Source organism: Choloepus didactylus, chromosome 21, assembly GCF_015220235.1.
Source record: "Choloepus didactylus isolate mChoDid1 chromosome 21, mChoDid1.pri, whole genome shotgun sequence".
Classification (NCBI taxonomy): Eukaryota; Metazoa; Chordata; class Mammalia; order Pilosa; family Megalonychidae; genus Choloepus; species Choloepus didactylus.
In genome coordinates this window covers 47,531,300-47,670,260 of record NC_051327.1, presented here as the reverse complement: position 1 = coordinate 47,670,260, position 138,961 = coordinate 47,531,300, and the positions used below count along the sequence as shown (strand labels likewise).

The window sequence follows — 138,961 nt, the reverse complement described above, 5'->3', positions numbered from 1 at the left end:
TAATGCTGAGCGAAATAAGCCAGGCACAAAAAGAGAAATATTATATGCTACCACTAATGTGAACTTTGAAAAATGTAAAACAAATGGTTTATAATGTAGAATGTAGGGGAACTAGCAATAGAGAGCAAGTAAGGAAGGGGGAACAATAATCCAAGAAGAACAGATAAGCTATTTAACTTTCTTGGGATGCCCAGGAATGACTATGGTCTGTTAATTTCTGATGGATATAGTAGGAACAAGTTCACAGAAATGTTGCTATATTAGGTAACTTTCTTGGGGTAAAGTAGGAACAGGTTGGAAGTAAAGCAGTTATCTTAGGTTAGTTGTCTTTTTCTTACTCCCTTGTTATGGTCTCTTTGAAATGTTCTTTTATTGTATGTTTTTTTTTTTTTAATTTTTTTTTCATACAGTTGATTTAAAAAAGAAGTAAAAGTTAAAAAAAAAAAAAAAAAAAAACAAGGAAAACAATATGTAGTGCCCCCTTGAGGAGCCTGTGGAGAATGCAGGGGTATTGGCCTACCCCACCTCGATGGTTGCTAACATGACCACAGACATAGGGGACTGGTGGTTTGATGGGTTGAGCCCTCTACCATAGGTTTTACCCTTGGGAAGATGGTTGCTGTAAAGGAGAGGCTAGGCCTCCCTGTAATTGTGCCTAAGAGCCTCCTCCCGAATGCCTCTTTGTTGCTCAGATGTTGCCCTCTCTCTCTAGCTAAGCCAACTTGAAAGGTGAAATCACTGCCCTCCCCCCTACATGGGATCAGACACCCAGGGGAGTGAATCTCCCTGGCAACGTGGAATATGACTCCCGGGGAGGAATGTAGACCCGGCATCGTGGGACGGAGAACATCTTCTTGACCAAAAGGGGGATGTGAAAGGAAATGAAATAAGCTTCAGTGGCAGAGAGATTCCAAAAGGAGCCGAGAGGTCACTCTGGTGGGCACTCTTACACACAATTTATTTTTTTTATTTTTTTTTATCTTCATTTTATTGAGATATATTCACATACCACGCAGTCATACAAAAGAAATCGCACTTTCAATTGTTCACAGTACCATTACATAGTTGTACATTCATCACCTAAATCAATCCCTGACACCTTCATTAGCACACACACAAAAATAACAAGAATAATAATTCGAGTCTTACACACAATTTAGACAACCCTTTTTAGGTTCTAAAGAATTGGGGTAGCTGGTGGTGGATACCTGAAACTATCAAACTACAACCCAGAACCCATGAATCTTGAAGACAATTGTATAAAAATGTAGCTTATGAGGGGTGACAATGGGATTGCGAAAGCCATAAGGACCACACTCCACTTTGTCTAGTTTATGGATGGATGAGTAGAAAAATAGGGGAAGGAAACAAGCAAACAAACAGACAAAGGTACTCGGTGTTCTTTTCTACTTCAATTGCTATTTTTCACTTTAATTATTATTCTTGTTATTTTTGTGTGTGTGCTAGTGAAGATGTCAGGGATTGATTTAGGTGATGAATGTACAACTATGTAATGGTGCTGTGAACAATCAAATGTACGATTTGTTTTGTATGACTGCGTGGTATGTGAATATATCTCAATAAAATGAAGATAAAAAAAAAAAAAAGAATTGGGGTAGCTGGTGGTGGATACCTGAAACTATCAAACTACAACCCAGAACCCATGAATCTCGAAGACAGTTGTATAAAAATGTAGCTTATGAGGGGTGACAATGGGATTGGGAAAGCCATAAGGACCACACTCCACTTTGTCTAGTTTATGGATGGATGAGTAGAAAAATAGGGGAAGGAAACAAACAAACAAACAGACAAAGGTACCCAGTGTTCTTTTTTACTTCAATTGCTCTTTTTCACTTTAATTATTATTATTATTATTTTTGTGTGTGTGCTAATGAAGGTGTCAGGGATTGATTTAGGTGATGAATGTACAACTATGTAATGGTACTGTGAACAATCGAATGTACGATTTGTTTTGTATGACTGCGTGGTATGTGAATATATCTCAATAAAATGAAGATAATAAAAAAAAAAAGAACACATGGTTTTGGCAGGGGAAGCACCCTGGAACATTAATAAAGTCAATAAAATAAAAAAAAATGCAGTCAATATCATCCTTTACCCTTTAGTCTGCTTTGCCTTAGTCCTAATGAGACCAGCTTCATTCATATCTCTAATTGATGTTGGATCTCTTTTTCAGCTTTTTAAACAGTTGTTGTGTGGGGTAATGCTGACTTTCATAGCTGCAGAACTCTAACTCTGAGTCTCAGGTGTCACACAGATACTCAAAGTTCCAGGGAATGGCCAGGTTATACACAAAGAGCTCAACATCTAAGAATTTAGAAATAACCATGACAACTGAGGAACAGATGTGGCTGCTGTAAGAGCTTACAATCTAGGGAACTTAATAAGCCTTCCCCTGACACTATGCTCTTAAATTCAATTCTCAGTGTTTTCACATTGTATTTAGTCCATGTTAGTGAGATAGTATAATATTTGTCTTTTCATTTCTGGCTTATTTCAGTCAACATACTGTCCTCAAGTTTCATTCACCTAGTTGCATACCTCACAAGCAATGACATAGTTATGACAATTATAACATGAACAATGGCAAACCTTTTCTTTATTTTGACATATCCTTGGTGCATGCTTACAATCATAGTGAATGAGACAGCTGCGATGCAGCCAGAAAACAATAGATTTTACTATGACCTGTCTTGCCTTTATGAGGGGACTTCCAAAAACAGTGAACAGCTCTTGGTAAAGATCCAAACAAAACAAAACACAATCCTCTTTTTCAATGTATAGAATACGCAAATTCATGGGAAGTTCAGTGTACATTAAAATCAAGCAAGAAATATTTTGGTTTCAGCAGTAGAACGACATTAGATTCCTAGTGCAGATCATCAGATGTCTGGAGAGACATTGAAATGCCACGCAGGGTAGGACAGTTCCTCTTCATACAGGACAATACAGCACAAGGCAGAATGGCTTGGCCCTCCCCCTCTAAATGCCAGAGGGCATCGCCCATTCACAGTGAGATTAAAAATCTCCACAGACTCCCCAAAGGCCACAGGGGGCTGTACAACCCCATTGAGAACCACTGTTCTAGACCTGCTCTGTCCAATGTGGTAAATACTAGCCACATGTGGCTAATTAAATTTAACTTAAAACTAATAAAATCAAAACTTCAGTTCCTCAGTCATACTAGCTAGATTTCCAGTGCTTACGAAACACATTAAAAAAAAAAAAAAAAAAAACCCACAGGTAGCAAAAACTACCCCACAGAGAAAAGCCCAGACCTGTGTGATCCATATGGTATCTCGTATCAGACTGAGAATTGACCTCACCCTTGCCTGCAGTCCATCCCCTTCAGGCATCCTTCCCAGTAACTCCCTGGAAACATACTGAACTTTGCCTGCTGTAACCTTGAACACCAACCACCTCAAGCACATCTTGTTTTGAGAAAAGAGCACATGCCAAGATCTTTTCCCAAAACATGCAAGCAAGCCCCTGGCACATGGCCATTTTTGTTCCTGGGTCATATATAGTGTGTAGAGCAGTTGCCATAGGTGCAAACATATTCAAGTGAATGTGTTGCCACTCTCACTGTCCATTGCAAGGTAGCTGCAACTGTAGCTCTCTATATGTAAGTTCCCCTAATAAATGCTTCTGGACAGATAACCCTAGAATTTACTCCCTCTTTCTTTGGAATCTCCACCAGCCCTGTTGTAGACAGTTTGGTGCAGTCCCAGCTGGGTCTTCCCTATTTCTTCTTTAGGGGTGAGTCCTGCTACTGGCTCAGTGGACACAAAAAGGCCCAAATGGCTTCACTGGTGAATTCTGTGAACATTCAAAGAAGAATTAGCACCAATTCTTTACAAACTCTATTTAAAAAATAGAAGAGAAGGGAACACTTTCCAACCCATTCTATGAGGCCAGTGTTACACTGATACCAAAACCAGACAATGACAACGCACAAAAAGAAAACTACAGACCAAGATCTCCTATGAATATAGACACAAAAAGCCTTAACAAAACAGGAGAAATCTAATCCACAGAGCACAAACCCATAGGATTTATCAGGAATGCAAAGATGGTTTAACATGAAAATGAGTTAAATACCCCATATAAATAGAATAAAGGACAAAAACCGTATGATGATCTTAATAGGTGTAAATGGAACATTTGATAAAATTCAACAACTCTTCAGGATAATAACATTCAACAACTAGGACTAGAAGGGAACTTCTTCAACCTGATAAAGGGCATCTACAAAAAACCCACAGCTAACATCATACTCAATGGTGAAAAACTGAAAAGTTTTTCCCTGTGATCAGAAAAATACACATTTTGTCCACTCTCACAACTTCTTTTGAAGGTTGAACTAAAGGTTCTATCCAGAGCAACTAAGCAAAAAAATGAAATAAAAGGCATCAATATTGGAAAAGAAGATATAAAACTATCTCTCTTTGCAGATGACATGATCTTGTAAATAGAAAATCCTAAGGAATCCACCAAAAAAACTATTAGAACTAATAAATGAGTTCAGCAGAGTTACAAGATACAAGATCAATATATGCAAAATTAATTGTATTTCCATACCATAGCAATGAACATCTAAAAATGACATTCAGAAAACAATTCATTTTATAATAGCAACAAAAAATTAAATACTTAGGAATAAATTTAACTAAAGAAGTACAAAACTTATACTTGCAAACTACAAATCACTGTTGAAAGAAAAGAAAGATCTAAATAATTAGAAAAACACCCTGATGTTCATAGATCAAAAAATTTAACATTAGAAAGATGGCAAAAGTCCCCAAAGTGAGCAACAGATTCAATGCAACCCCATCAGAATCCCTGCTGACTTCGCAATAGAAACTGACAAGCTGATTCTAAAATTCGTATGGAATTTCAAGGGACCCTGAACAGCCAAAATAATTTGAAAAAGAAAAACAAAGTTGGAAGACTCACTCTTTGAGAATTCAAATTTACTACAATGCTACAATAATCAAGATAGTGTGGTACTGGCATAAGAATAGACTTATAGATCAATGGCATTGAAAATCCAGAAATAAACCCTCACATTTACACAGTCAATTAATTTTTGACAAGAGTGCCAAAACAAATCAATGGGGACAAGTAGTCTTTTCAACAAAATGGTGCTGGGACAACTAGATATCCATGTGTGAAGAATGAAGTTGGACCATTACCTCACACAATATGCAAAAATTAACTCAAAATGGATCAAAGACCTAAATGTAAGAGCTATAACTATACAACTCTTAGAAAAAAACATAAACGGAAATCTTTGTAATCTTGTATTTGGCAAAGGACTCTTTGATATAACACCAAAAGCACAAGCAACCAGAGAAAAAAACAGGATAAAGTGGACTTCATCAAAATAAAAATTTTTGTGTTTCAGAGGATACATCAAGAAAGTGAAATGACAACCCACAGAATAGGAGAAAATATGTACATATCATATATCTAATAATTGACATATATCTGATATATCCAGAATAAATAAAGAACTCTTACAACTCAATAATAAAACAACAAATAATCAATTTAAAACTGGGCAAAAATTCTGAATAGACATTTATCCAAAGAAGATATACAAATGAACAATAAGTACATGAAAAGATGTTCAATATCATTAGTCATCATGAAAATGCAAATCAAAACCACAATGATATACCATTTGGCAACCACTAGGATGGTGAAAATCAAGAAGTCCGAAAATAGCAAGTATTATTGAGGATATGGAGAATTCAGGACCCTCATACACTGGTGGTGGGAATGTTAAATGGTACAGCCACTTTGGAAAACAGTCAGTTCCTCAAAGAATTAAACATACTTACCATATGACCCAGCAATTCCACTCATAGGTATATGCCCAGGAGAAATGAAAACCTATGTCCACACAGAAACTTGCATGTTAGTGTTCGTAGCAGTATTATTCAAATAGCTAAAATATGGAAACAACCTGATTTAGTTTCCTGGCTGCTAAAACAAGTAGCTTACCATGGGTTGCTCAACAACAGGACTTTATTGGTTTATGGTTTCAGAGGCTAGAGAGCTTGCTTCTTCCCAAGGTTGGTACCTTCTGGTTGGGCTGCAATCTTTGGGGTTCCTTGGCTTTTCCATTATATGGAAAGGCACATGATGGCGTTTTTTCCTTCATATACCAGGTTCCATTGACTTCTGACTTCTGACTGCTCCTCATGGTTTTTTTTTGCCATGTCCAATTTCCTTTGATTTTGATGACTTCAGCCATATTGAATTAAGACCCATTGTCTTTCAGTTTGGGCACATCTTAACCAATAACATCTTAAAAGTTCCCATTTACAAATGAGTTCGCACCCACAGGAGCAGGGGCTGGGACCTGAATGTGACTTTTGCTGGGGACATGATTCAGTCCCAACCTAAATATGCATCAGCTGAAGAATGTATAAACCAAATGTGGTCTATCTTTGCCGTAGAATGTTATTTGGCCATAAAAAGGAATGAAATCTTGATATATGCTGCAACACTGGAAACACTGTTACTACTTATTATATGATTCCACTCATATGAAAGTCCAGAACAAGAAAATCTAGAGACAGAAAGTAGATTAGTGGTAGCTTAGGTTTGGGTTCAGAGAGGTGACAGCAAAAGGGCATAGGGTTTCTTTTTTGAGGTGATGAAAATATTCAAAATTGACTGTGGTGATGGTTGCACATATCTTTAAATTTACTGAAAACTTTACTGGATAAACTGTGTGGTAAGGAAATCATACCTCAATAAAGGTGTTTTTTAAAAAAAGTAAGTTGCTGTAATGAGAAGCATGAAGAAGATTATAGCAATTTTATCCACAGGTATGGCAAAACCTAGAGATAATAACAACAAAGTGTGGGAAACACTGCTAAGCTAACTGCAGTTACTTTAAAAATATATAGTGATAGAGAGCAATTAAGGAAGGGGGAACAGTAATCCAAGAAGAACAGATATGCTATTTAACGTTCTGGGGATGCCCAGGAATGACTATGGTCTGTTAATTTCTGATGGATATAGTAGGAGCAAGTTCACAGAAATGTTGCTATATTATGTAACTTTCTTGGGGTAAAGTAGGAACAGGTTGGAAGTAAAGCAGTTATCTTAGGTTAGTTGTCTTTTTCTTACTCCCTTGTTACGGTCTCTTTGAAATGTTCTTTTATTGTATGTTGTTGTTTTTTTTTTTAATTTTTTTTTCCATACAGTTGATTTAAAAAGGAAAAAAAGGTTAAAAAAAAAAAAGGAAAAAACAGGGAAAAAAATATGTAGTGCCCCCTTGAGGAGCCTGTGGAGAATGCAGGGGTATTGGCCTACCCCACCTCGATGGTTGCTAACATGACCACAGACATAGGGAACTGGTGGTTTGATGGGTTGAGCCCTCTACCGTAGGTTTTACCCTTGGGAAGACGGTTGCTGCAAAGGAGAGGCTAGGCCTCCCTATAATTGTGCCGAAGAGCCTCCTCCCGAATGCCTCTTTGTTGCTCAGATGTGGCCCTCTCTCTCTAGCTAAGCCAACTTGAAAGGTGAAATCACTGCCCTCCCCACTACGTGGGATCAGACACCCAGGGGAGTGAATCTCCCTGGCAACGTGGAATATGACTCCCGGGGAGGAATGTATACCTGGCATCGTGGGATGTGAAAGGAAATGAAATAAGTTTCAGTAGCAGAGAGATTCCAAAAGGAGCCGAGAGGTCACTCTGGGGGGCACTCTTACGCACAATTTAGACAACCCTCTTTAGGTTCTAAAGAATTGGGGTAGCTGGTGGATACCTGAAACTATCAAACTACAACCCAGAACCCATGAATCTCGAAGACAATTGTATAAAAATGTAGCTTATGAGGGGTGACAATGGGATTGGGAAAGCCATAAGGACCACACTCCACTTTGTCTAGTTTATGGATGGATGAGTAGAAAAATAGGGGAAGGAAACAAACAAACAGACAAAGGTACCCAGTGTTCTTTTTTACTTCAATTGCTCTTTTTCACTTTAATTATTATTCTTATTATTTTTGTGTGTGTGCTAATGAAGGTGTCAGGGATTGATTTAGGTGATGAATGTACAACTATGTAATGGTACTGTGAACAATCGAATGTACGATTTGTTTTCTATGACTGCGTGGTATGTGAATATATCTCAATAAAATGAAGATAAAAAAAATATATATATAGTGATCAGAAGATGGCAGAGTGGATTAACTGGGAAGATAGTCCTCCACAGCCACACAGCCAGGAGTTCCCAGGAGGCAGTGGACAAGTTTTGACTGCATTTATTCTCCCTCCACTGAAGTCCTGGGAGTGGACAGTCAAGAGGCAGTAATAGGAGAGGGTGCCACACAAAGCACCAGGAGATTCCTCCATACCCCAGAGGCTCTCAGATGCACAGCAGGCAGGTAGTGGGGCACATTTGAGCTGGAGGGTGCCCTTGAGTGGATTCCCTGCCGACCCGCAGCTGGCCCACATCGCACCCTCAGGGCAGGCACTCCCCAGTACACATGGAGAACTGGTGCACTGATTGGATTCCCACCCAGTTTGGATCCCACCAACCACACAGCAGTTGGGGGAAGTCTGGCTTGAAAGTAAGAAGTGGCTCAAGACCACCACCTGCTGGCAGGACAGGGAAAGTGCACTCCAGCAGGCTGTAGCTCTGCCAAATTATATATAAATGATGAAATAATTCTGCATTTCTCAAAATAATCTTACCAAAATAAGCAAATGCCCTGAAGCCAATGGGAAATCATAAAGCACCTGAAGAAACAAGAAGATATGGATAAGCCAAGTAAACAAATAAAAAAGCCAGAAGAGACACAAAATTTGGAGCAATTAACTAAAGACATACACACAAATCTCCAGAACAACATCAACGAGATGGCTAAAGACATAAGGGACATCAAGAAGACTCCAGAACAGCATAAAGAAGAATTTGAAAGAGTAAATTTAAAAATAGCAGATCTCATGGAAATAAAAGACGCTGTGGATCAAATTTACTAGAGACACACAAGAGCAGCTTTGAAGAGGCAGAAGAAAGGATTTGAAAAGTATAGGGCAATTGAATGAAAACACACAAAAGAACAAATGGTGAAAAAATAAAAAAAAACATTGAAATGGATCTCAGGAAAATGATGGACAACACAGAGAACACAAATATAAGAATCATTGGTGTCCCAGAAAGAGAAGAGAAGAGTAAAGGGCTAGGAAGAGTGTTTCAAGACTAGGTGAGGAAAACTTCCAAACCCTTCTAAACAACATAAATATGCAAATCAAAGATGCCCAACAAACTCCAAATAGAATAAATCAAAATAAACCCACTCAAAGATATATACTAATCAGATTGTCAAATGCCAAAGATAAGGAGAAAATTCTGAAAACAGCAAGAGAGAAGCAATTGACCACATACAAGGGAAACAACATAAGACTAAGTACTGACTACTCAACAGGCACCATGGAGGTGAGAAGGCAGTGGTACGACATATTTAAGATTCTGAAAGAGAAAAATTGCCAGCCAGGGATTCTTCATCCAGCAAAGCTCTCCTTCAAAATTGAGGGAGAATATAAAATTTTCACAGACAAACAAATGCTGAGAGAATTTGTTAACAGGAGACCTGCCCTGCAAGAAATAATAGGGGGAGTGCTTCCAGTTGAGAAAGAAAAAAAAGGAGAAAGAGTTCTGGAGAAGGGCATAGAACTGAACAGTATTAGTAAGGATAACTTAAAGAAAAAAAAGAGAGTGGGAAAAAGATAGACCTGACAACTAAAAACCAAAGGATAATATGGCTGGTTCAAGAACTCCCTTCACAGTAATAACTTTGAATGTGAATGGATTAAACTCTCCAATTAAAAGATGCAGACTAGTAGAATGGATTAAAAAGTATGACCCATCCATATGCTGTTTATAAGAGATTCATCTTAGGCCCTGCAACACAAAGAGAAAGAAAGTGAAAGGATAAAAAAAATATTCTATGCAAGCTGCAACCAAAAGAAGGAACAGGTAGCTGTACTAATATCAGATAAAATAGAGTTTAAATGCAAAGATGTCTGTTCCAGTTTGCTAATGCTGCCCATTATGCAAAATACCAGAAATGGATTGGCTTTTATAAAGGGGGTTTATTTGGTTATGAAGTGACAGTCTTAAGGCCATAAAAGCATCCAAGCTATGGCGTCAACAAGTATACCTTCACTGAAGGAAGGTCATTGGCATCCGGAAAACATCTGTTAGCTGGGAAGGCATGTGGCTGGCATCTGCTGATCCCAGGTTGCGTTCCATCTCTTCCCTCAGCTCCTGTGCATTCTTCAAAGTGTTTCTCTTGGCTGTAGCACTGTCTGGGCCTGTGTGGCTCTTTTGAAAGTACTCCAGTGATCCAATAAAGACCCACCCAAAATGGGTGGGGCACTACCTCCATGGAAATAATCCAATGAAAGGTCTTTCCAACAGTTGATTGAGTCACATCTCCATGGAAACATCCAATCAAAAGTTTCCAACCTAATCAACACTAATATGTTTTCTGCCCACACAAGTTTGCATTAAAGAATATGGGGTATTCCAGTGGCCTGAGGAGGCGGTGCATTTAGAGATGCCTTGCAGCGGCCATGCTGGGGTGCCGAAGATGCTCCAGAAAAGCACAGTGGGACCAGCTGGCAGAAATGGCTGCCCGCCTCCTGGTTGTCAGCACTAGTACCGCAGCTCCAGTCCCACACCCAGTGTGAAAATGAGTCAGTCCTGACCACAGACAAGACCTGCACAGCACGTATCATGAAGGCAAGCATGTGGAAAAGGTGGTGGTACCTGCCTTCCAGGATGGCGACTTCTCCTACATCAACAAATTCCTAGAAGCCTACCAAGCTTTTGCCACCACCTAACATGTCCTAGTCCCGAGGTTCCACAGCACAATGATGAATCTGCCACAAACTAGCTGTGTGCTTTGGGAATGTCACTTATCCCTGTTAACTCATTTTGCACCTCTGAAACTTGGGATGGCAAGAGGACCCAAGTCTAAGGTTTTTGTAAGGACTGAGTGGATAATCCATGGAAAGTGCTTCCCCAGAGTCTGGTTCAGTGGGAAGGGGTATTGGAGAGGCAGGAGTACTTCATATGTAGTATTTTTCTCCAACCCATGAAGAACCCTTTAAATCCTCCTCACTGACCCTTTGACCTTGTGGAAGCCTGTTTTGCCATTTGTAAAAAATATTTGCGATTCCAACTGGGAAGTTCCTCTGCTTGCTTTAGCCAGAGCAGGGGACACTAGGGGCTGGAGGAGGAGCCCCATCCCACTCTGATATCTGGAAATGTGCAGCTTAGGGCTCTTTCATTGAAAAATGTAAAAAAAAAAAAAAAAAGTCTACTATATACGAGAACATTTTTAGGCACTTGGCCTAACTCAATGAACAAAGAAAACGAAAGTCCTTGCCCTCCTGGACTCTTCATGTTGGGGAGTCACAAAGTAACACTAGTCATCGTAAGCAGGGTTGTGCCTTGGTTAGCACCTGGGAGCATGAGCTTATCCCCATCCCCATCCCCAGTGCCACAGGATGTCACACAGGGCTCTTGTGGGAACCCAGGGCCCAGGCTTTTTCCTCAAATTCTGTGAAACTTAAGCACGGAACAGCCTGCATTGATGCAGAGCAGTTAATCTAAATATAACTGGCCTCCCTCAGAGGGAGAGAGTGGGCAGATAGTCACTTCTCCCCCTGTATTAACTAAACCTTTCCAAGGTCCTCTGGTTCCTGGAATTGAGATTGCTACTCCCTAGCATGTAGCTAATCTAAATATTACAGACCCCTTTTTCTCACACCCACTGGAATGTCTTTGTTTTGGGCCCCTATTACTGGTCCTGATGACTCCTGCTTAACTGCAGAGTGCTTTCACACTGAGCTCTGAACCGGCCTCCATCAGAGCAGCTTCACTGACTTCTTGCTTCACTCCTGTAAGTTCCTCCAATAAAGTTTATGTCTCTCCTTGAAAAAATAAAAAAAAGAATATGGCTTTTTCTGGGGGACATAATATATACAAACCAGCACAATGTCATAAGAGACAAAAATGGACACTACATGTTAATAAAAGGGACTATTCACCAAGAAGAAATAAATAACAATCATAAATGTATATGCAGCCAATCAAGGAGCTCCAGAATACATGAGACAAACATTGGCTAAACTGAAGTGAGAAATAGACATTTCTACAATAATAGTGGGAGACTTCAATACACCATGCTCTTCTATAGATAGAACAACTAGACAGAGGACTAATAAGGAAATTGAGAATCTAAACAATATGATAAATGAATTAGACTTAACAGACATATATAGATTGTTACATTCCAAAGTACCAGGACACATATTCTTCTCTGGCATACAAAACAAGTCTTAATAAATTTTAAAAGACTCAAATTATTCAAACAACATTCTCTGACCATAATGGAATGCAACTAGAAATCAACAACCACCAAAGAACCAGATCTTTCACAAATATATGGAGATAAAACAACACACTCCTAAACAACCAGTAGGTCAAAGAAGAAATTGCAAGAGAAATAGGTAAATATCTAGAGATGAGTGAAAATGAGAACACAACATATCAAAACCTATAGGATGCAGTGAAGGTAGTGCTGAAAGGGAAAGTCATAGCTCTAAATGCAAACATCCAAAAGCAAGAAAGAACTAAAACCAAAGACCTAACTGAACAATGAAGAGGCTGTAGAGTGATCAGCAAACTAACCCTAAAGCAAGTAGAAGAAAATAAATAACAAAGATTAAAGCTAAAATAAATGAGCTGGAGAACAAAGAAACAATAGAGAGAATAAATGAAACCAAAATTTGGTTCTTTGAGATCAACAAGATTGAAAGACTTTTAGCTTCACTGACAAAGTCAAAAAAAGAGAAGACTCAAATAAACAGAATCAGAAATAAGAGCAGGGAAATTACTATGGATCCCAAAGAAAGAAACAAACAAAAAATCATAAGAGGATACTATGAACGACTGTATGCCAACAAGCTAGACAATTTAGAGGAAATGGACAATTTCTTTGAAACACATGAACAACCTAGACTGGCCCAAAAAGAAATAGAAGGTGACATCAGCAACATGGTGGCATAAACAGCTACTGAAAACTTCTCTCCAGAGATTCAATGAAAAAAAAAAAGGAAAATTGTGAATTGTTTGAAACTCTGGAGGAGGATACAGTCTGGAGAAGGACCCTGCAAATGCTGATTTGAAGAAAGAGAAGAAATATCAGGTAGGAATCTTCTGTTCCAGACCAGCTGGTCCTCTCCCCTCCCCCTCACTCAATCTCACTGTGGGAAAGGCACAGAATCACCAAACAGAACTCTTCCCACCAGGGACAAAGTCTATAAATCTCTCACAGCAGTGAGACATGTCCCCACCATTTGAAGAAAACCAGGGGTGGGGGAGGAGAGTTCAAGGCCCAGATCAGTGAGGGACAAAGAGACTGAGAAAACACACAGAGGCTGTGTTTCCAGCCCTGGGTCTGAATGCCCTTCTCCCACCCTTGAGGGGAGCAGCAGCTGGTGGCCATTCCTTGCCTTGAGGATGGCTGGAGTACTGAGTCATCGAGGGAATAGTTTGCCACAGGTGGAGTTCCACATTGAGCCAGGTTTTGGCTGGCAAAGTGAGGACATAGGAATTCTGTAGTTTCAGCTCACCTGTGTAGATGCAGCCTGTGCTTGGAGGCAAAGCAGCTTCTGAGGGTGATTAAGTTACCAAAAAGTGTCATCTGCTGGACAATCCAGAAAGTGCAAGGAAATTGAAATGCTTTTAAATAGATGCTTCAGACCCTTTCTTAGGAGCACAGGAGTAGGTCTACATGCTCTGTTCAGAAACCTGGCCCTGTTTTAGCTGAGAAATATGGAAGACCCAGCTGTTAAAGCAGGACTCTAAAACAAACCCAGGTCTTGCTGGCCGGTGGAAAACACAGCACCACTGGAAACCAGCATACACAGTGACCCTCTGGGGTGCCCAGTGCATACCTCCCAACCCTGTGGCAGGCTATGTTGGGCACCTGGTTTTGGGGGGAAGACTGGTGGGCAGAGCCAATTTGACAACTGGCCAGCAAGAGAAACAAAGAAAAGATAGACATCAAAGATAACAAACAGGAAAACCCTAAGCAAAGGAGAGAAAACAACCGCCACAGTAAACTAATCAAGAAAATAAGATGCCTACACAGCAAAAATCACAAGCCACATCAGGAAACATGAAGATATGGCCCTATCCAAGAAACAAACTAACACCTTAACCAAGATTCAGGACTTGAAACAATTATAGACATTCAAACAAATCTTCTAAACCAAATCAAGTTGACAAAAAAATATAACAAAAGAGATGAAGGATAGAGAGAAGACACTAGGTGACACTGGGTGAACTTATGGGAATAAAAGATGCAATAGAAGAGATGAGAAACATAGTTGAGATATAGAACAGCAGACTTGGAGAGGCAGAAGAAAGGTTTAGTGAACTAGAAGACAGAACATCTGAAATCCTACACACAAAAGAGTAGTTAGGGAAAAGAATGGAAAAATATGAGCAGGGTCTCAGGGAACTGAATGACAACATGAAGGTGTCCCACAAGAAGTCAAGGGGAAAGGTGCAGAAAGAATAATAGAGGAAACAGTCAATGAAAACTTCCCAACTCTTAGGAAAGGCATAAAATTACATGTCCAAGAAGCACAGCATATCCCAAACAGAATTGATCCAAATAGATCTACTCCAGGACACTTACTAATCAGATTTTCAAATGTCAAAGACAGAGAATTCTGAATGCAGCAAGAGAAAAACCATCCATCACATATAAGGGAAGCTTAGTAAGACTAAATGTAGGTCTCTCAGCAGAAACCATGGAGGCAAGAAGACAGTGGTATGATATATTCAAGATACTGAAAGAGAAAAACTGCCAATCAAGAATTCTATATCCAGCAAAACTGTCTCTCAAAAATGAGTTATAGGAGGTATCTTCTTAGACCTTACACCCAAGTGTAACAAAAAAAAAAAAGCAACAAAAGAAAAAAAAATAGATAAATAGGAACTCCTCAAAATCAAATCTGTGCCTCAAAAAACTTTGCCAGAAAGGTGGAAAGGCAGCCAAGTCAATGGGAGAAATGTTTGGAAACCATATATCTGATAAGAGACTGGTATTCTGCATATATAAAGAAATCATACAACTCAACAACAATAGTACAAAACAGCCCAATTATAAAATGGGCAAAAGGTATGAAGGGCATTTTTCCAAAGAGGAAATACAAATGGCTAAAACACAGGAAAAAATGTTCATCTTCACTAGCTATTAGGGAAATGGAAATCAAAACCACAATGAGATACCATCTCACACCAATAAGAATGGCTGCCATTAAACAAGCAGGAAACAACAAATGCTGGAGAGGATGTGGAGAAATTGGAACTCTTATTCATTGCTGGTGGGAATGTATAATGGTACAGCCGCTGTGGAAGACAGTTTGGAGGTTTCTCAGAAAATAAGATATTGAATTATCCTATGATCCAGGAATTCCACTTCCTGGTATATACCCAGAAGATCTGAAAGCAGTGACACAGACATTTGTACACTGATGTTCATAGAGGCATTGTTCACAAGTGCCAAGAGATGAACAATCCAAGTGTCCTTCAACAGATAATTGGATAAGCAAAATGTGGTATGTGGAGACATGAAAAGTTCCCTGGCTGGATAACTTATACAGGGAGGCCGCTCCCAAGCTGTGGAAGCCTGAAGGCGGGCACCAGGCTGGGAAAAGGCCAAAGCATTGCGTGCCTGAAGGCAGGCAGCAGTTTAGATAAGGGTATAGTCGCCGGGCTCCTTCTGTGCTCCTGTCTCCTGTTCCTGCTGTTTTCCGTCTAGCCCCAAAGAAATTGTCCCTTGAGATTAAAGACATGTAAACACACCTTATGGCATTAGAAAAAATGTACCCTCCTGAAATACCTGAAAACAGTCATGTAGGAAACTACCTTGTATGCTATAAAAACCTGTAGAAATGAGTAGAATAAAACGTTCTTTTGCATGAACACAGAGACAGAGTCGGCTCCCTTCTTTCACAGTGGTACGTACATATCATGGAATACTATGCAGCAGTAAGAAAGAACAAGGTCCTGAAACATACGGCAACATGGATGAACCTTGAAGATATAATGCTGAGTAAAATAAGTCAGACACAAAAGGAGAGACGTTGTATGTTGTCACTACTATAAACTCCCTGGACAATGTAAAATCAACATCTTATAATGTACAATATTGAGGATCTGGTGATAGACAGAAGCTTGTGAAGAGGGAATGATAACCTAATATGTTCAGATATGTTAATGAGGATGAATTCAAAGGTGTGGGAATGGATGGGGTGGTGATTGTTTGTTAATGGGGATTAAGTATCAGAGCTGCATTGAAGGTGAAGAGGACTGAAAAGGGGTTGTTTAAAGGCATGTATCCCACAGATCAGCACTACAAATATAGACAGGTGCTTGCATGATATACTTCTAAGGTAATGCACTGGTACAGAGTTGACAACAGAGTGGTATATGGGAAAAATCTACCTATTGCATACTGGGGGCTATAATTAATAGGAATACCTTACTAGTACCACACAAATGCTAGGGACAAATAAGGGCTGAAAAGAGGTATGGGGTGTTTTGAGTCATAAGAATTGTTCAAAATGGGGAGTGATGAGGATTGTACAACTAAGTGATGATAATGTGAGATATGGATGGATTATCGTGGACAGAACATATGCTATGTGAAATTAGGAACCCCCTTCTTTATAGGTCAAACCCTAGATCTTAAGGCTTGCTCTTGTGCAACTTACGGTTGTAAAGGGGAGGCCAAGCCCACCCATAATTATGCCTAGGAGTCATCTCCAGAGAACCTGTTTTGTTGCTCCGACATGGACTTTCTCTCTTTAAGCCTAACTTTGCAAATAAATTCATCACCCTCCCCCCGATGTGGGACAGGACCTCGTAGGTGAGTGAGTCTCCTTGGCTACTTGTGACATGGATGCTGGAAATGAGCCTGACCCTGGCATCAAGGGGTTGAGGAGAATGCCTTTTTGACCAAAAGGGGGAAAATAAAGGTGACAAAATAAGGTTTCAGTGGTTAAGAGATTTCAAATAGTCAAGAGGCTGTCCTGGAGGTTACTCCCATGCGAGCTTCAGCTAGATATCTCAAATGGCCACAGTAAGATAAGCCCAAGTCAGCAGTAGTCCTAAAAACCCTGAATACGCAGGTCGCTGAGACTCTATAAAAGTTTCACTCAAGTTTGTTCTTCAGAAACTTAAATCCTCCAGAAAGCTCCCATTCCAGCTAAGTCCCAAAACCCAGAAGCAACAGCCTGTTCAAGAACATCAACCAGATGTGTCTCCTTTTCAACATGAACAAGTTAGGGTGGTCACTGCCTAGACATCCCTGAAGATCAGGAAAGTGATTAAAAACTAGAGGAAGGGGTTGCAACAGACAAGATGGAATTTAACAAAGGATTATGAATACTGAATCTCTATGAAATTTTCTTTTTCTTAGTTGCTAGGGTATTAGAATAGCTAGAAGGAAAGAATTGAAATGGTACAACAGTAACTTGTAACATTCTTGGAAATTTGCTATATAACTACTTGTTAAATTGTAATTTAAAATTATCGCCTTTTTGTGTATATTTTGCAATAATGAAATAACTGAAACCATGGTACCATAACCCATAACATTGTTGGAGATTTCCTATATAATTACTTTTTAAATCATACTTTGAAAGTTACCTTTTTGCACATTACATTTGATAATGGGGAAATGACTGCAACTGTTGGAACTGAAACCCATAACATTCTTTGAAATTTCTAACTACTTGTTAAATTGCACTTGGAAAGTTATCACTTCTATGTAAATATATTCCACAATAATATATATATATATATATGATCTGTGCATTTTACTCTCTATAAATTGTACCTTTAAAAAAAGGACTGTAAACAAATACTGAATTCTAGCTAATGATGTGCATGCTGAAGTCTCGAGGGAGAAGTGCACTAAAGTCTGCCTCTTCACAATGCATCAGGAAAAAAAAAAGATGAATGGAGGGTTGGATATGTGATAAAGCAGTTATGGCAAGATGTTAGAGGTTCAACCTGGGTGGTACATATATTGGTATTCACTGAACAATTCTTTCAACTTTTGAAGCGTTTGTGTTGGCAAAAAATGTATCTAGATTGTCCCTTACAATGAATGGATGAATGAATGAATGAATGAATGAAGCGTCAAAGACTGGGCAGAAATCTGAGGAAGTGCTTCTCTCTACTCTTCTACATATACTCCTAAGTGGGCACATATTACTTTATAGTATTTTTTTTTTCCAGAGAGAAAAATGACACAAGATACCAACTTACAAAATAGGCATTTATTCAGAGGGCATAATGCCAAGAAGGAAACTCCCCGAGACCAGCTGGGGGGTGGGAGGAAATCAGGGCTCTCAGACGCGCCCCCCTCAAAGGGGGGCAGGGCCTCAGTCATCCTCTATTCCCAGCACCGCGGGGAAGTCCGGGAGCAGAGCTCATGGATGGGCTCTGGGGTGTCAGCCTGGGTGTCTGACCTGCCTGCCCACCCTCAGATCAGTAGGGCCTGTGTCCCACGGAGCTGGAGTGTCAGGAGAGGTGGCAGAGGAAGTCGTGCAGAGGCAAGGCCAGGACCCCTGACAGGGAGATCCCCAAGGTGTCAGAGATACAGGCGGCCGCCATCGCAAATTCCCGGTGCTTATGGCTGGTCTGGGGAGGGCGGGGTGCAGAGGCAGAGGCTTCAGTTCTGGAGGTCCCTGCCCCTGCCTGACTTCCCCAGGGAGGCCACCCACAAGCCCTCGCCCAGCCAGCGCTGACCTCCAGGGCGATGTTGTGGAAGGTGTTCACGTAGGCTGCACCCCCCAGGAGCCCCTCATACAGAATGATCAGGAAGACGAGGTAGATGCTCGGCAGGAAGCTGTACCACACATCAGCCAGGAGGAAGCCCAGGTTGAGGCACTGTGGGCAGAGACAGAGGGGGCAGGAAGAGAGGCTGGGCATCCCATCCAGTGGCCCCTGGTTCTGAGAGATACTGATGAGGGACAGGGGATGACAGGCTTGGGTAAAATCCCAGCACCCAGCCTGGCCCACCAGTCCCCACACCCGCCCCAAGCAGGCCTTCTCCCTACCCCATCCCCAGCACCCTGCACTAACTTGTGGGTCCCTTCCCCTGCTTGCTTTTGCTCCTATCGCCTACCCCCCGCCTGGAATGCTATCCCTCCGGCCCTCACTTGGGATTTCCCTGTTACCCTTCATGTCCCAACTTAGGGTAGGATCTCTCCCAACTCCTGTCCCATTTCCTCCTCCCAAGGGCTGCTTGAATGGCGTTTCCCCCCATTTTACTGAACGAGGCTATGGTTACATCAGTGGTTCTCAACTGCGGGTGATTTTGCCTCTCCCAGGGCCATCTGACAATGTCAGGAGGCAGTTTTGGTTGTCAAGACTTGGGGGTGTGGGGAACGCTGCTATCAGCCTCTGGGGGTAGAAGCCAGGGACACTATCCAACATCCTAGACAGGCCCCCGCAACAAAAAGAAGCTGGCCCCAAATGTCAACAGGGCCGAGGGTGACAAACCCTGGCTCAGATGTTCCAACCTCTCGGGAATTCTCCCTTATCCCACCCCATCACAAGGATGCAGGACCCTGTCCTGTGTCCCCATCCCCCACCCCTCAGCGGGATCCTGCTCTCCCAGCCCCGGGCACACTGCATTGACTCTCCAGGGAGTCCGCCCCACCCAGCACTTCACACTCTTCTAGCCCCTAAGAAGCACCTGAGGAGCTTGTTCAAAATGTATTATGCGGGCCTCCCCCCCACACTCCTTGGGGGTTCTATTTCTGGAAGTTTGAGGTGGGCCCAAAGATCTGCACTTTTTAAAAAAAGCAAACCCTGGTAACCCTGATGTTAACTAGTGGTTAGCCCACCCCTCAAGAAACACTGCAAACACCTTCAGCCGTAGCATTAGGCTAGACACTTCCTATAACAGAAATAAATTACTATAAGCCCCTAATTCTAAGAAGCAGTCTTGGTTTAAAATTACAACTAAAACCACATGCTATAAGTTTCAGTGGCAACTAGTGGAGTATACTGAGTTAAGGACAGTCGACACAACAATTTTGGACTTTGGGGGAGTGCAAAACCCCAGACTGGCATTACTGCTTAAATAAGGAAGGTTAGAGAATATTTACATGCTGTTTCCAGAATATGTAAATATAATCTATACTTATTCTGTATTATTTTATCATAAAATTGAGTTCTAAGTTTACTAAAAAGGACAAAAGACTTCCCTGCAATAGTTAAAGGTTTATCTTTATCTTTATCTTCAGGGGTTGTACTCTTTTAACCTTAAAACAGGGAATGCTGGTTATGCAAAACTGCATTTGTCCCATGATTGTAGAGAACTGCATCTGTTCACTTAAAGCCACAGCATTCTTTGCCAAGGGTAGTGGAATTTACTCAATTTGATATAAACAATTTATTGATTGTGAAGTCATCGATTCTATTATAATTAACCACCCAGAATAAAAGAGCTGCACCTTTTTTATAGTCTGAAACATTATTTAAAAGCCTGTTTCTTTACATGAGGCTTAGGCAAACAAACTTTAAATATGTGCTTCTGACTGATTAAAACACAACACAAAATCTTCTTCCATTCTTCTTATCTCTACTTCTTACAACTACCCTGAGAAGTAGATGTTGGCCACCTCCAATTTACAGAGGAGGGAACTGAGGCTCAGAGAGGTCTGGAGACCTGCTCTAAGTCACACAGCTACTGTGTGCAGGAGCTGCGGTCTGTACCCAGTTTGCTCCGTGCTGGCCTTCTGTTCCCAGGGGTTAGAACACAACAGTGTGCAATAAACCCTTCCTGCTGAGGGGCCTGGGGAAGCTGGGAGCTGAGGTGGAAGGGGAGTGAGGGCTGGGGACTCGGTACCTGTAGCAGGGCCAGGGCCCACGTGAAGCGGATGCGGCAACAGTGGAGAGAAGAGCGGGAGGCAAACACACCGGCCTGGTACAGCATCTGGTACCTGAGACAGGGAGGGGGAGGAGACTTCTCCCAGTGTCCACTCGGCGGGGCAGCCCTTCCCAATTCCAAACTCCATCAGCCAGTGGCTCTCCCACGCCACTGCCGGTCCTGCCACCCACCCTCCTCCTCTCACCAGCGGTACTGCTCAGCGTGACTCAGTGATGTGTTCCGGAAGTAGAGAAGCTCGAACTGCAGCAAAGACCAGACAGGGGAGATGGACAGGGACATGCAGGCCCCACCCTGACTGCAACTTCCAAACCCCTCCCAGTACCCCTTACTTACAAGTCCCTGGTTGATGAAATATTCAGCAAAGTAAACCAGGACCAAGGGGGTGATGTAATGCAGCAGGCTCTGGAAGGGTCAGAAGGTATCAGTGGAAGGCTGGGAGATGGGTGCTGCCCCCAGGGAACCCAGCATGGCCACCATCCATACCTTGAACACAGCCCACCTTTCGTGAAAGGAGAGGCTCAAGCTGGAGACTGTAGGGGAATAGAGAGAGAAGGGCAGGTGAAGTTGGCACGTTGAAGGCTCAGCCAAGGGATGCCAGTGTGCACGAGTTAACCAGGTGAGACCTCTGCCCACCACCTGGACAGCCCTCAATGGCTGTTTACTCTGCCCCAGCCCCCCTACCCTTCTTTCTGCTTCTTGAACATCCACAACTCATTCCCGCCTCAGGACCTTTGCATAGCTGGTCCCTCTGCCTGTGAGCTGTTGACCCAGGTGTCCCACAGGGCTGACTCTTTGTCATTCAAGTCTCAGCCCAGGTGTCATTTCCTCGAAAAGGTCTTCACCAACCGCCTTCTCTCAAGTAAATCCCCTCTCGATTTTTCCCACCTGTCATTTTCTATCACATCACTATCTTAGTTTCTTCACTTATCAATGCGTGAAAATAATTTGCTTCTGACTCATTTATTGGTTTATGAATCTGTCTCTTCTCCTTATCTTAGCCACCACTGTAGCCCTAGGGTTGAGGATGCCTGGCACCTCGTAAGCACTCAGGGAAATGTGTGTTGAGTAGAAGACATATGTCTGGCTCTGGCCACAGCCAGCACACCCACCCCTTTTTCTCTTGACTGTGCCCACTGTAGAGATAAGAAGACTGAAATCCAGAGAGATGAAGTGACCTAATGGCCTGGGACCCCTGGGTCTCCTACCTGGCTTTGTCTCTGGGGCCTCGTTGCTTATTAGGGGTTGCCGAGCTGCTGTCTCTGCTTCCTCCTCCCCTCCAGGGTTCTGGGACTCGGGGGACGTGAGCAATAAGAAATAGCTAAGAGTGGGTAGAATGGAGAAGGGTCAAAGAGACTCTATCAGGCTAGAAAGGTCCCTCAGGGGCCATCTAATCCACTCATTCCCAAAGCAGGTCCCTCCTCATTTGTATATTTCCAAAGATGGAGAGCTCACTACCTCTAAAGCATGCCAACCTGTGTTGGAGAGTTCCAACTGTGGAAAACTTCTCCCTTCCTTGAGTTGGAATTTGCCTCCATGTTGCTTGTCCCCATTGGCCCTCATTTTGACTTCTGGCTCAACCCATGTGCATTGGTTCTTTTTTTTATACTTATTATCCTAATTACTGTTCTGTGCTAGGCCAGAATTGCCCATCTTTTATGATATTTCCCATATCCACTCTTCCTGTATCTACCATTTTTTTACTTTGTATATTCTTTTAAATAGACTCACTTTTTCTACATGGCCTTGTCCAAAGCACTTATCTGTGAAATCATAGGTTTGATGGGCTAGTAAAATTTTTTTCCCTAAAACACGTGAGAATACACACATGACCATGAAAATACGGCCCACCCTTGTCCCACTTTCAAATCACCTCGGGAATCCCACAGTGCTAGACGCTTCAGGCACATAGCCTCACAGGGAAGTAGGGAGAACTATTGCCATTTGAGATATGGGGAAATGGCGGATCAGAGAGGTCAAGTCTCTTGCCCCATGGTCACACAGCTTAACAGGAGGCAGCACTAGAACTCCAACCCGGGACAATGGGAGTTGGGAATTCATGTCCTCCCAGAATCCCTTTTCTTGTATCCCTCTTCCTCCCAGCCCAGGGCAGTTCACCTGGCCAGCAGGAGGGCGGGGATCCCCAGCATGGACAGCAGGGTGTGCTGGGGGGAGAGGCCAGCCTGGGTGAGGCCCAGGTAGGACAATGCGCCCAGCAGCCCTGCTCCCCCAGTACCCGAGGACCACCAGGAGATCACAGACCTGAGGAGGACAACACGGGAGCACTGAGAATGACCAATGCCGCCAGCAGGGCGTCCCCTCCCCTCTCTGCCTACCCTGCCCGCTTACCTGGGGTAGAAGGCAGTGAGCGAGAGGAAGGTGATCTCCCCCAGGCCTGACGAGATGCTGGCCAAGACCACACCTGGGGGGAAGGCAAGCACAGAGGTGGCCACACTGGCCTATCCCTATCCGCCAAGGTGTCCGAGCCTGGCCTCCTCCTCCGCATTGGCTCGGTGGGCTAAAAATGTGTCTCCTGGACAGGGTGAGCTCCCAACCTGAAGTTGAGCCCTCTACTTCCTCCATATCTCCTGTGTCAGGCAACAGCACCTACACCACCCAGTTTTCAAACCAGAAGGGGGGCCCCTTCCTCAACATCTCCTCCACGTCTGTCACCGAGTCCCACCTCCATCCCATCCATCCATTTCTTTCCATCTCCATCACTTATCCCTCCAACCTGCCCTCATCACCCATCTCCTACTTGTGGGAGCTTGAGCTGGCCTCTGAGGGTTAAAAAACAACCCCCCCCCCCGGAAAACTTGAGGTGCCTCTGAGGCCCCCGCCTCACACAGGCACTCACACTTACCGCTCAGGCTGGTCCCCACCGAATGAGAAAAGGCAACCAGGATGAAGCTTCCAGCAGCACACACCCCACTGACAAGAACCCGAGGGCTGAGGGGGAGAGAGGAGAAGTCAGGCCTCAGGTCTCCGTGACCCAGCCCTACCACAGCTCCCAGCTCCCCACTGCCAGTTCCCACCTGCCCTCCCTCCCGCCACCCCTGCTCCGACCTGTAGGGCAGCAGGTGAAGGCCAAGAGGAGCCAGCAACTTGATGAGGAAGGTGGGGAGGATGTCTGCCAGGAGCACCGCCTGGGACAGGAGAACAGAGCGCTATCCCAGACCATCCCAGGAACATTCTTTAAATCAAGGGGTCCAAGAAAGAGAGGAACCAGCCAGTCAGACCTGCTACAAACCCAGGCCCCAGAGCTGGACAGATCCAGGTTCAAGCCCCAGCTCTGCCACTCCTTACCTGTGTGTCAAGGCATTTACATTCTCTAAGGGTAATAGCGGGGTTAATAACAGTGCCTAGCTCGTAGGACTGTTGGGTAAATTAAATGGGCTAAGATATGCTGCACACAGAAAGGGCTCAGTAAACAGCAATCTTAATTTCATCATCACAGTGATAGTCCCTGCTTGGTGCTAAGGGGTTGGGAGTGAGGTTTATAGAGCAAGAGGGCCTGGGGCAGGGGGGAGGACCAGATGGGTACTCACGGCCGTGGAGACGGAGTTGCAGTCAAATCGAGATGAGCTATTATGGGGAACAGGCATTGGGCCGGGGTCCACCTGAGGGGAGATGGGAAAATCTGCATTACCTGGGAGGCAGGATGGTGGCTCCAGTCCCAGCTCTGCCAGTTCTTGAAGCGTGGCCTTGGGTCAGTACCAGACCTTCAGGATCTGTACTTGGACAATGCAGGGGGCTGGGGGAGGTTCCGTAGCATTCTCAAACTAGTGGGCCCACAGGCCAAAGATGGCCCTGCAAAATGGACTCTGTTTGGGTTAAGACATACAGAAGCTTTCGTATAAAATCCTAGATTTCCAGAAAATCTTATCTTGGATCTGCTTGGACCTGCAAGGTGATGGCTGCTTGCCTTAGATGGGGCACCACAGACCAGGAGTTTTTAACTAGGGGCAATTTTATCCCCCAGGGAACATTTGGCAATGTATGGAAGACATTCTTGGTTATCACAACTGGGGGTAAGTAGAGGCCAGGGATGCTGCTAGACATCTTACAAGGCACAGGAAAGCCTCCACAACAAAGACTTTCTGGCCCAAGATGTCAACAGTGCCAAAGTTGAGAAACTTTGCCGTAGTCCCACACACTCCGCATACGAGTTTGCAAACCCTGTGCTAGTTACCTGCTCTGAGTATCTGGGAGACTGGAAACTTTAGCCCCCTTGCTCTACCTCTCGGCCACTCCATTCCACAAGTTTCTCCAAGGGGGTCTTTGCCAGTTTGTATATATTATGTCCCCTAGAAAAAGCTGCATTCTTTGATGCAATCTTGTGGGGGCAGAATGATTAATCTTTTTAATTAAGGTGTGACCTCTTGATTAGATGTTTCCATGGGGATGTGACCCACCCAACTGTGGGTAATACCTTTGATTAGATTATTTCCATGGAGATATGCACCCTGCCCATTCAGAGTTGGTCTTGATTTAATCACTGGAGTTCTATAAAAGAGCTCACAAACAGAAGGACCTCAGAGCAGCTGAGAGGGACATATTGGAGAGCGGCTGAGAGAGATATTTTAAAGACAGCCATTGAAAGCAGACTTTCACTGATGCTTTGGAAATGCTAGCCCAGAGCTTGCTCCAGAGAAGTTAAGAGAGGACAAAATGTCCCAAGAGCAACATTTTGAAGAATGCACAGGAGCTGGAACACAACCTGGGATCAGCAGACACCAGCCACGTGCCTTCCCAGCTAACAGGTTTTCCGGATGCCACTGGCCTTCCTTCAGTGAAGGTATACTCATGTTGATGCCTTAATTTGGACATTTTCATGACCACAGACTATGAATTTGTAACAAAATAAACCCCCTTTATAAAAGCCAATCTATTTCTGGTATTTTACATAATGGCAGCATTAGCAAACCCGAACAAGGTCTTTACCCCAGGAGGAGTCCCTCATCTTCCCACAGGGACCAAACGTGGCAGTAGAGGTGTACTTACGTGGCTCTGGTTCCCAGGTGCCCTCTGGTGGCTAAGGATGTCATGAGCAGCACTGAGCATCACGACATAGGAGAAGTTGTTGCAAAGGCCCAGGAGCCTGGGAAGGGCAGAACAGACCTTAATCTCTTTTAAGCCCACAATCTACCCACAGTCTAGAGCCAAACCTCCCCCTTCCCAGTACCCTTCAATCAGTTCCCTCTTTTTTCCCCCATTACTGGATCCCATCTCCACTCAGTGTGGAGGTTGGAATCACACACCTGGGTTCACATCCAAGCTCCGAGACCTCTCCCAAGAAGCTTTCCTTGATCACTCTCTCCTCTGAATTTGCTCTATGATTCAGTTCCTGGGGTAGTTCTCATCCACTGACTGCCCCCCTGGCTCTGATGCACTGCGGTACAGGAGGAACATCCCCGGGCTCGAAGCCCAAAGCCTAATGTTCAGGTCCCAAGTCTGCCGTTTCCTACTTGAGTGGCCTCGGTCTACTCATATGTCAAATCCTGGCTATCTCACAGCATGCTGAAGCAATCAAGGCATATAGAAGCCCTTTACGATCCACAAAGGATCTTGTTCGCTTACTTTCATCTCCTAGAGTGGCAATCACCAATGGGAAGAAAACTGGGCAGAGGGACAGGGATTGCATAAGTGTCCTTTTCACAAGCCTATGAAATAGTACTTTACTCCTTCATTTTACTGTTGAAGAAACTGAGGCTCAGTAACTCTCACAAATTCTTGCATTGGAATGGCCCAGCCACTTCCAACCCAACCTGCCACCCAAGTCCCCACTGTTTCGATTACGGGGAAGCACTTGAATGATTCTGGAGGCAGACTGATGACTTTTTAAAAAATTTTAGTGGTGACGCACTTATTTAAGTGTGCCTTTAGAAAGTACTGGTTTTCCATTTACAGTAGTGATGTAAGACTTCCTTTTAAAGAAATAAGTGTATTTAAACATTTCAAGGTTGACTTGCTTGGAGGAAATACCTGAAGTAAATGATCCTACAGCTGGTAAGAGGATCTGGTCTAAATGGAAGGTGGTAAGTAAAGAAGACAAGTTTGGGAAATTTACAAGGGGCCTCGGGGCAAAACAGTTGGCTCTGCAAATATTTGTGGGTTCAGCTTCTTTCCCGAGGCTCAACCCTTTCCACCTGCTTTCCTCCCGTCCCTTCCCTCTTCCAGCCCCATGTTGACTTTTGCCGAATTCCTCAGACCACTCACCAGAAGCCCACCGCGTTCTTCCAATAGCCGCCCTGAGGGACCAACAGACGAGGCCGGGGTTCGGGGGCGGTCTCCTCCCCTGGAAGGGCGACACCGAGGAGGGCATTACCCCCTATCCCACTCGCAGCTCCCCGACGACCCCACGGGTTTCCCCCGGTGGCCTGAGCCAGCTCCCGAGCCCGTCAGGTGAGCAGTGGCGCTCACGCCCGTGAGAGCGCCGGGAATACTTACTCTCAGAATCCGAAAAGCTCCGCCACGAGCCCGCACCGGCTGCCATGGCATTGAGTTTGGGTCCCCCGAAGGGACTAAGGTCAGCGAGAGTTCAGAGTTGACTCCGACGGGGCGGATGAGGGTCTACGACAGGGGAGAAGGCTCAACGCCCCATTGCCGGTCGCAGCTTCGGCTTTTCCGCGGCACTCGCGCCCCGCGATCCATCCCGCAAACCCGGAGCTCCACCGCGCGCCCTCCCACGCCCCACCATCCGGACTTCACTTCCTCCCCGTCCCCTCGGAGGCAGGGTCCCTGCAGCCTGTACCTTTAAGAGGAGCTGAGCGTTCTGGAGCAAGGGGCGACAGGTTGGCGAGTCACGTGACAGTGCCGGCGGGTCTCCCCATCACGTGCTCGGAGATCCTCGCCACTTCCGGGTCCTCCCTCGGTCTCTTCTTCAGGCCTTCCCCACCTTCGGGGGAGGGGCCGGGAGAACCCTGGAACAGCTGATTTTAAATTAGAGCGGGTGGGTTCTGCAAGAAGAGCCATGACGTGATTTAGCAACGCCTAAGGCCGAGACGTGATCCTGCCAGCACTGATGATGGTTGTAGGCGGCTTCAGCTCCTCTGCCGCTGCCCTCACCTGCCAGAAACAAGTATGGCCGCTTGCCCATTAATTTCGGATAGGGCTGCTCCCGGCCGGGAACAAAGACGGCCAGCTCCATTGTCATTCTTATTCTTATCTGTTGCCCTTACAAATTGTTTTAGAAACCGAAAATTAAGATAACACCCACCTAACGGGATTTTATGAATTATTTATTGGCAAGTGTCCAAGGCCGTTAAGAGACCCCATTACCAAATTATCCTAGAACCAAGGAATATCACGGTAGTCCAACCCCTGGTTTTACAGATGAGAAAGCCAAGGTTCAAAAAAGTAAAGTTGCCGACGATCATACAACTTCGGATTAAAAGGTGACCTTAGAGACCCTTTCATCTCTGCAGATTCCTGCCTGCCTCGAGGATGCTTAGACAGACAAATGATCTACATCCTAAGATTCTGATTCTGTGAGCTCACCCAATTTCCCTAAATTACAAAAAAAAAAAAAAAAAAAAAAGGAAAGTGGGGGAAAGAGAGAGAGGTGTACATCAAGGTAAGAGTGATTCCCTTATTTACCTTCTTCTTCTAGGTGGCTGCCAAAGCAGCCTCCAGAATTCTTTCCATCACATCCTTCCCCGGTATATCTCTGTTATTGGCTTCCAACAGCCTCTTCCCATCTCTACCAGCTCTCTCCCTCATCAGGCCTCTGAGTACTGTGTGAAATGTGCTCCCTTTGATGTGCTTCCCAGGTCACTCAAGCAATGAAACAGGGACCTACCCAGACAGAGCCCTAGAAATTCAGTGAAGTTTCCTTCATGTTGTCTGCCCTCAAGGAACTCACAGGAGAGTGGGAGGCAGACACAAACAACCCTAAAGCTAAACTGAATTCTCTTTTGCAAGAATGATCTCAGATAAGGAGAGGCTGGGCCTTGAAGCCACCAAGCCAGCCCCTTTTCCCCTTTGGTGGGGAAACAGTAATGGCCCTGAAAGGAGAAGCCAGATTTCCCACCAGCCCCAAAGACCCCTCCTTACTCCCACCCCTTGTCCCCAGGCAAAACAGGAACCACAAACCCCAGCTTCCTCTCACAGAGTGGTTGTGGCTTGGGGGGGTGGGGGTGGGGGTAGGCGGAAATGGCTGAGGTGTGAATACAAGACCTGAGTCACTTAAACTACAGTTGCCACATGCCTCCTCCCCCCTCCCTAATTCAGAGGCCCTCCTGCTCCCAATTTTTCTCTTTCTGGCCTCCCCCTTTTACCTTTAGCTCCAAATGTACACCTGAGTCCCTGTGTGATGCACACCCATTTCCCAGCCTGGGGTGTGGCTGCTATGGGAGTTGGAGGGGTGGGCAGGGCCTAGCGGCAGGGGTGAGGATCTCGTCAGAGAGAGACAGGGGAAGAGGAAGTGTCTTGAGCCCCAGGGAGGACTGACTTGCCTTGGTGGGTGGGGACGGTCATTGCCGACCTTCTGGACACACAGACAGGGACAGACAGGATGGAGTTCCTCCGGCTACACCTCCCTGGGCTGCATCAGGCCTTGAGGGGGGCACTGGTGAGAAGGGCAGCAATGCCAAGGACTTTCACCCTGTCACCTGGACTCTACACCTTCCCTCTTCCCTTTGAGTCTCTCCCCAGACCCCAGATTCCTTCCCCAGGATCAAGCAGCATCCTAGCGCAGTCTTTGCTGGATTTCAACCCCCCCACCTCCACAAACACGTCCACATACCCCTAATCTTGGCTTGTTCCTCTTCCTTCCTTGTTGTCCTTCTCTGGAATCCCAGAACCCCCTCTTCATTCTCCCCTGGGCTCCTTGGCCCAGGACCCCCAGGGAGAGGACTGGGTCTCCCCTTAATGCCCTTGTCCCTCCCTCTTTTTTTCTAGGACTCCTTCAGCACCTTTGTCTCCTACCTCCTGGGAGATGAGGTCCCCACTGCAGGGGGGAGGGAGGCACAGGCAGCCAAGGAACTGGGGGAGATGACCACAGGGAGAGCTGTGGAGGAGGAAGCCCAGGAGGCCCCAGAGGGCCTTAGAGGCAGGGATAGCGAGGGAGATGGGGAACTGAGGGGATCTGGAGAGGCCGGGAGATACCAGGAGGGAGGTTCAGCTGCAGAACAGACCTGGGGTTGGAGAGAAGGCAGCTCCCATGGGTCCCAAGCAGATAGGCAGGTTGCCGGGGCCTGGGAGGCAGCAAAGACCACCAGGTGCCAGGAGCCAGGTGCCCCCTCGGAGGCCAGGAAGATGTCTGAGGCAGAGTCTGGGGCTGGCTGGGATAGGAGCAGCGAAGCCCAGGAGAGGCAGGAGCCTGATGAGCAGGAAATGAACAAAGGGGAGACGCTGAGAACCTGGGAACTGGAGGAGGAGAAGGAGGAGGAGGAGGAAGAGGTCAAGGCGAAAGAACCAGGGGTGGCCGGAGGGGCGGAGTCAGAGTGGACCTGGCATGGGGAGCCGGAGGGGAAGGCTGGTGTTGGCTGGCAAAAGGCAGCGGGGGGTGGCAGTGAGACACAGCAGATGGTCAAGGAGGCAGTTGCAGAGGAGACCCCGCAGCCCAGGGCCAGAAGGAGTGGGATGGAAGAGGAGATGGTGGTAGTGGTGAGGGGTGCCCAAATTAGAGGGGCACAAGGAATGCAGGGACCAGAGGCAGAGTGTGAGGACCGGTCAACCTCTGGCAGGGAAGAAACTGACCTCCCAGGAGTCAAGGAGACAGAATCTGGGGCAGTCTCAGGAGAAAGGACCCCAGAGGGTACTGACAGCATCTGGGTCCTAGAAGAGGCCTCCAAGGAAGCCTGGGAAGAGTTGGTGGATGAGAAGAGAGAGGCTGAGAGCCTTTTCTCCAAACACACCGAGGCCCTGGGGACCGAGGGAGCGGAAGAAGAGGCTGAGGACTTGACTGCAGGGAGCGAGGCTGCAGGAGGCCGGGGGTCAGAGGAGGAGGTAGGGGAGGGCTTCGAGGGCCAGGCAGCCCAGGGTGGGATAGAGGCTGAGGGGAGGCCAGACTCTGAGATCGGCGCTGACGAGGCCAGTCTGGAAGAGGTGGTGCAGGCAGAGGAGGCCCAGGAGCTGAAAGGAAGCTGCTGGGCTGCAGAGGCCGAGGTGCCCCGGGACAAAGAGGCAAAAGGGGCTGAAGGTGAGGCTGATTTGGAGGCAACTCTAGAGGCAAGGCCTGAGGAGGAGTCTGCAGGGGAGAGGAGCGAGGAGGAGATTCAGAGCAGCCAAGAAACCCTGAGGATGGGGTGGGGTGGCCTCGAACATGAGGTCACTGAAGGCCCAGAACCTGAGCTGATGGAAGGGGTCCAGACCCCAACAAAGAAGAAACCTGAGGGAGGACAGGGGGGTGAGGAAGAGCTCTGGAGAGTTCCAGTCCTGGGCAAAGAGGAGGCAGAAGGGAGCCTGGAGGAATGTCCCAGGTACCTGGGCTCTGTAAAGCCTGATGTCTCTGAGGCAGAGGCCTGGGGAAATGGGGAGACAGGAGACACCCAGGAAGAAAGACCAGATGCTGAAGAGGGTGAGGAGGCTACAGGGGACCAGGTCCTGGAGGCTGAGGCCCAAGGTAGTAGGGATTCTGGTATATCAGAGGTCCCAGAGGCAGGGGGGGAGTGGAAGAGAGCAAAGGACCCTGGGTGTGGGACAGAGGAGGGGGAGGTCCTGGATGTGGAGAACCAGGAGCCAAGTGGAGGCTGTGTAGCTGAAGCAGGGGCAGGTCAGGCACCAGAAGAGAATGCCACCAGAGAAAGCAAGGGTGCCGGGGTGGAGGCCGCAGTGCCGTGGGGAACAGACAGAACGTCCAGGAGAAGCTGGAGCCTGGAGGAGGTGGCTCCGAGCCTCCAGGACAGCGAGGACACACAGACCAGGAGTTCTTCAGCTGCTGAGATTGTGGGGGATAAGGATGTGAGGGAGGACCGGGCCGAGGAAGGGCCTGAAAGGGAGGCTGGGGAGGCCTGGGACGCAGAAGGGAGAGAGGAGGCTGGGGGAGGTGTGGAGCTGGCGGAGGTCCAGCCTGAGGAGGTTGCAGAGGGGGAGAGCAGAGGTGGGCAGGAGTTTGGCCTGGATAGCTCGGCAGAAGGGGAGGCGACTGGCCTGGGTGGCCAAGCAGAGGCTTTGGAGGTCTGGGAGCGAGGGCCTGAGGCCGGCCAGGCCGAGGCTGGGGAGTCTGCAGCAGCAGAAGGAAGCTGTGGGACGGATCACTTTACCTCGGGCTTCCAGGTGGCGAGGGCAGAGGGGGCCGTAGCCATGGTGGAGGCCGAGGGGCTCCCAGGAGAGCAGGTGCTGGATGAAACAGAGGCTGGAGTGTGGCAAGTGATGAAACAGGGGGGAGACAGTGAGGGGCAGCCTGGGGACCAACTCCCTGAGGGAGAGGGAGGAGGGCTCTTTGACATGGAGGATGTCGAGGAGCCTGAAGGCCAGGGGCCAGTGGCCAAGGAGGTGGATCCAGAAGGCCTGGGGGATGTCGAGGGTCTAAAGCAACAGTCAACAGACCAGGACCCTCCAGAGGCTGAGCCTGGGCCATGCCAGGAGGCAGAGGCTGCCGAGGAAGTCGGAAGCGCCGGGAGGGAAGCTCGGGGCAGCTGGAGCGAGGTGAGGGCTCCGGGTGGGGTCCAGGGCTGGTCAAAGAGGAATCGGGGAAGCCAGTCAGTCGCCAGTACTCTGTGCCCCCTCCCTGCAGGCCGCGCTCCCCGGGTCCCGCCTGGACGTTTCTGTCCCGCGGAGCCGAGTGCTCCTCTCCCGCAGCTCCTCGCAGCGTCGCTCCCGGCCCTCTTTCCGTCGGACCCCCACCTCTGAGCAGCAGCAGGCGCCTCCCAGCCCCCCACCAGAGGAGGAGCTGGCAGCCCCTGAGCAGAGCCCTCTCAAGTCAGAGGAAGCCCCGGAGCCAAGCCCCCCGAGGCCTGAAGGGAGCCCGATGCCTGCCAGGAGAAGGCCCCTGGGACACGGGTAGGCATGAGGGTGGGGGGAAGTGATGACGGAGAGTGGGGAGGAGTCTGTGGGCACCTGGTACCAGCCCCCATGGCCTGTCTTCTCCCTCTAGATTTGGCCTTGCACACTCCGGCATGATGCAGGAACTGCAGGCTCGACTGGGCCAGCCAAAGCCCCAGTGACTGGGCCCCGAGACCCCCGGAGCTGGGCCCTGAGTGGGGCCAGATGGCCTGGTTGGGCCTTGTACCCCCTGCTCTCCCTGCTGGCTTGGATGCATCCTTTCCACCGTCTGGGCCTGTTTGTTGGAGTGTCACGCATGGAGCCAACCAAATCAGATATCTCTGAGGGCCTTGAACTTCTGGAAGTCTGAGTCCACAGCACAGGCTGGGAGCACCTCTCGTGGCTCCCTGCCCTGATTACCTCCCCGACCTGCCGCAGCTGCTGGAGGATTGAAGAGAAGATTTGGGAGAGACAGTGACAGTCATCTCCACAGCCTTCCTTCTCTGTCTCTTCAGCTCCCACCTCCCCCTCGCCCGACACAAGGCTGTGTAGGAGTAACACGGACCTCTGGGGTTAAAGCCAGCCCAAAGGAAAGGGGTTTTGGAGGGCCTGAGGAGCATCACCTGCAATCAAAATTTCATGGGCAGCAGACTGGCTGCCTTGAACTTCCAAAACGAAAGCTCAGCCTCAGAACTCTACTGGTTACTCTGTCAACCACCAGCGGAACAGGTCAGAGTGGAGGGAGGTGGACCAGGGACCCCAAAATGTAAGTGCAGAGACGGTTCCAGGGTGGCTGGAGGCTGCAGACACCATGCCAGGCCTCTCTGCCCTTTGGGTCTCTGGCAGCTCTTCTCTGAAAAGAAGCTGAGGCAGAGAGAAACGTACGAGTGCTTTATTAGGCACCCAGCCTGGTGGCCTAGCCCGAGCAGGCCCCCAAACAATAAATAAACCATCTGTCCTAAACAATAAATAAATATCTATGAAATAAATATCTGGCCAGGACTGGTGGGGCCTTAAGTTATTGGGTGGAGCCCGGGGCTGGGGGCTGGCTGAGCCCTGCCTTGTCGAAGGAACATGAGGTGGAGGCTGTCCTGTTGCCCAGGACCCCCATCCTGAAGTCACTCCATCAGTGCTGGGGGCTGGGTGTTGGGTACCCCAAGGCCTGGGCTGGGAGCCCGGCTTGGGAGAGCAGCAGCAGGTCCCGCACAGCCCGAGCCAAGACAAGCTCCAAGGAGTGCAGCAACTGGTAGTTGCAGAGGAGCTGGGGCCAGGCCGCCTGGGCTGACATCTGTGCGGAGGGGGCCAGAGCCCCCAGGAGCAGCCCCCTCTCCTCCTCGTTCTCTTCCTCCTCAGGGAGGTTGAATCCAGCAGCCAGCACCTGTGAGGAGAGGCCCCTGTGGTCAGAGGACAGCCAGGCTGAGAACCTGAGCAAATCCTCATTCCTTTCATGCACCCAGTGGTTCATCATGACATCAGTGACCACAAGGCATGATTGCTCTGGACAGCCCCATTATGTCATCATCTCACATGTCCTGCCTGAATTTTTGGCTCAAGAAAATGGAAGTCCAGAGACTCGCAGACCTGGGTCACTCCCCCAGGATGGCCCTTGGGGATTTGGGGTTCAGGAAGTTCCTCTCTGCCGTTAAGGATTGTCTTAGGATCAGAAATGGGCAGAGAGGTGGCACAACTGCCTGCATTTTTTATTCTCCTTTGATTAAGGGTAAAATTCCTGTTTGCCTTTCAGATGTTCAGGAAGAACTGGGTGATGTCAGAGGACAAGAGGGAGAGGGAAACCAACTTTACTGTAGGGGCTGCTGATGCCAGATGCTGTCTTGGGCACTTTAGAGCTCTTCTCTCATTTAAGAACAACTTCCCAAGAGAAGTCAGAAGTTCAGGGGGCAAAGCCAAGGCCCTGGGGCAGCTCCCCTTCCCCCACCCCACACACACACATGGAGGATCTGAAGCATCTCCCTCCAGATGCTCACCTCCAACCTTAAGGCAGGGGCTGTTTTAAAAAGGGAGCCCCAGAACCTCACTTTTGTGTGTTGGCCTCTGAGGGTCGAGGAGGCTGGCTGGGCACTACTTTACCTGGAAGCGGAGATGCCGCTGCAGATCCCGGAGATCCAGGCTCACGGCCCACAGCTGCTTCCTCTCGGGGCTGGTCCAGCCCCCCTGGCTCCCCAGCCCTCCCAGCAGGCCATGGAAGGGGCGCAGCATGGTAGAAAGGAAGCAGAGCCGTTCTGATTCCTATGGAAGGGGAAGGGAGGGGTCAGGGAAGGCCCCCGAGCCAAGGATGACCCACCTCAAACCCATCTCCATCTGCATCCCATCTTCACCTGCAACCACCATTCCAACCCCAACCCCAACCCCAACCCCAACCCCACCCCACCCCCATATCTAGTCTCATCCTCAACCTCATCTCCATCCCCCTTCCCTCCCTATGTTCACCCCCATCCCCACTCCCATCTCCACTTCCAAGCTCATTTTCAGTCCCATCCCCGATCTCATCGCCACCTCCATCCCCATCTCCAGCCTCACGTCACTCCCCACCTGCGGCCCCATTCCATTCCCATCTCCAGTTTTGCTCTTACCCTCTTCTCAACCCCACCTGAACCCCATTCCATTTCTGTCCACATCATCCAATCCCATCTCATCCTCTCATTTTGTTCCCATCCTGTTTCCAACCTCTTTCCCATCTTTATTCCCATTTCTAATCCCCAAGTCCAGCTTCGTTCTCAATGTCTTTCCAGGACATCTCCCATCCCACCTCCAGCCTCCATCCGCCCCAGCAATCCCCATTCCTTCTCCATTTCCCACCTCCTTTTTACCCTCATCCCCAATCCTCTTCCGATCCCTAACCTCCCCATTCTCAGCCCCAACATCAGCGCTATCCCTCCTCCATACTTATCTCTATTTCCAATCTCATTCCACACCCAGCTTCTCACCCTCTTATCTCCACCCTTACTGCCTCCCTTTCCAGTTTCGTCTTATATCCGACAACATAACCTCATCCAGAGGCTATTGCCAGCTTTACCCCCAAAGCCATCTTCAATCTGATCCCCAACTTCATCCCCATCCAACCCAGCTCTCAGCCTTACTGCCAGCTCCCCACCTCCTCCTCCCCAGTCCTCACTCACAGAGAGGTGGCGCCAGGCCTGGAAGGTCAGGGAAACATTGGGGAGCTGCTCTCCCACGGGTAGGAGGTCCAGGCTCACTCCAAGCAGGTGAGATTCAGCCTGTGGGGCAAGGTCTGTTGGTGGGGGCCAGTGGGGGTGGGGTCTGCCCATCCCCAGAGCCAGCTGCACTAGGGAGACTCACAAAGCGGTGGGCTTGACCGCGAACCTCGGAGAGCAGCTTCCTGGCGAGTCGCAGGCTGACCGTGAACTCCCTCCGCAGCTCCTGCCGGCTCAGGGGGGGCCTCCTTGGGGGCCTCGGGAATCCCCAGATGCCAGCTCGGGCCATAAGCAAGGATAGCAGCAACAGGCTGAGCCCTGGAGAGATTGGGGGGTGGGGGGGATGAGGGGAGAGCGTGAGAACGCACCTTTTCTGAGCGTGCGCCAGGACGGTGCAGGCACTTTCACAAGCATCACCTCTCTGGCTCCTCCAAACCACTTACGAGATGGGGTTATTGAGGCACCAGGTACCCTAAGTCTGTAGGAAAGGAAAGCACCCCTTGCCCCAGGCAGACCCAGCCCTGCACAGAGTGCCCACCTTTGTAAGCAGATTGCAGGCTGGATTTTGACCCCCCCCCCCACCGATCTCGGCCAACAGACTTTTCCCGTGAACAACCTGCACAACCGTATGAGACAGCCTGCGTGCTATTGTTCTCCCCATTTTGCAGTTGAGGAAAGTGAGACCTGATGAAATTGACTTGCCCGAGGTCACAAAGCCAGAGGGTGGGGCAGCTGGGACTGGATTCTAGATCATTCTAGATGCAGAGACTGTGTGCTGCTCCCAGAAACCTCTGAGGAGGCAGTTGCTTCCCCCTGGAATGGGCACGCTCTGTTCTGCCAAAGATTCCAGAGGCCCAGCCAGGCGGTCCTGATGGCCTGAACTGGCCACTTGGGCCCCAGGGATGGGCTGGCAGTGCCAGAGGCTCTCTCCCAGGGGGTCCAGAAAACAGGATGAGCCAGTCTCCACCAGGGTTCTGTGGGGGTGGGAGGGACAGAGGGTGCCAGGAGGGGGAATAGGGCCTGAAATGGAAAGCAGAACCTTTTTCTCCCATTCTGGTTCTTCCCTTGGGTAAGTCACCTCTTGTCTTTGTGCCTCAGGCTCCCATCTGTAAAATGGGGGAATTAGAGCAGCTGGTGTGCTTCCTGTCCCATGTTTCCATGACAGAGGGAAAAGGGGCAATGGGGTAGGAGCTCGCGGAAGAGGGCAGTGATCAGCAGTTTCTCCCTCAGGGAGAGGAAATCAAGTAAGCACTGGAGTTACACAACTCTCCTCGAAACACAAACCAAAACTCACCCCTAAGTCCATCCCTGCTCTCCCACCTCTCCATGCCTCCTCCGTCACCATTCTCACCCCCCATCCCCTGGGCTCTGCTCCTTGAAAGGACCTCTCAATGAAGGTTAAGAGGAGCTTCTGAGAACTGCCACTCCCCATGGACTTCCAAAGGTGGTGGGCAATGACCAAGATCTCTGGCATTCAGCTCCTTGACTTGGGGACCACTCTGACCCTCTGGCATCTTGGAGATGTAAGGCAGAGTGGAATTCTTCCTAGCTCTTTGGGGGAGGGAAAGGGGTACCCCCAAGCCCTGGTGGATATTGTGCCCCTAGAATCGTGCTGTGCCACTTCCTACCTCCCCCTCCCTTCCAACTTGAGCTCTGGAGCCCCCAGGCCTCTCCCCTGGCTTCTTCCTATCTTCTATGCAGAAGCCAATCCTGGGTCCTTGGCCCTGACTCATGAAGGCTCTGTCTCCATCCTCCACCTGCTCCTCTGCCCAAGCTCTGATTCCAGCCCCTGAGTCTTTGGTTGGACCTCTGTCCAAGCTTCAGATTAAATACCCCTTACCCAGTCAGGCTGTTGATTCCTTGACCCTAGCCCCCAACTCAAGCCCACTTCTCCTGCTGCCCTCCCTCTAGCCAGCCCCAGTTCTCAGGCTCAGCCAAACTGCCTGGCCCCTCCTCGTTCATTCCAACCAAACCGTCATTTATCTGCCCAGTCCTGATCAAGCCACCTGCCCCACCCTCCCTATGCATGCCAGCCAAAGCTTCCCATCCTCTGTCCAGCCCTGGACAAAACACCTGTCCCTCTGCTCGCTCCCCCATTCATGCCAGCAAAACAGTCCCATCCTCTGTCCAGTCCTGGACCTTCCCCCCTACCCCTGTCCCACTGCCAAGGCCTCCCATCCTCCAGCCAGCTATATCCTTAGTCTCGGACAAGTTGCTTGACCCTCAGCCCTTGGCCCCCATCCACACCAGCCAAGCTCTCCCATTCTCTGCCCAATCTCAACCAAGCCCCCAGCCCTGGTCTCAAACTCACGCCAGCCAAGGTCGCCTGTGGTCTGGCCCATGTCAGGGCCGAGCCTCTTTGGCCAGCCATCTCCGAGGTTGGGGGCATCTTATACTGGGGGCTGTGCCGGTTTCACTTTCCGTCCTGCTTGTACTTTCAGCTTTGAGTTTACTCAGTCTTCCCTCCTCACTACCCCTTGCTAAAATGGGGAAACGTAATTTCCCTTCCCAGAGGGGGTGGGAGGTGCAGTAGGGGGTGGCGGGAAGCTGGGGTTTTGGGCAATCCAAGCTCCTGACACCCTGCTAAGCTCTCAGGTCCAGCCCTCACCTCACTTCCCAAACCTTGGGTGAGCCACCTCCAGCTCTGTTCACTGCTAGTCCCCAACGGCTTGAACCCCCTCCTGCCTCTCTGCTCTGCCACCATCCTAGGGCCATCATTGTCCCACAGTCCTTCAGAGGTGGATGACCAGGGGCGGCATTGCCCGCCAGAGGAGACTGGGGATTTTGAGTCATCCTTACTCCCTTCTGGTTTACCAGATGGCTGGGGGAAGGGGTTGTGAGGGAAGTCAGGGTTCAGTGGATAGCTGGGAGGGGGCTTTGTGGGGGGCAGGAAGGGTCTCAGCCTAGGCAGGGTCCAGGCTCAGATTGATGGCATCAGGACTGGGATTAGAGCTCAGTCGGTAACTAGTTAGGGCCGGATAAGACCAGAGCCAAACTCTCCTCTGGCACTAGGATTAGAGTTCAGTCTATAACCAGTGCTAAGGTTTGGTCTAGGGCTGGACTCAGAGTTCAGTCTGGAGCCAAAGTCCAGGGTCTGTCTGGCTTTGCGTTCAGAGCTTTCAAAGACCTGGGGGGCTCTGCTTGGGGGGAGTCAGTGTTGGGTTCAGTCCTCAGTTCAGATCAGGGACAGGGCTTGGTCTGAGGCCAAGGCTCTGGCTGAGGCTGTGTCCCAGGTTATGACTGAGGCTCAGTCAATGAGAGGCTTAGCCTGAAGCCAGGATGGGGTTGTGTGAGATCAGGATCAGGGCTCAGCCTGGAAGCAGATAACCCCATGGACCCTCGAGCAGCGTTTTTGTTCTGTAGAGACCCTTGCCGGGGCTGGGCTGCCTCAAACTCAGAACTCCCTTCTGGCACAGCCCCACCCTCAGCCCCACCCTGGATTTCCCATCTTCAGGGAGATGATGGGGGTTTCTTGGTCTTCCCCGAGACCCACTGCTGCCACTTTCCTTTTGGGACATGTGGGGTTTCCCTGTTGGGTCCCTGTTGTGAGATAGAAACCAAGGGGGCTTCCCCTTCCTGTACCCCAACCCCCACCACAGCCCTGCCTGGGCACTGCCTGCCAAGCCCGCCTGGAACCAACTACCAGGGAAGTACCAACATCTGCCCAGGGAGGAGTCCCTAGACTGCTGCCCGAGGAGAAGGAAATAGGGATAGGAACTCCCTCTCCCAGATGGTTTCCCTTGCAGCGCCCCCCAGTGGTAGCAGCTCTTTCCCCCGCGTCCCAGGCAGCTGGAGCTCCCCACTGGAGGGTCCCCGATGCCTGGAGGCTGATAGCAAGGATAGAAAGAGGCCCTGGCTGATCTTCCACCTTTTCAGTTTGCTAAAGCTGCCGGAATGCAATATACCAGAAACGGGTTGGCTTTCACAATGGGTATTTACCAGCTTGCAATTTACAGTTCGTAGCACATGAAAATGTCCAACTCAAGGCATCGACAGGATGATACCCAGACTCTGAAGATAGGCTGCTGGGAAGGCACATGGCTGGCATCTGCTGGTCCTTCACTCCCGGGTTTCATTGCTTTCAGCTTCTGGTTCCAATGGCATCCTCTCTGAGTTTCTGTGGGTCCTCTCTTAGCTTCTCCAGGGCTTTTCTCTATGAGCTTCTGTTAAATTCATCTCTTTGCTTCTATGTGTGTTTTATCTTCCTATAAAGGACTCCAGTAAATAGATTAAGTGCCACCTTGAATGGGTTGGGTCACATCTCAATGGAAACAACCTAATCAAACGGTCTCACCTACAATAGGTCTACACCCACAGGAATGGATTATAAGAACATGGCCTTTTCTGGGGTATATAACAGCTCCAAACCACCACATCCACATATCCCCCAAGTCCCTCCATCATCCTGGAGGCAAGGCCACCCCATTTGCTCCTGACTCTGTATGTCCTCACTTCAGCTACTCTCCCCACATCTACTCCTGACCCTTCGCCATCTCCCAGAACTGCCGCACCTCTCAAATTGCGAACCCTACCTCCCGCTCTGGCCACAGCGTCCTCACCCTGCAGATTCACTTGACTTCCCCCCACCCCTCTGGCCCCCCACACCTTCTCTTAGGGCTCACGGGGCCCCAAGACCCTTGCTGCTTCCTCTGCTCTTCTTGACCCGGCAGCAGTCGACCCTCCAGCCTTGCCCGTCACTCTCATCCAATTCCTGCTCCAGCAACTTTGTGATGAACCATCTCCTACTTCTTTCCCTTTGTATAAACTGTGCCCTTTGCCTGGAATTCCCTCTCCCAACCTTCTCTGTGCCGTTGCCCTCATCACTGGCTTCCCCCGTGGAATGGCTCACCTCTTCCTGCCATAAATCTTTTCTTAAATGTACATTTCACACCTTGTCTGTCTTGTTCACACAACCCTCACTCATACCACCCCAGCTATACTGGCTTCCTTGCTCCCTCTAGAACATGCCAGGCATGCTCCTACATCAGGGCCTTTGCACTTGCTATTCCTTCTGCCTGGAAGGCTCTTCTTCTGGATATCTGCAAGGCTCAAACTCTCCTTGCAGTTTCTGCTCAAATGTCACCTTCTCAAATGAGGCCTTCCCTGCCTCAAATATGAAACCCTGCCCCCGGCACTCTTGATCCCCCTCCCTGCATTATTTTTCTTCATAGCATTTACACATTTTAGGTAGCCAACATTTTTGGACATCTAGCATTTGCTATTTCTTTTTTGGCAGCTTCCATGCATCAGAATATGAGCTTAATGGGGCGGGGGTGGGGTGGGAATTTTTGCCTGGTTTGCACGCTGATGTATCTCCAGAAACCAACAACCGCAGGCTCTCAAGAAATCACTGGTTAGCATATCTGTCTCCTGCCAGGAGTGCCTCATCCAGGGTCTGCTCCTAGCTGGTGGGCTGTCAGTTGTCTGGACCGATCAGCAGGGCTGGACCAGCCCAAGCTCTAAGGTCTCGCCACCAGCCAAGGGACACCTGGGCTGCAGGAATGGCCATGGGCTGGTGATCTCAGAGGGTCTGCATCAGAGGAACTAGAGGACCAGTGAGGGCAGTGTCAGCCTCTGGCTGGATCCTTGGAGGATGGGCCTGGGCCAGTCTCTGCCCACCTGGGACCTCGGTATCCCCAACTAGGTCTTGACCAATGGGCTGAGGCTGGGGCTGGGGCCAGCAGGCAATGGAAGGGATGTGGCCAATGGGAAAACTGCTGGAAAGGAAGTCAGGAACCCTGGGTTCTGGGCTCCAGTATGTTGCTAGCTCTGGTGGAGACCTCAGGTGAGTCACTGTCTGCTCTGGACCTCAGTTCCTCATTGAAAAATAACAGCAATTTTCAAACACTTCTACTGTCATTATGTAGAGAAATTAAAACCTAGACCAAAAACCAAAACCAAAAAATCCAAAAACCTAGCCAGGCAATTTGTGGATTCTTTTCCAAGCCTGTTTCAGCCCTGACGTTGTGCGGTTGGGTGGGAATCCTGAGCTCTGGAGGCAGGAGTGAGATGATTCTGTTGAGACACCGACCTGGGATCAGGGAGGGGAGGTCTTGTTCAAGGCCACCGAGCAGCAAATGGGTGACAGAATGAAGACTGGAACTCAAGTCCCCTGTTTTGAGCTTGGGCTGGTGAGGGGAAAACCTGAGTCATGTGATGTCAGCTCCAAGGCTTGGAACGAGCCCCTCAGTGAAACCAGCATGGTCCCAGGCCACCTCCAAGGCTCCCCAACACAGGTGGTGAGACCCCGAGGCCAGGCACAGCTCCCCTCCCTCTGGAGTCCCAGCTCTGATTACTGGGCCTCCCTCCCTGTGTACACCCCCCCACCACCACCACCATGCCGGACCTAGGATCCACCAGGACTTTATTCTGCTGTGTTTGCTCCTGGCAGCAGCTGTGGGGCTTGGGTGTCCACCCCACTCACACCCACCTTGGGGGCTGCTCCAAGATGTGGGGTTTCTTGTGGGACTACTGGCCCTGGAAAGGAGAGTCTGGTGAGGGGTAAAGGGCTTCTCTCCCTGACTCCTAGCTCTTTTCCCCTACCAGGTGGGCCCTGTAGACCCTGCTGTTCTTGCAGCCATTCAAGGCATCAGGGAAGGGCTCAGAGGGTCAGGGTGGTGAGGATGATGCACATAAAACACTTGGCACTGCCACTGAGTAGCTGTGTGATCTTAAGCAAGTTACTTAACCTTTCTGTGCCTCTGTTCCATCATGTGGCAGTTGTCCCATGGACCAGAGGCTCATCACTGGGCTTTCTTTCCAAATGACCCATGAACACAGGGAGAGAAGACTGAGCCATGCAGGGTCTGAGGAGAAGGTGGGAGCGCAGGTATGTTGGGTGAGGGGAAGGAAGAGTTCAACACCCAGGAGGCAGGGGCTGCAGAGGAAAAGCACCCAAACCAATGTCAAAAGTCCCCTTTCACGTCCCGGCTCTGCTCTGCCCCTTCCCATATGTGCCCTCTCGGGCAAGATAAACACACTGTGCTTCTATTTCCCCATCTGAAAATTGAGAACCAGGGTCCCAGCCCTGACCCACTCTTGGCCTAGACAGGAAGATAAAACTCGGGGAGGCCCAGGCTCTAGTGTCAGACAAACCTCCACTTGATTCCCTGCTTCGGCACTTCCCAGCTGTGTGACCTGGGTGAAGGCACATCATCTCCCTGGGCTGGGCTCATCTAGAAGGGAAGGATGCTAATCACACCAGCCAGGCAGACGCCGGTGAGGGTGGTGAGGATGATGCACATAAAACACTTGGCACTGCCACTGAGTAGCTGCGTGATCTTAGGCAAGTTACTTAGCCTCTCTGTGCCTCCATTCCATCATCTATAGCATGAGGAAATTAATGCAAACTTTTAAGACTCTTTAGAGGATTCAACGAGCCATTTTGTATAAAGCACTTCAAACAGGGCCTGGCATGGAGTAAGACACTGGGTTTTAGTGTAGCACAGGGCCTGGCCCATGGGAAGCTCTTCAGAAATCTTAGTTGTCATTCATAAATGCAAGGAATGGTTGCCATCAACAAGAAAAGAAGGGTTGAAGGAGAGGTGGGGGAAGAGGCTAAAGGTCAGGAGAGGCTTTGGTTGGAGCTTGGGAAGTAAAGGTGTGTGTGAGAGGGGAAGGGGGTGCAAGGTGGGGAGGGCGCTTAGAGCCACAGTGGAAAGGACCTGGCAACCCAGAGATATGAGTTGGAGGAAAGTTCAGGCCAAAAATCAGAAACCTTAGGGAGCCAGCCAAGTGGTCCCCAGGTCAGAAAGTGGGCAGACCCCCAGTCTGAAGACTCCAGGGTAGGCCTTATCTCCCAGGCCAGGCAGGTGGGGCCCTGCCCAGGTGCCCCTCATGCATGGGATCCCTCGCCCTGCACTACAGCGGGCACCTCCAGTGGGCTCATCATCCCGCTCATTATCCAGCCTCTCTATGAAGAGGACCCAGAGACAAGACAACCCCCGGGCTGAGCCCTAGAACAAGCCCCTCCAGGTGCCCGGGTGAGGTGGCAGGCCCTGGGGTGGAAATAAATCAAGTGGCAAAGGCTCAGGGAACCTGAGGGGCTAGGGCTGAGCAGACACACCAGGCTCCCCAGGAGCCCCGAGCTCTCAGGCCGATATGGAGACCCATGGGGTCTCAGTCACCATTGGCCATGCTGCCCCTCATATGGAATCCTCCCCGGGCAAAGGATGCACCCAGAAACACATGCCTACCTACTACTTACATTTTCTTGTACTATCTGATTTGTACCAATGAATATATGCAGAATATATATTTCTGTTCCCCCTCCTCTCTCTTCTGCCTCAGTTCTGGTCTGGGTCCCAAACAAGGTGTGCCAGTTTGGATATATTATGCCCTCCAGAAAGAGCCGTGTTCCTTAAAGCAATCCTGTAGGGGCAGATGTATTAGTGTTGATTAGGTTGGAACCTATTGGTTCAGCGTTTCCATGGAGATGTGACTCAATTCACCGTGGGTGAGACCTTCCATTGGATTATTTCTATGGAGGTGCTGCCCCACCCATTCAGGGTGGGTCTTTATTGGATCACTGGAGTACTTTAAAAAGAGCCTCACAGGCCCAGACACAGAGCAGCTAAGAGTGACATTTTGGAGAGCAACCGAGCGTGACATTTTGAAGAGGAGCTGCAGCTAAGAGAGGACAAAACGCCCCAAGAGCAACGTTTTGGAGAACACCATTTTGAAATGCAAACTGGGAGCAAGTGGATGCCATCCATGTGCCTTCCCAGCTAATAGAGGTTTTCCAGATGCCAATGGCCATCCTCTAGAGAAGATACCCTATTGTTGATGCCTTACCTTGGATACTTTATGGCCTTAAGACTGTAACTTTGTAACCAAATAAACCCCCTTTATAAAAGCCAATCCATTTCTGGTGTTTTGCAAAATGGCAGCATTAGCGAACCAGAATACAAGGCTATTTGGATGATTGGTTCACTGATTGCAATAGCCCCCCATTTCACTCTGAGTAAAAGCCAGAGCCCTTGCAACCGCCTATAAGGGCCTCATGATCCCACCCATCTCTTCTCTGATCTCTCTCCTACTCTTCTGCCTGGCTCCCCGGCTGCCCCTCAAACACACCAGGCACTTGTCCCTCAGGGCCTCTGCACCTGCTGTTCTGTCTGCCTGAAACACTCCCCTCGCAACTCTTCAAATGACTAGCTCCCTTTTTTCTCATTCAGGCCTCATCTCTTTATAAATGACTTCTTCCCTCTAGGGTTCTGAGAAACTGTCCCACCCCATTACCACCTCCACTGAAGACCTTGTGCGTGCAACCCTGGGGTCTAGACGCCAGTCCCAGCCTCTTGCTTGTTCTACACATCCCAGGCTCTTTCCAAAGCCCCAGAGTCATCTCCAGACCTCAAGCCTCCACCCTACCTATTTGCACAGCAGGACTCTGTTGGCAATGCTGCTATGAACAGCTGCCACCTCCTTCTGTGTTTCTGCATTGAGCAGAGGGGACTACAGGATTAGGGGGTGATCACTGAGATGTGGGAGTCATGGTCCTTGCCCACGGAGGCAGCCACCTAGCTGGGAGGACTGGACAGACAAGGAAAACCAGAGAGAACAAGGCAAAGCAGGACAGAGTTTGAAACCTGCTGGGAGACCTTGGAAGCCATGTTCTGGCCTTTATTTCTTCACCTGGGGAATAGGCATAGCAATCCCTTCTTCACAGAGAAAGAAGGAGCATGAACGTGTGCTCTGGGGTCCAGGGGGTGCTATCAGTCATAAAGCAAAGGTCATAAAGCAAAGATTGTCGACAGGCCTGGGGGTGAGAGGGTGAGGACAGACGAGCACTTCTTGGGATATGGTTGACATATTGTTTCTACCTGCTCACCCAGTCCTCCTTTTAAAATAGAATTACCTGGCGTTTCCTTTGGAGAATCATCTGCCCTCTCTCTCTGAGGCTGACACCCCTCCATAGTGTGCACATGAAACACTGAGAGTCAGTCCTGGACTTCCTGTCAGGAGTGTCTCTTTCTCTCTCTCTCTCTCTGCAGGGGTCATTTAGGTGGCAGGATGTGACCCTGTGTCTGCTGGGGGCTGCCTTTGAGGGAAGACCCCGCCTAAGACTAGAGCCAATGCCTGGGAAAGCAGAGTGAGAATTGGAGAGGGAGACAAGAGTCTTTATTATTGACTTTGAGCTCCTGGATCCAGCCATTCCTGAAGAAAATCACTTCTGAAATGCTCAGTTTCACAAGCTGATCTTCTCATCTCTCTCCCCTCTCTCTCCTTTTCCCTCTCCCCTCCTCTCTTCCTCCTCCTTTTCCTCCTTCTTCTTTTTTGCTTAGACTAGTCAACATTGGTGTTTCTGCCACTTGCAGTCCATGTCTCTTCCCTCCAGTTTCATCTACTCTTCAAAATCTATTTTCCAATGTCAAAAATCACAGACTGTACAAAAAAATCATGATAAGTGTTCTTGTTTGCTAATGCTGCCATTACGCAAAATACCAGTAATGGATTAGCTTTTAAAAAGGGGTTTTATTTGATTACAAATTTATAGTTCTAAAACTATAAAAGTTTCCAAACCAAGGCATAAACACGAGTATACCTTCACTGTAGAAAGACCATTATTGTCCGGAAAACCTCTGTTAGTTTGGAAGGCATGTGGCTGGTGTCTGCTTGCTCTCAGGTTGCGTTTCAAAATGGCATTCTTCAAAATGCCCCTAGGCTTAGCTTCTCAGGGCAAACTCTGGGCTAGTAGCTCCAAAGGATCAGCAAAAGTCTGCTTTCAACAGCCATCTCCAAAATGTCTCTGTAAGCTACAGCAGTGAGCTCCTTCTGTCTGAGCTCTTATTGGGCTCCAGTAAACTAATCAAGACCCATACTGAATGGGCAGGGCCACACATCCATGAAAATAATCTTATCAAAGGTATTACCCACACTTGGGTAGGCCACATCTCCATGGAAGCAACCTAATCCAAAGGTTCCAGCTTAATCAACACTAATACGTCTGCCCCCACAAGACTGCATTTAAGAACATGGCATTTTGGGGGACATAATACATCCAAACAGGCACAATCAGTCAGTGTCGTAGAGTAGAAAATATGAATGGAGAGACAAAAAGTATGAAAACAGTAGATGCTCAGTCAGTATTTACTGAGCACCAATTATGTCCCAGGCACTGTTCTTCATGAAGCTTATACTGAATGGCATAAAATTCAATTAGTAACTTAACTTTACTCAAATGCTTATATGTGCCAAGCTCTATTCAACAATTGCCTCATTTAATCCTCACAACAACCATAGCTGTCGGTATCATTATTTGCATTCATTTTATTCAAAGGAGGAAAGTGAGGCCCAGAAAAGTTAAGTGACTAAGTGACCTTCCCAAGGTCACACAGCTAGTAAGTGATTGCTCTGGGACTTGAACTGGTTTTCTTAACCACTGTACCATACTGCTTATTATAGCAACTGGTATTTACTGAGCCTTCTCTACATGCCAGGCACTGTTCTAAACTCATGTACTCCTCAAAACAATCCATTTTTTTTCTGAGGAAACCAAGATTAAATAACAGCGGCAGAACTGGGATTTGAACCCAGACCACATGGCTCCAGGGCCCTCACCCTTAACCACTACCTCTAATGAATGAACAAAGGGGCCAGAAAATAGAAGCAAGGCCCAGAAGTCAAGGACAGCTCATCCAAGAGGCCCAGTCCTGGGTCCAGGTGTCCAGATAGTGCCGAGTTTCAATCTTGATAAAGAAAGCATCTTTCCCGTATTCATTCTGAGAGTGTGATAAACTCTGTTTCCTCCACCCCACAGCCCAACAGCTTTGTGCTCCCTGGTACTGAGGATCCTTTGGCTAGCAGGAGCCAAAAGAACACAGGGAATAGAAAGCCACATGACCCAGTAGAGGAGAGAGAGGGGCAGATTAGAGAAGTGACCTTGCTGCCTGTGAGGGAACGGGACAGAACTAAGAGGTAGGTCAGGCCTTGCCTCCCTATCCCCAAGCCCCCATCCTGGCTCACCAACACCTATCTCTGCAAGTGACAGATCTTGTGGGTAAACTGGCCTCCACTTGCCAGGACCCCCTTGCAGAGCTGGATGATCAGGATCTCAGGGACCGCTACTGTCCTTGCTGGTTTGAGCCATGGAATATACCTCTTCCACCTGCTACTAGAAGAGGAGAGCAGAGTGGGCTCAGCCAAACTCAGAGGCAGCAAAGTTTTACTGACCATCCTCCTACCTCATTCTGCCTCCCTTAGAGGCAACACAAACAGCCCTGAAACATGTTGGATTGCCATGAAAGGTACAAAGGACATGGGACTCTGTGTGAGGAGAGGGCAATTCCTGAGGAGAATCCTAGGTGGCTTCCTGCAAGAGAGAGTCTCTGACCTGAATCTGGCCAAGAAGTTGGGGGACCCAGGTTCTAGCCCTAGCATTGCCTCAAAACAACTGTATGACCACCAGCAAGTCTTTTCTTTTTGCATCTCAGTTCCTGTATCTGTAAAATGGTAATGATGACTCTATTTGCCTGATGGGGCTTTGGAGAGGGTCCAATCTGATGGATGACTGAATGGTGGAAACTTTGGAAAGTAGAAAGACCACAATAATGTGCAGGGCTACTCCTGAGAATCAGTGGAATTCTGACAAGGAGAAATATCACAGGGACAAATGAGAGGGAAATGTATGGTGTGAAGTGAAGCCATTTTCCACACTATAATTCATGAACATTTAGTGAGCATCTACTGTGGGCCAGGAACCAGCTGTACGGTGAAGGGAGCAAAAAACACTCAGGCTAAGGTGCAGTGGCTGCGGTCCTGGAACACCATACTGAAGAATGTGGAATCTGTCAAATGGACAATGGGGAGCCAGGCAATGTTGGGAAGGTGGTGACAGAAGAGGTCTTCCCGCAGGACAACTGCAGGAAACCCCTGGGGTATGGCACAACTTCTCCACCCAGCAGGCCAGCAGCTTCCAACTATGGGGGTGTATGGGGGGGGCAGGAGGGAGCTAAACAGAAGACAGGACACGCTAGGCCTCCCTACCCAGCCGCCCATGGTTAGTCAGCCCACCTTCAACCCCGCTTTCTACCTCCAGCCCCTCTAGCTTGCGGTCGCCTGCCCTCACCCCGAAACTCCCTTGCAGCCAGCCCTCTAACCCTGTCTTACTCTCTCTCCCTCTCCTCCTATCCTGCCTCGCTACACCGCTAGGTTCCCAAATGCTTCCGCCCACGGCCCGGCAGTAGCTTCCGGCGCGAAGATGTGACGTCATCCACGAGCGTGCAACGGCCGTCGGTCCAAGTCGGGGCACTGGGCGCTTGAAGCCTTCACTGCTTCCTGTGAGTGTCGCACGAACATCCTCGCCGGCATGCTGGGAGTTGTAGTTCTCGGGATGGACTCTCGCCTTAGCCCTCAACTGAAGTCTCTGACCCGAGGCAGGACGAAAGAGCCCCAGATGCTTCTACTCCTGAGTCTCCGGAATGCGCAGTTTGAATTTGGGAAATTTGATTTAACTCTGTGGACACAACTTGTGCATAATTTGCAAAGGCCCCTCTGCTGTCCAAGACAGTAGGCATCTTTGATACAAAGGTTATAAGGTAAGTTCTTGTCTTTCAGGGTCATCCTGGGTGGAGATCTATTGGAAGGGAAAGGCCGTTTTGGCGCCTGTATCCATTGCTTGTCCACCATCAGGCTGCTAGGAAGCATCAGCTTTTCTTTTTCTTGTGTTTTAGATCTGTAACACCACCTCTGTGTCCTACCCTCCAGCCTCACCAACTGCTAATCAGCCTTCAGGAGGCCCTACCTACCCCACCCCACCCCCACTTCCTCCCCATCCCAAGAGACGATCAGGCTGACTTCCCCCAACCCCAGCACTTTCTGTTTACCAGTCAAAAGTGTATGAATTTCCTTCCACGAATTTAGAAAATGGTCTGAGCACTGGCAGAGGGGCCCATGTGGTTCTTGAGTCCTCTGCCATTCACGTATTCTCTCAAAATCCACTGTCATGTCCAGTCATCAGTTCTCAATCCCAGGCTCACCCCTGTGGCATCCTCATTCCTGCCCACATAGCCCCTTGAGGTCTGCTGGCTCACTTTGTCACTTTCCCATCATATTTGGGGCCACACTGGAAGCCAGGAAGCTTGGTAAAATGTCTGTCCCCATCTGTCCTGACCCCCTTTCTCCACAGTCATTCCCTGGCTGAGGTCTTGTCCTCTCCATTGGGTATCTGCCCAAGAGGAGGGTAAGGGCCCCCTACTCTCCATAATCATAGTCATAATCCTCAGCTCCCTAGCACCCTTACATTACCCTGCCTTTCAGAGAGTGGTAAGGGATTAGAATAGATAACTGGACTTATCAACTCATTTATATGAAATAAAATATAGCCACATCACTTCTGAGATTAACCTCTAACAAGAAGACCGTGGCTTCTGTCTTGCCCACCATCTCTTATCCTCACTCTTTCAGAGTCCTTGCTCTGGGGGAAGCTAGCTGCCTTGGGAGGAGCTTGAGGGAGAGCTCCACGTGGCAAGGAGCTGATGCCTTCAGCCAACAGCCAGCAAGGACCTGAGTCCTGCCAGCAATCATGTGAGTGAGTGTCCACACAGATCCCGTCCCCACCCCGAGTTCTGCAGCGCTAGCCAGCACCTGGATTGTAGTGTTGGGAGCGAGCCCCGAGTCAGAGGCACCCAGCTCAACCAGACCTAGATTCCTGACCCACAGGAATGGTGAGATAATAAATGTTTGGTGTTTTAAGCCTCTACATTTTGGGGTAATTTGTTACACAGCAGTAGATAACCAATACATACCAAATGTTTTTATATACTTAGTGCCTTGTAATCATGCCTATCTCAGTTCAAATGCCATCTCCTGAAAGAAGCATTTCCTGACCCCTCCCCTTGGCCATCAGTTACTCTCAATCGAATCATTTTATTTTTCTTCCTAGCATTATTCAGTCAGTCAAGATTTATTTGTGTAGTATATTAGATTTATTTATTTATAATAAATATGTTTGAAGCATTGCTATGTTCAGGCACTGGGGGTTCAGTGGTGAACAAATCAGACAATAAAACAAATAAGTAAAATATATAGTATGTCAGGTGGCACTAGGTGGTCTGAAGGAAATAAACAAATTTCAGCATGACTCACTCCTTCTCTCCTTTACCTAAATGTCCCCTTCTCAGTAAGACCTTCCTTAACCAAGGCATTTTGAAGTGCACAAACCATGCTGAAAGTACTGCTTATTTGCTTATTCACTTGGAATTGTCTGTTCCCACTAGAATGTAGGCTCCACAAGGAAAGGACAATGTCTACCCAGTTGACCGCTGTTCTATAGCCTTTAGAATAGTCCCTGGCCTCTGGTAGGTGCTCAATAAATATTCATTGGATGCATTAATAATTATTGCCCCAAATGGTAAAAAAAAAAAAAAATACCCTCCAAAACAGTTTTCCAGAAAAGAGAGAACAGGATGAGGTTGCCCAGAGCAAATGTGAGCATTCCATGATGTGATTGAAAACAAACATTAATTTTATAACAGGGGTTTTGCAAAAGTTGGAAGAAGGCCAAGTTCAGTCAGGAGGCCAGCCAGCCAACCAAGCTTGGGGATTATCTTGTAATTCTAGCACAATAACTGCTTTTGTGATCAGAAAAGAAAAGCAGACTCTATTTCACAAAGAAAAGAAAGAGTTCCTGGTTGACAGAGACCTGCTTCTGGTTCCAGAGCTTGGGGAGTTGTCTGTCAGGGCTGGCTGAGAGTGCAGGAACTCAGGGGCTGGGGTGCTCCCACTGGGGCCTTCTCTTTGCTTACTCCCCCCAGGACTCCCTGAAGGCCATAGAGTTCTCTAGAAAGCTTGGATGTGGGTATCAGCACACCTGGGCTGCTCTTGACTCAGCCAGTGACTAGCTGTGCACCTGTGATCCGGGTCCTTTCCCTCCTGCAGGGCTTTGGTAAACATTGAGTGAGATCATAATCATGTGGTTTTCTCATGTTTTTATATACAAACCGAGGTGGACTTTCCCTCACACTTCCTTTTACACTCATCCCATTTCTGGGGGGGTCGCAGAGCTGTCATTGCTACAGTTCCATTTTGAGGTCAGCAGCCCAAGGGACTCAAGGCACACAGAGATTCGTAATGATGCAAAAGCAACGTGGGGGTGGGGGACAAACTTGAAAATGTTCCCCCAATTGAAGAAGAGGCAACTTGGAGAGAAAGACAAAGAGACCTTAGAAGTGATGAGTCCCTGAGAAACCGCTGCATGCCCTGATCTCTCCAAATGTTTGGCAACATCTGAGGATAGAGGGGATTGTACCCCCTTTTCCAGGTGGGCAGACCCCAGAGATGCCCCTACACTCTGTTGTAACCTGGGGGCTGTGGGTGGCCCAGAGGACACAGATGAAAGCAGGGCCTGTGTGGGTTGAGAGTAAAGAGCAAACAGGAAGGAGGGCATCTTCGCAGATGCTGGGATGCCAAAACGATGGCATCGGGGCTAGGAGGATTCTGCACCCCATCCTAACTCTACCCAGCAACCCTGGGGAAAGGGAGAAGGAAGCCTCAAACTGACCCCCAGTGAACACCTGCCACCTGGCAGAGGAGCAGGGAAGTGGAAATTAAGTTAGACAGTAGAGTCGCATTTCTCGCCTTGTTTGAATCAAGTGTTTGCTATGCACTTCACACCATTAACCTCACTTTGTCACCATAAGGGCCCTATGCTGATGGTTATTCGCATTCCCCATTTCACACATGGGGAAACTGAGGCATGTAAGGGTCAAATACCTGGCCCAAGGTCACACAGATCGTAAGTAAACAGAGTGGGGATTTGAACTCATGCAGTCTGGGTCCAGGGCCCATGCAAATTAACCACTACTCCATACCTCTTTTAAGTCCTTTTTAGATGCCAAGTACCCTGCTAAGTGCTTGAAAAACAATTTTCTTATGTTTTCAAAATCTTCCTGAGGGGTGGGTGTTATCTTCATCTCCCATTTACAGATGAGGAAATTGCCCTGTCCAAGGTCATAGTCAAGTTTGCAGACAGAATCCAGATTCAGGTAGGGGGACTCTAAAGCTGTTCTAGTTATGATTGCTGTGTGACAAACCACCCCCCAAGGTGTCAAACAACCATTTTAATGTGCTTCCAGATTCTGTGGGTCAGGAATTGGCACTCGGCACGGTGTGGATGCCTTGTCTCAGCTCCACAGTGTGAAGGGCCTTGTCTGGGCGGACTGAGCAGCTGGGTGTGACTTGCCAGCTGGGGCTTAGAATCAACTGCAGGTCCCAGTCCCCCTCACATCTGGGGGTTGGTGATGGCTTCTGGCTGGGACCTCAGCTGAGCCAAAGGCCGGAACACCAGTCACATGTGGCCTTTCCAGTGTGTGCTGGTTTGGACTCCTCACAGAATGGCGGCTGGATTCCAAGAACCCCCGCAAGCAAGGTGGATGGGCATGGCAATGTATGATGGCCCCACTTCTACTGTTCTCTCTCTCAGTCGAGGCAATCATAGAGGTCCTTCCATATTCAAAAGGAAGGGACACAGCCCCCTTCCCCCCATGGTCCGTCTTCCTCCTTTGATGGATGGATGTCAAGGTCACACTAACAACAGCAGGGCAGATGGGAGCTCCTGGTGTGGCCATCTTTGTTAGATGCAATAGGCCACAAAAGCCCGCTGCATCAGTGGTCCTCAAAGTTCGCCTCACGTTAGAATCACTTGGGGACCTTTTAGAAGTCCAGATACCCAGACTGCACCCCTGGCCAATTAAATCAGCGTCTCGGGTCCAGGCATCCGGGTGATTCCAATCTGCAGCCACGACCTTCCCTCAATGTTGTGGTCTGAAGCAGTAGGTACCCCAGAAAGACATGTTTTAAATCTAATCCGTTCCTGTGGGTGTGAACTCATTGTCAGTAGGACCTTAGGATGAGGCAGCTTCTGTTAAGGGGTGGCCCACCTCAATCAGAGTACCTCTTAATCCTGTTATTGGAGTCCTTTATAAGCTGAATGAAATTCAGACAGACAGAGAGAAAGCCAAGGAAGGAAGAAGCTGAACATCAGTGGAACCTGGAGGAGAAGGGAGAGACCAGGAGACGCTACCATGTGCCTTGCCCTGTGACCAGCTAGAGACCCAGAGGTGCCAGCAGCCAGCCCCAGCACTTCAGAGTCTATCGGAAGAAAACATCGCCTTGATGACGCCTTGATTTGTACTTTTTCCCAGTCTCAAACCATGAGCGAATAAATCCTCGTTGTTTAACCTGGCCTATTTCATGATATTTGCTTGAGCAGCCAAGGAAAACAAAAACCCTCAGGTCAGCTCAGCAAGGCAGCTGGCACAATGTCTGGCTCGTAACCAGCCAGCCCTTCCCCAAGGTATACACTTATCGTAAGTCATTGTAGGTAGTGCACAGGTGAACTTAATGTTATAGCTACATGTTCCTTTTTACCTTTTTTTTTTTTTTTTTAATAATCTTTTAATAGCCTTTATTCTTTAGAGCAATTTTAGGTTTACAGAAAAATTGCCAAGAAAGTACAGGGTTCCTGTATACCCCCGTAGAGCGTCACAAGTTCCAAACAGCAACAACACAGCTTCTGACACCAACTGCAAATACTGCAGTAACTCAGTCTGATTCTATTCTGACTCTTAACTATGGGGAGTCAGGCCGGACGGCACAGGTTATGATCGATCCCCTACAAGATGGCCCTTTGGGCACCAGTCGCAAGCTTGGGGGCCCAGGCCCACAAATTCAGGACTCCCACCTTCCCATGGGTTTGATAATTTGCTAGAATGACTCCCAGAATTCACTGAAAATGCTATACTTATGAATATAGTTTTATTATTGTAAGAGGATACCAATAAGAAGGCAAAAATGGTACACAAAGGGCAAGGTCCAAGAGGGACTGAAGTAGGCGAGCTTGCCTGTCCTCTCCATGAGGAGTCAGAGGATGTGTCTTCTCCATCGTAGAGCCTTTCTGGAGCTTGGAGTGTCCTGAGTTGATGCAGGATTCCATTACCAGGAAAGATTAATAGAATGAACGTCCATGTGTTGAACTCAATCCCCTCCCTGAGGTTGGGGTGGTGGGCCGGTGGGAGGAGGCCCAAAGCCCCAAACCTCTCATCACACCTTCAGTCTCTCTGGTGTGCAGGCCCCACCTTGTCACCATCAGGTGTGGTCCTGGGCCCCCCAAAAGACACGTTCATCACAGGGAATTCCAAAGCTGCAGAGGTTGCTTCCCCAAGAACAGGGGACAAAGACCAGCCAAGTTTTTCATTGTACTAACCCCCCCCTTTCCCCACCCAGTTTCTTCTGTCATTAACATCTTTCTTTAATGTAGTGCATTTGTTACACGGATGAACCAAGATCGATATGTTATTAACCAAAGGCCCTAGCTTCCATTAGTGATCACTCTTCGTGGTGGTGTTGGGGTGGTTTTTTGTTTGGTTTTGTTTTAAATTTTTACTGTGGTAACATATACAACATAAAATTTCCCATTTGAATCCCTTTCCAGCATACAATTCCTGACGTTAATTACATTCCCACCTGCCCCATCATCTGTTACCAAAACTTCCATCACCCCACATGGGAACTCTGCACCCATTAAGCATTAATTCCCCATTCCCCGCCCTACAGTTATCTTTTAATTATGGCAGGTGATTGTAATTTCCATTTTTGGTAGTTATATAGTTTCCTTTTTAAATACATTTGAGTAAAAAAGTTGCGGAAATTTTTTAAATGCTAAGGGAATAATGTCATCCCTTGACGTCACATATGACAGAAATCCTGAAAGTGCTATGTGAAAGGTGGAGTTGGGGAAGCCCCGAGACAGATAACCAATAATGGTAGTTATGACAATTACTGTTAGTAGCATTACCTTTAAGAAGTGCTAGTTGAAAATCAACTTTGGATGAGTCTGAAGTTAATATATATATATATATATATATATATATATATATGTGTGTGTGTATATATATCTGAGAGTGGGTCTTTGAGAAAGGGCGGGTGGAGGAGGATATGGACCAGGATGTTTGCAAAACAAATAAACGGCCTCATAGTGAGTGTCCCAATTCTCTGCAGGGAGCTGGGAATCCTTAGAATTGTGGAAACCTGACGGGGGCATTTTCGTAAGCCCCAGAGGGGAAAGGCAGCAGTATGTTGGGGAAACAGTATGTCCAACCAGGAGAAGAAAAAGAAAGGGTTTAGGAAAAGAAGGAGGGTGAAACAAAAGCAGGCGTTCTGGAGGGGAGCTGTGTTCTTGCCCTACTGGGTCCCCAGTCCTCTGTGTGACCTCAAGCCAGTCCCTAACATGCTCAGGTCTTGATGTCCCTGTCTGCAAAGTAGGAGAGCTGGGCTCTAACCCCAGGGATTCTTGCAGACCCAAGTGTTCTGTGATTCTGAGAATTGCCTTAACGGAACAGCCACTTAAAGGCCTCCCAGCCACAGGCTGTACCGGGGCAGGGCAGGACCAGGGAAGGCCAATCGGAGGCCAGGATGGAGGGGTGGGTGTGGGGCCTCCTGGCAAGTGTCAAAGGACCCAGCAAACAGGGAGTGGCCACCTCTAGCCAGGGACACAGCACTTCCCAACCCTCGTTCTCTTCTTTGAAGTAGACAGAGGAGAAACTCATCTCCCCATTTGACAGGTGAGGAAACTGAGGCTCAGAAGGAGCAATTGACCAGGAATTAACTAGAATCTAGGAGTCCCCCATTGTCATTACATGTTTCTAAACTCAGGCACGAGTGAAAAGGAAAGAGCCCAGGCTTTGAAAATCACAAAGGCCAGAGTTCATAATGCCAGGTCCTACAGGTCCTACAGGTCCAGTGTGACCTTGGGCAAGTTACTTAACCTCTCTGAGCCTCAGTTTTCTGGTTTGTAAAATGAGAACCGTGACAGTATATCCTATTGGGGTGAGTGAGGGTTAAATAGAGCAATGCCTATAGAACACCTGGCCTGGAGTGGGATCTCAGTACACAGGAGCTTCTGCGATGGTTTTCTGATGTTGACACCCCAGATTGCTGAGGCTGACACACACACCAGCTTCTGAGGCTGACAAAACACTGCTGGGTTGAGCAAGCCCGCTGCCCAGGGTTGCTCCTGACATTTGCCTCCCAGGTTCAAAAACTGACAGTGGCCCTAAGGCCTAATTCCAGTCATACCAGGACCCCACTTGTCCCTCCTCACAGTCCATGCTTTCAGCTTGGCCCTGGGAATACATTAGGCATCCAATAAACATTTGTTGAATGAGCAAAATAATTGGTCTGGACAGAAGAGTTCAGGGGCAAAGCTGAAGGAGCTATTGGCCAAAATGACTGTGAGACTCTGGGCACAGGTGTGCTGTGTGAGTGCAGAGGAGAGATCTGCCCAGGGTGGGGGTGAGGAGATGGGTGGTGGAGGGAAGTCGGGGAAAATGTTGAAGAGAAGGAGGCATTTGAACTGAGCCTTGAAGGATGGGATGGGAGCAAGGGCATCTCAGACAGACCAGAAAACAGAAGCAAGTTCAGGGGAGGAGGGAGAAAGAGGTTTCAGCTCACATTAGTGGAATTAGGCAACCTTCAAAGGTAGTGAGTTCTCCATCCCTAGGGGTAATCAAACAAGCAGAGGTGATCCTAGCATGGGGTGGGGTGGGGTTGGGGTAGATGCCTTTTTGTGTGTCTATTTTAAGCTGGACTCAAGGGAGGGGGATGGGTAGATGTCTCCAAAGGTCCAAGCTGGCCTTAGCCCGCTGTGTGTCTGTCACTGCTCCAGTGGGTGCTTCATTGTTCTGTTGAGATTCTTGTGTTCTGAGGAACAACTGGTTTTGCAGCCCAGGGCTTATGTGAAAGGAGTCAGACAAAAGGCAAAAAGCTCTGCCCAGAGCCAGGTCTAAGAGTTCTCTCTCCCCTGCCCCACTTCTGTTGAATCTGTCTGTGAACAGTATGTCCTGATGTTTTTTTCTACTATTCATTCTTTAATAATAAAACCCCACCCTCACTCAAGTTTTTCCTAACATGTGGCTAAGCAGCTAAATAATACATTTCCTAAAATATGACCTTAAAATATGACCTCCCTGGGCCCCTTTCCCCTTCCTTTCCACACAGGGACTGACATGCAGATGCAAAGGCCAGCACTGGACCAGCCATCTGGGGCTCAAGATGGAAGCCGTGTTTTGAGGATGGCAGAGCAAAGTCATAAAAGTCCTTGGAATTCCTGATGCGGTGGAGCTGCCATTTTAGCCCTGGAGTATTTACTCTTGGAGCTGTTATGTGAGAGAAGTAACTTTCTATCCTGTTTTGTTTGAGTCTTTTATTACCGTGGCCTCAATCTCAACCAATATATCCTCTTAGCTCCAACCCCACTCCTTCTTTGCACTCCATTCTTCCTCTAACTGGTTCTGAGGCTGCCAGCACTGAGTGAGAATCTTCCCCAGCTGACCTCCTGGAATCCTGTCCTGGCAGCTCCCTGGGCAAGGAGACCTACCTCGTGCTTGCAGACAATAAAAATCCTTGAATCTGAGCCCTAAGTCTCTCAGTGTCTTAAATCTCAATTTTCTCCATCATGTGGATAGCACCCAAAAGTAACATTTCTTTCAAAAGGTGGTTTTCCTCCAACACAACATCATCAATAGATTGTGATTCAGCGAATGTGTGGGAGGGGAGAGAGAGTGTGTTTCCTGGGCAACTGTGCAGAGAAACAGGAAATTGCCCTGCATCCAATAAGAAACCATGGAAATGTACCCACCCAAACACAGGCAGACCAAAACACGCGCTGGCAGGAGCGGGCCCCTATGAAAACAGAAGCCCCCAAATATGGACCTACAAAAAATGCTCTCATCAGTTCATGCAAATGCAGGGGGGCAGAAACGTGCCTCTGTGTGCACACACACAGAGGATAAGATAAAAACACACAAGCTGTAGCTGCCGTACTTGGTCTCTTTATTGTCACCGCTGCTCTGGGGGAGCTCTGGTTTCTTAGGCGTCTTTCCCTTTGGGGGGGGGGGACCCCCTCCCTGACACCACCTTGCCATTCCCTGCCTTTTGCTCCTCATCTTGCCATTTTTCTGGGGGCTGGGGTGCTCCCTTGGTGGCCCTGAGAGCTTTGGTCAGGTGGGGTGAGTTCTGGGGGTGAGGAGGGGGAAAAGCAGGCCTGGGTCCTGCCCCCAGGTCCTAATTCCTCCGTGGTCCGGTCTCCGCGGTCCTGTCTCCATTGCTGGGGTTGTGGGGTCCGTGCTCTGGCGTCATTTGGGAGAGGGGGGAAGCAGGTGATGAAAGGGGCTGAGACCCTGGTTCTAATTCTGTCTTTCCTGCTCATTTGCTCGGTGACTCCAGAGACGTGCCTGACTATCTCTGGGCTTTAGTTTCTCTATCTGTAAACCAAATTTCCCAGCAACTGGAAAGGTTCTGTTTCCCTTTTTGTTCTGGCCACTAGGAAATTCAGAGCCAAAGGTGTGTCTCCTTTTCTTCCACGTGAGACCCCAGGAGTTCTGGAGACCTCTTTCCCCACCCTGGGACCCCCACCGATGCTCTGTGCCCTCTGACCCCTCACCTCCAGCTGGGCCTCAGGGTCGTGCCCCTCGCTTCTTCCGCTCTGCATTCTGGAGCTTGGTCACCAGTTTCCTCTCGTGCCCACCAGGGCTGGGGCGGTTGGTGTTGGCGGCGGCTTCTCTCTTGGTGCGACCTTTCCGGCCTCCCCGTCCTGGAAACCAAGGACAAGGGGTCTCAGCGGAGGGGCAGGTGGGCCGGCTTGCAGGGAGATAGAGCTCGGGCTGGATAAAGAAGACTGGGGGCATGTCACCAGGTAAGTGGGGGGGGGGGCAGTCCCAACCTCTGTCAGCTTGTTTCCAAGTGTGAAAGAGGGGCCTTGGCTCATCTGTCGCTGCTCCAGTATTCTGTAAATGGGTGAGGCCCTGGGGTCCAGTGGATGGGGGAACAGAAGGGCGTGACTTGGGGGCCCCAGGCTGACCTGAGGAGTCAAGGGATTAGGTTGGCTGGACAAGGGCTAGGAGTGAGAGAAGCCCAAGGAAGGGTCCTGGTCCAAGGGGGGGTCAGTTTGCAGGGGGGCAGGGATGGAAGTGGAAAGGCCAGGAAGGGGGCAGAGTGCGCCTCACCCAGGTGGCGATGGCTCAGGCTGTGGAGGTCGTACTCATCCAGGCCGGGCTCGTCCTCCTCGGGGCCTGAGGGCTGCCGGGAGGGGCTGGCTCCTGGTGGGAAGGCGGCCGTCATGTCCACTGACCCTCTCCTCTCTCGTCGTCTTCTAGAGCTTGGTCTGCCTATGTCTGGCTCCCCTCTCAGGTGCCTCTCGCCTCCCAGTTTTTAAGGCCGTGTCTCTGCCTCAGCCTGGTCTGGCTGTGGTCCCTCAGGCCCTGTCTGATGCAATCTGGCCCTTTTCCAGAACCCGGCCCAGTAAACACGAGTCACGCGAGCGGAGAGGGTTTGGGTCTGTGAGTCCTGGCCCCCCTCACCCTCTCTCCACTGGAGCTCGCCCAGCTGGGTGTTTTTCCACAGAGGAGATCCCTGCCCCTCAGGGAGGAGGGGGAAGGGGGCAGGGTCTGGGCATAAAGAGTCCTTGGAGCCGGGGCTGGTGGGGGCACGAGGGTCTCACCTGGGCTGACTCTAGCCTGTCCGTTCCCCGCTCTCTGCCCCTGTGCCCCTCCCGGGCCTGGGTCACGGCCACACATTAGGGCCATAATGATAGAACATGGGGTGAAGGGGGACAGCGGGGGAGTACATCCACATGCACCCTTCTCAATTCAATCCCACTTCCCTGTACTGTGTTCCTAATGTGTGCTGGCTTCTCCGCCCATCACATCTACACCCCCTTTTTTATAAGAAATTTCTTGGAAAGCCCCCTTACTATCCTGAAAGGGGGCCCCGAAGTAAGCTCCCTCACCTGAAAGGGAGGCTTACAGATGGTTAAGAGTGCAGATTCTGAAGCCAGATGCCCCGGGTACAAACCCATGATGCACTACTTCCTGTGTGACCTTGGAAAAGTCACTCAAACTCTCTGTGCCTGTTTTCTCCTCTATAAATTGAGGTTGATAAGAACTGTATCCACCGCAGAGAGTTGGTGTGCAGATCAAATGAATACATGGAAAGGAACTTAGAACAGTGCCTGGTACAGCCTGAGTACTACATAAGGGTTAGTCACATAATTAAAAAAAAAAAACAAAAACAATATAATGCCCTAACTGTAACATAAAAGAGACAAAAAAGGAAATTAATTTTTAATAAGATAATATGTATTTCAAAATATGGATATGACTGAGGTAGATATTGGTACCTATTTATTATGAATTAATATGAACTTAAGGAAAGGGCTTGGATAAGAAACACGTGAAAATGGAATATTCCACTCTTGCCTGAAGGTTCTGAACCGTCTGTGTCACGCTGATCCAGAGAGGTCACGGCCTCAGTTGCCCGCTCAGGTTTCACCTGATGCTGGGGCCCCAACTCCCAGCGCCCGCCGTCCAGGGGCAGAAAGGGAACTAGGAGGCCGCGACATTCCACTTACTCCTTTTAAAATTTTTAAACCCTGTGATTTCCAAGGAAACAGGACCCTCTCAGCCCAGGCTGGATGTTAATTCTCTCTGTACACTCCCACTTGGGTTTGAGCCTATCAAAAACACTGTTCCACTTCAATGTTACCTAAACTGCCTCCTTCCCCCAAATCCTATAATAACCAGTCTCCTCTGTTTAACAAGCAGCAACACTTCTGCTTGTGTTTCTCCCTTGCCTGAGCCAGAATTAAATTTAGCTTTTGTTTCCCAGATTTGTGTGATCCTTTAATACACGGGAACTGAAAGTGAAGACAGGAGGACACACGGGAATAAAAACAGGGTTGGGATGATCATAACACGTCAAATGATAAGAGAAAAGAGGGAAATAACACTAAGTAAAGATAACATAAATTAATGACCCTGGAGGTGGAGCAAATGAGGAAAGAAGGTGTTCTTGCAAAGGAGTGGGCTTTATCCCTAAGTGTGGTAGCAGGCTCTAGGTTTCGGTAATTATAAATCAGTGCTTCACTTCCTGAATGTCTGGCAGAACTTTCAAACATCGGACAGGACGTGGGACCATACTTCATCGTGGGGACTCTCCTGCTTGTCCTAGCTCTTCAGGCCTCTTTAACCCACTCAGTAAAAGCTAGTGTTATCTTCTTTCACTGCAATGACCATGACAACACCCCTGATTCCCAAGGGGCCCCCGAGAGGGCAATGCTGGCCCTGGTGAGGAGCGAGTCCACCAGGCCTGGCCCGATCCTGCCTGTGAGATCTTGGGGGACAGGCGTAGCCCAGAGCCAGGCATGAGCCCTACTACTGCCCCACTCTTCCAAGAATGGGAACCACGGCTCAGAGTGTGGGCTGCTCAAGACCACAGAGCTGGTGAGCAGCAGATTCCTCATCGCGGTCAACCTGCCCTCCACCCCCCATTGCAGCGTTCTTTGTTGGTCGGCACAGCTGGTCAAACACTGGTGAAGGTTTGGCCCTGTGTGTGCGGAGGCACCTTCCCTCCTCCACAAGCTGTTATTACAGCCGGCCTCGGGCCAGGCCCAGTGCTGTGGGTGCAGCCACGCCCTCTGGAAGCTCTGTGGGATGGGGAGGTGACCTCCAGCCAGCAGGGCACATCCCTGTTGAAAATACCACCCAGAGACCCCCCCAGCCCCTCGGTATTCCTCATCCTATTACCTTGACTTGATTTTACTTTCTTTATAGCATTCCCTTGTCACTGACCAAAGGTATCTTTATTATTTCTCTATTATTTGTTCCCACTAGAAAGCGACTGTTGGGTCTAGTTTAGTTAGTGGATAAAGGAGGAGGCTCTGGAGCCAGAATGCCTGGGTCCAAAGCTTGGTTCTGCCATTTGTTAGTTGTGAAGCCTTAGACAATTTATTTAGCCTTCTGTGACTCGGTTTCCTCATTTGTCAAATGGGATTAATAACAGTACCTACCTCACGGGGTTGGTTGTGAGGATTAAAAGACTAATTCTTACTAAGGCTTAGCACATGCCTAAGACATAGTTAGATGTTCCACAAATGTTTATTATTACCACTAGGACAGGAATCCGGCTCTTACCCCTGCTGCATCCTCGATGGCTGGCACACAGACTCCATACACGTCCAGCTGAGTACATGAAGTTACGCTAAGATCAGTACTGCCCGTTCAGCTTGCGGACGCTCTGCTCTGAGGAAACTGAGAGGCGCAATCCTAGTCCCACAGAGACCACAAAGACACTGTGACCGTCCATGCAGCCAGTGGCTTTGGCCCTGACCTTGTAGGTGCTGGAAGAGAGAACAGACTCTAGGGGCATGGAAGGAGGAGAGGGAGGGTGGCCAAGAGAGAAAGGACTTCTGGGAACCCATTCAAGATGGGCCCTGTAGGGTCTGAAAGGTGACTGCAAGGGAAGAGTCAAGATGTGTATTTTCCCATCTTCTGGCCTCCAGGTATGTGTGTAATTAACGACCAGGAAGTTTATTTTTCTCTGCTTGTGACTGTACCTTTATGACATTCCAGGTGGTTGCCAGGCACAACTATTATAGCCCAGTGTAATCAGCCCAAGGTGAACAAAGGGGGCTGGGAGAATTCCCTGAAGGGTACCGAACCCAGCCCGAGAGGCCTGGCGGGGAGATCAGGGTAGACTTCCTGGAGGTGATGAAGCTTGAATAAGGATGGCAATTTGTGGGAAAGACTGCAAGAAATGCCCAACTCCAGGAGTTACACCATCCAAATCAAGAAAGTTGGAACGGCCTGGGGATGCAGAAGTCACTGGCTCAAAAGATCTGAAGCTTCCCAGGCCAAAGGCAGGATGTGTCATCGAGGTGGGTCAGTGCCACTGCTGTGTACCAAGGGGACACGAGACATTTAAATGAGGTGAAATAGCATTTGTCTGATCTTCAATCCTGGTCCAGAAAAACCGTCAAACCTGGAAGCTGGGCCTGGAATTTTTCTTAGCTCTGTGATATCAGCATTTTGAAAATAAAGGATGCAATCTTCCAATGGGCAATACTGATAAGAATGGAAAACGTACCAACACCCCAATATTGTAATTCGACTTCCAGGAGTCTTCTACACAAATACTCCCCAAGTTAAGTAAAGATGCGGGTTCAAAGATGTTTACTGCAGCCTCATTTGCAGTGGTGAAAAGCAAGAAACAAGTGTCCAAGTGGGGGACAGATCAGCCTCCTTTTGTGAAATGTTCCATAGCCATTTAAAATATACTCTAACCCTAGCTCTGGTGAGAAAGGTGTCTACAGTACATTGTTAAGTAAAAAAAGCTGGATGCAGACCATTATATATACTAGGATCCTATTTTTTAGAAAAATTATTTCAGTTAATGAAACAAAAATGGGGAGTGGGATGTATACCAAACTCTTCATAGTGGTGATATCCTAGGCTAGGATTATGGAAACCTTTTACTTTCTCCATTATAGATTCTATAGCTCTGAAAAGTTTGAATTTTTCACAATGTATACCTATTTTATAAGCAGGAAAAAAAAGCAATTTTAAGAGTGAACTTATTTTTTCCCCCTCCCTGCTTTGGATTCCATGCATACAATGCCACCTTCTGGTCATGGTGTGGCTTCTAGTACATGTATTGGGGACACAACTCATTAAATTTGAGCATTTCCCATTTGCCTCCCTGCCTGCCAAAGGAGAGCCTTTTGTTTCGCTCAGCTGCTGTTAGGTGGGCATGAACAGACACAAGGTGGCTTTACACAGATGGCCTTACACAGATGCAAAAAGACAATCCTGAAGGGGGAAAAGGCAAAGAGGAGGGAGAGATGGGAGCTTTGTCCTCAACAGTGGAACTGAGTGGAGGGAGGGATCTGCAAAGGGGAATTTTAGCAAGTTGTGCTATCTTAACTCCCTCCTTGGTGTTTTCAAGAGACCTTGGTAAAGATTCCCGTGACTTTTCAGGGCTTTTGGGAAAAGGATTTCAGATGGGATTCTTGGAGGACACACACTGAAGAAGAGAGCAGAAGGGCCTGACTTCTTTGCCATGCTGTGGCTTTCTCAAAGGAAGGGATGGTGCTGCCCAGGCAAGAGGAGTGAAACTCCCTTTACGACTCAGCAGGGCTCCTGGTTTACGTCTCAGGCTCTCTTGAGTTGCACCTGTGCAAGTCTGTCCTGAGCGGCTGCTAATGAAATGGAATTTCTGGTCCTGCAAAGCTGAGGACCCAATTCTACAACCGTCACCCCAGCAGGGTACCAGCCCCTCCCAGTGGCCTTCCCTGAGCAGAGAAACACCTTCATTTGTTCTTTCATTTAACAGACACAGCACTGGGCTAAGTGCTAAACATATAGTGATAAACATAAACATGAATCAAATTATGTCACGAACAACTGTCAAACTGTGTTTCCATGTTACAGAAGGTCTACACGGTGCTATGAGAGATTATAATAGAGGATGTAACCCAGTCAGGGAGATATGAAGATGAGCAGGAGTCATCCAGGGCAGGAAGAGAGAAATGTGCTCCGGGTGGTCTTTGCAGAGGCCCTGCAGGAGGAGGAATGTGTGGCTATGGGACCTCTAAAGAAGACCCGGGAGGCTGAGCTGGAGGGGGAGGTGGGGAAGGATTGGGGGTGCCAGGGACAGGAACACATTTTCATTTCAAGAAGATCACTCTGGCCACAGTGTGGAGAAGGGATTAGAGAGGGACCAGAATGGATAAGGGAGATAATGGAAGAGGCCACGGCTCAGTCCCACTCCTGGTCATACGTCCCAGAGAAATCATCGCACAGGCCAGAAGGGGACCTATGTGCTGGGTATTTGCACAATGACAGGTGTTCAAAGCGAAGAGCTGAGTGAAAAAAGTAAAAATGAAGATGAGGTTTATAACACAATACCATTTAGAGAAATTAAAAATACTGGCAGGCTAGTGAGAATAGGGTTTCAGTTTGGGGTGATGGGAAAATTCTGGTAATGGACAGTGGTAAGGGGGGCACAACATTGTGGCTGTGATTAATCCCACTAAAGGTATGATTGGGAGTGGCTGAGATGGGAAAGTGTATGTTCTACAGACATTTCCAGAATTTGAAAAAAAGAGCAACACAAGAAACAATGACAAATGCAATGCACAATCCAGGACTGGATATAATAACGGAGGGGAAAAAGCTTGAAAAAGACATTGGGGCATTTGAAAAATATTGGAAGATAGACTGTAAACCTTATATCAATGTTAAATTTCTTGAATTTGATAACTGTACTGATAGTGGTTATATAAGCAAAAGATCCTTGTTCTTGGGAAATATACATGGAAGTATAAGGTATTCAAGGAACCTGATATATACAACCTACTTTTCTATGTTTAGAAAATAGATAAATAGATGAAGAGACAGACAGATAGATGGATTGATGTATAGATAGATGGATAAATAGAATGATTCAGCAAATGTAGCAAAATGTTAAAATTGGTGATTCTGGGTATCTGGGTAGGGGGAATGTTGGAGTTCTCTGTAAGGGTTTTTGTATTATGTTTGCAACTGTCCTGTAAGTTTGAAATTATTTCAAAATAAAATTTTAAGGAAAAAAATGCACACTAAACAACATGCATGTTTTTACCCAGGATATCCACCCACATTATTCGGGAAAGGGGGAGGAGTCGAGAAAGGAGATGAAAGGGCATAAATATATGAGACAGGACAGAGGCTGTCCAGAGCCCAGTGATGATAGTGTGCCATGAAATGAGAAATATGGGTAACTCAACCTCTGCACCTGCAATTAAGAAAAACAGAAATAAAAAGCGTTTGCAGCTATTCAGACAAGAGGGTAGACAGCTTGGACTAGGGTGGATGTGGTGGAGATGGAATAGCAGATGGGATTATGTGCCATGCAAAGCATTTTAACAGTGCCCAAAACATAATAAGTGCCCAACAAATGTGACCTGTTACTATTTTTATATTATACACACTTTGTGATGGATTGGCTATGGGAGGGGTGGGATGACAATAATTCCCAGGTTCTGGCTCGAATAGCATGTGAGAAATAAAAACAAGAACAGACAATTCTTTTAAGAAATTTGGATGTGAAGGGGAGGACAGAGCTATCCCTTACATGTATGCAATACTCTAAAACACTTTTTAAAAAATTAGCCAAGGAATACATATTCATACAGAAAAAAACAAAAATTAAAGGTAAGAAAAAAAACCTCTAAACCAGAAGTTTCTCCTACATTTGACAATCAGGAAAGATAGCTCCTGAGACCTTTACAAATGCAAAAATTGCAAAATCCCTGCTAGCATAACCTTCATAAAATGCAGGGTATAGAATAGACTGGGTGGATGGTCATGGCATTGCGATGGAGACCTCAGGAAGAAAAGCAAGCTTGATGGGGGAAAATGATGTGCTAAGTTTGGGGCTGAAACAGTTTCAGTATCGGATTCTGAGATTCTCTAATGAATAAATATTTGAGGGCCTGCTATGTGCCAGACACTGTGCTGGGTTCTGGGCATACACAGGTGAGCAGAACAGATTATCCTGACCTCACAAGGCCTGAAAGTCTATCAAATAGTCAAACAAATACTTTTCAACTATGGTAGGGATTATGTAAGAAATCATAAGATACCATCATGTCCTTAGATAAAAACCATTTTAGCTAAATGCTTGTCTAGATCCTTAATATTTTCCTTGGGAAAACTCCCTAGAAGTACGGTTCTTGATCCAAAGATATGCCTGTTATCGTTTTGTTGTTTTTTAATAAAGGCTTTAAAGAATGGAAGATGACACCGAAAACGGACTCAAGGACCCTGGTTTGTAAAATCAGCTGAAGAGCCGGGAATAGTGGGTCAAAACTACCTTTCCCAAGGGGCTGCGCGGCGCGGCACGTCACACGGGAAAGACTGCGCATGCGTAGAGAAGTGTCCTCCGGGCTGCGACCAGGATCATAAAGGGGAGAAAAGGGTGTGAGGTTTTCGACGCGCCGCGAATCTTCGAACTCAAGTGCGTTACCTTGCGCAGCTGTGGTAAAGGGTTAGAGGGGCGCGCCTGCTCTCGCCGTCGCAGTTTCCAGCGCGACGTGCTTGTTTCGTCCGTGACTCGGTAAGTGGGGATGGGTCGCCGTTGGGGACTTCCGCAGAATCGAGGGGACTAAGGGTCAGGAGTCCCTCCTGCGCATCTCCCTTTCGGGGCCACGCTGCGGCGGCTGTGGAGGGGCGGTGCGCACGCGCCCGGGGCGGGAAGAGGCGGGGTTCAGGGCAGGAAGGGGTGGCCCTGCGCCCGGCTTTCCCTGGGGTCTGCGCGTGCGTCCCATCGGCCCCCGGGTGAGGGTGGGAAACGCGACGCGTGGGGTTCGGGTGCGAGAAGACGAGCAGCGAGGATGGGCTTCGCACGTTAGCAGTTTTTATTATTTCCTCAGAGTGTGTCCATCTTCACAGCAGACAGCAACCTTACTCTTCTCTCCTCCAGAAACTCCAGTTACGGCCTCATTTACCTGCCCCTTTATGCAGCCAAAGGCTTGAGTCTGTGCTCGCGAGCATCTTGTCTCTTCCATGTCTTTCTTAAGCCCACCCTGATCAGGCTTTGGCCCCCATCTTTCTACTGAAATAGCTGTCGTCAAAGCCACCAGTGACCTCTAGGTTGCCAAGTTCAGGGTTAAGTTGTTTCCTCAAACGGCAGCAGGATTTGATCACTGTCCCTTCTTCAAACACTTTCTTCATTTGGCTTCCGGAACGTTCTTTCCCTCAGTCCCGCTCGTTCTTGCCCCTGCTCCTTATCTTACTACTGAACTATCCCAGGGCCTAGTCTTACCTCTCTTCCCTATGTTCACTCCCTAGTATCGGTTTCAAGGCTTTAAATAAATAAATATGAATACCACCCATTGTGCTGCTAACTTTCAAATTCCTTTCTTCAGTCCAGTGCTCTACTCGAACTCCAGATTCTTATATTCAACTCCGATATGACATCTCTTAAATGTCTAATAGGCATCTCAGACATGACCATAAGAAATTTTTATTTTTACCCTTCGCATACATGTATCTTCCCCAATCTTCCCATCCTAGTTCCTGGCACCACCATTGCAGCTGCTCAGACCAAAAACTTTGAGTGGTTAAAGATATAGAAGTTTCTATTTTAATCATTTTTAAGTGTATAATTTAGCTGTATTAATTATATTCACAGTGTTGTGTTACCATCACCACAAAAACTTTTCCTCATTAAGCATTAAATACCCCTACCCCCTACCCCTCCCATAACCTCCAATTTACTTTCTGTCTCTTATGAATGTGCTTATTCTAGGTATTTCATAGAAGTGGAATCATACAATATTTGCCCTTTTGGGTCTGGCTTATTTCACTCAGCATTAAATGTCTGAGGCCCTGTTTTCAATTCTTTGGGGTATATATCTAGGAGTGGAATTGCCAGGGTCGTGTTTAACTTTTTGAGGAACTGCCAGATTGTTTAAATTTGGCTGCTCCATTTTATATTCCCCACCAACAATGTACAAGGATTCCAGTTTCTCCACATCCTTGCTCTATTAGTCAGGGTTCTCTAAAGATAACAGGAGGTATCTGTGAATATGAGATTTCTTAAAAATGTCTCACGCAACTGTGGGGAATGCACGAGTCCACAAAGTCCGTAGGGCAGGATGTACAAGTTCAAAGTCTGTAAGGCAGGCCATGAGCTGGCAACTCAGATGAACTCTCCAGGAGAGGGTGGCTGGCTGAAGAAAAAGTGAATTTTCTTTCTTTTCCCTTAAAAGTCTTCAGCTGATTGGATTAAGTCCATCTGAACAGATTCTCTCATTATGGAAGACACTCCCTTAGTTGATCCTACATGTTATCAGTCACAGATGCAACCAATTGGTGATTTAATAGAGCAGCCTTCTGGTTTATTAATCAGCCATGAAATGTCCTTGCAGTAACAGGCCAGTGTTTGCTTGACCAGACAACTGGGCACCATCACCTGGCCAAGTTGACACATGAACCTAACCATTGTACTTGCCAACACTTGCTATTTTTTGTTTTTTTAATTATCGCCATCCTAGTGGGTATGACATGTTAAGTGATTCTTGATGTCTTTCTTTTGCTTCTCCTTTCTCCATCAAATCTGTTAGCACATATGTGTCCTTGATGTTCTGAAGTTTCATTGGATGTCTGTGGATATTCTCTTCACCACTTGATAGGCCCTTTCTGCCCAAGAATTTGTGTTTTCAGTTCTTTAACGTTCTCTGTCATTTTTTATTCAGATTTGTCCAATTATCTATTCTGTCCTTTGTATCTCCATTACAGTGCTTATTTCACCTGCAAGTAAGTATATGGAACTACTTGTATAATGCCTGTGCTCCTTTCTGGATTGTAAGTTTCCTAAGAGAAGGCAGGGACTGTATTTGTTTCACTCACTGCTATACATCCCTCAAGCCTGGCACAGATCAGGTGCTTTGTAAATGTCATTGCATGAATGACTTTATAAAGGGGAAGTACCTCTTCTCCATAGGTGGGAGGTACAGAATCCCTCTTTAGTGTATGTTGGTAGTGACTACTTTTTTTCTGAGGATGAGGGGAAGATGTTGACTAGTCCAGCCTCAGAATCGTTGCAATGTGTCCAAGTTGAAAAACGGCTTTAAAGGGTTCCCAGGACTCCATTCATTTCAGCATTCCGTTTTGAGGACTTAGTAGTTGCCAGGCCCTGTGCTAGGTGCTGGGGATATAAAGATGAATAAAACTGCATCCCTCTCTTGTAAGTGCTCATGATCTGGTGGGAGAGACAAGTGAAACAATTAGTCTCTCAGTGTATGTGTGACAAGTGCAAAAACAGGAGTTTGCACATGGGGCTTTGGAAGTTTCATAGAATTTTGATTGCTCTTGACATTGGGGCAGATGGGAGGGACCTGAGGGTGGCTAGAGCCCCTGCAGGCATTTCTGGTTGTTGAAAGCTTGGTCCTTTGACCCTAGTGTACCATACAAATATTTCCATGTTCTCTTGGGCCATAATGTGAAGAAAGGTTGGCAAGTATTACGTAGAAGCATTAATATTTTAGTGCTGCCGTTTGATTTGGACCCTGAAAGATGAATGTTCTAGTTTGCTAATGCTGCAGAATGCAAAACACCAGAGGTGGATTGGCTTTTATAAAAAGGGGGTTTATTTGGCTACACAGTTACAGTCTTAAGGCCATAAAGTGTCCAAGGTAACACATCAGTAATCGAGTACCTTCACTGGAGGATGGCCAATGGCGTCCGGAAAACCTCTGTTAGCTGGGAAGGCACATGGCTGGCGTCTGCTCCAAAGTTCTGTTTTCAAAATGGCTTTCTCCCAGGACGTTCCTCTCTAGCAAGCTTGCTCCGCTTCAAAACATCACTCACAGCTGCACTGAGTTCCTTCTCTTAGAGTCAGCTCATTTATATGACTTCACTGATCAAGGCCCACCCTGAATGGGTGGGGCCATGCCTCCATGGGAATATCTCATCAGAGTCATCACCCACAGCTGGGAGGGGCACATTCCAAGCAAATCTAATCAGCACCAAAACGTCTACCCCACAAGACTACATCAAAGATAATAGCATTTGGGGGACACAGTACATTCAAACTGGCACAATGAGTAAATTTGAGAGACCCAGAGGGGGAGGGAGGAAGAATCAAAGAGCATTCAAAGCAGCAATAACAACTTGGGCAAAATCAACAGAAGCATGAAAAGCTGTGTTTGACAGGAGGTAGGGCAAGATGGCGGACTGGTGAGCTGTATGTTTTAGTTACTCCTCCAGGAAAGTAGGTAGAAAGCCAGGAACTGGGTGGACTGGACACCACAGAGCAATCTGACTTTGGGCATGCTTCATACAACACTCATGAAAACGTGGAACTGCTGAGATCAGCGAAATCTGTATGTTTTTGTGGCCAGGGGACCCGCGCCCCTCCCTGCCAGGCTCAGTCCCGTGGGAGGAGGGGTTGTCAGCTCCGGGAAGGAGAAGGGAGAACTGCAGTGGCAGCCCTTATCGGAAACTCATTCTACTGATCCAAACTCCAACCATAGATAGACTGAGACCAGACACCAGAGAATCTGAGAGCAGCCAGCCCAGCAGAGAGGAGACAGGCATAGAAAAAAACAGCAAAGAAAAACTCCAAAATAAAAGCGGAGGATTTTTGGAGTTCTTGTGAACATAGAAAGGGGAAGGGCAGAGCTCAGGCCCTGAGGCTCATATGCAAATCCCGAAGAAAAGCTGATCTCTCTGCCCTGTGGACCTTTCCTTAATGGCCCTAATTGCTTTGTCTCTTAGCATTTCAATAACCCATTAGATCTGTGAGGAGGGCCCCCGCCTTTTTTTTTTTTAATCCTTTTTTCTTTTCCTAAAACAATTACTCTAAGAAGCCCAATACAGAAAGCTTCAAAGACTTGCAATTTGGGCATGTCAAGACAAGAGCAGAACTCAGAGAGCTCTGAGACAAAAGGCAATAATCCAGTGGCTGAGAAAATTCACTAAACACCACAACTTCCCAAGAAAAGGGGGGTGTCCGCTCACAGCCATCATCCTGGTGGACAGGAAACACTCCTACCCATCGCCAGCCCCATACGCAGAGCTGCCCCAGACAACCCAGTGTAACAGAAGTGCTTCAAATAACACGCACACACCACAGAACTGGGCGTGGACATTAGCCTTCCCTGCAACCTCAGCTGATTGTCCCAGAGTTGGGAAGGTGGAGCAGTGTGAATTAACAAAGCCCCATTCAGCCATCATTTCAGCAGACTGGGAGCCTCCCTACACAGCCCAGCAGCCCAGAACTGCCCTGGAGGGACGGCACTCACCTGTGACATAACACAGTCATCCCTCAACAGAGGACCAGGGGGTGCACGGCCTGGAAGAGGGACCCACTCGCAAGTCTCAGGAGCCATACGCCAGTACCAAGGACTTGTGGGTCAGTGGCAGAGACAAACTGTGGCAGGACTGAGCTGAAGGATTAGACTATTGCAGCAGCTTTAAAACTCCAGGATCACCAGGGAGATTTGATTGTTAGAGCCACCCCCCCTCCCTGACTGCCCAGAAACATGCCCCATATACAGGGCGGGCTACACCAACTACACGCGCAAGCTTGGTACACCAATTGGACCCCACAAGACTCACTCCCCCACTCACCACAAAGGCTAAGCAGGGGAGAACTGGCTTGTGGAGAACAGGTGGCTCGTGGACACCACCTGCTGGTTAGTTAGAGAAAGTGTACTCCATGAAGCTGTAGATCTGATAAATTAGAGATAAGGACTTCAATTAGTCTACAAAACCTAAAAGAACCCTATCAAGTTCAGCAAATGCCAAGAGGCCAAAAACAACAGAAAATTATAAAGCATATGAAAAAAACAGACGATATGGATAACCCAAGCCCAAGCACCCAAATCAAAAGATCAGAAGAGACACAGCACCTAGAGCAGCTACTCAAAGAACTAAAGATGAACAATGAGACCATAGTATGGGATACAAAGGATATCAAGAAGACCCTAGAAGAGCATAAAGAAGACATTGCAAGACTAAATAAAAAAATAGATGATCTTATGGAAATTAAAGAAACTGTTGAGGAGGGGCAAGATGGCGGCATAGAGAGGAGTAGAAGCTAAGCAGTCCCCCTGGAACAACTACAAAAAACCAGAAACAACTAGTAAATAATCCAGAATAACTGCGGGGGGACAAATGAGACCATCCACTCATCATACACCAACCTGAATTGGGAGGAATGCCCGAGAACACAGCATAAAATCTGTAAGTAAAACCTGCGGAACCAGGTCGGGAGACCCCCTTCCCCCATAGCCCGAGCTGCGGAGCCTCCTGGTGCCACAGAGAAGCTCTCTCCCAGCAAGCGAATACAGCTCAGCTGAGCTCCAACTGGGGTTTTAAGTAGCGAGTGTGGGCTGCTCACTACAGGTACGCAGCCCCAAAAAACAGACAGGGGCTTTGGGTGACGACTGACCTGGGAGAGCCGGAGGGTCGCCTTGGCTGGGTCTGAAGGGGACTATCTATTTCTTTTTCGGCTCAGTGGAGAAAGCCCCAGTCATTTTAAGTTTCCAGGGCTGTGACTCGGGGAAGGGCGGAGACAGCACAAGCAGAGAGCGAGACCATTGAAATGCTAATGACCTCCACCTGAGGGGTCTGTCTTCTCTAGGAGGAAAGGGGTGGGGCCCTTTCCATTCAGAACCAAACCCCAGAGCCTGGGGGAACACGGCCATACCTCCTCACACCAGTCAAGAATTATAGGCTAACAGGCGTCACCTGCTGGGCAGAAAAGCACAGTGACCTGAGGCATCAAAGGGTGGAGCAATTTTCTGGGACACGCCCTCGGGGAAGCCAGATACTGAATATTTCTTCCCTCTGTTCTGGTCTGGGAAAACCTGATTTGGATAAACAGGGAAACCATGCCTAGAGAACAGAAAATTACAACCTACACTAAGAAAAACAAAGTTATGGCCCAGTCAAAGGAACAAACGTACACTTCAACTGAGATACAGGAATTTAAACAACTAATGCTAAATCAATTCAAAAAGTTTAGAGAAGATATTGCAAAAGAGATAGAGGCTGTAAAGGAGGCACTGGACATGTATACGGCAGAAATCAAAAGTTCAAAAAACCTACTGGTAGAATCCATGGAAATGAAAGGCACAACACAAGAGATGAAAGACACAATGGAAACATACAACAGCAGATCTCAGGAGGCAGAAGAAAACACTCAGGAACTGGAGAACAAAACACCTGAAAGCCTACACGCAAAGGAGCAGATGGAGAAAAGAATGAAAAAATATGAGCAACGTCTCCGGGAGCTCAACGATGAAACAAAGTACAATAATGTACGTATCATTGGTGTCCCAGAAGGAGAAGAGAGGGGAAAGGGGGCAGAAGCAATAATAGAGGAAATAATTAATGAAAATTTCCCATCTCTTAAGAAAGACATAAAATTACAGATCCAAGAAGCGCAGCGTACTCCAAACAGAAGAGATCTGAATAGGCCTACGCCAAGACACTTAATAATCAGATTATCAAATGTCAAAGACAGAGAGAATCCTGAAAGCAGCAAGAGAAAAGCAATCCATTACATACAAAGGAAGCTTAATAAGACTATGTGCGGATCTCTCAGTAGAAACCATGGAGGCAAGAAGGAAGTGGTGTGATATGTTTAAGATACTGAAAGAGAAAAACCACCAACCAAGAATCCTGTATCCAGCAAAGCTGTCCTTCAAATATGAGGGAGAGCTCAAAATATTTTCTGACAAACAGACAATGAGAGACTTTGTGAACAAGATACCTGCCCTACAGGAAATACTAAAGGGAGCACTACAGGGTGATAGAAGACAGGAGTTTGTGGTTTGGAACACAATTTTGGGAGATGGTAGCACAACAATGTAAGTACACTGAACAAAGGTAACTATGAATACGGTTGAGAGAGGAAGATGGGGAGCACGTGAGACACCACAAGAAAGGAGGAAAGATAATGACTGGGACTGTGTAACTTGGTGAAATCTAGAGTATTCAACAATTGTGATAAAATGTACAAATATGTTCTTTTACGAGGGAGAACAAGCAAATGTCAACCTTGCAAGGTGTTAAAAATGGGGAGGCATTGGGGAGGGATGCAATCAGCATAAACTAGAGACTGTAACTAATAGAATCATTGTATTATGCTTCCTTTAATGTAACAAAGGTGATATACTAAGGTAAATGCAGATAAGAGGGGGGGATAGGAGAGGCATGTTAGACACTTGACATTGGTGGTATTGTCTGATTCTTTATGGTGAGCAATGTCCATGATCAACTGTACAAATACTAGAAATCACTTCATGAACCAGAACAAATATATGACAATACAATTAGAAATTAATAATAGAGGGGCATATAGGAAAGAACTATATACCTATTACAAACTATATACTACAGTTAGTAGTATTTCAACATTTTTTCATAAACAATAACAAACGTACTATATCAATACTAGGAGTCAACAATTGAGGGGGGTTGGTTAGGGATAGGGGAGGATTAGAGTTTCCTTTTCTTTTTTTCTTTTTTCATCTTTCACTTTATTTCTTGTCTGGAGTAATGAAAAGTTTCTAAAAATTGAACAAAAATTAAGTGTGATGGATGCACAGCTGTATGAGGGTACCCAGGGGCAAGTGATTGTACACTTTGGATCTTTGGATAATTGTATGGTATCTGAACAATCTCAATAAAAATGAAAAAATGAAAAAAAAAAAAAGTGTTGACCAAATTAAAAAGATTCTGGACACTCATAGTACAAGACTAGAGGAAGTTGAACAACGAATCAGTGACCTCGAAGATGACAGAATGGAAAATGAAAGCATAAAAGAAAGAATGGGGAAAAAAATTGAAAAAATCGAAACAGACCTCAGGGATATGATAGATAATATAAAACATCTGAATATAAGACTCATTGGTGTTCCAGAAGGGGAAGAAAAGGGTAAAGGTCTAGGAAGAGTATTCAAAGAAATTGTTGGGGAAAACTTCCCAAATCTTCTAAACAACATAAATACACAAATCATAAATGCTCAGTGAACTCCAAATAGAATAAATCCAAATAAACCCACTTCGAGACATTCTGATCACACTGTCAAACACGGAAGAGAAGGAGCAAGTTCTGAAAGCAGCAAGAGAAAAGCAATTCACCACATACAAAGGAAACAGCATAAGACTAAGTAGTGACTACTCAGCAGCCACCATGGAGGCGAGAAGGCAGTGGCACGATATATTTAAAATTCTGAGTGAGAAAAATTTTCAACCAAGAATACTTTATCCAGCAAAGCTCTCCTTCAAATTTGAGGAAGAGCTTAAATTTTTCACAGACAAACAAATGCTGAGGGAATATGCTAACAAGAGACCTGCCCTACTGGAGATACTAAAGGGAGCCCTACAGACAGAGAAAGAAAGAAAGGACAGACAGACTTGGAGAAAGGTTCAGTACTAAAGAGATTCGGTATGGGTACAATAAAGGATATTAATAGAGAGAGGGGAAAAATATATATGACAAACATAAACCAAAGGATAAGATGGCTGATTCAAGAAATGCCTTCACAGTTATAACGTTGAATGTAAATGGATTAAACTCCCCAATTAAAAGATACAGATTCGCAGAGTGGATCAAAAAAAATGAACCATCAATATGTTGCATAGAAGAGACTCATCTTAGACACAGGGACACAAAGAAATTGAAAGTGAAAGGATGGAAAAAAATATTTCATGCAAGCTACAGCCAAAAGAAAGCAGGTGTAGCAATATTAATCTCAGATAAAATAGACTTCAAATGCAGGAATGTTTTGAGAGACAAAGAAGACCACAACATACTAATAAAAGGGGCAATTCAGCAAGAAGAAATAACAATCGTAAATGTCTACGCACCCAATCAAAGTGCCACAAAATACATGAAAGAAACACTGGCAAAACTAAAGGAAGCAATTGATGTTTCCACACTAATTCTGGGAGACTTCAACACATCACTCTCTCCTATAGATAGATCAACCAGACAGAAGACCAATAAGGAAATTGAAAACCTAAACAATCTGATAAATGAATTAGATTTAACAGACATATACAGGACATTACATCCCAAATCACCAGGATACACATACTTTTCTAGTGCTCACGGAACTTTCTCCAGAATAGATCATATGCTGGGACATAAAACAAGCCTCAATAAATTTAAAAAGATTGAAATTATTCAAAGCACATTCTCTGACCACAATGGAATACAATTAGAAGTCAATAACCATCAGAGACTTAGAAAATTCACAAATACCTGGAGGTTAAACAACACACTCCTAAACAATCAGTGGGTTAAAGAAGAAATAGCAAGAGAAATTGCTAAATATATAGAGACGAATGAAAATGAGAACACAACATACCAAAACCTATGGGATGCAGCCAAAGTAGTGCTGAGGGGGGATTTTATAGCACTAAACGCATATGTTAAAAAGGAAGAAAGAGCCAAAATCAAAGAACTAATGGATCAACTGAAGAAGCTAGAAAATGAACAGCAAACGAATCCTAAACCAAGTAGAAGAAAAGAAATAATAAGGATTAAAGCAGAAATAAATGACATAGAGAACAAAAAAAAAAAAAAAATAGAGAGGATAAATATCACCAAAAGTTGGTTCTTTGAGAAGATCAACAAGATTGACAAGCCCCTAGTTAGACTGACAAAATCAAAAAGAGAGAAGACCCATATAAACAAAATAATGAATGAAAAAGGTGACATAACTGCAGATCCTGAAGAAATTAAAAAAATTATAAGAGGATATTATGAACAACGGTATGGCAACAAACTGGATAATGTAGAAGAAATGGACAATTTCCTGGAAACATATGAACAACCTAGACTGACCAGAGAAGAAATAGAAGACCTCAACCAACCCATCACAAGCAAAGAGATCCAATCAGTCATCAGAAATCTTCCCACAAATAAATGCCCAGGGCCAGATGGCTTCACAGGGGAATTCTACCAAACTTTCCAGAAAGAACTGACACCAATCTTACTCAAACTCTTTCAAAACATTGAAGAAAATGGAACACTACCTAACTCATTTTATGAAGCTAACATCAATCTAATACCAAAACCAGGCAAAGATGCTACAAAAAAGGAAAACTACCGGCCAATCTCCCTAATGAATATAGATGCAAAAATCCTCAACAAAATACTTGCAAATCGAATCCAAAGACACATTAAAAAAATCATACACCATGACCAAGTGGGGTTCATTCCAGGCATGCAAGGATGGTTCAACATAAGAAAATCAATCAGTGTGTTACAACACATTAACAAGTCAAAAGGGAAAAATCAATTGATCATCTCAATAGATGCTGAAAAAGCGTTTGACAAAATCCAACATCCCTTTTTGATAAAAACACTTCAAAAGGTAGGAATTGAAGGAAACTTCCTCAACATGATAAAGAGCATATATGAAAACCCCACAGCCAGCATAGTACTCAATGGTGAGAGACTGAAAGCCTTCCCTCTAAGATCAGGAACGAGACAAGGATGCCCGCTGTCACCACTGTTATTCAACATTGTGCTGGAAGTGCTAGCCAGGGCACTCCGGCAAGACAAAGAAATAAAAGGCATCCAAATTGGAAAAGAAGAAGTAAAACTGTCATTGTTTGCAGACGATATGATCTTATATCTAGAAAACCATGAGAAATCGACGATACAGCTACTAGAGCTAATAAATTTAGCAAAGTAGCGGGATACAAGATTAATGCACATAAGTCAGTAATGTTTCTATATGCTAGAAATGAACAAACTGAAGAGACACTCAAGAAAAAGCTACCATTTTCAATAGCAACTAAAAAACTCAAGTACCTAGGAATAAACTTAACCAAAGATGTAAAAGACCTATACAAAGAAAACTACATAACTCTACTAAAAGAAATAGAAGGGGACCTTAAAAGATGGAAAAATATTCCATGTTCATGGATAGGAAGGCTAAATGTCATTAAGATGTCAATTCTACCGAAACTCATCTACAGATTCAATGCAATCCCAATCAAAATTCCAACAACCTACTTTGCAGACTTGGAAAAGCTAGTTATCAAATTTATTTGGAAAGGGAAGATGCCTCGAATTGCTAAAGACACTCTAAAAAAGAAAAACGAAGTGGGAGGACTTACACTCCCTGACTTTGAAGCTTATTATAAAGCCACAGTTGTCAAAACAGCATGGTACTGGCACAAAGATAGACATATAGATCAATGGAATCGAATTGAGAATTCAGAGATAGACCCTCAGATCTATGGCCAACTGATCTTTGATAAGGCCCCCAAAGTCACTGAACTGAGTCATAATGGTCTTTTCAACAAATGGGTCTGGGAGAGTTGGATATCCATATCCAAAAGAATGAAAGAGGACCCCTACCTCACCCCCTACACAAAAATTAACTCAAAATGGACCAAAGATCTCAATATAAAAGAAAGTACCATAGAACTTCTAGAAGATAATGTAGGAAAACATCTTCAAGACCTTGTATTAGGCAGCCACTTCCTAGACTTTACACCCAAAGCACAAGCAACAAAAGAGAGAATAGATAAATGGGAACTCCTCAAGCTTAGAAGTTTCTGCACCTCAAAGGAATTTCTCAAAAAGGTAAAGAGGCAGCCAACTCAATGGGAAAAAAATTTTGGAAACCATGTATCTGACAAAAGACTGGTATCTTGCATATACAAAGAAATCCTACAACTCAATGACAATAGTACAGACAGCCCAATTATAAAATGGGCAAAAAATATGAAAAGACAGTTCTCTGAAGAGGAAATACAAATGGCCAAGAAACACATGAAAAAATGTTCAGCTTCACTAGCTATTAGAGAGATGCAAATTAAGACCACAATGAGATACCATCTAACACCGGTTAGAATGGCTGCCATTAAACAAACAGGAAACTACAAATGCTGGATGGGATGTGGAGAAATTGGAACTCTTATTCATTGTTGGTGGGACTGTATAATGGTTCAGCCACTCTGGAAGTCAGTCTGGCAGTTCCGTAGAAAACTAGATATAGAGTTACCATTCGATCCAGCGATTGCACTTCTCAGTATATACCCGGAAGATCGGAAAGCAGTGACACGAACAGATATCTGTACGCCAATGTTCATAGCAGCATTATTCACAATTGCCAAGAGATGGAAACAACCCAAATGTCCTTCAACAGATGAGTGGATAAATAAAATGTGGTATATACACACGATGGAATACTACGCGGCAGTAAGAAGGAACGATCTCGTGAAACATATGACAACATGGATGAACCTTGAACACATAATGCTGAGCGAAATAAGCCAGGCACAAAAAGAGAAGTATTATATGCTACCCCTAATGTGAACTTTGAAAAATGTAAAACAAATGGTTTATAATGTAGAATGTAGGGGAACTAGCAATAGAGAGCAATTAAGGAAGGGGGAACAATAATCCAAGAACAACAGATAAGCTATTTAATGTTCCGGGGATGCCCAGGAATGACGATGGTCTGTTAATTTCTGATGGATATAGTAGGAACAAGTTCACAGAAATGTAGCTATATTATGTAACTTTCTTGGGGTAAAGTAGGAACAGGTTGGAAGTTAAGCAGTTATCTTAGGTTAGTTGTCTTTTTCTTACTCCCTTGTTATGGTCTCTTTGAAATGTTCTTTTATTGTATGTTTGTTTTCTTTTTAACTTTTTTTTCATACAGTTGATTTAAAAAAGAAGGGAAAGTTAAAAAAAAAAAAAAAGAAAAACAAGGAAATAAAAGATGTAGTGCGCCCCCTTGAGGAGCCTGTGGAGAATGCAGGGGTATTCGCCTACCCCACCTCCATGGTTGCTAACATGACCACAGACATAGGGGACTGGTGGTTTGATGGGTTGAGCCCTCTACCATAAGTTTTACCCTTGGGAAGACGGTTGCTGCAAAGGAGAGGCTAGGCCTCCCTATGGTTGTGCCTAAGAGCCTCCTCCCGAATGCCTCTTTGTTGCTCAGATGTGGCCCTCTCTCTCTGGCTAAGCCAACTTGAAAGGTGAAATCACTGCCCTCCCCCCTACGTGGGATCAGACACCCAGGGGAGTGAATCTCCCTGGCAACGTGGAATATGACTCCCGGGGAGGAATGTAGACCCGGCATCGTGGGACAGAGAACATCTTCTTGACCAAAAGGGGGATGTGAAAGGAAATGAAATAAGCTTCAGTGGCAGAGAGATTCCAAAAGGAGCCGAGAGGTCACTCTGGTGGGCACTCTTACGCACACTTTAGACAACCCTTTTTAGGTTCTAAAGAATTGGGGTAGCTGGTGGTGGATACCTGAAACTATCAAACTGCAACCCAGAACCCATGAATCTCGAAGTCAGTTGTATAAAAATGTAGCTTATGAGGGGTGACAATGGGATTGGGAAAGCCATAAGGACCACACTCCACTTTGTCTAGTTTATGGATGGATGAGTAGAAAAAATAGGGGAAGGAAACAAACAGACAAAGGTACCCAGTGTTCTTTTTTACTTCAATTGCTCTTTTTCACTCTAATTATTATTCTTGTTATTTTTGTGTGTGTGCTAATGAAGGTGTCAGGGATTGAGTTAGGTGATGAATGTACAACTATGTAATGGTACTGTAAACAATCGAAAGTACGATTTGTTTTGTATGACTGCGTGGTATGTGAATATATCTCAATAAAATGAAGATTAAAAAAAATGTCTATACACCCAATCAAGGTGCCACAAAAATACATGAGACAAACACTGGCAAAACTAAAGGAAGCAATTGATGTTTCCACACTAATTCTAGGAGACTTCAACACATCACTCTCTCCTATAGATAGATCAACCAGACAGAAGACCAATAAGGAAACTGAAAACCTGAACAATCTGATAAATGAATTAGATTTAACAGACATATACAGGACATTACATCCCAAATCACCAGGATACACATACTTTTCTAGTGCTCACGGAACTTTCTCCAGAATAGATCATATGCTGGGACATAAAACAAGCCTCAATAAATTTAAAAAGATTGAAATTATTCAAAGCACATTCTCTGACCACAATGGAATACAATTAGAAGTCAATAACCATCAGAGACTTAGAAAATTCACAAATACCTGGAGGTTAAACAACACACTCCTAAACAATCAGTGGGTTAAAGAAGAAATAGCAAGAGAAATTGCTAAATATATAGAGACGAATGAAAATGAGAACACAACATACCAAAACCTATGGGATGCAGCCAAAGCAGTGCTGAGGGGGGAATTTATAGCACTAAACGCATATATTAAAAAGGAAGAAAGAGCCAAAATCAAAGAACTAATGGATCAACTGAAGAAGCTAGAAAATGAACAGCAAACGAATCCTAAACCAAGTAGAAGAAAAGAAATAATAAGGATTAAAGCAGAAATAAATGACATAGAGAACAAAAAAAAAAAAAATAGAGAGGATAAATATCACCAAAAGTTGGTTCTTGAGAAGATCAACAAGATTGACAAGCCCCTAGTTAGACTGACAAAATCAAAAAGAGAGAAGACCCATATAAACAAAATAATGAATGAAAAAGGTGACATAACTGCAGATCCTGAAGAAATTAAAAAAATTATAAGAGGATATTATGAACAACGGTATGGCAACAAACTGGATAATGTAGAAGAAATGGACAATTTCCTGGAAACATATGAACAACCTAGACTGACCAGAGAAGAAATAGAAGACCTCAACCAACCCATCACAAGCAAAGAGATCCAATCAGTCATCAAAAATCTTCCCACAAATAAATGCCCAGGGCCAGATGGCTTCACAGGGGAATTCTACCAAACTTTCCAGAAAGAACTGACACCAATCTTACTCAAACTCTTTCAAAACATTGAAGAAAATGGAACACTACCTAACTCATTTTATGAAGCTAACATCAATCTAATACCAAAACCAGGCAAAGATGCTACAAAAAAGGAAAACTACCGGCCAATCTCCCTAATGAATATAGATGCAAAAATCCTCAACAAAATACTTGCAAATCGAATCCAAAGACACATTAAAAAAATCATACACCATGACCAAGTGGGGTTCATTCCAGGCATGCAAGGATGGTTCAACATAAGAAAATCAATCAATGTATTACAACACATTAAAAATTCAATAGGGAAAAATCAAATGATCATCTCAATAGATGTTGAAAAAGCATTTGACAAAATCCAACATCCATTTTTGATAAAAACACTTCAAAAGGTAGGAATTGAAGGAAACTTCCTCAATACGATAAAGAGCATATATGAAAAACCCACAGCCAGCATAGTACTCAATGGTGAGAGACTGAAAGCCTTCCCTCTAAGATCAGGAACAAGACAAGGATGCCCGCTATCACCACTGTTATTCAACATTGTGCTGGAAGTGCTAGCCAGGGCAATCCGGCAAGACAAAGAAATAAAAGGCATCCAAATTGGAAAAGAAGTAAAACTGTCATTGTTTGCAGATAATATGATCTTATATCTGGAAAATCCTGAGAAATCGATGATACAGCTACTAGAGCTAATAAACAAATTCAGCAAATTAGCGGAATACAAGATTAATGCACATAAGTCAGTAATGTTTCTATATGCTAGAAATGTACAAACTGAAGAGACACTCAAGAAAAAGATACCATTTTCAACAGCAACTAAAAAAATCAAGTAGCTAGGAATAAACTTAACCAAAGATGTAAAAGACCTATACAAAGAAAACTACGTAACTCTACTAAAAGAAATAGAAGGGGACCTTAAAAGATGGAAAAATATTCCATGTTCATGGATAGGAAGGCTAAATGTCATTAAGATGTCAATTCTACCGAAACTCATCTACAGATTCAATGCAATCCCAATCAAAATTCCAACAACCTACTTTGCAGACTTGGAAAAGCTAGTTATCAAATTTATTTGGAAAGGGAAGATGCCTCGAATTGCTAAAGACACTCTAAAAAAGAAAAACGAAGTGGGAGGACTTACACTCCCTGACTTTGAAGCTTATTATAAAGCCACAGTTGTCAAAACAGCATGGTACTGGCACAAAGATAGACATATAGATCAATGGAATCGAATTGAGAATTCAGAGATAGACCCTCAGATCTATGGCCAACTGATCTTTGATAAGGCCCCCAAAGTCACTGAACTGAGTCATAATGGTCTTTTCAACAAATGGGTCTGGGAGAGTTGGATATCCATATCCAAAAGAATGAAAGAGGACCCCTACCTCACCCCCTACACAAAAATTAACTCAAAATGGACGAAAGTTCTCAATATAAAAGAAAGTACCATAAAACTCCTAGAAGATAATGTAGGAAAACGTCTTCAAGACCTTGTATTAGGCGGCCACTTTCTAGACTTTACACCCAGAGCACAAGCAACAAAAGAAAAAAATAGATAAATGGGAACTCCTCAAGCTTAGAAGTTTCTGCACCTCAAAGGAATTTCTCAAAAAGGTAAAGAGGCAGCCAACTCAATGGGAAAAAATTTTTGGGAACCATGTATCTGACAAAAGACTGATATCTTGCATATATAAAGAAATCCTACAACTCAATGACAATAGCACAGACAGCCCAATTATAAAATGGGCGAAAGATATGAAAAGACAGTTCTCTGAAGAGGAAATACAAATGGCCAAGTAACACATGAAAAAATGTTCAGCTTCGCTAGCTATTAGAGAGATGCAAATTAAGACCACAATGAGATACCATCTAACACCGATTAGAGTGGCTGCCATTAAACAAACAGGAAACTACAAATGCTGGAGGGGATGTGGAGAAATTGGAACTCTTATTCATTATTGGTGGGACTGTATAATGGTTCAGCCACTTTGGAAGTCAGTCTGGCAGTTCCTTAGAAAACTAGATATAGAGTTACCATTCAATCCATCGATTGCACTTCTCTGTATATACCCGGAAGATCGGAAAGCAGTGACACGAACAGATATCTGCACGCCAATGTTCATAGCAGCATTATTCACAATTGCCAAGAGATAGAAACAACCCAAATGTCCTTCAACAAATGAGTGGATAAATAAAATGTGGTATATACACACGATGGAATACTACATGGCAGTAAGAAGGAACGATCTCGTGAAACATATGACAACATGGATGAACCCTGAAGACATAATGCTGAGCGAAATAAGCCAGGCACAAAAAGAGAAATATTATATGCTACCCCTAATGTGAACTTTGAAAAATGTAAAACAAATGGTTTATAATGTAGAATGTAGGGGAACTAGCAATAGAGAGCAATTAAGGAAGGGGGAACAATAATCCAAGAAGAACAGATAAGCTATTTAACGTTCTGGGGATGCCCAGGTATGACTATGGTCTGTTAATTTCTGATGGCTATAATACGAACAAGTTCTCAGAAATGTTGCTATATTAGGTAACTTTCTTGGGGTAAAGTAGGAACAGGTTGGAAGTAAAGCAGTTATATTAGGTTAGTTGTCTTTTTCTTACTCCCTTGTTATGGTCTCTTTGAAATGTTCTTTTATTGTATGTTTTTTTTTCTTAAAATTTTTTTTTTTCATACAGTTGATTTAAAAAAGAAAAAAAAAACAAGGAAAAAAATATGTAGTGCCCCCTTGAGGAGCCTGTGGAGAATGCAGGGGTATTGGCCTACCCCACCTCAATGGTTGCTAACATGACCACAGACATAGGGGACAATTGTATAAAAATGTAGCTTATGAGGGGTGACAGTGGAATTGGGAAAGCCATAAGGACCACACTCCACTTTGTCTAGTTTATGGATGGATGAGTAGAAAAATAGGGGAAGGAAACAAACAAACAAATAGACAAAGGTACCCAGTGTTCTTTTTTACTTCAACTGCTCTTTGTCACTTTAATTATTATTCTTGTTATTTTTGTGTGTGTGCTAATGAAGGTGTCAGGGATTGATTTAGGTGGTGAATGTACAACTATGTAATGGTACTGTGGGCAATCGAATGTACGATTTGTTTTGTATGACTGCATGGTATGTGAATATATCTCAATAAAATGAAGATAAAAAAATACAGGAAAATAAAAAAGCTGTGCTTGTGTGGAATGGAGTGGGGGAGTGGAATTGGTCAGTGGGGCTTTTGTAGTTAGAGTCAGTAGGATAGGGTTGTTGGAGAAGTACTCTCCAGGTTCTGAAGCCATACCTGAAAGGTGTTTAGTAGTTCATTGTCCATTTTATAAATAGCTGGCCCAACCACTAGGCACCTTGTTCTCAGTGGGTAGGTCCACTGGAGTCCATAGTTATAGAGGTCAGCTCTGGAGCTAGCAATTGGGGTCATGTGGTAAGGCAAAGGCTTTTTTTCCCCCCTGATTTTTAAATTTGTATGCAAAGATTGTTACAAAGGTTTTAAAAGACTTTTGATGAATCATCTGCACTGGGAAAAAAAAATACCCAAATTCTGTTACTTGACATTTGTGTATCTGTAGAGCAGAAGGCAGCTTGGTGAACACAGAACTAAAGAGAGTTGGAAGGTGATACTAAGGGCCATTTGAGTTCTGAAGGCTCAAGTACTGGAGTTTGGTTCTAGAGTGGGTTTGAGACCCCTGTCTGCCGTTTTTCAGTGTTGCAAGTTTCCACTAGTGCTAAATTAATAGTACCTATTTCATAGGATTGTTGAGAGGATTAAATAGGATAATCTACATAAAAGTGCTTAGCATATGGTAGGCATTCAGTGAGGATTAGCTATGATTAATAACTTTCTTTTCCTACCTCCTTTTTTCCGATGCCACAATAACCACCACCTTCCTGGTTATGCTTGCTGTGATCTCTCTGTGTCATCATAATAGCTCAATAGTTGATTGGCAGTTTACAGTAGACAACATGCTTCTGCCTCCATGACCTCACTGAATATGCAGAAGTTTTGACATAACTTGCGATTAGGAGGAAGAGCTTGAATTTTAGAATTGGCAGCTTTGCATTCGAATCCTAGCTCAACACCTGTATTTCCTAGCTGGACTAGCTAGCATAACTTAACCTCTAACTTCAGTTTCCCCAGCTATTAAGAGGGCATACTGATATCTATCTTACCAGGATTGCAGTAAGGTTTAAATAAGAAATATCTGTGTTAGCTCCAGTACAGAAGCATGGTAGGTACTATGTTAAAAAAAAAAAAAAAAAATAGGCCTTTTCCCCTCACCTTAACTTTTTTTTTTTAAAAACCAATTGATGAATGATAGTGACTGGATTGACTGTGTTTATACTTGTGTTGTGTTAAGGCCAGTGGGATTAATTTTAGAGTGGTTTAAGTGTAGGATGTTTGGATTTGTTTATACAAAGCCTTGGCCGCTAGTAGACAGATGGTCCTTTGGGACCAGACGGCAGTTTTAGGCTGGTGTTTAGCATTCAGTGTTGGCCCACACCCTATAACTTTGTCCCTAAGAATAATCTCTTCAGATCCTGCCTATCAAAAATTCATTTTACTAATCAAGTTTGTCGCTTACAGGTAACAAAAAGCCAATCCAAAGTAGCCTAAGGGGAAAGGGGAGCATTTATTGACTCTAAAGAGTCATGGTCAGCTTCAGGCATGGCTAAATCCACATGTCCCTAGGATTTTCTCTTTCTCTCTGCTTTACTCCATGTTGATTTCTCTTTCAGGCAGGCTTTCCACATGGAGTCTGCAGCAGTTCCAGACTTCTGTGCTGCCCTCTTAACAACCACCTGAAAGACGGTGCCTCTTTGCAGACAGCTGCAGCCAAAGAGCTGGAATTGACGTTAATTGGGCAGGCTTAGTTCACATATCTCTTCCTGAACCACTCACAGTGGTCAGGTGGAATGTAATACTTTCTTTGGCCCAGGTCATGAACCCATCCTTGGAGCTAAGGTGAGGGATAATTCCCCAAAGGGAAATTGGAGTGTTGTTACCAAAATGGAGACAAGGTGCTGGGAAATACACTCTGAGGGTGCTTCCAGTAATGGTGGAATAGCTTATGAGGTCAACCCTCCTGCAAATAATGATTATAAACTCTGCAAAGAATATAAAAACCATTCTCAGAAGGTATTGGCAAGCAACCAAAGTAGGCAGTAACTTGAGAGGAGTTGATACTTGGAAAAAGAGAATGGCACTGGTGAGTTTCCTGTTTCTTTGTTTTAATTTTATGCCTTGTCTCCTGTCAGAGGGCCATCCTAGAAAAGAAGGAGTTACAGAAAGGGAATTCCAAAGTCTCTATAAAAATCTGCCCCAGATAACCCAAGTGTCTATCAACCAGTGAACGGAAACAAAACGAAGCCTGTCCATGCAATGGAGAAAAAAGGAATGAAGTACTGAAACATGCTGCAAGAATGAATGAACCTTAAAACATTATTCTCAGTCAAAGAAGCCATTCGCAAAAGGCCTGGTATCATATGATTCCATTTATGTGAAATGTGCAGAATAGGCAAATCCATAAAGACAGAAAGTAGATTAGTGGTTGCCAGGGGCTGGGGAAAGGGGAGAATGGGAAGTGACTGCTAATGGGTATGAAGTTTCTTTTTGGGGTGATGAAATGTTCTAAAATTAAATAGTGGTGATGGTTGTACAATTCCATGAATATACTAAAAAATCTGCCGAACTATGCACTTTAAAAGGAAGAATTGTTTGGTGTGTCAATTATTACTCAATAAAGCTGTTGTTTTAAAAAAAAATCTGCAGAGACAGAACGTACATTAGTGGTTACCATGGGATGGGGGAAGGAGAAGGGGGAGCATATGTTTAAAAGAATAAAAAAAGGAATCCGTAGCAGGAATATACTTGATAGTGCAATGAGTACAATTTTGAATACATCATAATGTTTTTCTCTTTTTGATGAGAATCACATGAAATTAATGAGAATTCCTGTGTTAAAAGATATGTCCAAGTCTCTGGATGGCCTCTGAACTTCACAAGTACAGGGCACACTCCAAGGAGTTCACCTGATGCTGAAAGATCACCCTATAACTTTGTCCCTAAAAATAATCTCTTCAGAGATTTCAGGTGATGCCTGCTATAGGGAAGACTGATTTGGAGTTTCAATTCAGCTAGACTTAACTGCTTGCTAAAACAAACAAAAAAAATTGAAAACCTTTCTCCACTGTAATTCCACACTGTTTTCATCATCCCAAACCAAAACTCATACTCTTAGCAATTACTCCCCAATTCCCCTGTTTCCCACCTCTGGTAACCACTATTCTGCTTTCCAAGTCTGAATTTACTTATTGTAACTCTTGTCATATAAGAGAAATCATACAATACTTGTTCTTTTGTGTCTGGCTTATTTCACTCAACATCTTCACATTTTGTCCACATTGTAGCATGGACCAGCGCTTCGCTTCTTTTTACGGCTGAATATTCCATTTTTTTGGATATATCACATTTTGTTTATCCGTTCATCCATTGATGGACAGTTGGGTTGCTTCCACCTTTTGGCAATTGTGAATAATGCTGCTGTGAATACTGATGTAACTTTCTGAATCCCTGTTTTCAGTTCTTTTAGGTATGTACCTAGGAGTGGAATTGCTAAGTCATGTGATAATTTTTTTTAACTTTCTGAGGAACTACCAAATTGTTTTCCACAGCAGCTGCACCATTTTACATTCCTACCAACAGTGTATGAGGGTTCCTATTTCTCTGCATCCTCGCCAACACTTGTTATTTTCCATTTTTTTAATAGCCATCCTGGTGGGTGTGAAGTGGTACTTGATTGTATGAACATACTGATTTTTAAAAAAAGTTTTTTGTTGGAAAATTTCTAACATACAGAAGTAGAATTGTGTAAGGAACATAGTGATGTGGGATCCTGTCTCGTTGCAGCTGTGCTACCGGCATGAGCATATAAGATTAATCCTTGATGATGTGGTAGCTTGCAGGGAAGAAAGGGCTGAGGAAAAGCCTGCACTTAAAAACGAAGTTTGGAGCTGTTGCTGTGGGAAATTAAAAATGGACCTAATAGGGAGTAGGGGGAAGTAGGACCAGAGAGAGGTAGTGTGGGTTAATAATAACCATCAACTTGAAGACAGTGTAACATTTGTATCCTTGGCAAATTTTAAAAATAATAACTCAAGGGTTTTGGTCTGGGCAACTGGAAAGGTGGTGCCAGTCAACCCCTTTGGGGGAGGGGTGGGCTGGGACGGGAAATCCTGTATTTGGTGTGTGTAGATAAGGCAGCTGGAAGGAATGTTGGCAGATGATGAGAGATGACACTGGATAAGTTTCAGGACTGGATCCCATCCCTCACCCACTCTGTCTCCTCAAATACATCCCCATTCTCCCCATTCTCTCGTCCTTGGACTTGTTCTCAACTTGATCCCTCCCCTGGGCCAGCAGCCTCACATTTCCCCCACCTGTGACCCAGCTACCCTGCCTCCCCCTCAACCCTACACACACACACACAAACACACACACCCCTTCTAGTGAAATCATTATCTGTGACTTCCATGCACTCCCCTCCTGCTTCTGCTTCCTTTGCTGACTTGGTTTTCCCTGAAGTCCTCAGTTAACTCCTGACTTTCAAACTCAGCAGACATCTCTGACTTCTGTTCTGGGGCATTTGATATTGTTAACCACCCTGTCTTTTAAACTCTCCTTTGGCGTGAGATACAGAGATGTCATCTCCCAGATGGAGGGCTAGGAGCAGACCATCTCCTAGGGAGAGGACAGGCAGGAGGGGAGTCACCTAAGAAGGAGAAGGCTGCCCTGAAGCCAGAGGAGTAGGGAGTGGGCACCCATGTTATGCTGCCGAGGGGGGTTGGATAGGGCAGAGGAGGATTTAATGAGCTGGGCCTGTAGGAGGAGGTTATTGGTTTTATTTTTGATGGAAGCATTTTTGCTGGACCGGTAAGGACAGAAGCTAGAGTACTGAAAAGTGTAATGAGGTGGGGAAGTAGAGGCGCACACCCTTGGGCAACTTATTTGAGAAATTTTGCTTGAAGAGGAACAGAGATGGGTAGGTAGCTGGAGGGGGGTGTGGGATTTGGAAACATTTTTTTTTTTTAAGACGGCCTCTTCTAAGTAGGCTTGTTTGCTGATGAAGCATCGGAGAGAGGGACATCCGACTGTCCATGGAGATGGGGTTCAGAGCACAGATGAGTGATTGGTCTTCAGTAAGTACAGGGACAGTTCTTCCCTGTCCTGGGGAAGGCAGAGGTGACACGTACTGCTGCACACAGCTTGCAGAATAACTGTGGGCTTCTCTTCTGAGCAAAGTAGGAACCTCACCAGCCTAGGGGGGAACAGCTAAGGAACCATCAGCAGAGGGGGCCCAAACCCAGGTCTGAGGGCAGGAGCAGAGATACTGAGGAGAGAGAGGTTTGAAGTATGGGTCTTCAGAATCATCAGGGAAGGATGACTGGATTACTGGCCACAGAGTGGGCATGGCTGTTGTCGTTTGTGACTGTGCAGTGTAAAGTAAAACCCACCCATCCAGGGGTGGGGCTTCTCCCAGTTCTAATACGTTCAGGAGTAGGTGTGTAGAAGGCAGGCAGGTGGTTTCAACCAGGGTTACTCCTTTAACAGGAGAAAATAACACTTTTCCATGCTAATCCACACCTTCCCAGGATCTTTCCACTGAATGCTCATCCACTATCCATCCACATCTTCACCTTCCTTGTCATAGCTCCATGGGCTCTTTCCTCCTTCCTCTTTTCTCATTCAGCAGATACTCCCTAGTGTCATTGGCTCCCAAGACTTTAGCAACTACTAGTATGCTGATCGTTCTCAAATTTATGTACTTCTGATCTTTACATGCTAAACAAATTATAGTTAATGCAATTAGACTTTTTAAAAAGCGAGAAAATATCTTTCTGTATATTAAAATGTATTCTATAAAGCTGTGGTCGTAAAAAACAGTATTGCACGTGTGGGAAAAACCAGATCATTGTCACGGGCCACTAAACTTGTGCTTCAGAAGTTTCCATCAAGAAAGTGAAAAGATTACCCACTGAATGGGAAAAAATTTTTGCAAATCACATATCTGATAAGGGACTTGTATCTGGAATATATAAATAACTATTACAACTCAGTAACAAAAGATCAAAAGAACCCAATTTTTAAATGGGCAAAGGATCTGAATAGACATTTCTACAAAAAAGTTATACAAATGACCAATAAGTACATGAAAAGATGCTCAGCATCATTAGTCATTAGGGAAATGGAAATCAAAACCATGAGACACCAAGTCACACCCACTGGGTTGGTTACAATAAAAAAAGGCAGGTGCTGTGCTGGCACAAGGACGGGCATACAGACTGAATTGAATTGAGAGTTCAGAAGTACACCCTCATACCCATGGCCAATTGATTTATTTTTAACTTGTAAACACATTTATTAAGCTGTTAACAATAACCAAACACAACATATGACCTTTGGAAAACAAGAAACAGCAAATGGATCAATTCTGATCTTGGCAAATCCTGCTACAGACATGTGACAAAGAGGGAGATAATTACACACATTGTGTATATCTTCAGTGTCTGTCCTTTTTTTTTTTTCAAATTGAGTAAACAGAAGAATCATAATGTAGAAATAAGCATCCTTGGCCAACCTTGCCCAGCTCATCTGTCACCAGCACCCTTAGAAGGATCTAGGACACTATCTGAGATTACCTGATGCAAAGAACAATGTCCACTTGATGCTGTTGGAGCTGTGTTTTCTCCTCTCTCTCTCTTTTGGAAGAATTTTGTTACATAGAAAGGCTGAAAAGTCTCATTGGTTAGGTTTATTAGTTCGGGAAAATTGTATCAAAAGTGTAATAAGGTCAGCTGAAGTTATTTTCTTCTATGACTGCTTATGAATGAGCCTTTCACTTCTGAAACTTGACTGCCCATCATGGAGGTTGTGTGAATATGTGTGTGTATATGGATGTTTGCATGTATGTATATGTATGTATGACTGCTTGTGTGTGTGTGTCTGTCAGTATGTCTAAGAGATGGAAAGGGTTTGTTTGCCCCGGAGGTCGAGGGTGGGCCTTCCGCCTCCATGTTCAGGAAGAGTGCTGTCACCCCAGGCCTCAGAGAGAGTGGAGCACATTCCCTGGGTATTGGGGAGAGCCTAGCCACCAGCCCCGTTTTGAAGGGTTTGAGCATGTGCCCCGGAGATGGAAGAGAATCCAGGTGCTGCCCCGATGTTTGAGGAAGGTGGGGCTGAGAAGAAGGTGGTCTCCCCAATGCGTGGATATGTTGGAGCACTCACCCCAGCATTTGTGGTGACAAAAGGGCTGCCATGAAAGCCTTTGGAAAGGGTTGGACTCCTGCTCTCTCAAGCCCCAAGGAAACAACCTCATTCTGTAAATGACTCTCAGACTTTGAAATCTAATGGTGTTTGCCCTGCAGGTTTTAGGAACTGTTTTGGTCCCTTAAATGCTGTTTTCCTTTCAGTTTCTCCTTATGGCAATGGTAATGTTTACCGTATGACTGTCCTTCCTTTGTATATTGGAAGCAGACAACTTGTTCTAAGTTTCACAGGTACAGAGCCAGAGGGGAATTTGCTTTAGGACAGACCACGCCTGTAACTGATTTTGATGGGTTCTTGTACTTACCTATTGTTACTGAAATGACTTAAGTTTTTGTGATATTGTGATGGGATGACTCTATTTTTGTATTTGGAAAGAATATGTTTTTCTGGGGAAGAGGGGGTGGAATGTGCTGGTTTGTATATATTATGTCCCCCAGAAAAAGCCATATTCTTTAATGCAGTCTTGTGGGGCAGATGTATTAGTGTTGATTAGATTGGAATTCTTTGATTGAGTGTTTCCATGGAAATGCGACCCATCCAGCTGTAGGTGATAACTCTGATTAGATAATTTCCATGGAGGTGTGGCCCTGCCCATTCAGCATGGGCCTTGATTAGCTCATCAAAGCCCTATAAAAGCTCAGACAGAAGGAGCTTATAGCTAGCTGTAGCTGAGACAGACATTTTGAAGATGGCCGTTGGAAGCTGATGCAGACATTTTGGAGAACACCATTTTGAAACGCAACTGGGGAGCAAGCAGATGCCAGCCACATGCCGTCCCAGCTAACAGAGGTTTTTCAGACACCATTGGCCATCTTCCAGTGAAGCCAGTCCATCTGATGTTTTGCATTCCGGCAGCATTTGGAAACTGGAACAGATGTGTTCCTCTGCCGTGGTTTTGCAGACGTTTTCATGAAGAAAGGGCCAACCCAAAGAGTGAATGAGGCTCAGGGGAAGGAAGGAGAGCTAAGTGAGAAGGGGAACATTCTAGGTTATGTCTGTTCACAGATGTATCATTTCACTGAAGTGGGATTCTTCTTGGCTTCGTTTGCTACTTGGGGAGCCATTAATTTATTCTGTACTGAAACTTCTGGGCTCGGTTATTTGGACAGTCCTTCCCCTGCAAACTGAAGCTGATGTTGGTGCAGATGCAGCTAGACAGGCCTGAAATTGTCAGTCATGAGATGGCTGGTTCTGGCTGAGCAGACTTAAGGAATACATATGTATCCTGGTTATATAGGCAGGTTTGTTCATTATTATCCAACTTGCTGTCTCATAGCAGGGTGGGATAGTCATCAACCCATCATAAGTAATGAAACTAGAGGTCTCTGGATACAATTCCTCTATATTAAGTCCCTATAGAAAAATGCATTATTTTTATATGTTATTCTTGTGGTCGTATCTTAGTTCTGCATTAGATTAAGAAATGGATTTGATGAATCAGTAACTTTTATAAATATAGAAATTACCACCAATCCATTTGGACTCTTGCAGCCTCTGTGACATTTGTATGTAACTCATGGTTGTAGTGGATGAGCTGCACCTCCCCAGAGCAGGCCTGTCCATTAAGGAGATGCGCTGACCCTTGTCTGTCCTCACTTCCATAGTGTAGCCAGATCTCTCCAGCCTGTGGCTGTGTTTCGTGGAAGTGCTTTTTTTCCAGGCGGAGGGACACATGTCTTCCAGTATTATAAATGGTCCCAACTAACCTTCCTGCCTGTGTTGATGTGAAAGGGTGTCAGAAAGGGGTCTAAGATCATGTGACTGGTCTCTGTGTTGGCTGGTGACTGCCGTTTCCCCACAGAACAAAGATTCCAAGCTGAGTTCACCAGTCCCAGAAAGAAGGAATTGGAACAAAGCTTCCCTGGACCACCTCCTTGTATACCCACCAGCCTTCATTGATCTTTGGTGAATTCTGTTGAATCAATTGATTTTTTTAATTCCCATTGGCGGCCGGTTGGGAAATGGAAGGAAATGGTCTGCTGGCCAATTGGTTTTTTTTTTCCTATTTAATAAAGATATTTAATGCTGCCAAAAAGTATAAAAATACAGTAGGAATGGCAGTATAATACAAAGTAGTCATTCCTAATTTATTTCTTTTACATCTTTCTACATTTCATACACACATCAGAAAATGCTTGACAATACATCCATCTGAGGGTCTGCACAGTCTTCTGCTCAGGTGGTGCTCCCCCTTCCCAGGTGTAAGGTTTACTTTGTAAAAAGATAACTGTGTTGCAAGCTACAGGCTTATCAAGCCTCACTTTAGTTTCCAGAGTGGGCTTCGGGTCTTGCTTTGCACATCAGTGTTTCAAAATTTATAGCTATAGAATATTCTCAAGTCATGACTAATTAGGTGTCTGTCAATCTTGGTCTTTTTCTTTTCTGTTCAGTCTCATTTAGTCTCTGCTTCATCTGCTGCACTTTCTGAGCTGAGTAAGCTCTCTGTCTTCTCGAATATGTTTCTGAAGAGAACTCGCACTGTTTTCCTCCACAGTTTCTTGCATTTTGGAGGACAATCTTGTATCTCTGTCACCTGCCAGTTTTTCTCGTTCTAAATCTACTCTGTTCCCATTGTATTTTTCAGTCATTATTTTGGTTGGTGAAAGATCAAAAGCAGGAGACAAATCTTCCTTAGAAAGTTCTTTCCACTGTTTCTGTATATTTGAATCTTCCTTTACAAACTTTGCTCCTTCTAGTATAGCCATATATGAGAATCTGAGTTGACCTGGTGTCTGAATAAGTCCCATTTGATATTTTCTCATATTCAGTAAAACTTGTTTAATATTAATGTCATCTCCTTTTTCCATCAAAACAAGACAGGCCACCCAATCCCTGCACCACAGTGGATCACTGCAGGCCCATGCTCAGGTTCAAGAAGCCAGTTTTCTCATTTTAGATAAGAAATTGAGAAATGAAGCTGGTGGTTTAGGAACTCCAAAATGGCCAGGTAGTATAATGAAAGTGAGATATTGTTCTGGTTTCACCACTATTGATATTTACCAGTTGTAGTACATAATATGATTTCACTTCTTCTGACAAGAGCTTCACACTGAATCCTGTTTCTTTAAATACCATCTCTTGATCATCTTTTGTTGGCCAGTACCGTGCACATTGAACCGATTCTTTCTCCACAACTCAGTTCAGCATGAGACCTGCTTTGGTCTTTTGCTGCCGAACCATAAGCCAGAAATGACAACATGTATTAGGAAGTGGACTCTGGGTTAGGACGTAGCTCCTCTGTGCCTCTTCGATGTTGAGCAAGCTGGCACTGATGTAATCATTTTCAGCATTCTGCAGCTTGACACGGCTGTGATCATATGGGCTTATATTTCTGTATCTGTTTCGATTTCTGTTTTCTGGAAACTTGGCCACTCTATAAGGATATTCATGGGACTCATTTCAAATTTCCAAGCACAGCTGCTGCTAGTGACTCTGGGCATCCAGCTCCTTGAACTCCAGCTTGACGGTGATAGATATGGTGGCGGGCATGAAGGCGACTTTGGCGGGTGGAACAGCTTATGCCCTGCACAGACCAGGAACACTGGGTGCTGCTTGATCAATTCATTTTTTTAATTTGAGTTTTATTGAGATATATTCACATATCATACAGTCATCCATGGTGTACAATCAGCTGTTCACAGTACTATCATATAGTTGTGCATTCGTCACCCCAATCTAGTTTTTGAACATTTTCCTTATACCAGAAAAAGCAAGAATAAGGATAGAAAAAATAAAAAAGAACACCCATATCATCCCCCCTCCCACCCTATTGACCAATTGATTTTTGATGAAGGTGCCAAGTCTACTCAGTTGGGAAGGAATAGTCTCTTCAACAAATGATGCAGGGATGAATGAAGGAGGAATCCTTCCTCATACCTTATACAAAAATTAACTCAAAATGGATCAGTGACCTAAATATATAAGGACCAGGACTATAAAACTCCTAGAAGACAATGTAGGGATGTCTCTTCCAGACCTTGTGTTAGGCAGTGGTTTCTTAGACTTTACCCCAAAAGCATGCGTAACAAAAGAAAAAAAATAGATAAATGGAACTTCATCAAAATTAAGATTTTTTTATGTGTCGGGGCCTTCATCATGAAAGTAAAAAGACAAACTACAGAACTGGAAAAAATACTTGGAAACCACATATTTGATAAGGGTTTAATATCCAGAATATATAAAGAAATCCTTCAACTCAACAAGAAGACAGCCCAGTTTTTAAAATGGGCGAAAGATTCGAAGAGACATTTCTCTAAAGAAGATATACAAATGACCAAAAAGCACATGCAAATATGCTCAACGTCCACGGGGACCCAGGACCTGGGCCCCCTCCCCTCCAAAGTTAATAGGAGTTATTTAATAGGGACAGATGTTAAAAGTCATCAGACCTCCCCAGGGAAGAAAAAAAAATACTGTAAACAAAGCATTAAAACTCCCCTCCCTGATCACTGTTGATAACAAATCTGTACACCCCTGTGTCACAAGACCCTGTCGAAACTGTGTTCTCACACCCTATGGGTATCCTTGTCCTAACCCTTATAAACCAGCCCCTGGTTTATACTTTTGCGGAGCACTAACTTCCATCTCTCCTGGCCAGCCGCCACTGTGGAACAATCGTCTCCTGTCAGTAAGTCCTATTAAACTCATGTCTAACTCCATGCCTGGTGTGTTCTTTGGTTTTAGGGCTAAGCTGAGTTGGAACAATGGTCATTAGCCATTAGAGAAGTACAAACCAAAACCACAGAGGGATATCATTTCACACCCACTAGAATGCCTACTATTTAGAAAAAATGGAAAATTACAAGTGTCAAAGAAGATGTGGAGAAATAGGAATGCTCATTCTCTGCTGGTGGCACTGTAAAATGGTGCAGCTGCTGTGGAAGAAAGCTTGGCAGTTCCTCAGAAAGTTAAGTATAGAATTACCATATGACTCAAAAGAATTGAAGGCCGGGACTCAAACAGGTATTTATATACCAATGTTCATAGCGGCATTATTCATAATTGCAAGAGATGGACGCAGCCCAAGTGTCCATCAACAGATGAATGGGTAAACAAAATGTAGTGTATCTGTACAATGGAATGTTTTTCAGCTGTGAAAAGGAACAGAATTCTGATGTGTGCAACAACATGGATGAACTTTGAAAATATTTGGAGTGAAATAAACCAGACACAAAAGGACAAATATTGTTTTATGATCTCACTGATATGAAATACTTAGAATAAGCAGATTCATAGTCAGAAACTAGAATACAGGTTACCAGGGGCTGGGGTGGAGGTAGAGAATAGGGAGTTAATGCTTAATTGGTAAAGAGTTTCTCTTTGGGGTGATGGAAAATTTTGGAAATGGATGGTGAAGATGGTAGCACATTATGAATATAATACCACTGAATTATATATTTGAATATGATTAAAAGGGATAATTTTAGGTTGTATATATGTTACTATGATAAAAACTAAAAAAGAAAAAACATTGTATTGTACAGTACAAACTGTGAACCCTAAAGTAAACTATGGACTATGATTAACCAGTAAAATTAACATCATTTGTAACAAAGTTACCACACTAATGCAAAGTGTTAATAATGGAGGGGGATATATGGGAAATCTGTATTTTCTGCATGATTCTTCTGTAAACCTACTTCTCTAAGAAGCAAGAAAGTAACTTAATAAAAAAAAGACAGATATTGGCAAGAATGTGGAGAGATTGGAATAGTGGAATGGTAGTCAGCAACTTACTCCTATGTTTTCTTCTAAGAGTTTTATAGTTTTAACTCTTATATTTAGGTCTGTGATCCATTTTGAGTTGATTTTTGTATTTGGTGTGAGATGGGGGTCCAACTCCATCCTCTGCATGTGTATATCTAGTTGTCCCAGAACCATTTGTTGAAAAGATTATTTTTTCCCATTGAATTGTCTTGGCACCCTTGTTGAAAATCAAATGACCATTGATGTATGGGTTAATTTCTAGACTCTGAATTCTGTTCCACTGATCTGTAAGTCTATCCTTATGCCTGTACCACATAGTCTTGATTACTGCTGCTATGTAGTAGGTTTTGAAGCCAGGAACTGGGAGTCCTGTCAAGTTTGTTTTTCAGGATTTTTGTGGCTATTCTGGGTCCCTTGAATTTCCACAAAAATCTGTGAACATGGATATTCTTGTAGTATCCCAGTTGCTAAAACAAATAAAATGCAATGTGTTGGTTTATACAATGGGAATTTATTGGCTCACAGTTTTGAGGTTAAGAGAAGTCCAAATTCAAGGCATCATCAAGGCAATGCTTTCTCCCAGTGAATGTGGTGTTCTGGGGCTGGCTGTTGGTGATCCTTGGTCCTTGCCTTTTCTGTTACATGGCAGTGCATATGGCGGCTTTTCCTGGTTTCTCCTTTCAAGTAGTCAATTTCTTGCCACTCTGAAGTAGAAAAGCAACAGTGCTTATGACCTGGAAAGTGCTTTCGTATCCATTGAAATCTTATTCAAGTGCCACCCCCAAAAACATGGCAGGGTGATAGGGGTGATAACCATTTTACAGATTAAAAAAAATGGAGACTAGAAAGCCTGAATAATTTGTTAGGATCCCAGCAGCAGAACTGGATGAGCTGCTTTTGAAAGGCACTTAACTTTGACCTTGACTTGGTTTAACATATTGCATATCAGATTGTTGGGTGGGGGTAGATTTCCAGGACAGCTTGCTGCCAAGCCATTAATGGGGCTCTCTCCTGTCCCTCCTCCCTGCCAGGTTCCCTTCGTACACCATGGCCCTTGTGTCTGCTGACTCCCGCATTGCAGAACTTCTCACAGAGCTCCATCAACTGATCAAGCAAACCCAGGTAAAAGCCACAGCCCCTCACCCCTAGAGGGGGAGATAGGCTGTGATGCTGGACTCAGAGAGATTGGACATGTGGGAACTGTTCTAGTTTGCTAATGCTGCCAGAATGCAAAACACCAGAAATGGATTGGCTTTTATAAAGGGGGTTTATTTGGTTATACAGTTACAGTCTTAAGGCCATAAAGTGTTCAAGGTAACACATCAGCAATCAAGTACCTTCACTGGAGGATGGCCAGTGGTGTCCGGAAAACCTCTGTTAACTGGGAAGGCACGTGGTTGGCGTCTGCTCCAAAATTCTGGTTTCAAAATGGCTTTCTCCCAGGACGTTACTCTCTAGGCTGCACTTCCTCAAAAATGTTACTCTTAGTTGCACTTGGGGTACTTGTCCTCTCTCAGTTTCTCTGGAGCAAGAGTCTGCTTTCAACGGCCGTCTTCCAACTGTCTCTCATCTGTAGCTCCTGTGCTTTCTTCAAATTGTCCCTCTTGGCTGTAGCTCCTCTTCAGAATGTCACTCACAGCTGCACTGAGTTCCCTCTGCCTATCAGCTCATTTATATGGCTCCACTGATCAAGGCCCACCCAATGGTCGGGCCAACACTCCATGGAAATTACCCAATTAGAGTCATCACCCACAGTTGGGTGGGGCCCATCTCCACAGAAACACTGAAAGAATTACAGTCTAATCAACACTGATAACATCTCCCCACACAAGATTACATCAAAGATAGTGGCATTTGGGGGACACAATATATTCAAACTGGCACAGGAACCAAGATGATATAACGAAGGTAAGAGGCGGGGAGTTTGGGTATGACTGCCACTCCTGCTGGACCTTCTAGCATATGTAGGATTTCAGGATTCTTTTTTTAAATAACTTTTTAGATGGAGTTCACATATCGTACAATTCACCCATTTAAAGTGTACAACTCAGTGATTTCTAGTATATTCACAGAGTTCATCTGTCATCACAATCAATTTTAGAATATTTTTTTACCTGTCAAAAAAGCCCTATACCCATTAGCACTAACTCCCCTTTCCCCTCTGCCCTCCTGACACTGGCCACCACTAAGCTACTTTCAGTCTGTGTGGAACTGCCTTTTCTGGACTTTTCATTAACTGGAATCCTACAATATATGGTCCTTTATGACTAGCTTCTTTCACCTACCTAGCAGGTTTTCAATGTTTACGTTGTAGCACAAATCAGTACTTCATTTCTTTTTATTGCTGAATAATGTCCCATTGCTTGGTGTTGTCAGGTATCCCCAAGACCACCCTCAGATTCAGTGACTTGCTAGAAGGACTCATAGAACTCAGAAAAGCTGTTACACCCATGGTTATAGTTTCTTACGGATTAAGGATATGGATTAAAATCAGCAGAGCAGAAGGAGCTTAGAGCAGAGTCCAGGAGAGACCGGGTGCGAGCTCGCAGCTGTCCTCTCCCAGTGGAGTTGTACAGACGGCACTTACTTCTCCCAGCAACGACATGTGACAGCATGTACGGAGTATTGCCAACCAGGGACATTTGACCCAAATCTTGGTGTCCAGGGTTTTTATGGGGGGTCAGTCATGTGGGTAGGGAGCACCCACGTGGCTGGACATAGTCATCAGTCTCCAGCCTCTCCACAGGTCAAACAGATATGACCTTGCTGAAGGCTCCAGGTAAACAATGGCACTCTTATCAGGCAGAATATTCCAGCAGCTTAGAGATTGTCTCCCAGGAGCAGGGTCTGGAGGTTCAGACCTTTCTTTGGAATGTGCAGGGTTTGAACAACCCAGGCCTGCCGAGTTGAACACCCAGGTCCTTGGCCTAGGCTCCCTTACAGCAAAACGATCATATCTGTTTAAGCATTTACATTTAATGTAGCAATTTATATAACAGATACAGAAATATATCAGTATGAATATGCCTGACATTTGGAGGAGCTGGTGTGGGGTAGGAATAGACTGACAGAAACAACTAATCTGTCCAGTCAAGGCATTATGTATATTTTCACATTTTTTTACTTATTTGGTTACTCATTTCCTGCCTTGATCTACTGCTATTTGTACCTTACAATAAACTTGTACAGAATTGTTTAACATAGGAATCAGCCACTAGTTAGCTAAACCCAGTTCTTCTTCAGGCTAGTCCTTTTCCATCAGTATTAACATCCTCATGAGGCTTTGACTCAGGCTCCCAGCACATTTGATCATTAGTATTCAGTGTTCTTGTAAGACATATTTACATAGGGTAGTTGAATCTCACCAGCAATACCAGTGTCACACTGTATCGCGGCAGGGTACTGTGCCAGTTTGAATGTCTTGTGTCCCCCAAACGCCATTATCTTTGATGTAATCTTTTGTGGGCAGATGTTATCAGTTTTGATTAGATTTCTTTGAGTGTTTCTTTGGAGATGTGCCCCACCCAGCTGTGGGTGATGACTCTGATTGGCTATTTCCCTGGAGGTGTGGCCCCACCCATTTAGGGTGGGCCTTGATCAGTGGAGCCATATAAATGAGCTGATGGGCAGGGGGAACTCAATGCAGCTGTGAGTGACATTTTGAAGACGAGCTACAGTCAAGAGGGACAGTTTGAAGACAGCCGTTGAAAGCAGACTTAGTTCCAGAGAAGCTAAGAGAGGACAAATACCCCAAGTGCAACTAAGAGTGACATTTTTGAGGAACTGAAGCCTAGAGAGGAACATCCTGGGAGAAAGCCATTTTGAAACCAGAACTTTGGAGCAGACACCAGCCACGTGCCTTCCCAGCTAACAGAGGCTTTCCAGACGCCATTGGCCATCCTCCAGTGAAGGTACCTGATTGTTGATGTGTTACCTTGGACACTTTATGGCCTTAAGACTGTAACTGTGTAACTAAATAAAACCCCTTTTATAAAAGCCAATCCATTTCTGGTGTTTTGCATTTTGGCAGCATTAGCAAACTAGAACAGGTACAATTGAGTTTCATTACAGAACAAATCAGTAAGAATCACAGAAGTATTTGCCATGTCTTCCCAACAGAGTCGGGCCTTGCCCATATGCCAGATATTATTATGGACAGGCACCGTTACAATTGGCCATGATTTCAGTTATTTCTGGGTTCCAAGTCAGCTGGGGACAGAGCCTGTCTCAGTTCACAGGCTTGAACTCAGACTGGTTTCAGTTGCATGCTGTTTCCTAGGGGGCGCCCACTTCCCCCTACAGGGAGGATCCAGATGGTATTCAGAGGAGTTCCTGTCCCTTCTAACTGTACTACAGGACATGCCTCATTTTTATCTGTTCTTGGAGCAATTCATACTACAACCATACTACACGGATGTAAATTACACGTGCCCCCAGAGAACTTCCATAGGTTTGGAGGTCCACAAAATTCTCACAGGGGAGCACACCTTGGGCCTCAGCAGCTAGGATGGAGGGCTATTCCCCCATGGCTACATTTGTATTCAAATAGTTAAGAGGCCCTGGTGGGTCAGGGTACAAGCTCTTTCCCACCGTTGGGTCCTAACATTCTCCAGCATTAATTTGTCGAGTCTGCCTGACCCATCACTAAAGCCTCATCATCCTTCCAGGCTGACTCCCATCCCTTGCCTTCCCTCCTCTAATCTGCTCATTCCAGTTAATAAATGTTTTTTCCTCTGTATGTTGTTCCTCATTAAAAGCAAACACAGCTTTTCCCACCATGCTGTGACCGGCACCTTTCTCCCCTAAAACTCTTTTCTGTCCCATGGGTGAGTGTTGTGAGTGCAGTTAGGAAACATGGCTTGTATCCAAAGGTGTTGGGACCCTAGATGTGATGTAGTTTGAGTGGGCCACAGGGCCTCCCAGAACCTTCCTCCTCTCGGGGGTGGGACTGCTCTCCCAGAGAATCCACACCTACCACGTGATGCCTGCTGCTTTATTCCCGTCAGAAGCCCCTTGCTTTTTCTATTCTGTGCAATAGCTTTTTCCCACCCACAAAAACCAGCTGATCGGGATTTGGGCCCAGCATGCTGTGGTGGGTCTGGCAGGCCACTGTGTTTTCTCCAGGGCCCTTTCTAAGCATTCCATCATCAAGGTTTATTGTTATATGGCGATCAGTCTGCTGGAGTCACACCTTATGGTCTGATGACCTGGTAGGGGGTAGTTCCCAGAAATTCCTTCCAAATGATATCCTTTGTGGTAGATGTAACCTGAAAAAGAAGAGTCACAAGGTCCTGGCACATTACTAGTGCTCCATTCGGTCTTCAGCAATTGGTCCGGTCTGTCATTGTATCGTGGGACCAGAGTGTCTCCCAGAGCCATGCCACTCAGGTTTGCAGGTCTCCACTTGACCTTTTCAAGTTCCAAAAGCAGGTGTGGTCTTGGCAAACATAGTGCTGGTATAATTGAGCTAGAAGACAACATTATTCTCTTCCTCTGAGCCTCTCTTAAGGCACCAGTGTAATATTGGGTTTGCCTCATTGCATAACCCATTTATTCTTTCCTTTACCCTTAGCTATTATTTCTCCTCTCCACTTGTCATTGATTTTTACCCCAACTTTTTCACGTTTGGAAGGGACATTAGGTTTGGCTGCAGTGCTGGTCCACATTGCCGGCAGCCATGCTCACCTAGCAAGTGCCTCCCACTTGGGCCACTCCATACCTATAGGGTAGAGTGACGCAGGTCAGGAACTAGTGGGCTGTCTCTGCCATGAGGCATCAGAGCTGCATTCACTGTCAGCCTCATTTTGCCAGGTGGGGTGAAGGCACACTGTCTCCCACCAGGTCCTTGGGATTCTTGCATAAACATTTAAAGGTACAGTTACAGTCTCTTGCTTAGGGAGCATCCCTGCTCTGGCAGCCCCAGGACCATAGCAGCAGGTAGGAAAAAAGAAAGTTGAGTTGATGTGGGGAAGAACTGTAGAGTTTAGGGGAGAAAGTTGCCGGTTACAGCATGGTTCCCCACATGCATCCTTCCCCAGCCCCTCTTCCCCAGATCACTTGGCCATAGATACAGGTTAGTCTCTGGACTCTGGAGTCTATCCCATGGATCTCTATGTGTGTCCTTATGCCAGGATTGATTCCTGTTTCTTTGCAGTAGGTTGTGAAACCAGTATGCATGGGTCCTCCAATTTTGTTTTTCTTTTACAAGATTGTTCTGGCTATCCTGGGTCCCTTGAATCTCCATATGAATTTTAGGATGAGCTTGTTGATATCTGCAAAGGAGTCAGCTGGAATTTTGATGGGGCGTGCATTGAATCTTAGACAAATCTCTCTTTTTTGAGAAAAGAGTGTCATTAAGTATGTAGGTTATGATTTAACTTTAATGCCTTTTGCATTAGTCAGGAAAAGAATCCTTTTGAACTTTGTCCTGAATTAGGAGTTAGAAAAAGAAGGCCATATTTTGGGGGCCTGTGGCCTGGGAGGCGGGACAAAGGGCCTCCCTCATGTCTTGTTGTCCTCATCCTTGCAGGAAGAACGTTCTCGGAGTGAACACAACTTGGTGAACATCCAGAAGACCCATGAGAGGATGCAGACAGAGAACAAGAGTGAGTAACAGGGATCAGGAGAGAGAGGAAGAGGCGGGTAGGGCTGAGACTGTGAGGGTGGCTATTAGGATTTGAAAGAGACTTTTGCAGATATCTGCCATTTTCCAGAATGAACTGTTGCTTTGGCCAGGGATACAGTCAGCCCTGAGGCTGCCTGACCTAAGGTAACTTAGGAGATAGGTTGCAGACAGCCTAGCACTAAGGAACCTCAAAACCCCTCAGCTGATTGACAGTGCCCTCTTGACCAAAAGGGGGAAAAGACATGTAACAAAATAAGGTTTTCAGTGGCTAAGAGATTTCAAATAGAGTCGAGAGGTCATTCTGGAGCTTACTCTTAGGCATGTTTCAGTCAGGTATTGCAAATTGCCACAGTATGCCAAATCCCAACCAACAGTATTCCTGAAAACCCTAAAGAAAACCCAGAGCTCTAAGACTCTGTAAAAGTTTTACTTATTTATTTTTCAGAAATTTAAAACCTTCAGATTGTTCCTATGCCAGATAAACTCTGAAGCTTTAGAGGTATCAGTCTCTCCCAGAACATCAACCGGTTGCATCCCCCTGCCCCATAATGTCAATACCCTTTTCAACATGAAGAAGTTAAAGTGGTCATTGCCTGAAATTTCTGAAGAAAGAGAGAATGATCAAATGAGAGGGAGGAGTTGTAACGGAGAAGACAAGATTCAACAAATGATTGTGACCACTGACTCATTATATATATATTTATTTTTAGTTCTAATGTATTAGAACAGCCAGAAGGAAACTACTAAAATTGTAGAACTGTAACCCATACTATACTTTGAAATTTGCTCTATAGCTACTTATTAAACTGTACTTTGAAATCTATCACTTTTCTGCATATATGTTATATTTCACAGTAAAAAATGTTTAAAAAAAATAAAAACGAAAAACCCCTCTGCTCTGAGGACTGGACAGTCTGTGAGATGAGGAAGCATGCAGGAGAGCCCTTGGAATGCACAGACTGCTCAGCCGGTGCTTTCTGAGCAGAGTCCCCTGCTAGCATGCCCAGGCCCTGGGGTGCTGGGTCCCTCTGTCCTTGGGTGGGCAGACTTCTGGGCTGGCTCTCTCCAGCTCTGAGTAGCTTTGAGAACTGTGATCTATTCCCTCCAGTGAGCCAACACATATTTTCTGCAAGTGTCATGGTGTCAAAAGGTTAGAAAGTCCTCGCCAAGGTGTGGCGATGGCATTTGTACCATTAGACAATGGGCGCATTAGACTCTGGGAGCACCGCTGAGCCTATACGCCCGCACCTCTGCCCCTGGCTTCTCTGAGCCTCCCCACCTCTGGTTTCTGGGACACTGGAGGCGATGCCCCAGTTCTGCCCCTGCCTTCTGCCCAAGCCTGTTCATCCCTGTGTTCACTCTGCAGTCTCTCCCTACTACCGGACAAAGCTGCGTGGCCTCTACACAACCGCCAAGGCTGACGCAGAGGCCGAATGCAAGTGAGTAATGTCCTCCCTGGGCCTCAACCCCAGACTGCAGCCCCCAGCCTCTCGTGCTTCCTGGGAAAAGTAGGTCTCCCTTCCCCAGCCTCTCCCATTGGGTCCCACCTTCCCTACAGCTGACTTCAAGGCCCCCTGTTCCCTGTAGCCCTCCTGCTTTACAGATGGCAGCTGGGCATGTGGAGGTCAGTGCCCAGCTCTGCCATTGGCTAGTCATGTGACCTGGTGCAGTCTTGTCACTCCCGCCAAGGCTCAGGTGCTCCATCATTAAAACGGAATAATAGCTGCCTCCAGGATTGTAAATATAAAATGGGGTAATGAGTATGAAGTGTCTAATACCAGTGGTTTTCAGACTCTTTTGACCATAACCCTGTAAGAAATACATTCATTATTGTGGCCCAGTAACAACAGCCACCTCCTGTGTGGCACTTCCTGGGGGCCAGGTGCTATTCAAAGCACTTACTATATTTATCCCATTTAATCCTCACAGCCATCCATGAGGTAGGTTGTCGAGTCAGCCCTATTTTACAGATGAGGAAACTGAGGCTAACCTGCTAAAAGTCACACAACTAGTAGGTGAAGGAGCCTGATTTTCAACCCAAAGTCCATATTCCTTAATACCAAGCTCTAATGCCTTTCCACAGCACACACATTTATATGTACACATATATCACAGAATTGGAACAAGAGCTTTGCATTTACAATTCTTACTGTTACTATGTATAGTCTATAGTTTTATTTATTTTTTAAAAATGCCAGTTGCTACCCAAGAAATTAATTTCATGACTAATGAGTTGCACTTGCAGTGTAAGTAGCACTGCCTTGCATGAGGAAGATGATGGCTGACATCTGGGGCCCAGTGGGGTAACCGCACGTGCCAGAGGCGGCCCCCAGCATTCCTAACGGCTCCAAGGCTCTTGCTCTCCCCCCGCCTGCCACTCCCCCGGCTCTGTCCTGTGCTCGTGGCCCCAGGTTTTCTTTGCCCACAGTCAGCCATTCTGCACACCTTTGCTGGTGCTCACCCTGTGCCTGGCACGAGGCCCTCTCTCTATAGAGACGTGAGTGAGGATGTCATTCACCTGCCTTCAAGGAGCCCAGAGAGGAGAGACAACCCAAAACAGTGACGGGGCAGTGTTGGCAGGCTGCCAGGGATGTGGCTCTGTGTGCCTGGGGATCTGGGATGGCCTCATGGAGGAGGCGGGACTTGAGCTGGGCCTCGGGATGGGGGATCAGTAGGCACATGGGGGAGGGCGCGTAGTCCAGGCTGGGGGAACAGAGTGCAGAGGCCACGGAAGGGTGCTGGCAGTGTGTGTGCACTGGGGGAATGCGAAACTGTCCCATATGGCTGGGCAAGCAGGCAGCAGGGCCTGTAGGGTTTCCAGCACCCTGGACTTGATCCTGGAGGCCATTGGAGCCAGTGGAAGCTTAAAAACAGGAGAGAGCCCCCTGGATGCTATGTGGAGAATGGACTGGGTGGGATTCGAGGCTGGTTAGGAGACCAGGCAAGAGATGGTGATGGAGCTGAACTCAGATGGTAACAGTAGGGATGGAGATGCAAGGATGGGTTCAAGAGCAGTTTCTGAGATCAGACCCAAGGATTGGGTGAGCAGTTGGGAGAGGGGAAGTTAAAGACTCTGCAGTTTTTAACTGGGACAAAGGGATCTGATGGGGTGCCCTCCACCAGGTTGGGGAGCAGAGCAAAAGGGTAGAGCCGACCTGGAAGGAGGCGATGGAGTGAATTCTGGTTGGAGGTGCTGCCTCCAAGACAGCTTCCTTCTCTTGGCCCTCTGGCACACCCCTCCACCCTACTCCCCCTTATCTCTTCCCTGGTTTGCTGATTTATAGTCTGGCCACCTTTGGACCCTTTCCCACTTGCCCTGGCTAGGGTTTGGCTTGGATAAGTCAGGGTGAGTTGTGCTCTTTTGAGAGTTAAAAGCAAACTCTCCCTTCCCAGCCTAACTGCTGGCCAAGTAGGGTGACTGCTTCTGAAACCACTTTGGTGTGGGCTCTTCCTGGCATTGGCTTACCCAGAGTGAAACACTTATGAGCTTGTTTCCTAAAAACAGGTTCCAATTACTTGCAATTCTGCTGCCATATCCCTTTTACAGATTTTCAAACCTTCATCCATACATTTGCTAAATTACCTCCTCCATGTCATATACCATGCTGGGGAAGGGAGCACAGTGAGGTTGATGAGGTGCTGCCCTGCACGCGTGGAGCTCTGAGGCTAGGTGGGGAGCACACAGGTTTACTCTGCAAGAGGCACCAGCGAGGTGTGCTCAAATGTGCATCGGCTTTTCCTAACGGCTTACCTTAAACCCCTTGGGGAAGAGAGGTGCCAAGAGTCACCTGGAAGGGCTGAGGCCCAGTCCTGGGACTGGCTGTCCTTCCCCTGTGTGTGCCACAGCCCATGTCTTTATTTAACAGTTCATCTCTTTGGAAAATGGCCTCGAGGTGGCACACTGGCTGTAGGGGTCAAAGGGAAACAAGACAGAGACCTCGCTTTCTGTATTGGCGTGAAGGATGGCTGTCCGTTCCTCGGTAGAAACAAGTTATTTTCTAGCATTAGTCCAAAAAGCATTTTTCAAGATGCAGCTATATAAGGGTTCAGAGAACAGTGTCACAGATGACTTCCTCAGTGACACTTTGAACACAGACACTGGATAACTCTATAACAGCCTCGGTGACTCAGAGTTCTAGCTAGGGAAGGTAGTTTCATGAGTGGCTAAGCCGGTGCAGGCAGAGGCACAGCTGAGCCTTCCAGGGGCCTGAAGGACTCAAAGGTTGAAATCATCAAGTGCCTGGAGAAGAGAATGAAGACTGGAGTCCCTGGACTTTCTTTCAGAGCCAGACGCTGGGGCCTGGCCAGCAGACCACTTGCTGGTGCCCGCCTGCAGCATCGGGGTTGTTCCAGGCTGCTGAGCAGGGGTGGGGTGCCAGCTCAGAAGATAGAGGACAGGTAGCCCACCCACCCCCACTTCAGCCACAGACCGCGGAGAGGTGGGCAAAGAAGCCCAGTGCCACTGTTTATTACCTTCCCTTCTGGGGCAGTGCTGCTATGGGCTCCATCTGCTCGAGATGGGTGGAGGAGGGGAGGCCCCGGGGGGTGGTTCCACTTGGATGGAGCCCTCGTGGCTCGGCTGCTTTCTGTCTGGTGCTACAAGCACAACTCTGGTCCTCTCAGCAAGAGAGAAGCCCCAAAAGGAATTACTTTTTATCTTTTCTTCTTTTTAAAAGGTCTCCCTAATCAAATGATTATGCTATGAATTCTTATAAGGAGTACTGAGTTGTCCTAAAGGGCCCACACTGCTTTTAGCCCCTTGCTAATGATTAGTTGGGCTGAGGAGGCAGCTGGGGCTTTGGGCTGCACTCAAAGGGATGTTGGCCAGAAAGAAGCCCTTCCTCAGCTGTCCCAGGTACAGTGGACCTTCTGGGTGACAGCATCCTGGAGGGCTGCTGCTAGGCCAGATGCCACCCAGGGACCCACGCTTTGACTGACAGGTCAGACTTGAAGCTTTTGTGGTTATAAGATGGAGAAGATTGAGTTCTGAAAAACTCCTTCTTAAATAGTAAATGATCTAAAAGGCTCTGCAGTATTGACTCTGTTTAGCTTAGTATTTCACCAATTTGCTTGGCAGTCTGGCTGTGTTCAGAGGTTCTGATTTAATTGGGGTGGAGCTCAGACACTGATATTTAATTTTTAAATTTTGAAATAATTTCAGACAGCAATGTAATATTTCACATTTGTTTTGTCATTCCTTCTGTGTGCATACTATGTTTTTTTTTTCTACGAACCCTTTAAGTTGCAGACATGATGCCCCTTGACCTCTAAATAGTATTTCCTAAAATCGGGGATATTCTCTTATACAACCACAGTGCAAATATCAAAATCAGAAAATTAACACTATATAGAACTGTTAACTAATCCACATATCTTACTCAGCTTTCATCGCTGCCCATGAATGTCCTTTATAGCAAAAGAGAAAAAGAAAGTATTTTTCTAGTGCAGTTCACCGTTGCACTTAGTCATTACATCTCTTTAGCCTCCTTCAATCTGAAGAGTTCCCTGTCTTTGCCTTTTATGACCCTGGCATTTTGGAGATTAAGGCCTGTTATTTAGTAGAACGTCCCTCAGTTTGGGCCCCTCATGATTAAATTCAGGTTGTACACTTTTGGTAGAAATAGTACAGAAGTGATGTTCTCCATGCATCACGTTAGAAGGCTCCAGGTCCCACTGGTGTGTGTTTCCAGGTTTCTCCAGTGACGAGTTGCTATTTTCCGTTGTGTAATTAAGTATCTTGTAGGGAGACACTTTGAGACTATTTGAAACTATGTAAAGATCCCATTTTCACATCAAAGCCATTAGTTTTAGCATCCCTGTGTGATTGTGTGTGATTGTCTGAAACGCGGTATATTTTTAAAAGCTCTCCAGGGGATTCCAGTGGTCAGCCCGGGTCGAGAGCCACTCCACCAGTATCTCACAGCACATGACTCAGGCCACCGGACATAAAACCAGGTCCTCCAAACAGGTCCAGCAGCAAGGATCAGGCTTTCAAAGGCCTCCTGGCTTTTAATCCCTCTCTACCTCCCGGGACGCCGGCCTGCCCCACGTCCCTGTGCCCATGACAGCAGTCACACAACAGTCACACTGAAGGGCAGGGCTCTAGGCCTACTGGACAGGCTGTCCTGCCTCCCTGCCTGACACACCCCATCCCCTCTGCCCCGGTTGCCCCTGACCCCCATCTTCCAGCCTTTGCCTGGTGAGTTCCTGCTCACCTTTTTGAGACTAAGCTCAAGAGCCACACCCTCTGGGATTCCAAGGATGCCATATGTGTTCACCTGTCTCCCTCTGAGTGGGATCTAATAAAGGTTTGCTAGAGGGATGGACTGGGGTCTGGCCATGGGCAAGGAGGAGAATAAAATGACCTGAAGCATAGTTTCTGCTGCTTAGTGCTGTGGAAATATACTTTGCGGAGATTCCCCAAGGTCTAGGATAAAAGGACTTTACTGCAGGAAGGATCTGTGTTTGCATCTGCCAGGTTTCTGGGGTCCCTGCCAAACAAACCCCAGTAGACTAAATTCACAGAGCTGTCCATGGGTTGTGAGGCCGAGCACACAGGCGGCCTGTGTACAGCCTTTCAGAGATGTCTCCTCCCTGCAATCGAGCTTTCAGCTAGGAGGACTCCCCCACAGTCCTCTGTGTGTGTGTGTCTGTGTGTGTATGTGTGTCTGCTTTCACATGTCCCACCTTTTTAACTTCTGCCCCCTTCATCTCCAGTTGGTGGCAGTCACGCTTCCTCCGCATTGGATGAATGCCCTCTGGGCAAAGGCAGCTCCGTCAGCTTTGGCTCCTTCTTGGGATCCTCCTTTCTTAGATTTTTTGGCTTGCCACTTCTTTACTGTGCCTTGTCAGTTCTTTTCCACTTCTGAGATTAAAGAACACCTATCTAGGGTTTAAGGGTTTTAGTGGTAGGGTTGGTCCGAATAGACCAGCCCGCCCTTGGGAGAAAAGGAAGTCGATGCTATCTGCTGCAACCAGACCTCTTTTCTCACTTCTCCCCACACTCAGCATCCTTCGGAAGGCCCTAGATAAGATTGCTGAAATCAAGTCTCTGTTGGAAGAGAGGCGGATCGGTGAGTTGGAGAGGAGGGTCCCAGCAGCCCCAGACCAGGCACAGTGAGGGTTCCTGAAAACAGAGATCACGTCGCCCCGTGGGGAGCCCCTCACCCTGGCTGCAGGATTCCAAGGGCGGAGCAGCGGGTGTGGGCCACTGCGGCTAGGAAGGGAACGGGCTGAGATGCTCTGCTGCCTCCTCAGCAGCCACAGCTGCCCCCTCCCAGAGCTCTGTCCTCCGCAGGGCCCGAGACAGGCACCCCTCTCCCCAGCCCCCCCCAGCCCCAGTCCTTGCAGTGGTGAGAACCTGGCTGGGTTTTTGGCACAGACACATCCTGGGTGTCTTCTGGCCGCCTTTCAGGAGGGGGCTGCGCTGGGCACCAGCTCCACAGCCCCTGCCCCTCCCAAGCCCGTGGTGGGTGGGCCGCCACATTCCATGGTGGTTTTAACTTTTAATTGAATCACGAATCATGATCTACATTAATAGAAAAGTACACATACGCGTACAGCTCAGTGAATTTTGCAGTAACTGAACACACCGTCACGAGTACCCAGATCAAGAAACAACATGACCAGAAGTCCCCCTTGCTCCCCCTTTGAGTTCCTTGCCCCCAAGAGTATCCCATGGCCTGTGTACTGTAACTGATGTGTTTAGCTTGTCTGGAGCAAGGGGAGAGGCTCGTGCTCGGGGACTAGGGCCCAGCCCATCTTGGAGCACAGGAGTGGCGTGCTTGCTTCCCACAGCGGCCAAGATCGCAGGCCTGTACAACGACTCGGAGCCCCCCCGGAAGACCATGCGCAGAGGGGTGCTGATGACCTTGCTGCAGCAGTCAGCCATGACCCTGCCCCTATGGATCGGGAAGCCTGGTGACAAGTGCGGCCAGGTCCCTGGGGGGAGTGGGGGGTGGCCAGGAGGGGTTGGTGCTAGGGCCTGGACTAACCACTTATTCCCCTCCCAGACCCCCACCCCTCTGTGGGGCCATTCCAGCCTCAGGGGACTACGTGGCCAAACCTGGAGACAAGGTGGCTGCCCGGGTGAAGGCTGTGGATGGGGATGAGCAGTGGATCCTGGCCGAGGTGGTCAGTTACAGCCATGCCACCAACAAGTGAGTAGATACCCAGCCCTGTGGCTCCCCCGGTCCCACCCCTGCTTGGGTTGCCACCTTGGGCCTTATCTGCAAAATGGGAGGAAAGCTTTCCTGGAGGCTGCTTGTGGGGATGGTGACAAAGCACTGGGCTCCTTCAGCTACTTGCCCTCACCCCGCTCACTCCCCGACCTGGACTGTGCACCTCACTGCATCCGGGGTTTCCCTTTTCTCCCACAGGTATGAGGTGGATGACATTGATGAAGAAGGCAAAGAGTGAGTGGGCCACAGAGGGGCAGCTGAAGCCTGGGGGCGGGGGGGCAGCCAAGCTGCTGGGAAGGAGCCCCCCACCTGACCATGGTTGACATAAGCGCCCCCCCTCCAGGAGACACACCCTGAGCCGGCGGCGCATCATTCCCCTGCCCCAGTGGAAGGCCAACCCTGAGACAGACCCCGAAGCCCTCTTCCAGAAGGAGCAGCTCGTGCTGGCCCTGTATCCCCAGACCACCTGCTTCTACCGTGCCCTGATCCACACACCCCCACAACGGGTAAGGCCCAGACAGGGTGATGGGGTTGCTATCCTTCCACTTCCTTCCCCTTTTTCTCCTCATTGTGGACTCTGAGCTAAAAAGGACCTTTACATTGTCTGCCCTCTTTGGCCCCTTCGGCCTTGTCCTCTAGAGCAGCCTGGTTGACGCTGCTTTTTCCAGCCTCCAGGGCCTTGGAAAGCCCTGAGTGGCAGCGGCTTGACATGTCCTCCAGGCCACTCTCATTTTTGCATTTAAGATGAGAAAGCCCTGAGAAGGAAGTCACATGCCCAGGACCCTTCCTCAGAGCTCCTGACTCCTGCTCCTCTGCTTCCCCTTGTGCTGTGGATGCTACTGCTGGCACCCAGTCACATGTCTCCCTCTTCCTCCATGACCCTGCCTGATGCCCTCTGGGTTGTCCCTGATTCCCTTAACACAGGATTAGGCCACAAGGCCCTCCATTATGGCCTGGCCCTGTAGGACGTGAGTTTCTCTTCTTGCTCTTTATCCCCTGCCCTTGACCCCTTGTTGCTGAGAAAAGAGCCCTGTGGCAGCAGGGACTGGGGTCAAACATCTAGACTTCTTGGCTCCAGAGAAAGATGAGGACAGAGGAGAGGCTGGGAGTCCAGGGACTGCAGATTGTCGGGGGTCTCTGGGATGGGGAGGCCTCTCCTGGGAGCCTCTGACCAGCCCCTTACCTTCCGCAGCCCCAGGATGACTATTCGGTCCTGTTTGAAGATACCTCCTATGCAGACGGCTATTCCCCTCCCCTCAATGTGGCCCAGAGGTACGTGGTGGCCTGTAAGGAGCCCAAGAAAAAGTGAAACAAGCCAGCAGACTCACGGTCTCCTGCCACCCTAGCCAGCAGACTCACGGTCTCCTGCCACCCTCTGGAGGGGGAAGCAACAAAAGATTTTCTGTGATCAAATAAATATTCTTCCCCCCTTGCCCAGGTCTGTGTCTTGGGTTTTTCTTCTTCACATCCCTCTTCCCCTCCCCAGGTGGGGTGAGTTGGGGAATGGAGGCTGCAGGAGGGGGTGGCCTCAGTGGGCCCAGGGGCATTTATGCTTTCAAGAGCTCAGATCTCTGTCTGCTTCCAGCAGAAGCGCTCCATTTCATACAAATCATTTTATTCTTGAGGCCACATCAGGCTGGGCTGACACCACTCCCTTAGGAACGCCTCTCACAGCTGGGCACGGAACTTGAGGCTTGAGCGTGCCATCTTCTCAGCATAGTAGGCATCAAAGCGCTCGTTCTGGGCCACAGTGAAGGTGCTTTTCCAGTCCCCTGTGATGCCTTGGGTGGGGTGGGGAGGAAGGGGGTGAGGCTGGCTGGGGGGCCTGACTGCGGAGAAGGCCCCTGGGGCTCAGGACTGGCTCTAGCTGCTGCTTCCACCCTCAGCTCCCCAAACACCAACCCCAGGTGGGCAGGCCCTCACCTTTCCTCATGAAGGCAGAAACCTCATGGTCCATGAAGTCACGGGACAAAGTGCTGTAATTAGCCATGGGGTTCTCCTTCATTTCCTTGAAAGATGTGTACTGGATGATGCGATCTATGGTCTCTTCAGGCAGGGAGCGCCCCACAAACTTCAAGATCTTCCATATCTCCCTCTTGGGGTTCTACAGCAGCAGAGCAGTTTTCAGTGGAGGTTTAGATTGCTCACGGAGCAAACGTGGGGAGCCCTCTGCTGATTTCCCAGTGAAATCTGGCTAGTTGACTTAGAAACCTCTCAGACCCAGCTTCTGGACTCTCCGGTCCTCTTTTCCTGAGGCTTTCTACCATGTGGTCCTGCATTACACTGTGTTCAGTTACCAGCGGGACAACAGCCCCAGGGCTGGCACTTGGCCAGGAGAAGCAACAGCAGGGAAGAGCTGATTGTGCCTGAACATGTAGCCGATTCAGACACTAGCTGAAAAGACCTGTACAAAGTATGGTGCACAGAGGTAGTACTGCAGCAAACCTGAGGGGGCAGGAGCTGACAGGTCCTGCCGAGGACTGAAGTAGGGGTGCTCAGGGGCCCTGGCAGACTCCCAGATGTGACATGGAGGGAAGCGGCAGCAGGAGATCTCACCTCCTTCATGTCCTCGTAGAATAGGTAGAGAATGGGATGGGTGTTTCTCAGCTCCCACCACTCCTGCACATGCTGGTACCAGGGCCCGTAGGACACTGCGGGAAGGGCCAGGGGCACCGAAGCAGAAGCTGGCATTGGTTTGCACTGGCTGCCCCTCAGTGACCCCTACCACCCCCTTCTGCCCAAGTCAGACCCACCTTCCCCAGCCATGAACTTCTCCAGGAAGCTGTCCCAGGTGCCAGGATCTGGGTGCACTCTGGCCATGTGGTAGAAGTGATAATAGGAGACGGCCACATCTTTGGCATTGCGGGCAACGTAGATCACCTGGAGAGGCAGGCCAGCGCCGTCACCCCTCCCAGCACCCCAGTGAGGGAGGCAGCCTCTTGATTTGGCAAAGGAGTTTTGGGGTTGGCGACCTTGAGTTCTCATGATACAGGTGCAACTGAGATGGAATTTGAACCCAACCTGAGACCCAAGTCCTACCCGGTCCTCGGGACTTACACCCAAATTGGAAAGAAGGTGTGCAGGGGGCTCCCCAACTTCATGGGCCTGTGGGCACCCACCCTCTGCTTTTCTCCTCTCTGCACTGGGGAAGAGTTCTATTTCTGGTCATGACAGCATAAGGCAGATGGCCTCACCCCTAAGATGGAACAAGGCTCAGGGAAGTAAGGAGGCCTTCCCAGAGGAACTGGGCCAGGGTGGGGATGGCCCCAGTACCCCCTTTCCCCTGGCTTCCTCTGCCACTCACCTTGACCTTCTGATCCAGCAGGGTTTGGGGGAGCAGGGCCAGGGGCAAGTGCGTCTTGAGGAGCCGTGGGGCTGGTGTATCCTTCAGAGACTCCAAACCTAAGTGATGGGTAGGGAAAGGCCTGGTGAACTAGGGCCCCATCCTTCTCCCTCTGGAACCCCCTCCCCGCCTCCAGACCTGAGGGAAGCCCTGGGACACTGAACTCCAGGAAAGGCACCCGGATGAAGATGGGGGCCCGCTGGCACTTTTCCATATCGCCATCATGGTAGATCATGTCCAGGATCTCGCACACCCATGTGGTGCCTGCAGAGGGGAGGAGACAGGAGGTGAGAAGGGCTGAGGGCATGGCCTTGCTGCACCCTAGTGGGGGCTGCGGCTCAACAAAGGGGTGGGGGGGGGTCCTCATCACTCACCGGATTTGGGGTAGGTGCTGATGAGCAGGTCATCGGGCCTGGCCTGGAAGCTCTGCAGTGGCCCTAGTGCATCTGCAAAGTGCTTGATGAGAGGGACCCCTTTCACATACTCGAGTGGCAGGCGGAAGATGTCCTGACCTTGCTCCATGGCGCTGTGGCAGGGGCCTAAGTGTGGCTCACTTCCCTTAATAGCACAACAAATCCATTTGTCGGATTCTTGCTTTGTTTTAAAATAAGGAAACTGAAGTTTAAAGGAATGTAGCAACTTGGCCGGGCTCAAAAACGAGTCAGTGGTGGAGCTGCGATTCTAACAGCTGACCAGTGCAGGGGTTCGCAGCCCGGCCTGCACGTTGGATTCACCTGCAGAACTTTCCAACTCCCAGTGCCTGGACCCCACCCCAGACAATTAAATCCCACGCATTAGCTGGTAAAAGTGGTCCCTTTGAGAAAACCTCCGTAGAGCCTGTTTGTCCTAATGCTCTGCCAGCCAGTTTTAATTATCCTACTACTTCCTGCTGCAGCTCCCAGCCCATGCCCCATGGGCCCCTCTCCCCATCACCCCCCTCCTCGAGCTCTGGGCCCGTCACATAATTCCGAAGGCTGGGCCTGGGACCCGTTCGTGGAGCCAGGATCCATCTCAACTAGGGATAAACATGGGTGGGTTGAGCAACCGAGCACATGGGTGGGTTGAGCAACTGAGCAGAACTCTACTAACTCAGCAGGAGAGAAGGGGGGATTCAAGCCGGGCTGCAGCTGACCTGTTGAGATGGGATTCCCTGGGGAGAGGCCAGGGGCCTTGGAGGCAGGAGGAGTAGAGATTGAGCAGCAGGGGCTGGGGGTGGGGGGGGGTCCCCTGCACTCACCTGGCCTGGTCTCGCGGACTGCTAGGCGGACTGTGGCTTAGTGTGAGTGCACAACCCTCTAAGCCAAACGTCATGTGGATCCCGAGTGGGAGGAGAGATGTGGGGCCTGTCACAGCACTAGGACTTTGCTTTCCTCCCGGAAGGAAAGGGTGGAGTTTGGGGGGGGGGGGTGGAGAAAGACCGCTGTGCTGCGCTCCTTAGCACCCCAGCTGGAACCAAGATTAAGACTGTGGGTTTGGCTTGTAGAACACAAAAAAAGCTAACACTAGGCCAAAGGACCCAGTGATTGGTGGATTAGGGGTTTGTATTTTTTGAAATGTAATTCTGGTTCCCATCCTGCCCCCTCTAAGCACCACCCCTGCAGGGACAATAAACAGCCTTTCCTAATCGACCTGGGAGGAAGGGGGAGGGAGGGAGGGGAGAGGCGGGAGGAGAGGAAGAGGAGGGGGGACCCTTGTAGGCAGGCCCCGCTTGGGCAGCCCCACATTCCAGCCTATCCCGACACAGGCCACAGGCCAAAGTGAGGTGGGCAGGGCAGAGTTTGGGGGTTTGGGGCGGGGCAGAGCTGGGAAGGCTCTTTGCTGGGGCCACTTATGATAGGAAAGAGCAAGAATGCTGGAGTCTCAGTCCCGGGACCTTGGCTCCCATGGGACTTCACGGACCCTCACTGTTAAAATGCAGTGATCCTGTCTCATTCTTGGTTGTTGGAAGACTAAGTGGCCCCAGAAGGTGCTTTGGAGAGCGAGCCTCAGAGTCATGCTGAGGAAAGCTGAGGCAGAGGGGCCTCCAGGCAGAGGAGGTCACCAACCTGGGCCAGCACCCCACCTCCCTGCTCCGTACTCCCCCCTCCCAGGCCCCTGGGCTGCTCTACTGACAGGGCCTCTGCCTCTTTCTAAATCCACCCACCCTGGCAAAAAATCAGAAGGTATTCTTAACTCAGACTTTTTATTGTACACAAGTAAAAGCTCCCCAGCCTGCAGGGGGTGACACGGAAAAGGGAGGGGCATCGTGGACACTGAGGTCAGGGCGCCAGCATGTCTGTCCAGTGTTCCTGTGGAGACAAGAGGGTTGGTCAAAGGCAGCCCAGGGGCGGGGGGAAGGCCAGGCCCAGAACCACCTCTCACCTCCTCCAATTCCGAGTCCTCGTCTTCCTCGTCTTCCTCCTCAGTGCCCATCCTGCACAGCCAGATCAGGTCTCCCCACAACAGTGAGTTCTTACAGCTGCCAACGGGTGCAGTCAGTGGGAGACACAGAGTCAGGCACCTCCGGGACACCTCCTCCAGGCAAGGCTCTGGGTGCCAAGATGCGCTCTCAGCGGCCACGGGCCTGCACTTGGGGGATTAGGTGTCCTCCTCCCAGAGCGAGACCAGGCAGGGGAAGGGACGGGGGACTCACCCAGGGCACTGGCCCTCTAGGGGCAGAAGTTGCCCTGGCTCCTCCTGCAGGAACTCCTCTGCCAGGCAGATCACATGGGCTCTTAGAGGGCAGCTGGGGTGGGGGCAACACAGGGGGCCCTCTTCATCCTGTCCGAGGCGGCAGCAAGGGAGACAGCAGACAGGGAGTCATAATACTGTAGCCAGTACTCAGAAAGCATTTCTGTGCACCAGGCACTGGACTAAGGGCTTTACACACACCAACCCTGTAAGGCAAGTACTACAATTATATTTTACAGATGATGAAACTGAGGCATAGAAGGGTTAAGATCCCCACCCACAGTGACTAAACAGGCTGTCAGCGATTGTGCAAGGGCCTGGGCATTGCAGCCAGATCTGTGGTTGTGTGAAGACCCAGTGATCTCAGTAAGGCAGGGAATCCATCGACTGATGAATGGATAAACAAAATGTGATATACCCACACCATGGAAATAAGCCATAAGAACAGATGAAATACTAGTTTATGCTACAATGTGGATGAACCTTAACAACCCTATGGAAAGTGAAAGAAATCAGACACAAAGGTCACATATTGTATAATTCCATTTATATGAAATGTCCAGAATAGGCAAATCCATACAGAAGAAGCAGACTACTGGTTGCCAGGGGCTAGGGGGAAAGAAAACGGGGAGTGGGTGCTTAATAAGGATGGCATTTCCTTCCAGAGTGATGAAAATGTCATGGAACTAGAGGGAGATGATGACTGCACAACATAGTGACAGTACTAAATGCCACAGAATTTAACATTTTAAAATGGTTAGTGGCTAATTTTATATTAACAGGTTTTTACTTCAATTGCAAAAAAAATGCAAGTAAGCACAGAGAGTTGCCGTTTTCGATGGAAAGCCAGAGAATACCTTACTGAACGTTGCATTTTATCAAGAAGGTAGGTCTAGGGAAGAACCTTCCAGACCACGGGAAAGGGCACAGACTGAGGAGCCAAGGAACGGCCCCAAGTATATGATCTCCATTTTAGAGTTGGGGGTACTGTGGCCCAAGGGTCTCTCAGTGGGTTGTGGGGTCCCTCAAAAAAATAGCTTGCTCCTAAATCGTCTGAGCGCTAGACCACGCCGCCCCGGGTCAGATCTCACCTGAAGCGCGCGGGTGCACAGGGTGCACCTCTCAGCCTCGGTGCCAGCAGAGGGTAAGTCTTGGCGCCGTGGGGCCAAGGCCCGGCGCGGCGGAGGCGGCCCGAAGGCCAGTGGCACGTGGGGAGGCGGCGGCGGGCAGAGGTCCCGGCGGAAGTCCGGGCGCAGCCAGCGCAGCGTGAGTGGGAGGCGCGCCCAGGGCGGCGCGCGCAGCATGTGCGCCAGCACGCGCAGGTGGAAGGCGAAGGAGGCCTCGCCGCGCGTGCGCGGCCCCACGTGCATCAGGCGGCGCGAGGCCTGCGGGTGTTGCCAGGCCCACTCGAACTGCGGGCGAGAAAGCGAAGGGCGTCAGGACCGGTCCGGAAGCACCGCCCGCGGCCCAGGCCCCAAGCCCGCCGCCCCAGTCTCCCTCCTTACCCGGAGGGCGGCCACGGCGGACGGGAAGCCGTGCACGAGGAGCACCATCTCCCTGGGGAAGAGAACGGGGACGCGGTCTGTGAGCCCCCCGCCACCCCGCGTCAAGCTGAAGCCCCTCGCCAGGGTCCGCCTCCAGCCCCGTTCCCACTCCTACTCAAAAAGGGAGTCGGTACAGCGGGCTTCAAGCCTGGCACACGAGGCCCGCTCCCTTGGGGAGGTACGACCCCTCGCACCTGTCCCCAGCACAGGTTCTTAACTGCCCCACTTCAGGCCCTCTCCTTTGTGGACTCTATTCCAGCTCCAGACCCTACCCAACCCCCTCCTCTGAGGGCCCCCGCCCCTACCCAACCCCCTCCTCTCAGGGCCCCCGCCGAGTTTCACAGGGATCCACCTCCCGGCCAGGCCCCGCCCCTCTAGGCAGGCCTCTCCCCGCGGGGCCCCGCCTCTTCCCAGCCAGCCCTCCCCCGCGACCTGCGGCCCGCCCCGTCTTACCAGGGACCGCGCCCGCTGGTCCTCCAGGCCCCGCCTTTTTTGCGGCCCCCGTTGTGCTGCTGAACCCGACGAGCAGGATTGACGGTGAAGCCCACGTAGATGCGGCCCCGGTACCGAGGGTTCAGGCAGTAGAGCAGGTAGACGCCGAAGAAGCGTCCCCGCCTCGCCGCGCCCTCCGAGGGGCCCATTGGGACTTGAGGGTTGGGGGCTGCGTCTGGGGGTTGACTGCTGGGGCCTTTGACCCCGGGGAGCGCGGAGTTGCTAGGGCTGCCCGATGCTCGTCTCGGAAAAAGCGCTTTGGGGCGATCGAGACACCCATCAGGCCACAGCCATGCAGGCTGGTGCACCCCCTCCTGGCAGGAGCTGGGGTGTTCAAACCGGCCCCAGGCCGCCGTGCCGGTGGCGAACCCCAATTACCGTCGGCTCCTGCAGAGGCCAGCCCTCTGCAGGCTCCTATTGGCCAGCGGAGGGCCAAGACTGTTGGAAAGCTGGGCTTGCGGGAGGACGGAGGAGCCAGGTGACGGACGCCTCGGTGAGGGCGGAAGTACTGCCTCGGCGGAAGTGGCGCCAGTAAGGGCGGAAGCAGTGTGACCGGTATCCGGGCTGGGGTACCGACCCCGCTGGGCTGCGGTCCCCATCGGCCGCCGCAATGGAACTCAACGCCGAGTATCTCCGGGAGAAGCTGCAGCGGGAGCTGGAAGCGGAGTACGTGGTGAGTGGAGCGGCCGGGACCCGCCCGACCAGGGGAAAAGGGCTCCTGGGGGACGCGGGCGTCACCATCCCACTCTTCGGCCCCGTAGGAGGTGGAGGACACGACTCTCAACCGTTGCGCGTCCAGCTTCCGAGTCCTGGTGGTGTCGGCCAAGTTCGAGGGGAAGTCCCTGCTTCAGAGACACAGGTGAGGCCCCGGAAACTCCTCGACCAACGCGCTGCCAGCTCCAAGACTCCGACCCCACCCATCCCCGCAGCCTAGCTCCCCCACCCCTGCTACCGCGGCCCGGGCACCAGGGACCAGGACCGCGAAAATCCCGCCGTTGTGGGCCCTGCTGCTAGGTTTGCGACCTCGACCCCCACCCCCACTCCTACCCCATTGCCGTGCGTTTCTGCATCCCGAGGATTACGACCTCTGGGACATCTCCAGTCTCCCCAGTGGCCAGCCTGTCATGATCCAACCCCATCTCTCCCCAGACTGGTGAACACGTGCCTAGTGGAAGAGCTTCCACACATCCACGCCTTTGAGCAGAAGACCCTGACCCCGGAGCAGTGGACCCGTGAGCGGCAGAAATGAGGGAACCTGCATAGTCATTAAACTGTAAATCAGGGCCAGCTTCTATGTCAGTGTGTTGCTGGGGTGGGGATGCTACTGAGGCTGACAGTGTGGGGCTTCCCTGCTTTGCCAGTGCCCACTGTTTTCCTTGGGTAAGTCCCTGTCCCCACCCAGGCCTCAGTGTCCCTACTTATAAAATGAACGTTCTGTCTGTATAGTCTTTTCCAGGACTGGCCTTGCAGTTCTCTCTAATTCTGGGTGGATCCCTAGGGGCAGTACTGATACCACCCACCCGTTCATTGCCTATATCTGGAGGTTCTTGCTCTTTGCCAGTCCTGAAGAGGCACAGGTGAGAAAGTGCTTGGGGTTTCAGGGCCCTGGTCGATTTAACGAACTTCTCCCTCTCTCCTCACCCCAATACCTGAGGCATAGTAATAAGGAATCCCATTCATTCTCTGCAGGTTCCCCTGGTCCTTCACAGCTCTTGGGGTGTGATGCCACAACAGGGGTTCCCCAACACTGGAATTCCAGTGTTTTCTGGCCCGTCCAGTGACCCTATAGCCCTGGGCTTGATTGGGTGACAGCTGCCACTGAGGAGACCAGATCTTCAGGCCTGGGGGGTGTGGGTGGCATTAGCACAGGAGAAGAGGGCAGATGATGCTTCCTATGTCAGTCTTAACCACAGACGCATGTGAGACCCCTGAGACCCAGGAGGTGCAAGTGCCCCGGCTGGGGCCAGGGCTCTGGGAGTGAGGAAGTGCAGGCTGCAGCCATCCCACCCACCCTGTTCCTCTGTGTTTCTGAGCCCCCAAATTAGCTCTACTCCCCACTACTCTCTCCGGTAAAGCTGCAGATCATGGTGATGACAGGTTAAGCCTTCTGGGTTCCAGGAATCATTTCATGAACTTGGGTCCAAGGATGGTTTTCTGAACTTAGTATTTTAGTTCCCTTGGACCAGAGAATGCCTAGTTACTGAGTTACCCACAAGGACCCCAGTGTGCAGAAGAAGCTCAGAGAAGGGACATTGCCTTTTCATGAGGCCCAGGCCCCAGGTTTCCTGATTTCTTTCTTCACCACACCTTGATTGGTGTTGTTTGGGTCATCCCACTGCACTCAGAGGTGTAATGGTATCCTCTCCATCTATCGGTGGGCACCTGAGGCCCAGAGAGATGTGACTTGCCTGAAGTCACATGGCTTACCCAGAGGAACATTTGTACATCTGCTTCATCCAGTTCTCTACCTGCTGTCCAGGTAATTTTCTGTGGCATGCTGAAGAGGGCCTGGGATGGGGCCTTTGGTTGCTGCTGTGGCATCCGCAAGTCCAGGGCACCAATCCCAAGAGCCCATGCCCTCCCAGATCAGCAGTCCCCCACTAAGAGGCAGGCATTAGAAATCTCCTCCCAAGCCTTTTCTTGATCGAGCTGACACATCTCTTCCTGCCCAGTCCCTCTTCCTCAGAGGCCAGGCCCGGGCAGAACCCACAGCAAGAGTTCAAGAGGTAGCCGTACCGTGTGGGAGAAAGCTCTGATCGAGAAGGGGGCCTTGAGTCCTGCCCCAGGCCATGCCTTTCAGCAAGCCCAACTCCTGCTCCATGCCTCCATTTCCTCACCTGTAAGCTTGGGCTGGGCTCTTGCATTGGTTCTAAGCATTTTCCTTACAACAAGTTCCCTTTGTGTTTTCATCTCTTGGGCCTGCAGTTTGAAGGATGTCTACCACAGAAGTGCTTGTTGGTTCATTTTCCCACAAGCACCAGGGTCAGTATAGTTGCATGAAACCTGTTTTTGTTGTCTAGGAGAGGCAGGTGTGGGTAAATAAGGGGCTTATTGAGGCCCCAGGCCAGGGCCTTGAATAGCTCAGACCTCCCAACTCTGAGAAGGAGCTGGGAAACGAGAGCAGGCTCCCAACCCTTATGCTCATGGGCTGGGTCCCACCCCCAAGGCCCTATCCCCTGAATGCCCAGTCCCCCCAGGACCAGTGAGGGGGAAGCTTCAGGGCTGCTCAGTTCAGCAGCCTCAGCAATCAGGTGACCAGTCATCACAGTCTGGGAGATACCAGAAAATAAAGCCATTTTATTATTATTTTTTTCTTATCTGCCATTGTGGCCTGAAGAGTGGAGGTGTGTATGGGAGGGACGGAGATGAGGCCAATGGCCCCTGCTGAAGTCCCTGGGATCCTCTACTTGGCCTGGACCATTTCCTCCAGCCTGTCCAAGCGCTTCTGCAGCTCCTGCACCGTGGCCTGGAGCTTCCTCATCTCCTCCTCCAGCCGGGATACGGCATCCTGGGGAACCAGTGCTGCTTAGGCCAGCTTCTCCCTGGGCTCCCCTTCCCTTGGTAGCTGCTCCCAAGAGTCCCAGGGCTTGGGCCGTTCGGCCTCTCCCAATTCCCTCTCTGCCAGGGGAACTCTAGGCCTATACGCCTGAAACCTGTTTTCTGAGGCCTCAGAGTTACCCACCCCTAGCCCCAAAAGGATCCCCAATGCTGTGAGTTTGGGCTGCTCCAAACATCATCCTCCTTCCACATCAATAGCAGTCTCTGCCCCATCTTCCCTTCAGATTTCCTGGCTCCCCATCCGCCTCTCACCGAGTTGGGAGTGCCACTGGTCTCGGTTGCTGCCCTCCTGCGCCCAGTGTCCAGGCCCCGGTTGACCCTCAGTTCCCGGCTCTTTGGGGGTACGTAGCCATCCTTGAGGGAAATGAGGAGTGGCCCAGCATCCCGACCCCCCAGCCACTCCTCGGCTGTGAGGGCAGGGTCAGGCCCTGCAGTGGGTGGGTACAGGTCCTCCTGGAACAGGTCCGACTGTGGGCAAGGTCAAGGATGGTTAAGAGAGTGCTTGAGCCCCCATGCCACCCCGCAACTCCATGAGGTCAGCACCCAGCCCAGAGCCCAGGGAGAGACACAGGAGCATCACCTTTCTAGGCACTGTCATGGCGATGGGCTCACACCTCCGCTCGTGCAGCTTGTAGAATCTGTGGAGACAGGAAGGTGAGCAGTGCCCACAGCGCGCTTGGGCTGGGCCTGGAGGTCAGCACTGCCCGTGCAGTGTGCTTGGGCTGGGGTCAGGGGTCAGTCACCTGGCAATCTCACACTTGTTCACCTCCAGGCCACGTTTGGGCATGTAGCCCATGCCACGCTGGGACTCCTTGGAGCTGAACATGGAGAGATAGTGCAGGAACGGTGCCTCGGAAGTGATCTCAAAGTACCGGATAGAGCTGTCACCCTGCAGGCAGTGGGCACAAAGGAGGATCAACACCAAGAGATGCCTCCAGCCAGGGTCCCCTCCAAGCCCCTCCTAGCCCCTCCTGCCCACCACCCCCTGTCCCCTGCCTGACTGGACCACCTTGCCACAGAGGTAGACGATGTTGGTATCGGGGTCGAAGAAGGGCAGCAGGACGCCACTGCTTGTGTCCAGCTCCTGCAGGGACAGTGGCTCCTCCAGGTGCTTCTGCAGAGATGCAGGGAGAGAGCACTGAGCTGGACTGTGTCAGGCTCTGAGGTGGTGACCTTCACGGGGCAGTGACCCTCAGAGATCAACTAGCTAAATCTCCATCTCACAAACGGGTAAACAGGGCCCTAGCCATGCCGCCTGGGAGGTGGCAAGGCAGGGACTAAACCTCCAGTCTTTGGATCCACAGCCCAGGGCTCCACCCTCCCTCACGCTTAGCACTCACCGTGTCCCACAGTGCCACCTGCCGCTCGCTCATGCGGCTGAAGCCTGTAGTCAGGATCTTCCCATCAGACGCGAACACGGCATGCACGGGCCGGGTTCCCTCATGGGGACGGTCCTTCTCCTGGAAGGAAATGGAGGGAGTAGGTCAGGCATCACCCCCCAGCCCTCAGGGCCAGACCCCAGGTGGGGTGAGAGAGGGTGGCCTCCAGGGATGGGTTAGGGGAGTAAAGGTCCCCAGCTCAGGGGTCAGGGTTCCTGGCAACTCACAGCTACCACAGTGCCTTTGCGGGGCTCGATGATGCGCACGCGCTTGTCGCGACAGGAGGTGCAGATGAGGGCCCCGTCCCGGCTCCAGTCCACGCTGTAGATTGTGTCCGGGTGCACGTCCGGGCCCAGCGTCAGCATGGCCGCCCCCGTGCCCACGTCCCACACCAGGATCACGTTGTCACAGCCTGGATAATGCCCCCATGTTAGAACCCACCTGGGTCAGGCCCCCAGCCCCGGACCCCAGCCCGCAGCCCCCTGACACCTGCACTGAGCAGCACATTCTGGGCCGTGGGGTGCCAGGTCACGATGCCCACCCGCTTGGTGTGGCCCTCCAAGGTGACGACGGGCTCCCGCAAGGGCAGCGTCAGGCCCCCATCAGGGATCTCCCACACCTGCAGAGGAGGGGATAGTGAGTCTCGGGGGTGCCAGCCTCCCTATCCCCATCTGGGTCTCCCCGCCTGGATCTCCCCTCCTGGCCACTGGGTCCCCACCACCTCTCACCATGATTGTGCAATCCTCGGAGCCACTGGCAATAACGTTGTCATTGTGCGGGCACCAGGCAATGTCCAGCACAGGGGCTGTGTGGCCACAGACCGTGGGTGCGTTCTTGTCCACACGTCCAGTCTGGGGGGCACAGCAGGGCCTTGAGGGGGGCGCACTGGCCCTCCAAACCCAACCCAACCCAACCTCCCCACCCAGAGAAGCATGGAGTGGAAGGCTGCAGGGACGCAGGCCAGGGCCTGGGGAGGGTTGGCCCCTCTGCCCCGGGCCCAGAGCTAACTGGACGTACCCAGGAGGGCTGCCCACAGGTAGCACGGAAGTGGGGGTGTGGGGCTCAGTGCCAGGGCTGCACTGGCTCCTGTTCCTGCCCGTTCCTATTGCAGTTTCTCATCTGGACCCTGAGAGTTGGCTCTCTGGTCCTAGCTGCCTGAGTGGGGCTCCCATGGGCACGACAGGCCAAGGCCCTGGACCAGGGACGGATGGAGGTGGGGGCTGGTGGAGTTGGGGTTCTCCAGGGAAGTGGGTATGAATGTCAGGCACGGGGATGGGGTCTTCCAAAAGGAGAAGGACCAGGGAAGTCTGTCATAACTGGCCCCCAGGCGGGAGCAGAAGTTTGGAAATAGCCTCTTCCGGGGATAGCTGCTGCAGCCGGGCTTCCTGTGTGGAGAGCAGCACGGGGCGCGGGCCCAGCTCCCACCCCGACAACCACTTCCTCTTCTCTTGTCCTCCTTCGGCCCTTTTAAGGTAACAACCTAGGGCTCATCTCCCCTTCCTGTCTCACCCCCTAAAGAGTGCAAGAGGGTGCTGGGGGTGGGGGTCAGCAGATGGCAGGGAGTGGGGGAGATGGGGGCAGGACTGGGGGAGGGGAGAAGGGAGCTGGGGCCAGAGCTTGCTCGGTCCTCAAGGGCTCAGCCTGGTCCCTCAGGCAGGGCTGGACCCAGGGTCCCTCCCGGCCCCCAAGAGCCCTGCCTTCTGTGTGTGCCCCAGGCTGAGGCTTGGGAGACACGGTCCTGGGTCTGCCCAGACTCGCTGTGTGACCCTTTTCGTGTCATCTCCCCATTCTGAGCCTCAGTTTCCATACAACCACCACATGGAGGAGCAGGAGGAACCTCCAGGCTCACCTGGCCCAGTCCCATTTTACTGATAACAAGACTGAGGTCCCAAGAGGCTCGGAGGCAGTCACCGAGTCAGGAATCCAGGGGACCTTTGATGGCCGGAGGCCCCCTTGGGTGAAGGAGCTGCTGCTCCCAGGGCTCCAGGCCTCACCTTGCCCAGGGGCAGCACCAGGAAGGCGCCTCCCCCACTGGCCTCACAGATCAGGGCCACAAACTTGGGGTTGACGGCGCAGAAGCCGCTGTCCCAGGTGGTCTGTGAGACGCGCACGTCCTCATAGCACTGGTCGGCCTTGGCCGGCTGTCCAAACACATGGCGGAACTTGCTGGAACGGACCACCTGCCGGCTCATCCTGGGGACATACAGATTGGGGCCTTTTATCCCTTTAGGCCAACTCTGACCTCACAATGGCCCCATCTGCCCCCAAGACACCACACAGCCTGGCATGAAAGGTCTCGGCTCTTCCCCAGCATCATCTCCCAGGGCTCCCAGCCCCCAACTCTCTTCCCTGACTGACACCCCGCTACCCCCACTGCTCGCCCTCCCCAGCCCCTCCTCACCCCTGTCTAACCCATGAGGCCCACCGTCTCCGTCCTTTCCGGGCCACCCTAACTCCCCTCCCAATTCTGCGCCCTCAGCCTCTGCTCCGGGGCCTGGCGGAGATGGGCATTAGAGCCCACTGTTGACTGGCTGACGGGTGGATGGACACAGAGCCCTTTCTTCCAATGGTTCGGATTCGGGGGCCCGTCAGCCCAGGCAGCTTGGAGGGAGGGTTCTCGCTCGGTTCCAGCAAGCAGCCCTCACATCCCTCGCGCCCACCAGGGGGGCTCCCTGCAGGCAGAGGCTGCCCCTCCCTCACCTCCTGGCACAGGGCTGGGCGCATGGGAGGAGGAGGCATGAGGGCCTGCCCGGGGGGAGTGTGGCGGCAAGCTGGCTTCCCCAGGAGGTCTCTGGGCACCAACACCAGGCACCAGGCAGATGGCTCCGGTCCCAGCATCGCCGCCACCCCCACACCTCTGCCTCTTGCCTCTGCTCGGGAAAAGCAGGTGCTCTGAGGTGCCATCTCCAGCTCATTGGAGCTCCAGGCAGGAAAGGAACGGCTGACATCTCAGGTCCAGGGACCCCCAAGCTCCAGGGACCCAGCCTGGTGCCCAGCCTTCCTGCTCAGGGCCTCTGCCCCACACCCCCAGCTGTGCCTTCAGGCCTGTCCTCTCCCCACTGGGGGCTTCCCACCCCTTGCCCATCCTGTGACTCCTGAGGGAGCCCCCAGGTCTGCCTGCCGAGAGGTGAGTGAGGAGCACTGTGAAGGGAGCAGCCTGGGTGTTGGGGTAGGGGATCAGCTCCAGGTGAGTGGCCTGGGTCTTAGGGAGAGGGGAGCCCCAAACCAAGGTTAGGGGACAGGAAGCCATCGCCCCACCCTGCCTCCTCCACCATCGCAGGTACCAGACCCGGAAACCACGGAAAGGGGAACTTGGTCTTTTCTTGTTTTGCTCTCAACCCCTTCCTGTCTCCAAGCTCAGGGCAGCTGGTGCGCTCACCCCACCCTGCCCGCCACCCTGCCAGCCCCCAAGACTCCCATTTTGAGAAGAGTCAATACCTTCCATGTGTCCTGAACCCCTCTGGTTCATGCTGAGCCCCCCCCCTCCTCCAGCCTCCCCACCTCCATCTTGGCTGTGGTGGTCCCTCACCCTCAGTTCTTCAAAGCACCCTGGGACAGACAGATAGACACTCACCCGCACGCACCCCACCCTCTTCGGAGACGGTCCCCTCCCGGCTGGCACGACCGACGGGCTCCCTCTGCGCATCGCAGCGCGCGTCCGCCCTGCCAGGCCGGCCGCCCCCACAGCCCCGGCGGCCCCACAGGTGGCCCAGCGCAGGGTGCCCCGTCTCCCCGGCCGGCCCCCCGCCCCGCTCTGCCCAGAGGCCTCGGCCTTACCTGCCGCGGAGAGATGAGAGCGACCCCCCAGAAGGAGGAGGAAGGAGCGGAGGAGGAGGAGGAGGAAGGAGCTGGAGGAGCCGGAGACTCGCCCGCTGAAGATGCTCTTGTCAAGACAATGAATGAGAAGCGGCCGTCGCCCGCCTCCTCGGGTGGCCGCGCCCCTTGGGGCGGAGCTCCCGCCGGCCCGCCCCTGCCCTCCGCGGGCGCCGCCTCGCCCGGACCCCGGCCCGCCGCGCCGCTGCTCCTCCCGCTCGCAGAAGCTGCTCGCCTTCCGCTGCCAATCCCTGCCAATCCCAAACCCCAACAGATGCTGCCGCCGGCCGGTCCTGGGAAGCTAATAGGCGCGTGGTTTTTTTTTAATGTCAAAAATGCGAAAATATCCTGTTCCTTCCCACCTTCAGCCGCCTCGGCATCCTTTCCCTGGCATTCCTGCAAGCTCCCTGCAGGCCCGCCCGGCGGCCTTTGTAGCAGCCCCCAGGCCCACCCAGGCCGGGGATGCGCCGCGTTCTCCTCTCGGCCCCGCAGGCTGGGAGGAGGGAAGGGGCAGCCGGAGGAGAAGGGAAAGTCAGGTCGACGGAACCCACCAGACCTGGTTCTTGTCCAGGCTCCGGATTTCAAAATGGGGGCCTTGGGAGACGCTTAACCTCTCCGGCTCTCATTTCTTCATCTGGGAGTACCCTTGTCCTGCCTGCTTCACAGAGTTATGGTGAGGAACAAATGAAGTAATTCGAAATTATGGGGCCCCTGTTTTGTGCAAGGGGCCACAGAGGTGAAGGAGTCAGGTTCCTGCCCTTAAAAAGTTCTCAGGCTAAATGCAAATCAAAACCACAACGAGTTACCACTTCACACCCGCTAGAATGACTATTATTAACAAAACGGAAAATAACAAGTGCTGACAAGGATGCAGAGAAATAGGAACCTTAGTATATTGTTGGTGGGAATGGAAAATGATGCAGCCGCTGTGGAAAACAGCTTGGTGCTTCCTCAGAAGTTAAACATAGAATTACTATATGACCCGGCAATCCCATTTCTAGGTATATACACAAAATAATTGAAAGCAGAGACTCAAACAGATATTTGTAAACCAATGCTCACAGCCACATTGTTCACAAGAGCCAAAAGGTAGAAGCAACACAAATGTCCACCAGCAGATGGATGCATAGACAAAATGTGGGACTATAGCCATACAATGGGATATTATTCAGCCCTAAAAAGGAATGAGGTTCTGATACATGTGACTACATGGATGAACCTTGAAGACATCATGATGTGTGAAATAAGCCAAGCACAAAGGGACAGATATTGTATGATTCTATTTATATTAAATAGCTAGAATATGCAAATTCATAGACACAGAAATTAGAGTACAGATTACTGGAGAGGGGAGAGAGGGAATGGGGAGTTAATGCATAATGGATGCAGCCTTTCGGTTTAGGGCGATGGAAAATTTCTGCTAATGGATGGTGATGAGGGTAGTTAACATCGTGAATGTGATCAGTCCCTTTGAGTGGTATGCTTGGGAGTGGTGGAGATGGGAACATTTATGTCGCATATATATGTCCACAATTTTAAAAAAAGAGTGACTAAAGAGACAAAGACAATTAAATGCAACACATGATCCTGAATGGGATCTAATAATGGAGGAGAAATGCCTAAAAGGACATTATTGGGGCATATGAAAAATTTGAATATAGACTGTAAACTTTATATCAATACTAAATTTCTTGAACTTGATAGCTGTAGTTAAGGTGGTTACATAAGTGAATATCCTTGTTCTTAGGAAATGTACATAGAAGTATTAGGTATTCAAGGAACATGATATATAAAACTCTCAAATGCTTAGAAAATTGGTAGATGGACAGATAGAATGATATGGCAAATGTGACAAAAATGTCACTTGCCCCAGTCAAGATGGCAGAGTAAGCATTAAACAGCCCCACAAAAGCATTAAACAACCAGCAAGAACTGGCAGAGACATCTTTCTCAAAGCTCCAGAAAATAGTTAATGGGTTGCAGTAATGGGTTGAGTGCCAAGTAAAGAAAAAGGCAACTTAAAAGTGGTAGGATCTCCTGGCACCCTGGCTACCCATCCCCCACTCCACCCCCGAAAGCTCAGCACAGAACTGGCCTGTACTCCCAGTATGGGCACCTGGTCCTGGTTCTGGAGGGAGCAGGGAAACCCTTGTGCACTTACTGGGAGCATGTATGTCTGGCCCAGTCTGTCTGGTGGCAGCCTGAGGGACTAAACCGAGACACTCGTCACAGGTTTGCCATTCTAAAACTTGCCCTCATGTAGAAACAGCTGACAGAGCTCTCCAAAGAACCTTGTGGGAGACCATCAAGTCATGGCCAAAGTAAAAAAGAACACCCAAATCACCCCCCCACCCTATTTTTCATTCAGTTTTGTCCCCATATTTCTACTCATCCATCCATACACTGGATAAAGGGAGTGCAATCCACAAGGTTTTCACAATCACACACCAGACAATGACTTCTAAAAACTGGTCCTAAATATGCTAAAAGAGCTAAAAGAAAACGCAAAGAACTAAAGTAAACAGGAAAACAATAGCGAGATAGAAATTATGAGAAGAAAACAAACAGAGGTAAAGACCACAATAACAGAAATTAAAAATTCCCTAGTGGGGTTCAATAACAGATTGAACTGGCAGAAGAATCAGTGTACCTGAAGATAAGACAATTGAAATCATCCCATCTGAGGAGCATAAAGAAAAAAAATGAAGAAAAGTAAACTGAGCCTGAGGAACTGTGAGATACCATCAAGCACACCAATATACACATTGTAGGAGTCCCAGAAGGCAAAGAAAGAGAGAAAGCGGCAGTGAGAATATTCAAAGAAATAATGAATGACAGCTTCTCAAATTTAGTAAAAGACACAAATATACATATCCAAGATGCTCAAGGAACTCCAAACAGGCTAAACCCCAATAGACCCACACCATGACACATTATACTCAAACTATAGAATGCCAAAGATAAAGAGGAAATTCTGAAAGCCACAAGAGAGAAGTCACATGTCACATACAAGGGATCCTCAATAAGATTATGTACTGGTTTCTCACTGGAAACCGTGGAGTCAAGAAGGCAATGGGAAGCCATACTTAAAAAGTGGTGGAAGCAAAAAAAAACTGCCAACAAAGAATTCTGTATCTGGGAAAACTGACATTCAAAAATGAGGGAGAGATTATGAAATTCCCAGATAAACAAAAGCGGAAGGAGTTTGTCACCATTAGACTGACCCCACAAGAGATGCTAAAGAGAGTGCTTCAATTTTAAAGGAAAGAATAGTAGACAATAGATTGAATGAAGATCTCAGGTAAGGATATAAGATAGGTAAACATAAATACCAGCACTACTGTATTTTTGGTTTGTAACTCTACTTTTTACTTCCTATGGGATCTAAAAGGCAAATGCATAAAATGTAATGATAAATAAGTGGTTTTGGATCCATAATGTATAAATATGCAGTAGTGTTTACGTATACTATTGAAATTAAGTTGGTAGCAAAGCAAACGAGATTTTTTAGATTTAAGATGTTAAATTTCAGCTCCATGGTAATACAAAGAATATATCAGAGAATACATAAGCTCATAGAGACAGAAATTAGAGTACAGGTTGTCAGGGGTGGGGGATGGGAGTTAATGCATAATGGGTGTAGGGCTTCTGTTTGGAGAGATGGTAAACTTTTAGTAATGGAAGGTGGTGAGGGTACCGCAACATTGTGAATGTGATTAATCCCATTGAATGGTGTGCTTGTAAATGATTGAGATGGGAAAGTTTATGTTATATATATGTTCCCACAATTAAAAAAAAAAAAGCACAATGGAAAGAGACAGTGACAATTAAATGCAATATATGGTGATCCTGGATAGGATCTAACAGGGAGGAGAAAAGACTCAAAAAGACATTACTGGAACATATGAAAAAAATGGAATATAGACTGTATACTTTATATCAGTGTTAAATTCTTAAACTTGATAACTATAGTTAAGGTGGTTATATAGGTGAATATCCTTGTGCTTTAGTTTCCCAGCTGCTAAAACAAATACCATACAATTGGTTGGCTTAAACAATATGAATTTATTGATTTATGGTTTTGAGGCTGGGAGAAGTCCAAAACTAAGGCATCAGTCAGACAATGCTTTCTCCCCAAAGACTGACATTCCAGGGCTGCCTGCTGGGGTTCCTGGGCTTTTCTGTCACATGAAAAGCACATGGAGGCATCTTCTCCTTTCTCTTCTGGGTCCCATTGACTTCCATCTTTAGGCTGTTCCAAGTGTCTTCCTCTCTCTGAATTTCATTCTGTTTATAAAGGATTCTAGAGATCTGGCCAAAGCCCAACCTGATTCATTTAGGCTACACCTTAACTGAAATAACATTAAGAGATCCTATTTTCAATGCGTCCACACCCACAGGACCAGGGGTTGGGAACTGAATGTGCTTCTTGTTGGGGACATTATTCAATCCCAACACTTTGTTCTCGGGAAATGTACATGGCAGTATTAAAGTGTTCAAGGAGTATGATATATACAACCTATACTCAAGTGTTCAGAAAATGGACTGATGAATAGATAGATGGACAGACAAATAGACAGGTGGATGGATTGATAGATGCATAGATAGAATGATAGGGCAAATGTGGCAAAATGTTAAAATTGGTGGTTCTTAGTATTTGGGATAATAGAGGTATGTTGGAGTTCTCTGTATGGGGTTTTGTATTGTTTTTGTAAATGTCCTGTAAGTTTGAATGTATTTCAAACTAAAAAGGTTTAAAAATGGAAAAATCCAATATACATATGAGTAAGGAATATAAATAGGCAATTTACAAAGGCACATATACATACAAGGGGGTAATAAAAATATATCAAAATAATCACCCTTCCTGGAGATCATGGATACTTCAAATAAATGAAAAATCTGATTTCCCACAGCAAAACATTATCTTGGTTATGGTTTGGGTAAATTGTACACTTATACACAGTTGATAGACGTATAACATTTTCAAACATTATTTGTGGTTAATTTAGTAAAACTTTCCTAAAAAACTTAAACCACTCTACCAAGTGAATAAAGTCCTATCTTTCAGAAATACTTTATCCATATAGTTGCCAGATGTGTATACTAATTTGCTCATTGCAGCATTTTTTTATAGCAGGATAAAATAAGTCAAATTATTGTGCCATTACAGGGGAATGGTTAGGTAAACAATGGTTTCTATATATTATAGATTATTGTGCAGTCATTAAATTCAAGGTGGTAAATAAATACTCTCTGTTCCAAAGGTGTTCGTGGTACGTTGTGTGATGGTGAATGAAAGGTTAATAAGAATTACGACGCTGGCGAAAACTGAGATCTGGTTATTCTGAAAGAGTAGGATTTGAGGAAATGTTGGTTAGAAATAAGAATTTTAACTACCTTTTCATTTATAGAAACTAGATATCAGCCTTCCTTTTTACTTTTAAAAATATTTTAGCTATGTATCAAAATTGATCTCTTATACTATACGTAGCATTTCTGTTAGAAGCAAAGGGAGTGGATCTGAACTTAGCCTCTCTTGTGTCCGAACCTGGAAGAACCCTTGCTTTGTATCACAAATGGCTCAAATGGAGGGAATGGATCACTGGAGTTTATTAGAAGGCAGCGGTAGAGCAGACAGAATTAATCACTTACATTTTAGGTAAATGTCCTATTCTTCTGATAATACAGAAATAAGATAATTCTAATGACCGCTTTTCATTTAATGAATAAAAATGTTTCTATAACTTTGTAAATAAGAAAAGTTATGATTCCTGGAATCTGCTTTCTTTGATAATGAGTTTCCTTAGTTATTTGTGAATGAATAAAAATCACAACCTGATAAAAAAATAGTTGGTGGATCTGGGTATCTGGGGAGTATGTTGGAATTCTCTGAATGGAGTTGGTATTATTTTTGTAACTGTTCTATAAGTTTGAAATTATTTCAAAATAAATTTTTAACTTATTAAAGTTTTTAATAAAATTGCAATACATTTATAGATTAATTTGGGAAGGATAGACATCTTTATGACATTGAGACTTAAGTCCATGAACAGGGTGTATTTCTCCATATATTTATGTCTTTCAATATAATTCTATAATTTTCCCTGTTGAGGTCTTGCATGTAGTAGAGTAGTTGTAGGTTTACAGAAAAATCGTGCAGAGTATAGAGTTCCGATATACTCTCTCACACACACACACTGTTGTTAGATTTTTCCCCTATAGGTTTATTATAGTTTTGTATATTTTTGAATGGACTTTTGTTTCTAGTTGAACTTCACTTTATTTTATTTTCCTTTTAAAATCAACTTTATCAAGTTATAATTTTCAAACAATAAAATACACCCATTTTAAGTGCATGATTCAATTAGTTTTGAAAAATAAAAATATATACACTCAGGTAATCACCACTATAATCAAGATATAGAATACTTCCATCACCCAAAAAAATTCCCTTATACCCTTCTATAATCAGTCCCTGCCCCGAGACCTTGGCAATGGCTTATCTGCTTTCTTTCACTATAGATTACCTTCACCTGTTCTACAGTGTTCCATACAAATGGAATTATAAAGTGTATATTCTTTTTATTCACTCAGCATGTTCTGAGATCTGTGTTGTTATATGTCAGATAAGGACTTTTTCATTTTATCTAACCACAATGCCATAATTACACCTAACAAAATTAGCAACAATTTCTTATCATTTGATACCCAGGCTATGTTCCAATTTCCATGACCTCTGTTAAAAGAAACCACTCACCAATCTTAACATCACGAAAATGAGACAACCAAACATTCTGTACCTCCTGGTATGTACCTATTGGAGGTATGCAGTAGCACCTTTGAAGTATTTTTGCCAAAAAGAACATTTGATCTTGAATCTAATCAAACCTCTACATCTAACTACTAGCTTATAGGAAGTAAGGCGGACAAAAGAACAGGCTCAATAACACCATGAGAAAGCAATTACTGGACCTAAATCTAGAGCGCTGAAAACATCATAGGACAGACAAATGGACTGGCTTCAACAAATACATGGTCTTAAAAAAAGAAGGAGGGACCATGTATTAAAAGCCTTAAGAAACATATCAACCAAATGTAATGTGTGATTTTTGGATCCTGATTCAAACAAATCAATTTTAAAAGGAGATTTTTTTGAATTGGGTTCTGTCACTTACAACCAAAAAAGTCCCCGCTGCCACAGGGAGTATCACATCTTTGGTGCTACATTAAGGGCCTTTCTGAAGATTCCTTCATTGAAAAGTCTCAAGAACCACATGAGCTATTTTTTTTAATCATATTTTTTCACTGTAGAATATAACATATATATATATAAGTGATAAATTTCCAAGTGCAATTTATTTTTATTTTTTTTTTTGAGGGAAATTTTTTTTTTTTATTTTTTTTTTAATCATCATTTTATTGAGATATATTCACATACCACGCAGTCATACAAAACAAATTGTACTTTCGATTGTTTACGGTACCATTACATAGTTGTACATTCATCACCTAAATCAATCCCTGACACCTTCATTAGCACACACACAAAAATAACAAGAATAATAATTAGAGTGAAAAAGAGCAATTGAAGTAAAAAAGAACACTAGGTACCTTTGTCTGTTTGTTTGCTTCCCCTACTTTTCTACACATCCATCCATAAACTAGACAAAGTGGAGTTTGGTCCTTATGGCATTCCCAATCCCACTGTCACCCCTCATAAGCTACATTTTTATACAACTGTCTTCGAGATTCATGGGTTCTGGGTTGTAGTTTAATAGTTTCAGGTATCCACCACCAGCTACCCCAATTCTTTAGAACCTAAAAAAGGTTGTCTAAAGTGTGCGTAAGAGTGCCCACCAGAGTGATCTCTCGGCTCGTTTTGGAATCTCTCTGCCACTGAAGCTTATTTCATTTCCTTTCACATCCCCCTTTGGTCAAGAAGATGTTCTCCATCCCACGATGCCGGGTCTACATTCCTCCCCGGGAGTCATATTCCACGTTGCCAGGGAGATTC

The 138,961-nt window shown here is 47.4% G+C and overlaps 9 protein-coding genes, 1 long non-coding RNA gene and 2 pseudogenes across 22 annotated transcripts; 4 read left to right on the top strand and 8 right to left on the bottom strand.

The window, feature by feature from the left end:
• Positions 1-18,406: 18,406 nt before the first annotated feature.
• CLN3 (CLN3 lysosomal/endosomal transmembrane protein, battenin) lies at positions 18,407-29,800 on the bottom strand. Of its 4 annotated transcripts, none has more exons than XM_037814427.1 (17): positions 29,322-29,800; positions 27,797-27,974; positions 27,493-27,615; positions 27,262-27,340; positions 26,047-26,143; positions 24,591-24,662; positions 24,109-24,188; positions 23,906-23,991; positions 23,392-23,464; positions 23,161-23,304; positions 22,251-22,363; positions 21,529-21,575; positions 21,379-21,447; positions 21,230-21,285; positions 21,004-21,097; positions 18,894-19,034; positions 18,407-18,785 (listed from the first exon to the last, which is right to left on the bottom strand). In XM_037814427.1, exons 3-17 carry the CDS (start codon positions 27,536-27,538, stop codon positions 18,666-18,668), a joined length of 1,317 nt encoding a protein of 438 aa, XP_037670355.1. In that variant the 5' UTR covers positions 27,539-27,615; positions 27,797-27,974; positions 29,322-29,800; the 3' UTR covers positions 18,407-18,665. The 4 variants fall into 4 exon arrangements, with proteins under 4 accessions (XP_037670355.1, XP_037670353.1, XP_037670354.1 ...); XM_037814425.1 differs by lacking the exon at positions 29,322-29,800 and adding an exon at positions 28,642-29,077; XM_037814426.1 differs by lacking the exon at positions 29,322-29,800 and having other exon boundaries at positions 27,797-28,558.
• Positions 27,166-33,959, top strand: APOBR (apolipoprotein B receptor). Of its 3 annotated transcripts, none has more exons than XM_037814423.1 (4): positions 27,166-28,123; positions 29,944-32,634; positions 32,723-32,988; positions 33,083-33,959. In XM_037814423.1, exons 1-4 carry the CDS (start codon positions 28,067-28,069, stop codon positions 33,150-33,152), a joined length of 3,084 nt encoding a protein of 1,027 aa, XP_037670351.1. In that variant the 5' UTR covers positions 27,166-28,066; the 3' UTR covers positions 33,153-33,959. The 3 variants fall into 3 exon arrangements, with proteins under 3 accessions (XP_037670351.1, XP_037670352.1, XP_037670350.1); XM_037814424.1 differs by lacking the exon at positions 27,166-28,123 and adding an exon at positions 28,577-28,618; XM_037814422.1 differs by lacking the exon at positions 27,166-28,123 and adding an exon at positions 29,470-29,614.
• IL27 (interleukin 27) lies at positions 33,857-38,485 on the bottom strand. Its single transcript, XM_037814429.1, has 5 exons — positions 38,455-38,485; positions 36,289-36,461; positions 36,108-36,206; positions 35,059-35,217; positions 33,857-34,348 (listed from the first exon to the last, which is right to left on the bottom strand). The coding sequence occupies exons 1-5, from the start codon at positions 38,483-38,485 to the stop codon at positions 34,097-34,099; spliced, it is 714 nt and encodes a 237-aa protein (XP_037670357.1). The 3' UTR covers positions 33,857-34,096.
• A 10,914-nt stretch (positions 38,486-49,399) lies between these two features.
• On the top strand, positions 49,400-54,322 carry LOC119518254. 2 transcript variants are annotated; one of them, XR_005213695.1, is made up of 3 exons: positions 49,400-49,681; positions 50,550-50,673; positions 54,084-54,322. It is a non-coding gene; the product is annotated as an uncharacterized LOC119518254 (long non-coding RNA). The 2 variants fall into 2 exon arrangements; XR_005213694.1 differs by having other exon boundaries at positions 49,404-49,681; positions 50,550-50,669.
• Positions 54,323-58,950: 4,628 nt separating this feature from the next.
• On the bottom strand, positions 58,951-68,204 carry NUPR1 (nuclear protein 1, transcriptional regulator). 7 transcript variants are annotated; one of them, XM_037813890.1, is made up of 6 exons: positions 67,983-68,204; positions 63,110-63,315; positions 60,146-60,238; positions 59,863-60,000; positions 59,584-59,733; positions 58,951-59,279 (listed from the first exon to the last, which is right to left on the bottom strand). In XM_037813890.1, the coding sequence occupies exons 2-5, from the start codon at positions 63,165-63,167 to the stop codon at positions 59,597-59,599; spliced, it is 426 nt and encodes a 141-aa protein (XP_037669818.1). In that variant the 5' UTR covers positions 63,168-63,315; positions 67,983-68,204; the 3' UTR covers positions 58,951-59,279; positions 59,584-59,596. The 7 variants fall into 7 exon arrangements, with proteins under 7 accessions (XP_037669818.1, XP_037669820.1, XP_037669819.1 ...); XM_037813892.1 differs by having other exon boundaries at positions 58,951-59,269; XM_037813891.1 differs by having other exon boundaries at positions 63,110-63,226.
• Positions 67,878-115,578, top strand: SGF29 (SAGA complex associated factor 29). The gene is made up of 11 exons (XM_037813889.1): positions 67,878-68,072; positions 100,372-100,462; positions 105,870-105,945; positions 107,332-107,404; positions 112,974-113,038; positions 113,763-113,892; positions 113,978-114,124; positions 114,344-114,379; positions 114,489-114,651; positions 115,338-115,458; positions 115,490-115,578. Exons 2-10 carry the CDS (start codon positions 100,388-100,390, stop codon positions 115,452-115,454), a joined length of 882 nt encoding a protein of 293 aa, XP_037669817.1. The 5' UTR covers positions 67,878-68,072; positions 100,372-100,387; the 3' UTR covers positions 115,455-115,458; positions 115,490-115,578.
• Positions 94,683-95,540, bottom strand: LOC119517354 (annotated as a pseudogene).
• On the bottom strand, positions 95,984-97,123 carry LOC119517286 (annotated as a pseudogene).
• Positions 115,579-115,713: 135 nt separating the features above from the next.
• Positions 115,714-118,883, bottom strand: LOC119517350 (sulfotransferase 1A1-like). Its single transcript, XM_037813888.1, has 8 exons — positions 118,726-118,883; positions 117,863-118,046; positions 117,627-117,752; positions 117,450-117,547; positions 116,899-117,025; positions 116,702-116,796; positions 116,069-116,249; positions 115,714-115,926 (listed from the first exon to the last, which is right to left on the bottom strand). Exons 2-8 carry the CDS (start codon positions 118,008-118,010, stop codon positions 115,814-115,816), a joined length of 888 nt encoding a protein of 295 aa, XP_037669816.1. The 5' UTR covers positions 118,011-118,046; positions 118,726-118,883; the 3' UTR covers positions 115,714-115,813.
• A 770-nt stretch (positions 118,884-119,653) lies between these two features.
• SLX1A (SLX1 homolog A, structure-specific endonuclease subunit) lies at positions 119,654-122,710 on the bottom strand. Its single transcript, XM_037814554.1, has 6 exons — positions 122,156-122,710; positions 121,664-121,715; positions 121,250-121,570; positions 120,121-120,248; positions 119,850-119,946; positions 119,654-119,776 (listed from the first exon to the last, which is right to left on the bottom strand). The coding sequence occupies exons 1-6, from the start codon at positions 122,341-122,343 to the stop codon at positions 119,747-119,749; spliced, it is 816 nt and encodes a 271-aa protein (XP_037670482.1). The 5' UTR covers positions 122,344-122,710; the 3' UTR covers positions 119,654-119,746.
• BOLA2B (bolA family member 2B) lies at positions 120,982-123,646 on the top strand. Its single transcript, XM_037814555.1, is given in 7 exon segments — positions 120,982-121,880; positions 122,183-122,700; positions 122,703-122,735; positions 122,738-122,782; positions 122,785-122,867; positions 122,956-123,053; positions 123,344-123,646. Coding segments are annotated over 6 exon segments (630 nt in total). The 5' UTR covers positions 120,982-121,880; positions 122,183-122,429; the 3' UTR covers positions 123,444-123,646.
• A 1,825-nt stretch (positions 123,647-125,471) lies between these two features.
• CORO1A (coronin 1A) lies at positions 125,472-131,063 on the bottom strand. The gene is made up of 11 exons (XM_037814552.1): positions 130,909-131,063; positions 129,126-129,324; positions 127,860-127,982; positions 127,621-127,750; positions 127,359-127,543; positions 127,093-127,212; positions 126,762-126,866; positions 126,496-126,641; positions 126,333-126,390; positions 126,005-126,220; positions 125,472-125,702 (listed from the first exon to the last, which is right to left on the bottom strand). The coding sequence occupies exons 2-11, from the start codon at positions 129,321-129,323 to the stop codon at positions 125,598-125,600; spliced, it is 1,386 nt and encodes a 461-aa protein (XP_037670480.1). The 5' UTR covers position 129,324; positions 130,909-131,063; the 3' UTR covers positions 125,472-125,597.
• Between the last annotated feature and the right edge of the window lie 7,898 nt (positions 131,064-138,961).

Bases quoted from the DNA above. Each gene is read 5' to 3' on its own strand.
- CLN3 (XM_037814427.1), bottom strand. From the start codon at position 27,538: ATGGCAGCCGGTGCGGGCTCGTGGCGGAGCTTTTCGGATTCTGAGA. The intron at 19,035-21,003 runs GTACCGAGTCCC...CTCTGCCCACAG, and splicing joins GGGCCCTGGCCCTGCTACAG to TGCCTCAACCTGGGCTTCCT. The intron at 18,786-18,893 runs GTCAGCGCTGGC...CGCCCTCCCCAG, and splicing joins TCCACAACATCGCCCTGGAG to ACCAGCCATAAGCACCGGGA.
- APOBR (XM_037814423.1), top strand. From the start codon at position 28,067: ATGATGGTTGTAGGCGGCTTCAGCTCCTCTGCCGCTGCCCTCACCTGC. The intron at 28,124-29,943 runs GTATGGCCGCTT...CTTTTTTTCTAG, and splicing joins CCCTCACCTGCCAGAAACAA to GACTCCTTCAGCACCTTTGT. The intron at 32,635-32,722 runs GTGAGGGCTCCG...CCCTCCCTGCAG, and splicing joins CTCGGGGCAGCTGGAGCGAG to GCCGCGCTCCCCGGGTCCCG.
- IL27 (XM_037814429.1), bottom strand. From the start codon at position 38,485: ATGGGCCAGACCACAGGCGACCTTGGCTGGC. The intron at 35,218-36,107 runs GTGAGTGAGGAC...CCCCTTCCATAG, and splicing joins AGGCCTGGCGCCACCTCTCT to GAATCAGAACGGCTCTGCTT. The intron at 34,349-35,058 runs GTAAAGTAGTGC...CTCTCCTCACAG, and splicing joins AGCGGCATCTCCGCTTCCAG to GTGCTGGCTGCTGGATTCAA.
- NUPR1 (XM_037813890.1), bottom strand. From the start codon at position 63,167: ATGTACTCAGCTGGACGTGTATGGAGTCTGTGTGCCAGCCATCGAGGA. The intron at 60,239-63,109 runs GTAAGAGCCGGA...CCTTCCCACCAG, and splicing joins CCATCGAGGATGCAGCAGGG to GAGCCAGCCCCTCCCGGCAG. The intron at 60,001-60,145 runs GTGAGGCGCACT...TTGACTCCTCAG, and splicing joins CCTGAGCCATCGCCACCTGG to GTCAGCCTGGGGCCCCCAAG.
- SGF29 (XM_037813889.1), top strand. From the start codon at position 100,388: ATGGCCCTTGTGTCTGCTGACTCCCGCATTGCAGAACTTCTCACAGAG. The intron at 100,463-105,869 runs GTAAAAGCCACA...TCATCCTTGCAG, and splicing joins AACTGATCAAGCAAACCCAG to GAAGAACGTTCTCGGAGTGA. The intron at 105,946-107,331 runs GTGAGTAACAGG...TTCACTCTGCAG, and splicing joins GATGCAGACAGAGAACAAGA to TCTCTCCCTACTACCGGACA.
- LOC119517350 (XM_037813888.1), bottom strand. From the start codon at position 118,010: ATGGAGCAAGGTCAGGACATCTTCCGCCTGCCACTCGAGTATGTGAAA. The intron at 116,250-116,701 runs GTGAGATCTCCT...CTGCTGCTGTAG, and splicing joins TCTACGAGGACATGAAGGAG to AACCCCAAGAGGGAGATATG. The intron at 115,927-116,068 runs GTGAGGGCCTGC...ACCCCACCCAAG, and splicing joins TTCTGCCTTCATGAGGAAAG to GCATCACAGGGGACTGGAAA.
- SLX1A (XM_037814554.1), bottom strand. From the start codon at position 122,343: ATGGGCCCCTCGGAGGGCGCGGCGAGGCGGGGACGCTTCTTCGGCGTC. The intron at 121,716-122,155 runs GTAAGACGGGGC...TCTCTTCCCCAG, and splicing joins ACCAGCGGGCGCGGTCCCTG to GGAGATGGTGCTCCTCGTGC. The intron at 119,947-120,120 runs GTGAGTCCCCCG...ACCCGTTGGCAG, and splicing joins CTAGAGGGCCAGTGCCCTGG to CTGTAAGAACTCACTGTTGT.
- CORO1A (XM_037814552.1), bottom strand. From the start codon at position 129,323: ATGAGCCGGCAGGTGGTCCGTTCCAGCAAGTTCCGCCATGTGTTTGGA. The intron at 127,213-127,358 runs GTGAGTTGCCAG...ATTTCCTTCCAG, and splicing joins GCAAAGGCACTGTGGTAGCT to GAGAAGGACCGTCCCCATGA. The intron at 126,867-127,092 runs GTGAGTGCTAAG...GCATCTCTGCAG, and splicing joins AGGTGGCACTGTGGGACACG to AAGCACCTGGAGGAGCCACT.